The sequence below is a fragment of the Diplotaxodon limnothrissa genome, linkage group LG11 (assembly GCF_057381915.1).
Source record: "Diplotaxodon limnothrissa isolate DT_005_m linkage group LG11, D_limnothrissa_male_GT1.1, whole genome shotgun sequence".
NCBI classification, from domain to species: domain Eukaryota; kingdom Metazoa; phylum Chordata; class Actinopteri; order Cichliformes; family Cichlidae; genus Diplotaxodon; species Diplotaxodon limnothrissa.
Window position 1 is genome coordinate 3,427,436 of NC_140606.1, and position 144,179 is coordinate 3,571,614.

Sequence of the window (144,179 nt, forward strand, 5' to 3'; positions counted from 1 at the left end):
AAGGAGCCAATAAAACAGTCCTTACATTCACACAAAGGTTCGGCTGAAAGCACCAACGAGACCCTGCTGTTTGTACTCGAGCAATTTTGTAACTAAATTGTCATCAGTTTCAAATGATAAGAAGTGAACCTGTGTGAGTCCTGTTGCTCACTTTGTTCATTTGATTTAGCAAAAATCGTGTCACAGTGGTTACATGGTTAGCGCGTGTTCCAAACACGAAGGGTGATGACAGGGTTCAAGAAATATCTGGGATGGCTGTGTCAGGAAGGGCATCAGGTGTGACCATCTGTGTCATGTGCAAGTCACAAAGGTGACCCCCTTGAGAATAAGGAAGGAGAAGAAAGAAACTTACCATGTGATGTTGAAATGCTGTCAGCAGTGTCGTTTCTGATCTTTTGTTCCACAGAGCTGACTGTTGTCCTGTAAATATGGATCAGATAAAAGAAGCCAGGGTGCCGTGCTCCAGCCTCCTCACCTACCACAGAGAGCTGCTCGTGACCAGGCTGAGGAGCATTCAGTGCATCCTGGACAACCTGTTCACCTGTGGCTTCTTCTGTCAGGAGGATGTTGAGATTGTTCAGCAAACTGCCACCAAGGCTGATCAGGTAGAAAAAAGAAGATCCCAGACAAAAACTGTGCTCAAAAATCTCTGAATACGACTCCTGACTGCCTCTCCGAGGAGGTGATGTTTGTGATAGTGTCTGCATGTGTGCGTGTCATCACTCTGTGTGTAAACGTGACAGCTTGAAAAGTTTGGATTGTGTGTTTGTAAAACTCTGTGGAGGGTGAGGTCATGCTAACGACCCACGTCAGCTATCGTCCATCAAGGTCTTCAAGGTCAACTTAGTAATTCATTGGTGGACAGCTATCATTCCTACAGGTGTTGTGTGTTTTGTGAATATATCGAAAGTACTGTATAAAATGACATTTGACCTCTGACCTCTCCTTTAAGGTCAGTAGATTGCATACATACTTCACAATTTAAAAACTTTAAATATAAATTTGAATTTCTTTCATGATTTTTTTCTTTTTCTTTTTTTTTTTAGGTGCGCAAAGTCCTGGAGCTGGTCCAGTGCAAAGGGGAGGAGGCCTGTGAATATTTCATCTTCATATTTTATAAAGTATGTGATGCATACATAGACCTGCAGCCATGGCTGGAAGAGATCAACTACAACCCAAGTGAAGATGTAGCAGTGATGAAGGTGGTTAACACTGATCCAAGTAGGTGTCATTATCTTTGACCTCTTTCATACTTTACAGCTCTCACATCTGTAAGAAGTCAGTCTGCTGTTACCAGTTGAGCCGTTATGGTAGAATATAAGAATCTATAACAAGAGTAACAGTATATTTTATACATGATTATACAGAAAGTGTAGTTATATTTCAAACTGTAATTGTAGAAACCAGCGAGGTTTTTTTGAGTGACTGAAGTTATATGTAGAGGATGTGGGTGTTTTAAATGAATAACGACAGTAACCATCAGGCTGATGCAGCAGGATTAAAGGAGTCCCTGAATGTTATTGACTTAAAGCTGTTTTATTTGTTATTTTTTACTTGAACTTGTAGAACTTTTGTTTGTGAGAGCATGAAACATGCGCAGCCTTACCACCTCCTCAAGTCTCAGAATATCTTAAAAGCACTTGAAAAGCAAAATATGTTCAGTATGCAAAGGTCTTAAATGTTAATAGTGATGCCACAATTTCAGTGCACATTTCTGCCCACTTCACAGATTTAAATGATGTAACATGCACTGTAAAAGTAAATGATTTAGCTGGACATGAGACAAACGTTGTAAAGCAGCTCTGTCAGCCCTCACAGTTTATTTCTGTGTGGATAAAACAGGGTAACAGATACAGTAAGATAAGCTAGAGTAACTAACGCAGTGGTTAAAGCCAGTATCTAAGAAACAACTAATAACAGAAGGCAACCTGCACTCTGTCGCAAAACAATATTTGATACAAAATATCCAGACAGCCATTTTTTAGGTGGGCACACTATTCTTTATGATTTCTTTTCACATTATTAAACACATTTGGACACATTTGTAACATTTTACCTTATTATTCATTTGAACTGATATCAGTTATGTTTAACTTTTGTTTGTATACTTTCAGGCTTTTGGTCTAAATTTCATGTAAGTTTAACTAAATGTAATTAAGCCACACAAAAGCTTCCCTACCTGGAACCAGTCAACGTCACGCTGCAATTCTCCCTTAAATCATGTGATGACCAATAAAACACGGTGCACCGAAATCATAAAGAACACACTTTTTTTTCTCTTTAGAAACCCAGAAGAAATCCCCCGTCTGTAGCTACAGATAGCACACACACACACGCACACGCACGCACGCACGCGCACACACGCACGCACGCACACGCACGCACACGCACGCACACGCACGCACGCGCGCGCACACGCACGCACACGCACGCGCGCACACACACACGCACGCGCGCACGCGCACGCGCACGCGCACACACGCGCGCGCACACACGCACACAGCAGCGCTGCAAGATGAGCAGTCAGTCTTTATTTAAACGTTTGGAGCTATTTACACTGAATATTCCACTTTTGGAGCTTTCTCACACTGGGCCAGTTGCTCTTGTGTTTTCTTATTTAATCTGATACGTTTTTCTTGCTATTTTTGGTCATTTATGAAACAGCTGAGCAGTGGCGGCACTCGGGTTGTAAACACTCCACTCCCTCAGTTCTCTCTGCTTCACTTTTTTTGTAGTTCTTACAAAGAGCAACACCTCCTTATAAAACTCTAGATTTCCCCCATGCTTATGTGTTCTCTACCCTGTAAAAACGTGAACACATGGAAAATTGAATAGCTATGTTAGTGCGCATAATTCTTTTTTGCCTTTCTAGAGGAGTTTTGTCTTCTACAGTTAGATTAGAAGATCATAGTGGTATTGTAAAGCGCTTTGGGTGCCTAGAAAAGCGCTATATAAATCCAATTTATTATTATTATTATTATTATTATAGTATTGCTGTGCTGGGATACCTGCTGTTATTGTGGTAGTGTTGTGAGTTACAGTGCATTTGGAAAGTATTCACAGTGCTTCACTGTGCAATGCTGTCTCAGAGACCTGAAGATGATTCGTTCACTGGACTTCATGGCTGCCACTGACATGCTTATACAGACAGCCGTGTGCCAAACCATGCCCAATCAGCTGAATTTACCACGGTGGAAACAGGATGCACCCGAGTGTCATGGAAAAAGTTACACATGTCAAGTTTTGTTTTTTATTTTCAATACATTTGCACCAGTTCTGAGTTTTTTCAGTCATTATGGACTACTGTGTTCAGGAATTTGAGCTGAACTTGACTGGAATTTACTTCGTTATCAGGCTGTAACATGGCAGCATGTGGAACCAGTGAAGTGCTGTGAATCCGGCACAGATGCACTGATCTAGATCTGTTTAAGAATGAGTTTGATCAAAGCTTTGACACTTTTTAATGTGCACTAAGTCAGCAGATACTGTGAGAAGTTAAGACATGACATGAGCCGGGACACCAGCTTCATCATGTCCTATGGCCAGCAAGAGGAGACGCGGCTGGAGGACCTCTACACTGACACTGTGATGGAACTGCTAAATGACTGCAATGAAAGCCTGGGCTTCTTAGAGAGTGTGGACCAGCTCCTGGGAGATCACGCAGCTTTCAACCCCCAAGGTGAAATCATCTACGTAATGGGGGATGCTGGTGTGGGAAAATCCATCCTTCTGCAGAAGCTCCAGAACCTCTGGTCCATAAAAGAGTTGCAGACGGATGCAGTCTTCTTCTTTAAGTTTCGCTGTAGGATGTTCAGCACCTTCAAGGACGCAGAACAAATCTCTCTCAGAGACCTTTTGTTCAAACACAACTGCTACCCAGATCACGATCCAGACAATGAAGTGTTTGATTACATCCTGCGCTTCCCAGAGAAAGTCGTTTTTACCTTTGACGGCTACGATGAGATTCAGGAGGACGTCGACCTGATGAACCTGCCTGAGGTGGTTTCACCGGAGGATAAGGCCAACCCGCTCCAGCTGCTTATCAGCTTGCTCTGTGGGAAATTACTCAAGGGCTCTCAAAAAGTGCTGACGGCCCGGACAGGGATTGAGATCCAAAGCAGGGTGATCAGAAAGAAGGTGGCTCTGCGTGGGTTCTCCCCAGATCACCTGAAGACTTACACTGATTTGCACTTTAAGGAGCAGGAGCACAGAGAGCTGGTGTCCATTCAGCTGGATGCCAGCCCCCACCTCTGTGGGCTGTGCTCCACCCCGCTGTTCTGCTGGATTGTATTTAAGAGCTTTGGACACCTGCACACAATGCACGACAGCTTTCATCTGCCCGAAACCTGCATCACGCTCACCGACATCTTCCTCCTGCTGTCCGAAGTGTTCCTCAGTCGCTCTGCTACACCTGCTCCGTCTTTGCTGAAGAAAAGCACCCGCTGCACCTCGGAGACGTTCAAAGCAGGGCTCAGGCCTCTTGCTGTGTTTGCCAAGCTGGCGCTGCAGGGAATGGAGAGAGGCAGCTTCATTTCCAGCCAAGAGGAGATCAGTGAGTGTGGTGTGATGGAGCAAGATCTGACTCTCGGCTTTCTCAGACCTGTTAGTGAGGAGGGTGCCAGCGGGAGCTCCGCTACCTTTGAGTTCCTCCACATCACCCTTCAGTCTTTCCTGGCGGCTTTTGCTCTGGTGTTGGACGAGCAGGCTGCTGCCAGCTCCATCCTCAAGTTCTTCACAGAGTGCAGCAGGAGAAGGAAGGTGTCTTGTCTGCCTCTTGATTCCTGCATAAGTAGCTCTTCAAAGCCCAGCGAAAAGAAGCCGTTTGCAACCAACGAACACCTGCAGTTCACTAATCTGTTCCTGTGCGGCCTGCTGTCCAAGAGTCAAAGAGGCTTGATGGGACATCTGGTGTCTCCCGTCTTACTGAAGAAGAAACGGGCCCTGCTGAAGTCGTACCTTTCCACTAGTGTCAAGTTGCACCTGCGTGGCTTACCCCACTACGACGGCCAGGAAGGCAAGAAAGTTCACGTCTTGCCCAACTTCCTGTGGATGCTGAGGTGCATATTCGAGACGGGAAGCAAAGACATTGCTCAGATGACGGCGAAAGGCATCACAGCCGGCTTCATCAAGCTGGGTTACTGTAACGTGTACTCGGGTGACTGCACCGCCCTGAACTTTGTGCTGCAGCACCGTCAGAAAGTCCTGGGGCTCGACATGGATAACAACAACATCAGTGACTATGGGGTGAAGCAGCTCAAGCCTTCCTTTTGCAAGATGACCGTAGTGAGGTGAGTACGGCCGTGCTTTCAAACACCTGCTTCGTTTAACTCTGAGCTCTAATACAACTGTTCCCCTGCAGACTGTGTGTGAATCACCTGTCCGACAGCAGCATCGAGATTCTTGCAGAGGAGCTGTGCAAACACAAAGTTGTGGAGGTTTTGGGGTGAGTAAACGTTGTAAAGCCAGTCATTGTCGTAACAACAGACTATATCAGGGTGCTGGATGTGATTACATCAACATTTGGGAGCGACTGATCTGATTTTTGGATCAGATTGGGATCGGTGACACCTCAGTAGCACCCAGGGGCCCAGTCTGTTCAGTTCAGTTTTCCATTGTGTATGTTCACTCCTTCACACTTCAGCAGCAGTGCACTGTTTGCTAATGATGTGGAAGTGCTAACACAGCATGGAGGAATCTGAGAGTAAAGGCTCAGCACTGTCTGCTCTCACTCAGCATTCAAACTCTCTCTGATCCAGTTATCTGGGTGGTAGTTGTATAAAGTTATAAACTGATTTGTGTCATTGAGCGAAATAAGTAAGTCAGAATTCAGGTGACCCTGAATCCTCCCTTAGTTATGCTGCAATAGACGTAGGCTGCCGGGGATTCCCATGATGCATTGAGTTTTTCCTTTCCAGTCACCTTTCTCACTCACTATGTGTTAACAGACCTCTCTGCATTGAATCATATCTGTTATTAACCTCTGTCTCTCTTCCACAGCATGTCTTTATCCTGTCTTCCTTCTCTCACCCCAACCAATCGCAGCAGATGGCCCCGCCCCTCCCTGAGCCTGGTTCTGCCGGAGGTTTCTTCCTGTTAAAAGGGAGTTTTTCCTTCCCACTGTCGCCAAAGTGCTGCTCATAGGGGGTCATATGATTGTTGGGTTTTTCTCTGTATCTATGAAGCACCTTGAGGCGACTTTTGTTGTGATTTGGCGCTATATAAATAAAATTGAATTGAATTGAATAGAAATGCTCTGTGCTCGACACGTCTTGTTTCACATTGCCAAGGTTCAGAAATGTTACTAAACAACGGGTTGGCTCACTGTGCCTGCAACGGTCTGTAGGTTTTGCTGTTGTGACAGGATTTGTTCAGTGATACATTTTTTCCTTTTAGGATCCACTTCCATGTTCTGCGTTGAGCAGGCCACAGTGAATAAATATCCTTGGTTTGGTTTGTAGGCTCTGAGCTCATCACTCCAGCCACGTGTGGCACATACAACAACAACAACAACTTTATTTATAGAGCACATTTAAAAACCAACGCTATACCAAAGTGCTTAACAAAAAAGACAGAAAATAGAACATAAATATTATAAGACCAACAAAGTACCAAATATGCTAACAGGTCAGTGTCACTGATACAGGAATAGCATGAAATGCAAATCAAATAAAAACATAGCAAAAGCACAAAAAAAGATATGTCTAAAAGAGAAATAGAGTAAGTCAAGAAATCAGATAGGCAAGGTTAAATAAATAGGTTTCTAACCGTGATTTAAATGATTGGATAGCAGTAGGTTACTCCACAAATCAGGTGCAGCCAAGACAAACGCACGGTCAGCTCTAGACTTCAGCCGAGATCTTGGCTGCACCAAGAGTAACTGAGTAGATCATCTTAGTGCTCTAACAGGAATATACAATCGAAGGAGTTCAGTAAGGTAGCTCAGCACTGTGTTGTTGATCATTTTAAAGTAAGCAGCAGTATTTTAATTTAGATTTAATGGGTAGCCAGTGCAGGTTAGCTAGAACAGGCGTAACAGAGGCAAACCTCCCAGCTCCAGTCTGAAGGCGTGCCGCCGCATTTTTGAACAGTTTGCAGTCTGTGAAGAAGAGCAGACTGAAGACCGAAATAAAGGGAATTGCAGTAATCCAGCCCAAAGGCCTGAATAAGCTTTTCCAAGTCTTTATGCGGAACGTAATGCCTAGTCTTGGAGATGAGACGCAATTGGTAGAAACTAGATCTACAGCAGACACTTGTTTATCAAATTTAAAAGAGTTGTGCAGCAACTCGCTCAAATTGCTAACAGTAGATCCAGGCGGATGGTGGAGGGGTTGACGCTGATGCAGGCAGCAGCAGCACTGCTGACGTTTCTGAGGCAGAGTTAGAAAACTGCTCAGTTTGGGCTGGAGTGTTTGGTGTCAGCGAGGACGTTGGTGTTTATATAGACACATATACTTTTACAAACAACTATGGATGTCTTACAGTGTTTGGAATAATGTTTTCATCTTATCTTCTGTAATTCTTTTTATTTGAGGATACTATCCCTCTGTTCAGCACTCCGCCGACACTTGATGTCCTTTAAATGTGCTATAATGCACCGCAGCTTCAGTTGCCTGCATGAAGCAGCTCGCTATGTTATTCCACTTTCTCCAAAACCTGTCTGAATCACTTTTTAAAAAACCAAAAACACACAGTGATTTATATTTTTACATTTGTGTCCTCAGGCTTTACAACAATAACATCACAGATGTTGGAGCCAGGCTTGTTGCTCAGATCATCGAAGAATGCCCCAAACTGCGAGTTCTCAAGTAAGTTAAACATATCTCCATTTGGGGAAAAAACCAACATACCTTACTAACATTACTAACCTTGAATACTTGGACATTACTTTGTAGGATTGGTAAAAACAAGATCACCAGTGTTGGTGGGAGGCATCTGGCCAACGCCATAAAGAAGAGCTCGTCAATATTCGACGTTGGGTAAGAATTCAGTGTTCATCCAGGAAATTCAGCAAAGTGCTGAGGCGTAAGAAACAAAGTAAAAATGCAGCTTTAATGGTGACAGAGGAAGTTTCTAGCATTTATTCTGAGCGTTTGGGCACAACAGAAATAACCCTGGTGACTGAAACCAGATGTGACAAAGAGAGAAATCCCACCGAGAGGCATTTTTAGCTGTGTTGTTTAGCCCAGCTGCAAACATTTGAGGAAGGACTTGGTAACGAGGTGCCTGATCAGGCTTTCTGTGCATTTTTGCAGGATGTGGGGCAACAGTCTCGGCGATGAGGGAGCAGAAGCATTTGGAGAAGCTTTGAGGAACCACCCGAGCCTCACCAACCTCAGGTAGGAAGTTATAAAAACGGCACAAAAATAAAAACGCCCATTCAGACTTACTGATTAAAATCTTTACTCTTTTTTTGTCTTCTAGTCTGTCGGCCAATTGCATTACATCCAGAGGTGGGCGGGGCCTGGCTGAAGCACTGAAAGAGAACACGGCACTCAGGATATTCTGGTACGTGCAGTCTGTATTATCTCAGTCGACATCAGTAATGTAGGAGAGCTGGGATGCGCCACCTGAACTCGCAGCGCTTAAATGCATGGTTGACCTTATGGATGTGGAGCTACGTCACAGTCAATGCTGCCTCTCCAGAGTGACTACAGTCTCAGGGCTGTGTGCCGTTACTGTTTGTGCTTTTTAGGTTGGTGGAGAATGAAATGACCGATGATGCAGCTCCACACCTGGCTGACATGATTCAGGCAAACACTGGTCTGACCCACCTGTGGTGAGGACAACACAGCATCAGTCTGCACCCTGTTTACACAGCATGGATCGGAGCTCTTACACAGCTCAGTGTCCTTTGTAAGTCACTGCTTGTTGGTCTGCAGGTTAATCAGCAACCGGTTCACTGTGGAAGGGATCAGGCAGCTCGCTGAGGCCCTCGCTCACAACAAAGCACTCAAAGAGATATGGTGAGCATCAGTTCAAATTGACATCTTGGTCTTTTATTCTCCCCTCAAGGTTATGTCAGACCAAGCAGAGGGTGGGTGATTATTTGAAGTCCAACTTATTCCGGACACAAACTTAAGCTAGTTAGGGACTGATCGGTAACTGTGAGGCTGTTGAATGCTCTGCTATCACTTCCAACATGAACGAAGACAGGAAACTAAACAGCAGTGATGTTTGCAGGGTTACTGAAGTTGGGCTAGCTCAGACCTTCCCAAAGTGTGGGGCCCGCCCCCTAGGGGGGGCGCAGAGCCATTGCAGGGGGGGCGCGGTGTGAAAAGGGGAAAAAAAACAAACAAGGCTTGGACACTGCTAGCACAGGCGCCCACAGAAACGCAAAGCAGGAGATGAAGCGTCGCTGAATATGTTTCCAAACCAACTTCATTCTAAGCCAAAGACTAGAAAACATGGTGAAGCAAATCTTCCCTTTGGCTTCACCTGCACAGGTGCTGAGGTAGGTCTCCCTGCAGGACTGGTTTCCCCTGTATCAGGAGCAGCGCTGGGCTCTTCAAATCACAGACAAACAGGATCCCACATTCTTGATTTTTAGTTCACAAACACTTGTTGTAATGACTAACTGCTCCTGACATGTTGGAGATGTTTGCTCTTTATACAGTAAAGTTACAGCTGGATACAAATAATATCAGGCTGATCCTGCCACGATTTGTTCCCTCGGTTCAAATCACAGACAAACAGGATCTCACAGCTGTTTATGTTTTTAAACCCATTTTGCACAGAGAGGATTTTTTTGATTTGATAGCAATGTTGAATATTATTACACAAAAAAAACAACTACACGTAAAATAATCCCACCGTGACGCCTCTGCCTTTGTAAACAGAGGGACAGTAACTGCGTGTAAACCTGCAGACAGTCAGATTAACAGTATTTTGTCTCTATCTGCTATTCTGCAGTTCATCCCATGTAAACAATAACGTGGCCACAGCGTGGCGTGGAAAAAGGCACATACCTCTGACGGTGTGTGATGAACTCTGTATTCCTCGTCCACACGTAAACGCAAAAAAGGAGTTTTAAAAAATCTCCGTTTTCGGTGATTCGAAACGCCGTTTAGGTGGATGAAACAGCTGCGTGTTCAAAAATACCCGTGTAGGTGCGGACGCAGCGTAACAGAGTTAGTAGTTTATTTTATTACTACCTGTAATTTATTGCAGATTATTGTATTTGCTTAATTGTTTACTAAATGTTTGAGGAGTGAAATAAACCGCAGTGGAGCAAAACATTTTTCATGTAAAACAAAGGGGGGCCCAGCAAAAAAAGTTTGGGAACCACTGACTTAAAGATTGGATATCCCACCTGCTGTGATGGTTTAATGCGGTACAGATGTTTTTATTATCATTACGTCACATCCTGTTTATGACAGTTAAGATAAATAATATTCTTATAAGAAATAAAATTGTCTCATGTACACACTACTGTACTTTAATGCGGGTCATAAGGGTGGTACGTTAGAATTTATCAGGTGGTACTCATTGTGAAAAGTTTGAGAACCACTGATCTGATCATCAGGCGCCTCTACTGTAAGGTAGACCCTACAATAATGGACTAGTGCGTAAATAGGCTCAAAGGGTGTAGCTCTGCTGATGGCCCTTATTTCTCTGTTGAAACCGACAGCAAGCGAATAAAATAGAGGAATGAAGCTGTCCCAAGTCATTTCAGGTTCAGTAAAAAAACAGGAAATTTCTGCTTTCTGTATTACTGAGGAGGAAGGAAAAACATCATTCAGATGTTCAGCGGAGACAGAATTTATTGATTCGTCAGTAAAAGGTCTATTGAGATATTACCAATGATGAATGAAAGAAAAACACAGCATAATCTAAAGTGTCGGGCCAGTACGTGCCAACAGAAGTAACTGGTGGTGGGGACGTGTTGATCTCCTCGATCTGGAGCTGAGCTGGATCCACATTGGACCCAGACTAGCAGGGAGATGCCCTCTACAACACTAGGTCCAGCTTCTCCCCGTCACCCGTCTTTGACAGCATCCACAGAGTGAATTGCAGGTTACGTGGGGCCGTCGTTAACGTTGTCCCTGTGAATGCATGACTGGAGTCTGATTGTATTTCTGCAGCGTGAAAGGAAACCGGCTCTCTGAAGAGGAAGAGCAGCAGTTTGTGTCGGAGAAGCGGCTGCGGTTCCACTGACTGGGCACCTCACATGACGCATGCACGGAGCTGAGTGAAGGAGGAAGTGCGCTCGGTCCGTGTGCTGGTGTCAGCAAACAGTTTCACCCGATGCTGCGGGGATAAAGTCGCACCACCTCCATTGTCTGTGTTTTTATCTATTTAATATTCTTAAGCGAAAAACCCAGAATGTTTCTTTTTGAAATCTCTGAACGACATCACCGTGTTTCATTTTGGGGACTTTCCCCTAAAATTTCAACAAGTGTTTCACAGTTTTCCACAAAAGTTAGGAAGTGGGAGCTTAAACAAGAAGTATACAGCATGCTGACTTCCTCACATGCACACCTTGTTTTGTGTGTACTGTAAATGCTCTTTTATATTCATCTTACTGTTACACAAATGCTGTTTTTCACTTGATGGTGTTTCAAAGGTCTCGAACTCTTTCCTGTGTTCCTGCATAGATGTGACCTAAAGTGTTAAGTGTTACAAGAATAAATAAGTGGAGCCCAAACACTCCTGAGTGGCAAATGTGTGAATGCGGTTCCTGTGTCGAACACGGGCGAAGACTTTGATTCGACTGTTTCAGACGTGGCCAACACGTCAGTATATCACTACCAACGTGTTTTACACATGGCCTCAAGTCCTTGTGTTGGAATGTTTGTGCGTGTTTGTTTAGGAAGAAAACAAAGCAAAATGCTTCATTGTGGTCGATTCAGTTAAAAAACATTGTCCAAGCAGCCGTCTGATTGGTCCAGGTAATCTTTAATAAACAAACAGGCAGCGTGGTCGTTTCAGAGAGCCGGAGCTCCTTACACACAGGTGCCTTGATGTGCTGTTCAGTATGAACATTAACCCAGGCTGCTAGCTGCTTGGACCCCACAGGCTAACAGACCTACATGCTGTGAAATCCTGTTTCTATGGATGCACATACAGAAATATTCAAGCTTGCTATGATTCTTTTATTGTACAGATTGTTTGTCGGGGCTCAGACCCGACAGTTTGCAGATAAAAAGCATGCTGGGACTGTTTCTCTCGGTGCACACTATCAAACACAGCAGCAACCAGCAGCTCTCAGAGCCTCTCGTTTGATCTTTGAGTGATTTCTTCTTTTTCTTATTGGTTTATTTGTCTCAGCTTTCTGCCACTTACCTGAGTTCAGGTATAAACACACCACACCTTCCCTCAGCAGGCTGTAGTCTGCACCACCACTTACTTTTACTTAGCTTCAGGTTCGTTCTCCTCCCTCGCTCACCATGTGTGGTTTCAAAATGAGAAGATGATGATGATGATGATGGCCAAAATGCTGGGAGCGTCATGAACCCAGCACATTTACCTTGTGCTTCTTCAGACAGTAGAGACCTAATAACTGGATAAAGTCTGAGGCAGGACCGTCTCATATATTCACATTAGAACTGTTTTATTCTTTGGAATAAGCAAAGGTCCAGTATTGATCAGCCTCCATGTGCCTACAGTAATAAGTGCCAGATTTTCTTTTCTTTCTTTCCAGCGAGTTGCAGGCTGTGCAGGGGATTTCTGCCTGCCAGTGCAAACAGGGGAAGCCCCATCGTGATGACCCAAGTTACACAATAATGCAAAAAGCCATTGGAGAACTGAGAATCTGAGGCTGGTCACTGAAAGAGTTCACCCAGCTCCCATCATGGTGTGGACTGTCATTTAGCATCTAATGGGGCGTCACTGCAACTAATAACACCTGTCATTAGTTTAACTTTATTAATCACTCTGTAAGACAGATTTACAGGGCTCTGATTGGATGGCGTTCGGCTGACGTTAGGGTAGATCCTGGCTACAGCCTGGGCTGTGACACACCTCCGTCAGTGTAAATGTATCTAACCATGCAATGAATCCCTCACATATGTTCATACATGAAAGAAGAAGAAGACGTACGTCAACATTATGTCTCAGTTCATCTATACGATCTTTATTGTGGCCTCTTAAAAATTTTGGAACTTTTCTCTTATTTAATTATCTGTGGAGGTCTTTCTGAAACGTCAGAAAACAGCCACAGAGTCTGAATCGAGATTAAAGTGTCATCAGAGTATGAAAGGTCACTGACACTGGGTGACTTCGAGTGACGATGGGTGAAATGACAGCTGGTGACTTTGACTCCTCAGCTTGCTCTTGTACCAGCTGTAAAGCAACGCCAGGCGTGTTTACGCGTGGGTCTGTGGGCTCTGATCAGGAACGAGCCTCCCGTGACATTTACAGGAGCTGTAGTTTTTGGATGTGTGCTGATGTAACCAAAGTCCCGTACTGAGCTCAGATATAACGTCATCTCCTGAGGAAGACGGCGCCACGTGGCAGAAAGCTCTGGAAATGTTTTGCTACAGAGTTGCAACTATAATTTAACTGCACTCGTAACATGCTCTCATTTAACGCCAGCCTTTCCCGTAAAAGTTCAAGGATTCAGCGTGGTGTCAGAGCCACTGTGGTATTAGAGGTGTCTGTGTTATTGCAAAATGATGGCAATACAAAAACCCACACGGACAGGAGAGTGAAACGTCAAAGTCATCTTTTAAGGCCAGATTTGTTGCACATTTCCTCATAAATTCACAGACAGAAATGAAAAGACAGGCGGACCTGCTCACAGGAATCAGCTGCATGATCAGTCAGGGGAAAGTGGTTGTAATCTCTTGCAGAATTCAGATCAGAGAGAGAGATGACGGTACAGTCAAAGCCCCGTGAGATGTCCATCAAGCAGCCACGTGGTCGCTCTGTCGCTACAAACGCACCGATCCTGCCTCCACGCACTGTGCGAAGGGAGCGTGTCACCGGGCTCGGTTAATCTCCGTGTGGCCGTCCGATTTCCAGAATACAGTGTGACGATTCAGCAGTCATGAGTGCGCCGGGGTGGATCCCAAAACTCCAAACGCCCACCAGAGAACCACACTAGCTTCAATACATTCAACAACGACTCCCAGCTGACTCACGAGACGTGTGTGTGTTCAGTGAGGGACCGTGTGAAAATGGTCAGTGTGTTCTGCACTTCTGTCATTTGCTCATGAAAACTTTTAATGATGTAAAAAGTTTACATTTCACAGAGTCCAGTGTTTCATCTTAAAAAACGTCATACTTTCACAGAATACACCCCCCAACACACACATTACATGTCATGGAAGACACGGTGAACGCAGCAAGAGTCACAATAAAAAGCAAAGTTAGCATGATCATAAAAAACATCATTATAAAATCTTTTCAGCCATTGAATCATTTTTGGGAGATACAAAAACCAAACAAACTGCTGCCTGTGATTCTTTTTACATATTTATATAAGCACAAAATGAATGTTGACTTCGCACAAATCAGTGAGCGTTTGAGGAATGTGTAGGAAAGCAATAATAAAACGTAAACCATGGTTATTCTATTAAAACCATTTTCCCTCCCTCTGCACCGCCATCATTTTCTCACGGTCTCTAAGATCACAGACGACACAGGAACCTTTCATGTCCTGCTTTCATGATAAAAATCTCAAAAATAACGTCAAGCACATCAAGATCATAAGTGAGAGCGCACTGCCTCCCAGTGGTGGAGAGCAGCAACTACAGAAACTGCAAAACAAAAAGGATCCTGTCTCTACAGACTAGAAGGCACACATCTAAACAGACATGTTTCTGTCTCCCATTATTCTCATATTTAAAACAATATATTAATGTTTGATTTCAAACACTTTACTATGTAAATAAGTTCAATTACCAAAATGACAAATCTTAAAAAAACCTCGGGTTCGTAGCCAGTCTCCACCTCCATAACACGATGCAGCTTCTGCATGATTTCAAGCATAAAAAGAAAATCCCAAATATCACTTATAACTGCATATTGTTCATTTAATGATGATAATTACAAGATGAGAAACTAGTCACAGAAGCCTGGAGGTCACTGAGTGGCTGCCTGGTGTTGCGAGAGAAAAACGTGTGTTCTCTGATTGGTGGGTGAGTGGTAGTGGTAGTCAGTGGTCACAGAGAGGTACAGGCTGCTGCTGTGGTCACTCGCAGTTTGTATGGAGGTCGCTGACTTGTCTTCAGACATTCACTAACGACTTACCGATCATCTAAAGGTGGCCACGGCAATCTGCTCGCAACCAGAGCAACTGGAAGGAGGTTTTTGGTGTAGCATCCTTTTTGCAACCCCCAGCAAACGCTCACAGACTGACTGCGCAATCAGGAAGGGGTGCATTTAGTCTTCACAGGCAAAAGAGACTGAGGGAAAAGGATGATAAGTTTCAGGTGTTTTGGAGCTTTGGGATCCACACAAGCCCTGGATCAGTAGATGGGTTTGAACTTAGCTCGTCCTCCAAGGCTGAGCGTGAGCTTGTTGGTGAAATCAGTATCAGGGACTTGACTGGTTCCTCAGCGAGGTCTTCAGGCACACCTAACCCCAAACAGACAGGTCCAGTTAGTCCCTCCAGTTCTGTTTAGCTTACGTTCCCTCAGCCTCAGCACCTGGACTGCTGCATTTGCCAGGATCGAGATCAAGTTGCTGACTCCCAGTGTGACGGTCAGTGCCTGAAAAAGCTTCACAGAGCTCACTGCTTTCCTGGGACCTTTATAGTCCTGCAGCTCCTCACAAGTAAACTGTCTCAGTCTGGTGCAACACTGTACCGTGAGGGCTCGGTTTACCTGCAGCTGCTACGGTTATGATGCAGAAATGAACACGAGCTGACAGAAGTGATAAAAAAAAACTGAAGCTCATTTTTACAGGAAGGAACACAAAGCTAAAAACTGAAGGTCTTGAAAGGTTTTCCCACATTGTCTCGTTACCAGATCCCGTCCATGATGGAACGAGACATTATTTATGTCCAGACATATTCTGTTCACGTGCTCTTTACCCTGGTGTTGAATAAGCAGGTTCATGCAGGTTCTGCAGCATGCACTGGAGCCGTTTGCAGCCACGTGTACGGCAGCCTGGATGTTATACCTCAAGATCCTGGTGCTTTGTTGGAAAACTACAGACTGACATCTGCTGGTGGGGACAAAGTATTTCAGGTCCTGATGAAGTTGGGTCTGGTCTGTGGAGGTGAACGTGATGTCTGAAAGTGAAGCTCCAGCTTTACTAGCAGAGGGTTAAAATCTCCATCCATCCATTTTCTTAACCACGTATCCAAAAGTCGGGCTGTAGCCTTTTCCAGCCAGGAATGTGGGCTAACTTGAGGGAAAGAAGAGACTCGGACGGGGAAGAACTGCTCCCCGTGTGGACGCGGCTGAAGTCGGATAAGCAGTTAAAAAACAGGATGGGTGGATTTTTAATTGAGTCTCATTTTGCCACATGCTGTCGTGTCCCATTGTTCTGGCATGCACAACACTTATCGTGTCAGAGAAGTAGCAGCAATGTGCTGCAGTGGGTTTAGGCTGGTGAGTGATGGACTGGGCTCCTGTACCTGTGTGGGCGGGGTCTAAAAAGCACTGATGACTGAGTGTTTGACAGTAGTCACAGTTGACTGGCACCGTTTTTGCAGCAGCACTGTCAGCTGCGAGAAGCTGCAGACGCAGACACGCCGTCTCTGGCTTGTTTCTCCTGCTCGGGTAGAATGGCAGTTGTGGTAAGATGGTCCTGGTGGTGGTGGGGGTTGTAGGGCGTTGGGTGGAGGACAGCCGGCTCGGCCGTAGTCTGGACTCCCCTCTGTCCTGGCTGCTGCGTGCCGAGCGTCGCTACAACAAGGCACTGGGAGACACTGATGCTGACGGAGGAGGGGAGGGGGCGAGTCGGAGCGCGTCAGCCAACAGTCTCCCTCCTCCTCCTCCATACTGGTGTACTGGTGTATACTGGTGATGCCCCGAGCGTCAGGGCTGGAGGAGTCTGTCAACTCTGATGCTGAGTGTAGATGTGCAACTTAAACATAAAACACACAAGTTTGTATCCCTGAAGATTGCTTAAATGACATTTGGCACACTGTGGTACTACATTATTGGGTGGGTGGGTTGTGGGAGGAAGGGTGCTAACTGATCACAGTGGTCATAGAGTCCAGCAGAGTCCCTGAATCCAGGGATTTCATTTTTGCAGATCCCTCTGGGGACGTCTCATGTTCCTGAAATCACAGAAAAGAACCAGATGCTGACATTTAAAAAATACCATCTTTACGTCTGTGGATGTGGATTTTACCTGTGCAATGAAAGCTTTAATCCGATGGATGCTCAGGACAGGACCTGTTCACCTCAAACCACTCGTCGATACAGCTGCAGGAGAGAAAACAAGATGGGAGGAGTCAGTGAGACAGCGTGAGAAGAGCGATGCTGCCCGAGTCATTCCGCCACGATGCACCTCATCAGACTTTACACCTACGGCTATTTTCACTTGTTCGTGTGGTACAAAGCATTGTTAACACTGGAACATTTACCCGTGCACCTTCTCCCTGGCATTAATAAAGTAAACCTCGTAGAGCTCATGAAGTCCATTTTGCTGCGTCTGGCGACACCTGCTGGTGTGCAGTAGTCTCGTCACATGTACATGTAGTGGACCGTGTTGGACTTGACCCACTCAGGCTACAGAAAGCACACGTGTTTCCTCTTTCAGAGCACCACAGTGGGGTCTGATGTAATGTATCGAAAATGAAAGAACAAAGCAGTTAAACACTTTCCTCCTTCAAATGATTGGAATTCAAAACATTATTATTAACTATCAGCAAACATGCTTTACATACTTACAATATCCTCATGTATTTATGTATGTAGAGCCACACTTTAAAAGGAACCAAACAGCTGTGTCCAGTTCATTACAAACACAGATAGCATTCATATGAAAAACAGCTGAAACAAACTTCCTGTTGGATAGTGAAGCCTCAAAACCTCAGGCTGACGGTTTTCACCACTGCTCTTGGGGCCTTGAAGGCTGATGCAACCCTCGCATTTCATTAGCCAATGAGCGCTCCCCGGTTTATCCTGCTTTCTGACTATAACTTACAAAATGAACCTCATGTTTTCTACAATCTGACCTCAAACTACCAGCCGAGACCATAAAGTCACCTGGGCAGTGTTTGCTGAGGTCAAACTCGGAGAAGGAGTCACCCATCGCTGGCCTTTAAAGCATTTTAGCATTCATAGGTCAGACTTGTCCATCTTTTAAATACAGTCTTTGCCTGAAACTACTGAAAGCTCAAAGGTGAAGTAATGTTCAGTGGTGTGGGTGCCGTCATATCAAAGGATGTCTGTGTCTGCTGGTCTACACTTTAAGTTTGTAGCATCTCTGAAAGGGCAGCAGCCAGAAAAGGCCAGATTCATGTTCAGTTATTAAAGAAGGACTAAAATTACCACGTGGCTATAAAACTGCAGCCAAGACATGATAAAGTGTGGGGTTGATTTTAAAACAGTGAGCTGATACCAGCTGACAGGCCAGTTCAGTAAATACTGAAGGTAATATCAATAAATCCACTTTAAGCCCAATCTAGGCCCTCTGTGAAATAACGTGACAGCGCCACAGTGTGCATGACTCAAGTGCTCGTCCCTCGCTGTCAGCATGACTGTTCTTTTTAACCCTGAACCTCATTTTTGCATCAGTTTAAACTGACACTGCTGCTTCCTCTTTCTGTTATAGCCGTGTTTGCGTGCTGCTCTCATTTCATGATGAGTGACAAGAGCCACACACCACTATGCAAAACACATCCCTCCTCTGAAGCTCGCTTAGGCTTCAGCAGTCAAATCAAGTGGGTATCTTCCAAAGTTAGGAGTGCTCGCTCTTCTGTTTTACCGCCTCTCTGACTGATCTCAGCACAGGAACACTTTTAGGGAGGGAACTAAAGAGGGTTTGTTCATTGCAGCCAGATATGAGCGTGAGACTGGAATCGGTAAGATCAATAAGAACATCCCAGCATTTCTTTGCCTAATCTTCACAAGTCGTCACTGTGATGGAAATGCAGACAGTGAAGTGGCTGAAGCAAGCTTGTATTTCCTTAAAAAGACTTCCTGGGACTGAACTGTGTCGCTAAGGCCACACCTCAGCTGGGACCACTATACTGCTACTGTACTATTAGATGAAAAGGAAAACAAACGAGGTTCTAACCCTTTATGGTAGATGCAGAGGCAGGGCAGGCGAGCGATGGTGTCTCCCTGTTGCAGCTCCTCCAGGCAGATGGCACATTCTCCTGCATCCCGAGGCAGGACATCCTCTGGAACACACACACACACACACACACACACACACACACACACACACACACACACACACACACACACACACACACGATTGGGATTATAGGATGACTCATAACACAACACACAGCCTCTGTTGGCAAAACAGAGCTGCAGTAAAATCTAGTGTGTTTAAACCAAAGTGACCATGTGATCTTTCTTAATTAGTGGTTGCGTGAGTGTAAAAGCAGAGACGGCGTGCAGGTTTCTGTTGTACTGTACGTTAGTATTACAGCGCACCCACACATGTCCATACTGGTTTTGACAGTTCAACAATTATATTTACATAAAAAAAGGTCATCCTGACAAAACTGTTCAGAGATACCGACAGTGGGGACACATTTCAGTGTTTCTGTTTACTAGGTGTGCACGGTGCTACTCTTATATCTCAGTCAGGACCGTTGTGTTTTGGGAAACGCAGCTCTGTCCTGTCCTCCCTGTAAGAAGATCTCAGCACAGAACACAGCAGGCATCAGCGGTAATGATATTATTACTGACAGCATTGAAAGAGGTGGAGCTGGGCTGCAAAGTGGCTTGCAGATATGCAACAACTCCTGGTAGGCTAAAACGGCTTAAAAAGCCCAACCTGTGTGAGGTTTACGCAGGAGGGGATCAGCTGATATGGGCAGGCTCTGGGATCAGCTGATCTGCCGGGACTGCGTGGAGCTCGACTTCATGACCTGTTTGAACTGAAGCGTTGCCTGATTTATATAACGTACAAACGCATCGTCCATGAGGTCACTCCATGTATTCCTTTAAAACTTTTAAGATCTTGACACAAGAAATACGGGAACGCAAACACATGAGAAGGGTTTTTGGTGGCAATCAGAGGCAACGTGATTAGGATGTGTGTTGCAGGCTGTTCTGGATGATCGTGATGTGTAGAGAGCTAAAGTCATACTGTTCAAGCAGCTGAAATTTCTAGATTTCCCTGAATGCAGCACGACTTTGTCAGAAGCATTTAAATCTTTATCTATCAGTGTTTCCACACTCAGTTTTGTACTGTGGGTAGGAGGCTGCCGGATAGCCTCCACCTCTGCTCAGCGCTCCTTACAGTGTGCGAGGTTACTGTGTGTGTGTTCATGCTATGAATAGCATGGGTCCGGCTCTAGAGTGGAACTCAGCATGTGCACCATTAAACCCATCACCTGCAGCAAAACACGCAGTCATTAGGATTGGCCTTATGTAACAGTGGATTAACCCACATAGGCCTGCAAAAGCCTGTTATTATGGGCAGCAGCACATGGCATCCAGCTCAGCTGAGGGCAAAAGCATCTTTAACACACTGACAGTCTGGGCCGGGCAGCCAGTCAGTGAGAGGTTTGTAATACTCATGCAGATGATGTTTGCTTCAGCTGCAGAGGGCCTCTGTCCTGCCCCATCCGTGAGGCTGCTGTCTGTCTGTGCATCCACATGTATGTTTGTCAATTCTGCATACGCACGCAAAAGAGTGTGGGCGAGCATGAGAAACTAAAATCAAAATGCTGGTAGCTGTCAGTTCTCCCTCTCAGACTCCTGGCAGATGACCTTATTGAATCAATGTGAAAATCCTAGAGGATGAGATGATGTCTTTTTGAGTTGTCGGACATCCTGCATTTTCAGACAACTGATATTTGAACTCGTTTAGTAGATGCAACTATGGTTTCAATGTGAAAATCCCACGTCACCTTGTTCCTAAGTTATGATGTTCACAAAGATGGTTTCCACCCAATGAGCTCACATTAATACCCCACCAGGCCTTTACAGGTGAGGGGCAAAATCTGCACACCGTGTCGAATCAAAACCAGTAATCTGTTGTTACCATGCCCCTGGGACTGTGATGCACACGACCCCAAAACAGCTGCCCTTCATGTCATATTCCATTTACTGCTGATAGAGCAGGGCGATGTGACCAAAAATATTTATCACGATATACATTTGAAAATTTGTGATGACGATATAAGTGACGATATAATTGACACAAAATACTTTACAACTCCTCAACTTTATTAGTGCAAAATCCATCAATGTATTTTCACTTAAACAAGCAGCTGTTTTTTATGTGCATTAAAGTTATATAAAAACGTAACAGTGCAAATGCAAACTCCTCGCTGACAGTTTAACCAAAAGGCATTTCCAGTGGAAACTGGCCGACACATCCTCAGCATAACCATGTATAATATCCACAAAACTTAAAGAGGTTAAACACACACAACACGGTAATATTATGTTGAAACACAGTACGTATCACTCCGCGAGGCTCCGCCTACGATAGCCGTAATGCTCCGACAATCCATCAAGCGGTGCGGCTTCGTAGCTCAGCAAAGTCGTACTGAAACATCTGACAGATTTCTGAGCGCCGTGCACATAAAATGGTTTCGAGGTCAGTAAACACAACCAGAGTTCATACATAAGGCACACGGGATTATAAGGGGCGCTGTTGATTTTCAGAAAAATCAAAGGATTGATTTTAAGTGCGCCGTATTTTCCAAACAACGCGGTAATAACGACGGCCCGCTAGCATGCGCTACCAAAAATAGTGCTTTGTTGTGTATCTGAGGGACGAAAGCTAAACCAGTTCCACACCAGTGAAGCTGCAGCATTTTTACAAACCAGTTCTGGTTCATGGATTCATTCAACGATCCGCTTTCTCCCTTCTCATTCGCCGCCATGCTTTTTCCGCCATGTGCATATGAAAACAAAGGCACTGCGCATGCGCGTTTTACCCATATTCTATCGCCATATTTCATTTTCTTATCGTTGCCCAACATTATACCGGTGTTACCGTGAACGGTATGATATGGCCCAGCCCTAACTGCAGACATACCCTTTGCAAAGAAGTCAAAACGTTCCTTCCAGCTCTTCCTCCTCCAGCATTAACGTCTTTAACTGCAGAACTGTCTATTGTCTTAATATTGGTTTGCACACTAGGATGAACCACAGACTGTATCTAAAGGTTGGAGGCAGCCACCGTGCTATTACCAAGGGGAAATCTCTAGAGCTAAAACATGAGCCGTCGCAGACACAGAACACAGCGCAGTTCCTTTAGTGCCACTCAAGAGTGGCTCCTACAGAGAGTGGGTCTCCACAGGGTTAAAATGCATTAAAAAGCATTAGGGCAAAACAGCTAAAACAAGACACGAAAAACACTTTAGCCTCCGAGGATAGTTTCCCCCTCTAACATGCACAAGATCCCCAGTTTGAGACTGTGAGGAAACACAAACCCAGATAAACAAGAGAGCTGTGTGAGGAAGGGCACGCAGAGTAAAATCTGTGCCAAATCAAATACGCAGATCCATCCGCCGTGGCAAGGCCTTGGACAAGAGGAGGTGATCAACAGAGCAGCTTTCACTGCACCTCTGAGCTGCAGCTTCTGTCTGTCGGGAGTTTAGAACGAGCAGCTAGCGACAGGGATATGTGCCAAACATAACATCACGATATTTCAGAGGATTCTCACAATAAATTTGGGTGTTATTAATTCGACAGCATAAACACAACAGGCTGCCTTGAAATATTTGATAAAAACTTAAAAAATATATATGACACATGTAACTTTTAGTGGAATAGTTTATTCAGCAGTGTATTCAAGTATGAAAATAAAAATTCTCCCTCTGTTCTTTGAATTGAAAAAGTCAGCATAAAACATAAATAGTATTACAAAATAAAATCCATCCATCTTCTGCTTATCCGCACCGGGTCACGGGGGCAGCAGCCTAAGCAGAGAAGCTCAGACCTCCCTCTCTCCAGCCAACTCCTCCAGCTTGTCCGGGGGAACACCACGGTGTTCCCAGGCCATCTCTGCAGCGTGCCCTGGGTCTGCCCCGGGGCATCCTCCCTGTGGGACCTGGAGGCATCCTAGTCAGAGGCCCGAACCACCGGTTTCTACAAAATAAAATCCACTACCGAATCTAAAATGTGTGATCCTCGGGAAAGTAGCTGGTCTCACGGTTTGAGGCGCACAGCTCCCACCTGCTGTTAATATAGTGCACAGTCAGACTGAGGTATAGTGTTCTGTTCTGTACCTGCTTTGATATCCAAAATCATTTCCCAAACAGGGAAGTAGCTGCTCTTTTGGGGTTTAAATCTTCGTCTGTAACGCTTCCAGACAGATTTGCCTTCACCTTCACAACTTAAATAACTTTGTGCTGCATGACCCACGTGAGCGCAATCCACTGCTTAATGGGGTGACATGTTTGTGCCATGAAACAGCACATGATGATAGAAGTATATGATGTGAATAATATCATATGGCCCATGCCTACGAGCACTTTCTCTGACAGCGTCATCAGTCTGTCTCACAGCAGGTTAGAAACCAGGACCGAGGTCAACGGAGCATCGCCGGCTTCAGCCAAGCCGCACCTGTCATCTTATAAACATGCAACAGCTGCTGTGCTTGTGCGTCCATGTCTCGAAGCAGCGCCACATACATTTAGGGAGCACAGGTCTGTGTGCATGTGTGTGAAAATAAATAGCAGTTCAAGGCCAAACCCCAGCGTGCAGTGACACGAGGCCTTCACCTTTACTCTGTCTCTGCTGTGCTGCTGCTTTCACAAAGACACACTCACAGCATCAGAGAACAGACTGGTTACACTATCGTTACCTGCACCTGCTCGTGTGTGTTTGTGAGTGTGTGTGACATAATGAAGGGTTGTCCTTGAGCGACCAAAAGCAAACAACTGAAAGGAATATAAACATGCTGATTACAGATCTTCACAGTCATGTGACTGTGTGTGAGTGTGTGGTAAGAGTGGAAAGACCTGAACGGCTTATTATTTTCCTAGAAAGGCCACAAACAGCAGGGAGCGGCTGTGATCACTGAGACAAAACCACACAGGGTAATAAGAAACATGGCAAGCTTAGCAGAGCTGCTTTGCTTTTCTTTACTTTTTGATACACGTGTAATGTCACAACATTAAAATATTCCCTGCTCAGGCTTTAGACCGTGCCTATCACACTGTGATCATTTTAACATCGTATAAAAATGTCATAATAGAATATCACTGCTATAGCAACACCATGCATTTACTTTCCCCTGTCGGTGCAACGAGACAAGCTTGGGCATGTCTGAAAGCAAGAGCCATGTTAGTGCCTAAAAAGGCAGCTTGTTGTGACTCTATGCAGCGATCTCCTAAACGCACCAGGCGATGCCACCAGCTAACAGAAAACAGCAGTGAGCAACAACCAGGCCCCGTCTCACAGTATCCCAGTAGATCACCTCGCAGCTTCATCACCATTTTTCTGGCACCTTCCACTGGAAAAAGATCCCAGTGGAGAGATTATATATCTTATCTGGCCTGGGAATGCTTCGAGATCTCCACTTCCTGAGAGCGAGTGATCGTCTGGAATACCCTGCTGCATTTTGAACCCAACTTTGGATCAATGGAAGAAGACGGGTGCATGGACGCATGGCTGTAGGAACAAAGACAGATCGTGTTCATTGTTTGCATTCCTGCGTTAGCTGACAGTGTTCTCCATATTGCAGCAGTCTGCTCAGACAGGGACCATCACATGACTGAGAGACAGGAAGACAGAGAGGAATCAGTCCCAGCAGAACAGGAAGTGGGCTTACTCAAAGAGGAACTCAACTTGGCCTGAAAGCACTCAGCTGAAAGGGAAACACCGAGCAGTGTTGGTATGAGCTGAAATGTGTTCAGACTTAGAGAGAGAAGAAGTGAGAAACAGGCCTTTGTCAAACAAAGACATGGCATGAACACACCAGAGATGCTGCTGCACTACGCTCACTGCGCTTGATGCATGTTAAACGTCACTACTGTCAGGATCCTGAATCAGGAAATGAAAGTGGGTCATCCATGCTGTGAAACGAGTACGAGATGAGGTTTTGTTGTGTGTAAGAAGAATGCTCTTATAAAACAGACACGATCCCTGCTGCTCTCACTACACTTAGGCGTTAGGGCTGGGACAGACTTGCTCACGACCACGATGCACATGCATACAGCCAGGGCGGCAGATCACAGAACAGTCTGCGTGATTAACTTCTGATTTTGCATGAAACAAAAATAACTCAGAAGTCTCAATCAAGTCAAATCTCAGCCAAACCGATTTACTCAGGAACAAATAAAAGACTGAAAAAAGCCAAACAATAACATTTTTAAGTTATCTAAGTGACTCATATATCGTGTTTAACCTGAGTAGCAAAAGACGGCGGTGGGTTGTGTTCACAAAAATTATTTAATATGAAGGCAATAGCAGAGTGTTACAGGCATCGCCCTAAAGCATGTAGCCTGATGGGCGGTGTAGTCGGTGCTGCAGGGAGGATGGACTGCCATACCCGTGATGTGTCTGTGAGCGAGGAGGGAGAGAAAGGAAAAGTACGAGCTGTCACGGAGCAGAAACGGGAGCTGGAAGCATGTAAATATAATAATAACCACTGCAGCCAAGAAGAGAGCCTGACGAGCCCAGCTGTAAGTAAGCTGTTAAGACTCGACTGTACGCTGTGTTCATGTTTTCCTCTGAAACAATAAGTTTGGTTGCAGCAGCCTTTCAACGCCTCTCTCTGTCTCTCGCTAGCAAAGTTGAGCCAGACAACAAAGTAAAGCTAGTTTTCAGCTGCGAGCCCGACATGAACCCGACGTATCAGCCAGAGGTCCCCATACTACGGTTCGGAGCCGCGGACCTGTTTTATATACGCGCTGAATAGTTTCTATACGAGATCGCTGCAAAAAGTGCAGCCTTACCTAATGTGCACCTACTGTTACTCATATATATTAAGATTTAAACATTAGTTGGTGTTGGTATGGAGAGTAACCTTCAGTAATACTAATAGATCACACAGCAATAGTACATTCATGTAGCTGTAAAAAGCATGATAATATGTTAAGTAATCCAAAGTATTCAGAATACGTTACTCTTGTTGAGTAACGTAACGGAATACGTTACAAAATACATTTTAGGGCATGTAATCTGTAATCTGTAGTCTCTCAAAGTATAATAGGGCTGTGCGATATGACTAAAGTCTCATATCCCGATATGAGACATCTATCGTCCGATAACGATATAAATCACAGAAATGTAACATTTTCTGTAAACTCTGTGAATCTCGGGCAGCTCGACCTGCGTGAAGTGTTTCCAGCTGTGCGTCGTGTAGCTGGAGTCGAGTTTTAACCGATGCATGAAACGATACATATTTAGACATAAGTTGTAACGGCGCCGTTTTCTTTGTGAGTATTTATTACACGGCGTGCTGCGGGGGAAAGCCTGTTCTAACGTTTGAGTCTAAGCTTTATTTTTTAGCACCTAGCGGCTTTTTTAATTCTCATCCGTAAATAATCTGCATCTTTCACGTGATTCGGTTTATTTTGAAAAGTCTCAGCAGGATCTTGAGCTTTATTGTGAAAGGTTTATGTGGAACATAAACATGCGGACACGCGATGGTGTTACCGTCGTGGTTGCTAACCACAACACATAAAAAACAGGCGCTTGTCCGTCCGTGGTGTGGTTTTATTAAATATAAGAGAAAGAGAGAACTTTAAGAAATTAATATAACCACTACAGTGACATCAAAACCATGAACAAATATTGCCGTAAACAGTTTATTTTGCGACACCACGAAACAAACAATGTGTAAAAAAGCTGAAGCGTAAAATGAAACGATAGACGTTTTTATATCGTCATCCGATATATATCGTTATATGGAACAGCCCTACAGTATAACATTTCATTTATGCAAATCATTGCATTTTGTTTTTATTGACATTTTAAACAGCACTGGCTTTGCATCATGGGGGGGGGCAGAGTTTTTTTTGTGGATTCCCATGATCCACTCCTATGGGTTTCTTTTTACTGGTATTTTTATAGTGCCTATCAACTCTTAGCTGTGCATGCTTCACTACAAGCCTCATTAGTGCCTTCTATGAAGCAGTCATGAAGCCATTCAGTTCTTAAGTTGTTATTTATTTAAGAACTTTCTATCTCTAATGGATGCATTGGGGTTCGGTATTTTGCCCAAGGACTTTTTGACATAATGACAGTAAATGGCCTGCATGGCCTGTATTTGTATAGCGCTTTTCTAGTCCATAGGACCCCAAAGCGCTTTACACTACATTCAGTCATTCACCCATCCACACACAGGCGATGGCAGCTACATTGTAGCCACAGCTGCCCTGGGGCGCACTGACAGAGGCGAGGCTGCCGGACACAGGCGCCACCGGGCCCTCTGACCACCACCAGTAGGCAAACAAGGTTAGTATCTTGCCCAAGGATATTTGGCATGCAGCCAGGAGGCAGCCTGGGATCGAACCACCGACCTTCTGATTAGTGGCTGACCTGCTCTGCCACCTGAGCTACAGCCACCCCCAGTAAGACAGTAAGAGCTGACCTCCGACCTCCAAGCCACATATTTCCATCGTTCCTCTTTATTTTGTATTCTGTTGCTGGGCTAACACACAGAGGCAAACACCATTCACACTGGTTGTCAAATGGTGCTATATAAAAAAACTGAAGTGAACTAGAGGTTAAGTCAGTGGTTCCCAAACCTTTTTTGCTAGGCCCCCTTTTGTTTTACAAGAAAAATGTTCTTGTGCAGGTGAAGCCAAAGGGAAGATTTGCTTCATCATATTTTCTAGTCTTTGGCTTGGAAGGAAGTTGGTTTGGAAACATATTTGGCGATGCTTCATCTCCTGCTTTGCGTTTGTGTGGGAGCCCCGTCAAAAACCTGTCCATGATGCTAGCAGTGTCCAAGCATTTTACACAACCTAATGCGTTTTTTAAATTTTCATACCGTGCCCCCCCTGCAATGGCTCTGCGCCCACCCTAGGGGGCGGGCCCCACACTTTGGGAACCTCTGGGTTAAGCGATTAAATGATCATTTAAATGTAGGCAATGCTATTACATAAAGTGAGTTTTCATGTTTATTTTGGAACAGTAATAAGATCCTCTCAGCTCAGAAAACCAAATTAAGAAATCTATCAAAACAGATCACCATTTGCTGACAGTGGCAGCAGAGCACATCTGTCAAATCTGCAGGGAAACATGACTGCATCTCGTAGCTTCCTGTAACTTCACTGTGGGGAGTATTTTACAAGCCCATACTCATGTTTAGCAGAGGAAACAACGAAACATTTCCCCCAGCCACACTAACTGTGGCTGTGATATCCTTAAATACAGAAGAGATCTCTGCTAAATGCAAGGAGAAGCAGCCCTCAGGCAACCACAGCTATGTAGTTTGGGAAATATTACATGAAGATTATACTAAATTTCTCAGACTGCAGGAGGAAGAACCTGTTACATAAGCAGGGAGCTGACTGGCTAATTCATATAAAAGTTTTTTTTAACGTTATACTGATGATCATCTTGAGGATAATTATAAGCCTTCTGGAAGGAAGAGAGTGACGTTATTAAGCTCACATAACTTCAGTTAGGTTCTTTTAGTTATTTCAGTCTGACAGCTCTATTTTGGTTTGGTACAGTTAGTTTAATACACATTTATGTACATGATCATTAGAAGTCAAAGCAAGAATCAGGCTGCAGGAACTCTTGTTTTTTTTATCTATGGGGTGGAAAAGTGACATCTTATAAGCGGCCACCTCAGCTAGGCTTATGCACTTGAATTGTGAGAGGTAAGAAAACAGAATTCAGTTTACTGAATCTGCAGTCTACTGACATCTAGTGGTGACATTTTACGCACTGTAACTTTAAGAATCTCTGGATCTTATTCACGAGTGATGAGAAGCTAGTAGAGAGGTGTTGCATCAGCACGTGTAGCGTTCAGATAGCTGCTCTGCTATGTGTTGGTACAGGGCATTGAAGATGATAACAGTGGGTGGATTATATTCTTAAACTTAGTTACAGCGCTTTCAGAAAGACATCTACTGTGATAAAGTCTACTCTCCACCGCTGTGTAATCAATTATTGTAAATGTAAATGTTATCAGGAAATGATCAGACAGGAGAGGGTTTTCAGGAAACACTGTTAAATGTTCAGTTTCTATGCCATATGTTAAAACAAGATCTAGAGTGTGATTAAAGTGGTGGGTGGGTTCTTTTACATTTTGAGAGAAACCAATTGAGTCTAATAACAGATTAAATGCCATGTTGAGGCTGTCATTTTTAGCATCTACATGGATGTTAAAATCACCCACAATAATTATTTTATCTGAGCTCAGAACTAAATCAGATATAAAGTCTGAGAAATCAGACAGAAACTCTGTGTAAGGCCCAGGTGGACGATAGATGATAACAAGTAAGACTGGTTTCTGAGTTTCACAGCTGGGGTGGACGAGGCTAAGCATCAGGCTTTCAAATGAATTAAAAGTCTGTCTGGGTCTTTGGTTGATTAATAGGCTGGTGTGAAAAATTGCTGCCACACCGCCCCCTCGGCCTGTGCTTCGAACACGAAGTTCACTTTTGTTGCTTATGGTCATTATAAAGCAAAGCAAACGTCGCCGATGTTTTACCTGATGGGTACATGGTAAATGGCCTGCATTTGTATAGCGCTTTTCTAGTCCATAGGACCCCAAAGCGCTTTACACTACATTCAGTCATTCACCCATCCACACACAGGCGATGGCAGCTACATTGTAGCCACAGCTGCCCTGGGGCGCACTGACAGAGGCGAGGCTGCCGGACACAGGCGCCACCGGGCCCTCTGACCACCACCAGTAGGCAAACACGGGGTTAGTATCTTGCCCAAGGATATTTGGCATGCAGCCAGGAGGCAGCCTGGGATCGAACCACCGACCTTCTGATTAGTGGCTGACCTGCTCTGCCACCTGAGCTACAGCCACAGTACAATGTTGCTGTTGAGGGGTTGCTGTGGATAGTGCTGGAGGGCAGGGCTGTGTTGATCTGAGACTGTAGACATTAAAAAGTCCATAGGAGAGATGGTAGCTGATTAAACAAGTGTCATGAGATAATAACAAAGTGCAAAGATTGGTGACAGCGCTTGGAACCATAAGGACACAAAAAACTGTGAGAAATAAATTAGGCTCTGCCTGTGAATCACTCTTTGCTTCTCTTCTTCCTTCCATCCCATCATTTCATATATCACTCTCCACTTGCTATCTGAGAACAAGGCACAACTTGCTATTGCAATAAACTATAATCTAATTATCCACACCTAACAACTCCTGCACTTAATCTATAATAAAATGATGACAGAAAAATGTTATAGCCCTGCCTTTAGTAGCCTCACACAGCTCCTGCTGTTTCCTCCTCATGTCCTTACCAGGCATGTCTGGACAATGTTATATCATGAGTAATATTTTTTTTAAAATCCATCTAAATAAAACACACACATGCACGCACACACAGTGACATTTTAGACCTTCTTCAGCAATGAGCAATGAGGAGGGGGGAAGAAATAAATATGAAATAATGTCATTATGATGATTCCATTTGTTTCACTATCCACTCTGTGCAGGGCAAAGCTTATTACATGTTTAAACTGTAGCGATACAATCATTTTACTGCTGTAAAATCCAACTTTTGTCTTATTTAAAATATAAATCTAATATAATCTGCTTCTTAATGTATTTTCTTTAAAATACAGAGTGTGTTTTTTAAAATATTATAATAATGCATAATTATGTGGACATGCATATTAGATCGTTTTTAGTGAAATATAATCCCTCCAGAAAGGCAGGAAAAGCCCGGAAACTTCCTTTAAAACTAAATATGTTCCCTGAAACGGTGACAGAGCTACAGACCCATGACAGCCTTACACAGGTAGCCAGCAGCTGTGACCAGCACTACTTGTGCAGTTAATAAAAGGACAGGTAATGTTTGTCGCGCTGTTGCACACACGCTCGTTTGTTTCAGTTCGTCAGTTGCAACAAGACATCTTACCAACGTGTACGTAATAAGCTGATACTCCTGGGTGCTATACACTACAGTGCACGCTGTGCACCTACTTACTGGTTTTGTCGCATCACTCTGTGTCTCTGAGTTAACTTGTGTTTCTCCTACAGCTCCGGACCGCTAAAAATGCGCGTGCTCTTTGTGAGCTCGTTCCCGGCTCGTAACCAGCGCGTTCTGCCGTCGAGGGCGATCATTGGTTAAATGTGATCATGTGACTGATGCAAGCCAGATCCTTTTATTTAGCAAAACTGTGATTACTAGTTAAATATTATTGTTGAGGGGCACAGACAGGACTCCGCACGCACACACACACACATAAAAAAATAAATAAATTATTTTTAAAAAAGTTGCCTCAACAAAAGGGCACTTTGGGCACCCATCGGGAAAGGGGCGGGTGCTCAAGCCCCTCTAGCCCCCCCCTCTGCACGTGCTTGCAGACAGTAGAATGATCCGGTACGGTAAGTTGGCTGCTAAGTTGTCAAAAGGTGTTAGGCAGTGAGCGTGCTTTGTCAGTGTCACAGTCAGAGCCACTCCTTAGTCATTATATCTGCTGTCAAAACACCGAGACGGCTGATAACGCTCAGGTCAAGGCTTTAAAAACAGGTCTTCACTGACCAGCAGGTAAAATCATGGTGCCTACTTGCATCTTCTAAAATACTCATGAGGCCATAGATCATCTATTATACTGAGCTCTAGGTAGAAACAGAATGTGGCAGAGGCTGAAAAACTGGGCTCAGCCTCAGACGTTAAACGAGGAGCTCAAACACGCACAGGGAACTTGGACGTGGGAGTCATTTAACACACAGAATCTGCTGTAACTACACAACAAACAGGCATGGTTAAATTCAGTTCAAGGCACTTTTGTCTACTTTCAGATTTCCCCTTATTTTGCCTGTACATTGAAGGTAGCCATGAGATTCTATAAAATGGCCTAAACACTCACTGCAGAGCAAATACATGTTTTGATACGACGGTTTTGTGTGCTGAAACTCCAGTGTGAAATCCAAAAGGCTGCCTGCCCAGAAATGGGATGTGTCTACTAAGAACAAGGGTGTCCAACTCCAGGCCTCACAGGCCGGTGTCCTGCAGGTTTTAGATCTCACCCTGGGTCAGCACTCCTGAGTCAAAAGATTAGTTCATTCCCAGGCCTCTGGAGAACTTCAAGACATGTTGAGGAGGTGATTTAGCCATTTAGATCAGCTGTGTTGGATCAAGGACACATCTAAAACCTGCAGGACACCGGCCCTCGAGGCCTGGAGTTGGACACCCTTGTTCTTAGTAGACCCATCCCATTTCTGGGCAGGCAGCCTTTTGGATTTGTCCTTGATCCAACACAGCTGATCTAAATGGCTAAATCACCTCCTCAACATGTCTTGAAGTTCTCCAGAGGCCTGGTAATGAACTAATCTTTTGACTCAGGAGTGCTGACCCAGGGTGAGATCTAAAACCTGCAGGACACCGGCCCTTGAGGCCTGGAGTTGGACACCCCTGACTTAGACCCTTCATAACTGCTTGTTCTTCTTATCTAGGGGAATTTTGCATTCAGCTACAGCATACTTTCAAATGCTAGTATATGTTGTAAAGGCAATAAAGGAAGTCCTACCATTGTATGTCACTCTGGGTTTAGTTAAACACAACACAAGGTGAAGATCCATCTCATCTGAGGCCAAAAACTTGGAGCACACAGGGCACTTGAAGCCTGGAAGAGAGAAAGACACCAGCAGTGAGTAAAACATGGAAGGTGGAAGATGAGAAAAAACGAATGTGCAACAGCATTAAAGTGGCAAACACTGAGTCTTTTCTTCTCTCCTCACTCAGCACAAGTTGGTGATGTGTTGTTGCATTTCATTTCCACTTTGCCCAGTGCTGTGAAAGAGACTGCGAACACTCTTTTTCTGCCCAGACTGGGTAGAATGCATTGCTACAGCCAGTTCTTGACTTTACTGCAAAGAAACCTGCACTAGCAGAAGATTTCACCTAATAACGCATCACCAGACACGTTTCTGCACTAGATGACCAGTGTGTTAGAGCACACTGTGATGGTCGGTGCACCTGATTATTAAAGAGGGGGTTGTAATCTTTCAGCAGTGACATATAGTTTCATACATTTGATTTATTTCTGTGCACAGACTGCTAGTTTTCATTACATCACTGCTCCCACCCAGGATTTAGTCCAACCTAAATTATTGCACAGACATACAGACATCACTGTTAGACTTTTACAGATATTTAAAGGCCATCCTTTACAAACACAGTAATAATACTGAGTTGTGGGAGTGACCTGTTTTTTTCTTGTTATTGCTTTTCAGTTGCGGTACCAGAATGCTGCAGCATCATATTGTGGATGTATGAGTGCTGTTTATCTTTCTCTGAAAACAGAAACAAAGGTTTGATAAGACTGAAGTTTCCTGGCGCGAACACTAAAGCGGTAAGCTGAGAGGAACAGAAATGCTATTTAGAGCTCAGGAGAAAAGCACAGTTACTGTAGGTGATAACTCAACAGATAAATGAGTCGCAAGAGCCACACATGTATTTCAGTAATAACCCCCACTTAATAATAATAATAATAATAATAATAATCATAATATTGATGGAACAAAACACTATTTGAAATAGCGAGGCCAATTGTTTGTTTGAGCCATGCACCGAAGACATTTGAGTGTGAGATTAAAGGATGTACACGAGGAAAGAGTTGCTTTGCGTCACTTTGTGTGATTGGGTGAATGAGGCATGTTGTATACAGTGCTTTGAGTAGAGTAGAAAAGCGCTTTATAAGAATCAGCCCATTTACGATACGAGATTGTTTAATTATTAAGTAGCCCTAAATATCTATTCTCAGTTTAAACTGTGGCTTTCACATGTGACGACGGCATTTGTAATTTGTAAAAAAAGGGCAGCAAGGTGAGAGAAAAGCTAAAGCTGTGCTGGACTTGCAGCCCTGCTCTGTTTCCCCCAGTGTGAATGTAACACCAACGGAAGTTCAACTGAAGATTGGCTAAACTTCTGTGTAATATCACATGGCACCATGAGATAAGATGGTGCAGAATCAAAGAAATGTTTCTTTATCCATGAAAGTGGTTACATGGTGGCTTGGCAAAAAGCCAAAGGCCAATTAGGAAATATATATAATTCCCCTCTTGCCCTCTTCAAGCTCGGGTCCTCTACCAGAGGCCTGGGAGTTTGGGGGTCCTGCGCAGTATCTTAGCTGTTCCTAGGACTGCGCTCTTCTGGACAGAGATCTCACATGTTATTCCAGGGATCTGCTGAAGCCACTCGCCCAGCCTGAGGGTCACTACCCCGAGTTCTCCGATTACCACGGGGACCACTGTCACCTTCATCCTCCACATCTTCTCGGGTTCTTCTGTCAGCTCTTGGTATACAGGACTTTCCTAACTCTCTGCAGGTATTTGGTGGTTGCAGCTTTCCTAGCAGCCTGTTCGTGGTTCCCATTTGCCTGTGGGATTCCCAGGTACTTGTAGCTGTCCTCAGTGTCTGCAATGTTGCCTTCTGGTAGTTCGATCCCCTCACTTCTGCCTACCTTTCCTCGCTTTGTTACCATCCAACTACACTTCTCCAGTGTGAATGACATCCAATGCCATTGCTGTAGGTCCTAGTGGTGTGCATGCGGGAATCGATGTCTCGGGTATGGGCAGCTTGCAGGTTCCCTTAGTACTGCCTTGCTCTTGGCCTCTAGTCTCCTTCTCCGTGGGGGGTACTCCTCCTTGTGGCTGTTCATCTTGTAGCCATTCATCACTGCTGCCATAGTGTAGATCAGCTGATTAGTCTCAGTGATGGTCGCAGTAAGGATTGTCCGTGATGCTGCATTCACATCTTCTAGTAGACCTTCAGAGAGTACGTCACGTAGCCTTGGTAATTGGCTACGGAGGGTCCAGGCTTCCAGCTTCGCCATGAGCCTATCTTTCAGTACTTGGGACTTGGTACCCAATCTCGAGTGGGGGTGATATTATCACTCCCCCTAACCTGATGTCCTTGCTCCCCCTTGCTGTAGCATTTGTGTTGCCCCTCAATGATCTGAATGTTGGAACACAGTGTTTTGCGGTCGGTCTCTGGGCACAGAGGATTCCAGAGTTGATGGGATTATTTTTATGTGGTGTATACAAATGCCAGGTGACTTCTGCTGCAATCAAACTTCCCCTCTGGGACAAATAAATGTCATTTATGTGCAATATGTGAACTGTATAGCAGTGACAGCAGTGTTTACACACAGACAGCCATGGATTCAATCACTAAATGTATTAATAAATGATTAATCAGAGACAGTTGGAGGCAGATAATTACATAAATTATGCTGCATACTGTACATCACACTCCCCACATCCAGTAATTATCCCTTTGTTCCGACGTCCATCACAATCTTGCTGTCACAATCTCAGCGGAGACAGCAAATTCTGCAGTTTCCTGTCACATTGCAGATTTCCTCCTCCACTATCCATCAGCAGTTCTGCAGCAGGGGGCAGAGTGTGACATATCACAGCCAGGTGTGTGTGTGTTTGGAGCTTCCTACAATGTTAAAATCTGTGCAAAGGATAAATGGATTAAGGCAGGCAAAAAAGAACACTGTTTGCCTGACCTCACAACACATGCACAGTGTCATCTTTTAAGACCTGCTGGCCATATGCTGACAATTAGGCATGTACAGTCTAGGTGTGTCTATCTGAAATGGAGAAATGCGGATGGATCCAGCTCTGCACGGCTCCACCGCTCATTCTGAAAAATGCTCAAAGCCCGAGCTGAGCCCTCTCTGTGAGGCTGCGATGACTCATCCGCTACTCTATATGGGCTGCTCTCTCCACTACATTAAATTGCTGCACATGTCCTCGTGCGTGTCTTTCTGAGGTCATACCTGCTGTTGGTCGCATTAAAACTCTCAAACAATATGCCTCCTAGTATGAGGCGCACACACTGAAATAATGACATGAGTGTTATTTATAACCCCGTCCGATCTGCATCTTTTACTTTCCTGTAAAGTGCTGCAGTCAACAAAGTCACATGATGTGAAACATCTGTTTCCTCCAGATAGGAAGTTTGAAATTTCTGAATTCCCCAAAACAAACCAGAAGAGAAGTAGAATTTACATATATATATGTATATATGAAAAATCATCATCATCAAAGGGTGTAAAACAGCTCTAACACGTTGTTTCTGCATGCTGCTCCTGCTTAAAGCCACAGCACAACACTGCTGTAATACGGATGCCTGTAAATGTTAGTTTGTATGCTTTTTTCTTTCACTATCGTACGATATGTTTGGGGAAACTGTTCGACTGCTTTCTCTGATGAAACCCTCAAACTTCAGCTACTTTTCCTCTTTAGTTCAAATAAGACTGGATGACTTTGATCTTGAACACCCCCCCCCCCCCCCCCCACCCACCCACCCACCCACTGTGAAATATTTTACAGTGGACCCATTAGGCTTTACCTTTTTTGTTACTTTCACAGAGGTGGATGTTCATATTAAACATGGCAACATTTCAAATAATAAAGCCAGTGTACAATAATCCCTGTGAGCTCAGGCTTCACTGTTTTTTCTACTCTTGACTCTCTGTGATGTCAGAGAGAGGATAGCCTTAATCAGCTTTGTGTATCTTCTGTTATAAAGTCCTGATCTGTTACTAGTGTTTATTTAAAAGGTTGCATTTGTCACTGTGAGGAAGCTGCTTTATATTTAAGGCAACATCAGGCTTGACAGAAAAAATGCTCAAATAACTTTAAATAAATCCACCCAAGAGTCTTTATTTTCTGAATTTGTGCATTTACCTTATTGACTTAATAGATTTGCTCTTGTGTTATCACAGCTCAGTGTTTCTCCTGTAGCTGCTCTCCCTCATGTATGTGAGGTGAAATATGCCAGGTGAGGTCAAAAACCGACCAAATGTTAAGTTACACTGGCTGCAGTTAAGGTGTTGTCAGAGCTTTGCAGTTGTGTCATTTGACTTGACCACAAACATACAGTGGCTTGCAAAAGTATTGGGCCCCCTTGAACTTTCCCACATTTTGTCTCATTACAGCCACAAACATGAATCAATTTTATTGGAATTCCACGTGAAAGACCAACACAAAGTGGTGCACACGTGAGAAGTGGAACAAAAATCAGACATGATTCCAAACATTTTTTACAAATAAATAACTGCAAAGTGGGGTGTGTGTAATTATTCAGCCCCCTGAGTCAATACCTTTTGCTGCAGTTCCAGCTGCCAGTCTTTTAGGGTCTGTCTCTACCAGCTTTGCACATCTACAGACTGTAGATGTGCAAATCTTTGCCCATTCTTCTTTGCAAATCAGCTCCAGCTCAGTCAGATTAGATGGACAGCGTTTGTGAACAGCCGTTTTCAGATCTTGCCACAGATTCTCGATTGGATTTAGATCTGGACTTTGACTGGGCCATTCTAACACATGGATGTGTTTTGTTTTAAACCACCCCATTGTTTCCTGGCTTTATGTTTAGGGTCGTTGTCCTGCTGGAAGGTGAACCTCCGCCCCGCTCTCAAGTCTTTCGCAGACTCCAAGAGGCTTTCTTCCAAGATTGCCCTGTGTTTGGCTCCATCCATCTTCCCATCAACTCTGACCAGCTTCCCTGTCCCTGCTGAAGAGAAGCCCCCCCAGAGCACGATGCTGCCACCACCATATCTGACAGTGGGGATGGTGTGTTCAGAGTGATGTGCAGTGTTAGTTTTCCACACATAGCGTTTTGCATTTTGGTCTCATCTGACCAGAGCAGCTTCTTCCACATGTTTGCTGTGTCCCCCACATGGCTTGTGGCAAACTGCAAACGGGACTTCTTCTGGTTTTCTGTTAACAATGGCTTTCTTCTTGCCACTCTTCCATAAAGGCCAACTTTGTGCAGTGCATGACTAATAGTTGTCCTATGGACAGATTCCCCCACCTGAGCTGTAGATCTCTGCAGCTCGTCCAGAGTCACCATGGGCCTCTTGGCTGCATTTCTGATCAGCGCTCTCCTTGTTCGGCCTGTGAGTTTAGGTGGACGGCCTTGTCTTGGTAGGTTTACAGTTGTGCCATACTCCTTCCATTTCTGAATGATGGCTTGAACAGTGCTCCGTGGGATGTTCAAGGCTTGGGAAATCTTTTTGTAGCCTAAGCCTGCTTTAGATTTCTCAATAACTTTATCCCTGACCTGTCTGCTGTGTTCTTTGGACTTCATGGTGTTATTGCTCCCAATATTCTCTTAGACAACCTCTGAGGCCGTCACAGAGCAGCTGTATTTGTACTGACATTAGATTACACACAGGTGCACCGTTTAGTCATTAGCACTCATCAGGCAACGTCTATGTGCAACTGACTGCACTCAGACTAAAGAGGGCTGAATAATTACACACACCCCACTTTGCAGTTATTTATTTGTAAAAAATGTTTGAAATCATGTCTGATTTTCGTTCCACTTCTCACGTGTGCACCACTTTGTGTTGGTCTTTCATGTGGAATTCCAATAACATTGATTCATGTTTGTGGCTGTAATGAGACAAAATGTGGGAAAGTTCAAGGGGACCGAATACTTTTGCAAGGCGCTGTATAAAGTAAAAGCTGTTATTTTCTGCTGATCCTTATCTATTAGCTTCCTTCCCACTAACAACTGCTGTGTGACATTATGGTGGGCATTCCAGCTGTGACCCCTGAAGCTGTTGTTTTGTTTGTTGGCACAGGCCAATCAAAAAACTAAGTTTTAAGGGGAGAGAAGCTCAAACTGCTTTTTTGAGGCAGGGAATGAATTCTGCGGTTTTTTTACTGTACGTGGAAATGAACTGTCTCCTTTTATTATTTCATTATATGGACAATGCTCCTGTGGACACATTTGCAAAGAGGACATGTAAAGGCATATAACGCTACCTATGATACAACTTTCAAACTTTTATGTGCATGTATATTTGTCCAACTAACCATCTAGCACTGCACGGCTCTCTTAAGCTCACCTGCCAAAGTCTTTCAATCAGGTTGAGGTCTGGCCTTTGACTGAGCCACTGTAACATCTTGATACCGTAGCTTGTTTGTGGATCACTGTCCTGCTGCCTAACCCAGTTTGGTCAAGCTTTAGCTTTTGGACAGATGGCCTCACATTTGGGTCTAGAAAAGTTTGGCATACAGTTGATGGTCAACTCACTGACTGCAAGTTGCCCAGGTCATAAATCCTTACCCCTGCACCACCATGGTCTACACCTGGTATGAGGGCTTTGTGTTGTTTGTTGTCTCTAATTGTGACGCTCTGCCTTATAACCAAATAGCTCAACACATAAAACTCATTGGTATAAAAAGATAAAAATATGAAATTGGGGTAATGACATTCATAGCATCCTTTCTTAGATCACCATATGTAAATATGAGCACTGGAAGTATCCTTGGGCAAGATGCTCTCTCATCCTCTCTCCAAGTTTTCTCTCAATCTTTTTCTCCAATGCATCCATCAGAGTATGAATGTGTATGAAGGTTAGCTAGAAAGGGCTTAAACAGAAAAATGAGGTAAGCTTAATAAACAGCTTTGGGTGCTCAGGTAGAGTAGGACCATATCTATGTATTTTTTTACCCAGCATCTGAGCTGACAACTGTATACAAATATCTGTAATGGTCAACAGGTTAGCCTTTTTCACTGAAATAGTTATGAGTCTCATGGTATAAAAGAAAAGGTTAAATGGCAACAAAAGTCGCAGGCTCCTGCGCTTCATAATAAAGACATAAATGGTATCTAGTGACAGAGTTTTATTTGCAGAAACACAAAAAGAATCTGCTTTCCTGACGCACATAAAGGTAAATAAATGTAAAATAAAGGGCAACCTCTTTTACTTCACCATTCTCTGGGCTCACTGACACACCTACAAGAATAAAGCAAACAGGACTGATATTAATTAGCCTGTTAACCTGCTTAAATATTTTCAGGACACACCACTGTAAATAATGTATTTATATTTGTAAATGTCCACATTTGGTGTTCAGTGAATTAAAATTAGCAGGTTGAAAAGGGCTAAAAGCAGTATGTTAAAATGCATCAGATAAAACTGGGTTTGTGCCTTACTCACGTCGTCCTTGCTGGTTTTAGTTGCCACTACATGAGCTCACCTCATGTCATATCATTTGGAGAAGGACCTGCTCTAGCTGTTTCTCACATTTTGTGTGTTTCTTGGTGTTAGGTTGTGTGAATTTGATGAATACAGTGTTACAGATGACACTAGCTCATTGTTTTTAACAACTGTTAGTTTTGCTGTGCTCACCGTTCTTTTGATAGAAATTTGTTAACAGCCAACTTCCCTCAGTTGCTTTATTTCATATGAGTTTGCTTTCTTAGAGAAAGACATGAGTCACAGTGCACATCAGCATGTCGGCTAGAATAAATTCATAACACCTAAACGCCAGTCCAGCTCCGGATGGACTAAACCAACCTGGGTAAAAATGAGTGTCTCCACTACTTCTTGGAATTAAAGTTCATTTACACGACTGATTTATTGCGGAAACTTCATTATGACACTAATTACTTTGAAATGAAAAATGAAAACAAAACCAAATTTTTCATTCTAGGCTTGCAAGGGCCCTTCCCACCATTGGGGCCCCGGGTAATCAGTTCCACTTTTGTCGCCACTTTAATGTTACGAAGGTTAATGTTATGAGGGCTTGTGGTGAGTGAGGGAGCAGACTGGACTGAAGTCCAAAGACTACCATGAAAAGCTGCGAGCCAGCAGCTTCTTGGCTACAGACTCAAAACTTCACGCACTGTTACCCAGAATGCTTCACACTTTTGACTATATAAGCACCATATCTTTGTTCCCATCTAATCTGCTGTTTGGAGAGCATCCCTGAGCCCTGTGTTCATTACCCACTGTCCTTAACTCGGCTCTCCTGTAGTCCCTGTGTCAGCACATCTTGCACACCATGCTATTAAAAGGGATTTATGAATCGGCATTTTATTGATCACTTCACTGATTGTCCAACCGGTGTGGCTGCACTTCAGTAGCCCAGCTCATTGTACACAAACGCCTTCCATGAATCCATCAGCATATGCATGAACACCACTGCTCACAATCCTTTTAATATTAACGTCAGGTTTTCCAGAGCTAGGCAGATTCTTAAGCTGAGAACTGGCAGGGATAAGAAACTGGTAATCAATCATGACCAAGTAAATCCCCTTTGTCTTTTTTCACTGCTCTTCTTTGCCACCTGAACTGACAGTTTGGGGAATGAGGCCAGCATACAGATTCATAAATACATAGAACCTAAGGCTCGTGAACCAAGGCCAGAGAAAAGGTCTGCACTCGATAGTTTGATTTGGATCCACTGAGGTGTTGTACACAGGCAAGATTACAAAAATGGTTTGTTTAAACACTTATGGGCCCGGCTGTACAACACAGAGACCGCTCTCTAACATCACTCTGTGATCACAAGCAGCCTGAATTCCACAGAGATTACAAACTTTAAATTAGCTTTTTTTTTGATTTTTGCTTTTTATGGACACAGTTGCAAAACTGTTTGACTGCACCATGAATTTTGGTGATTTAACTTGCACAGAAAGTGCATTTCAAGGAACGAGCAGCAATTACAAAAACAAAAAGGAAGGAAACAATATTAGCCTTGTGAGCTCCTTCATGCTGTTAACATTAATACAGATCTAGTTGCACTGACATATGATAATCACCTGCTGTTTTGCCCATCTCCTCATTGCAGTAACCATCCTCAGTAATGGAAACATACTTGACTGAAATAATACTTCTGCATGAATCAATAATGAAATAACTGAATGAGGAACTTACGCCGGCTCCAAGTAACAAAGTAGCTACAGGCAGTCTGCATAAGACAGGCTTTGATTCTCTCTTGGCCAACAAATACTCAGATCGTTTGAAACCTTGGGTTTATGTCTGTGGAAGTTCTCAGTCATCCAGGTCATGATAGTATAAGCGCTTGGAAAGAAGACATTTCATCTTTCATCCCAGCAGCTTTTTCCGTTCTAAAACCAAATGGTGGAGAGTCCCTGTTATATAAGGGAACTGTCCTTAACAGGGTCATTAACCCATATTGATCATGTACCACCTGCACCAGGGTCATCGATCACCTGAGAGGTGAAATGTCTTGAAGAAAATACAGTCGTTCCTTAGACTTCGGGGTTTAGGTATTTAAAACATGCAGAACACTAAAAATAAATTGATGTGATCGGGGAGTCTAAATGTTTCAAAGTATGTAAGTGGATCTAGATAAAATGCAAGGGAGTCCTCCTGAGACAGAAAGCTGTGAGGGAGCAGAGCTGTACTGATGCTGGACACCACTGAGGGTCATTCTTTTGATAGTTGGGCTGAAGAATTGTTGACCCATTGATGTATATATAGTTCATGTTACTGGCACTTTCACTCCAAGGCAGAGGGTAAAAAAGGAAGTGACTGGAATAAAAAGAATATAGAGAAGAGTGGGCAGGAGAGAGCAGCAACAACAGGGGTATAAATAAACATGCTTGCTGAGGAAAGAGCTGGATGTAGTGGAGACGATGCGAGGCAGTGCTCCTGTCTAACGCAGCACTGCCTTCTTGTTACGTCAGCCTGAGTCTTTCTGTCCTCCCCTCAGTAAATATTAGTATCACACGCAAACACAGAGCACGAGGAGGACTTGGCGTCGGGTCACCGTGTAAAACCGTGGTCAGGTTCTTTTTGCTCAACTATTGTTGACTTGATTTGGCTAGCTTTGACGATAGCAAGCAAACTAGAGTTAGCCAGCTAGCTGGATTACGCTAGATGAATCTGGCAGAGTTAGTTGGTTAGTTAGAGTTAGCAGATTGAAAATGGCCAACTACGTTACCAGATCGGCCCTGGAAGTTTGGATGAACTAGCTGAGCTTTAATACCGTATGTTGTTATGTGAGATCAAGTTCAAGTTCAAGTTCAACTTTATTGTCACTTCAACCATATACAGTTTAAAAATACACAGTGAGGCGAAACAACGTTCCTCCAGGAACCAAGGTGCTACAAGACAAGTTAGTGCAAAAAAAATAATAATATATAATATATCTAGTAATAATATTGTGCAAAAGAGCATTTACAGGTTGGTGTGTGCGATGGTTTGGTGGTGTAGGTCAGTGTGTTTGCGCTTGTGTTGGTTAGTCAGTCCAGTCTCAATGTTTTGAGGTATTTGAGTTAAGCTGAGTGATAATGTTAGTGTATGCGTGTGTGCGTGTTTATCAGTCAGTCCCTTTTTGCTGAGGAGACGGATGGCTTGTGGAAATAGCTTCTGTGTTGGCTTACACGCTGCATTGAGCTAACATCAGCCAGCAGACAGACGGGGCAGAACACTGAAACTGTTGTCACAATGAAACAACTAAATAAAGTTCTCTAAACCAGGAGATTTTGTGTCATAAAGAACCATTACATGTATGTGAAACAGCAAAAAAGAAGCTCTTTAGAGGTCAGCATCGTAATAAAAGTAAGTGACTGCTTCATAGATGGAGTACTGAATGGCTGCACTTATTTCCCATCTTGTGAATACATGCAGTATTTGCGAGCACCTGAGACTGTCTTATCTGTCACAAACACACCACCACTACCATAAACCTCTGTGGGCTTTAAGGGGCTTTCCGCTGTTTCCACTTACAAGTCAAAGTGTGAGGAAAGGTTTCAGCAGGTGCTGTGTGCTGTTAATCATCTGCCCTCTGAGATCAGCAGATGGACTGCCCTCAGAATAACAGCATGAGGGGGGGTTAAAAGAACAACACAAAACCGTGGCAAACACTGTCTCTTTATGCTTCACATGTGGAAGGAGTATGAGGGGAGAACCGTGTGTACTAGAAGAACAAGACGGTTAAAAGCCACTTTCATTTTCTCTGTGATTTCCCTTCACACACTATCAGATGCAGTATAGACTGTATAAATCATGAGCAGTAAGATATAAGATCATCTTCACTGTCACTGTTGCAGGAGCAACGAAAAACTGTTCAGCCACATAAATCCAAAATGTAGACCAAGTAGGGCTGCCACGATTAGTCGACTAGTCACGATTACGTCGACTATCAAAATCGTCAACGATTAATTTAATAGTCGACACGTCGTTTGAAGCTGAGAGTGTAATAACGGACTGAAACAGAAGATGGCAGCACTGCATGTACAAGGATGCCAGCTGCCGTTAAACACCAAAGAAGAAGAAACTGTGTCCCAGAATTCATAGCGCGGCCCATCGCAGCCCAGCTTAGTTTCCAACAATGGTGGCAGTTGGTTAGTTTTAATATTACTCTTATTATTCTTTCTGGGTCACAAAATAAACGTTTAACATGTTTTCAGGCGAGAATGTAGCTGTGTAAACTTCAAATATCTGCTCAGTTTATCAAGACACCGCATATTTTCAAAAGCGCTCCGACGTTTTCGGAGGCGTCTGCTACCCACCAGCTCGATAGTTAGCCGGGGGCTAGGCTCACTAGAGCCGGTGACAACACCGGACTCCCGGCAAATCGTTTTCAAACCCACCGCCGTCTTTCGCTATTCAGGTTAAACATGATATATAAGTCGTTTAGATAACTTAAAAATGTTGTTTGGCTTTTTTCAGTGTTTTATTTGTTCCTGAGTAAATCGGTTTGGCTGAGATTAAAGTTTTTACACAGCTGAATAAACGTCAAGCAGACAGCTGATTATCAGAAGTGTGAGAATCTACTCCGGTGTCCTGTTATATTTTAGACAGCAAGGAGCAGACGGCTGAGTTTATTAAACTCCACCGAAACAATCTGCAAATTTCATTAAAATTTAATAAACTATCATCTTGTCTTTATTTTTAGTTAGCACCTGAAACACTTAAAGCTGTAAGCTAATGATAGTTATATAAGAGCAGATGCTGCTGGTGCAATAAGCTGTACGTTTTACGTTGAATGGATGATGATCTGATTAGTCGACTAATCGCAAAAATAATCACCGACTAGTCGACTATCAAAACAATCGTTTGTGGCAGCCATAAGACCAAGAACAATATAACACAGTGCAAAGTGGAGTCGGTGGAGTGTACACTACCTGCTCTACTACAGTCACAATGTTCCCAGGTCCACCACGGATATGTTTCTGAGAAATCACTGCCACTCCAAAGAGAACTCGAAGGACAATGAACCTCTGATTTGCATTTATCGAGTAGCCAGAAACGTCACCCTAAGTTAACATTCAGTATTTAGAGGACTATGCATCAGCTTAGAGATTACAGGTTGTTCAACTACTCAAGGTGAAAGGACAACACTGTGAAGCAGTACACCCATATCAACGATCTTCAGTGAAACACTCGTACCAGTATTATAAATATATTCCTCTAATCTATCCACACTGCACAGCTGTGCACAGATGTGGCAGTTTCACACACATGATGTTGCATATTTCTCCTGTTTGTACAATAAAATCTATTTTCCACGTGTTGGACTTTAAAGTTAAATGTGTGGTTCTTTTATGTGTGTTTAATAAAGGCTGGCAAACACTGCAAATACTCTAAGCTCTGGAACCGTGGATGGTTGTGCTGACAGAATAGGCTGTTAATGACAACGAAACAAGTTTTATTCCATGTTGAACCATAGCCTTGATTAATGTGATTAGTCACCTGAGTTTATTTATTATTAAATATTAACATGGCTGCTGTAAAACAGATCTAGTGGCTGGTCACAGATGTACTGCTGACATGCAGTGATATGAAAACGTTTCTTTGCTTTACTGAAGGAAAAAGTTGAATTTACTTGGGTCGTAGACTATGGATCATGAAAATGAAACAAACAAACAAAGACATTACTACTCTGGTCAATCTGTGATAATATTGCAGGTTGATAACACAGCAGAGACATCAAATATATTATCCTGGTTGAAGAATAAACCTATTCTTAGTGAAACAATAAGTCCGATTATTAAGGTCATCACTTTATAGTTAAATAGATGACAAAGTAAATGATTCTGTTTGTCAAAGACTCCACTGTGAAATAACAGGGCATAGGGTTACATTCATCATAACAGTTTCCTTTCAGTTTCTCTTTATGTGCAGTTTGCCTCTCTGAGTAAAATAAAACAAAGAGTCTGTGTGCATGATGCGACTCAAATGTGGCTGTTCTGGGGTTTTTGGCCTTTAAGTGCTCGTCTTCATGCAGCAGGAGGTACGTTGAGGCACAATGGGCAGAGATTGCAGGATCGGCACCTGTCCAGCTGACACCTGCCTATTTATCGAATAAGATGGCGAGGAGGTGCAGAATCTCTGCAGGAAGAAGAGGCTCGGACATTTACAAAATATACTGATGTGGGGTTTGGTCACGCTACCATGCTGCTGTGGAAAAAAATGTCTTGCTATTGCAAATGTTTGAAGATTTCAAGAAAAGTTAACCTGCCTAAGCTGAATGACAGAATGAGGCGTGTTTTCTGAAACTCTTTGTGTGTTCAAGCAGAGCAGCAAGTCCTCTGCCCGTTACAGTGTGACTAGAATCATTGGAAAGTGTTCTGAATGGTGGAGACGTTTACACCCAAACTACAAAAATGTTACAAGTTTGTTCAGGAGAAACTGAGTAACATAGCTCTTTATCCCACTGTGGTTGCTCTTTCTAGGTACAAAGTTCTTCATGTAGGCCAGCTTTAAACACCGAGCGGTTAGCAGCTGCTAATCCCAGTGACTAAAGTATTTCCAGCATTTCTAACTAGAGAATTTAGGAAAGGCAATACATTGCTCCAAAGTACCCCAGCTCTGCAGCCAGAACTATGCTGTATTTGGAGATATTTAAATATTTTCAGTCAGGTAATGAGTTTTGCTGTTCAACACAACCAAATGCCAGGATGCAAATAGTCACTGAAACGTATAAAAAAAGCAGAACTCCACACAGAATTCAAGGTCGGTGAGAAATCAGCTGCGTGCAGAACAAAGGTTACAAAGTCTAATGTTAGTTTGTCCAGTAGTTCTTCACAGAGGTCACAGCTTGAAGCCAGCCAGACGAAACCTTATGTGACATCTCACAAGAATCCAGCTGCTTTCTAAGTATATGGTACTAAGCTAACGGTATAGATTTCTGGTACTATGAAACCCTTTTTGTGAACGATATGACTAACAATCAATCAAATCATGTCAATAATAATAATATGTAATTTTATATGTAATTGTAGCACAAACTTGCTCTGACTCTTCATTTTGAAGCCTTAACATTACTGTTTTGGCTTCTGCTTGATTTTTGGATCCAGAAGTTCCCATATTTACACCAGAAGGGGGGAAAGTGCCAAGTTATCAGCTAACAGTCACAAGGACAGTCCCTTCTAAAAATGAGACCGTTATGACTCTTATCATTGTGGAGATTACAAATTATACAAAATCACTGTCGGAGTCAACCACTTCAACATGAGATGATACCTTAAACTTCCAGATGTTTATTTCATCAAGGTTTCAGTTCAAGAGTCTCCTGGATAAGAGTGTGGAGAAACTCCTCGTCCTGTGGACATTTTACAGCGTAAAGGTCAGCAGGAAACCCAATCCAAGCTTCACAACACCTTTTTACAAACCTGTGGCTGACGTCACATCCATGCAGTTAATCACCAAAACACATCTGCTGCTGTATTCAGATGAAGGCGCAGATTAAGAAAGCAGGTTAAGTAGCTGATAGCTTATCTCTTCAAGGTAGATTTCTGCTAACCTGGTCTGACTTGACCACAGAACTGAGCCCCTGTGATGTGTAATCATCTGAACCTTCATGCTGACATGTTAAACATTTCTCCAGAAAGACACAATATTATCAATCTCGGGAGCAGAGAGTGTGTAGGACTTAGATCACCGTGTCCTTGTGCATGAATAATGACAGCAAGGATGGAAAAAGATGACTGTCAGGGACTGGTCTGTGTCTGCAGGGGTTTCTCTGTCAGCTCCAATCTGGCTTTAGGTCTTTGCAGAAAACAGATGAGCAACAAATGGCCTGACTCTCTTTGTCATGGTGCGGCCATGAACACTGAGGCAAGTGAGGTCTGCAGTTTGGATGATGTTCTGGGGTCTTTTGTGAACCACTGTTCCATGTTTTTGGCATTTGTAGAGAACGGCTCCCACTGTGGTTCACTGGAGTCCCACAGCTTTAGAAATGACTCTGTAACCTTTTCAGTAATGAATCCTACCACTACTTCATTAGATCTGTGTAGTTTTTACATGGATCGAACCTGGTGGGAAACAATGTCTAAATCTAAGCAGGTAGTGAAAGCCACAGTTCAAAGCACACAGTACCTGATGGGAGGCAGTTCAGGGTCTCCTGGCCAAAGGGCTTATTGTCCTCTTTAGGACAACAAGACCTTCATCCCTCTGCAGCTAAAGATGTCCCAGCAAGTGCATCAGGCCACTGACAGCAAAGGAGACTTTGTGTACAACAGCAAGACAGGAGGCTTCTGTCAACACTAATCATTGCTAGTTCCCAGAATAAGAATGTGATGTCCTATTAGAGGGATTTCTTCAGGTAACCTATTTACAGACAGAGTCAGCAGCATTGTGAGTGGACATCAGCTGGATCGTAAGCACATCTGAAAATATTAAGTAAACCCGAAATGAAATGACTTCATTAGGAATCACCAAACATCAAAGAATCTTAGATTGATTGAAAGCACCTCCTCCTCACAGTCGTCACGGCAACCTCTGATTTCTGTCATGTTTAGCTTCTGTGAACTTTAACTACAAACAAATCAAAAAACAGTTTGATCACATTTTATAACCACTGATCTTACCGGTCAGAATGTGACTAAAGTGACTCTCAGTGTTGCACAGGAGCGCAGAGATACTGTGCTGTTTAACCAGGTCACACAGGGACAGATCAAATCAAATCACAAATCAAATCAAATCACTTTTTATTGTCACATCACATGTGCAGGCACACTGGCACAGCACATGCGAGTGAAATTCTTGTGTGCGAGCCCCACAAGCAACAGAGATGTGCAAACACAACAACACAAACGAGCAAAATACAAGAATGGCCAACCTGAAACTAATAAATATATGTACAATATATAATAGTGTATGCATTTCTGGATGTGTATACTAAATATTTTCCTACGTGTGTGTGTGTGTGTGTGTGTGTGTGTGTGTGTGTGTGTGTGTGTGTATACACATTTTTACAAATTAAATAGTAAAAAAATAAAATAAAATAATAATAATAATAATAAAATATATAAAATATACAGAGTTGAATATGTGCAAAACAAGTGGCATTTATATACAGTATGGAGTGCATAATGTTGAAGTTCCAGTAGTGAAGCTGAGGTGTCTATGACGTGTTCAGCAGTCTGATGGCCTGGTGGAAGAAGCTGTCTCTCAGTCTGCTGGTTCGGGACCGGATGCTGCAGAACCTCCTTCCTGATGGAAGCAGTCTGAACAGTTTATGGCTGGGGTGACTGGAGTCCTTGATGATCCTCCCCGCTTTCCTCAGGCAGCGCTTCCTGTAGATGTCTTGGAGGGAGGGAAGCTCACCTCCAATTATCCGTTCAGAGCACCGCACTACTCGCTGGAGAGCTTTGCAGTTGTAGGCGGTGCTGTTGCCATACCAGGTGGTGATGCATCCAGTGAGGATGCTCTCAATGGCACAGCGATAGAAGGTCCTGAGGATGCGGGGGCTCATGCCGAATCTTTTCAGTCTCCTGAGAAAGAAGAGGTGCTGCTGCGCCTTCTTCACTGTTTTGTTTGTGTGTACTGACCACGTAAGATCCTCAGCCAGATGTACTCCAAGGAACCGGAAGCTGCTCACTCTCTCCACAGCAGCGCCGTTGATGGTGATGGGGGTGTGTACTTCTCTGCACCTCCGGAAGTCCACTATCAACTCCTTTGTCTTTGCGACGTTGAGGGTGAGATGGTTGTCTTGACACCAGTGGGTCAGGGCGCTGACCTCCTCCCTGTAAGCCGTCTCATCACCGTTGGTGATAAGACCCACCACTGTAGTGTCGTCCGCAAACTTCACAATGATGTTGGAGCTGTTAGTGGCTGTGCAGTTGTAGGTGTAGAGTGAGTACAGGAGAGGGCTCAGTACACACCCCTGTGGAGCACCAGTGTTCAGTGTGATGGGGGATGAGGTGATGCTGCCCAGTCTGACCACCTGGCGTCTGTCAGACAGGAAGCTAAGGATCCAGCTGCAGAGGGAGCTGCTCAGTCCTAGATCCTGCAGTTTCCTGTCCAGCTTCGAGGGAACGATGGTATTGAATGCTGAGCTGTAATCTACAAACAGCATCCTCACATACGTGTCTCTCTTCTCCAGGTGTGACAGGGCAGTGTGTAGTGTCAGGGCTATGGCATCATCAGTGGACCTGTTGTGGCGGTATGCAAACTGTAGAGGGTCCAGTGAGTCGGGTAGTGCAGAGCAGATGAAGTCCCTGACCAGCTTCTCGAAGCATTTGCTTACGATGGGGGTCAGGGCTACAGGTCGCCAGTCGTTCAATGAGGAGATGGTGGAGGATTTGGGTACAGGGACGATGGTGGCCATTTTGAAGCAGGCTGGGACTACAGACAGAGAGAGGGAAAGGTTGAAGATGTGCGTGAACACTCCAGCCAGCTGAGCCGCGCATGACCTGAGGACGCGGCCGGGAATCCCGTCCGGACCAGTAGCTTTGCGTGCGTTCACCTTCCTGAAGCACTTCCGCACATCCTCCTCAGACACAGTGTGCGCACTGACGTCATCCGCGGTGCGCACACTGTCCGGTCTCATGGTGTTCGCTGTTGCTGCATGTGCTGTTTGCAGTCGGGCCTGCTGTAACAATGCACCTGTTTCATTTTAGCACTTGTTGTGGATTCACAGCTACAAAGTCGTCCCTGCTCTACTTAATATCTAGAAAGACCAAAGTTTCTTCTTTAAAATGTTATAAAAATCAGCCTGTGTTGATATGCAGAGATCTGACTAATGTGTCTTGCGGTTGTTAGACCAAATTTAAAAGACAAAGTGAATCATTTATCGGAACAATGCTGCAGAGGTGAGACTGGCTCTTATAGGTTTTTGCAGACATACAAATGCACTGTGGACAGTAGCTGGCATTTCTATTGTTGTAAAGAGACAGGTAGAGAAGCAAAGAATTTACAACCCCGTGCAATATTTAAGACCTTTGACCCCACTATAATTGCTTTTCACTGGCATACAGGAAGAAGCAGGAGAATAGCCGAGTTGGAGATGGGATATCTTTGATTGCCCACATAAAAGTCTCTCAAAGGTCCTAAAATCCAATTTCTCCACCTGGTCACAGTCCAGTCAGTATCTGCATGAAGCTAGAGATTGGTACAATTCAGAACTGTGCCTCTCTGCTGCCAAGCATGTTATCAAACTGATTGAGAGTTATAGCCACACTATAATCAATAGGTGGCCATTTCCTTCATGAGTTTACAGCTTGCACATAGTGAGAGAAATTCTACAGATGCCTCAAACTATATAGGTACGCACTACGACTATGTCAGGATGTCTCTGGACACACTGAGTGCAACCACTTTCAGCAATAAGGTGTTTTTCTCTAATTTGATATAATGTCGAGTTCTGGACCTTTCTATGGCAGCCTTACTGCACACAAGCGAGTGCACTCCTAGTGCCAGTCCTAAGCCCGGATAAATGGGAAGGGTTGTGCCAGTAAGGGTGTAAAACAATGGCCAGTGCGGATCATAAAGAATGACATTTCAACATTGGATTGGTTTGAGCCCAGGTTTACAACAACCGCCTCTGGTGCTGTTGGTTTACAGGTTAACGGTGGAAACTGTGCTACTGTTGGCAGACAGGGAAGGGATAGTGGATATACTGGCCAAAGGATACTGAAGATGCAGCTATGAGACAGGAGGAAACGAGGAGGACCACAGCAGACGTTCATGTTTGTAGTAAGAAAGGACGTGCAGAGGTTTAGTGTGACAGAAGAGGATGCTAGGGACAGAGTGAGATGAGACAGCTGAGCCGGTCTGAAGAGAACAGCCAAAAGAAGAACAAGTAGCAGCAGCCTAATGATGGCGTGGAACAACTGTCCAGAACTGCTGTAGAGATGGAGCATACCTGGTGGCTTCTTTCTCTGTCTTTGCTGCTTCAGGAACTCTTACACACAAGAAGGGAACCTGAAGCCATGCACATATAAACGCCCTCCTGTATCGAGTCTGTGTCGACCAACAATGGACCTGTGCTAAGAACAACAACAAAACTCAACACAAAAAGGAGCATTGCAAAAGTGTGTGAGCATGTATGTGTGTGTGTGTTTGGGGGTGCGTTTGTGTGACCTCCTGCTCACCAAAAGGGTCATAAAGGCAAGAAGTTTACTAAACAAGAAAACAGAAGCCTCACATAGCTGTGCCTGTAATAAAACACTACAGCCTCCCCACCATTCTACAGACTGGGGAGGGCAATAGAAACAGGAGTGTCTTTGATCATACAGTTTGAACCAAGACTTACAAATTTAAGTAACACAATGACAACATTTAACAATTTCAACCTAACAGTGGTAAAATCACACCAATAGTCACCTCAAGGCAGGTTATATTGTAAGACTCAACAATACAGAGAAAATCAGACGACCCCTACGAGCAAACACTCGGTGAAAGTGGGATGAACAGAACCAGGTTCAGGGTGGGGCAGCCGTGCTGCAATAGCTCTGACAGACAGGATAATAGTTTCTAATGATTGATAACATCAGCCTGCCAATAAATCTGTCGGGCTCTAAAAGTTAACAATGTTCATGCTCAGGATACTCAGACGAGTAAGGCTAATGCTATTAAGGTGAAGTAAAAGTCCGACAAGGTGCCCGTGCTGGTGGTGACAGAGGATGGGGGGAAACATGTTGTGGGGACAGGAGAATACACCCAATACATCAAAACAAAGACTCTGAGACATGTTAGTGAAGTGGAATAACAGGAGCTTTGTAGTTGGAGGAGAATGACAGAGGACAAAATGGGCAATGCAATCCGTGTAGGTCACAAGTAGTATCTCATATTTCACGGCTCTGTGTAGCTGAAATATGAATATTGTTATTTTTTTACTCCCATAAAACCTGCATCTGCATCAGCCCCAAAATGCCACAAACCAGCGCATTAAATGCCACTGACAGATGCTGCTGGTGTGTCAGATATCAATGTGTTCTTTGGCCGTACACAAGTAATACTGGACGTTATACAGACTTAACACACAGACAACCACAAAACAAACAACCACAGCCATGATTCTAGTTTAAGGTGCTCTGCATATTGTTAAATGAAATGTGTGTAAATGTGTGTGAGGCATCCTGTTTGATGAAAACTGTACATGTATATGAACTATATGCAGAAATTTACAAACTGACATCAGGAAAAATAAAATGCTCAAATTGTAAAGATTATGACTTTGATATTTATTATTCATGTATCAGCTGTTTAGTCATTTTATGGTAAAATGGATTCTGTCGTTATATTTTGGTATCGTTTTTGAGTTGAGAAGAATAAAAGGATATTTCACATTAAACACACGAGTCATGTTGTGTACTAAGCACAGATTAATTTAAGGATTTTTGAGCAAAGGGTGCATTAGGTTGTAACTGTAATGTATATTTAAAGAGTTACAGTGAAAGGAAACAGCTGTAAATGGTAGTATTCACATTTTACTATTACAGAAAGGTCCGTTAATGGTACAGAAAACATGTTAAAATTAAAGGGACTATCTGTAAGCAGCACAGACCAACATGCTGCCAGTCTACAGAATTTTCTGTTTTAGCATTTAAAAGTCTGTAAAATGGCCTGCATTTGTATAGCGCTGTACTCCTGGCAGAAAGTTACAGGACTTTTGAAAAATATTTTGTAAAAACAAATATTTTTTTCTTTCTTTTCTTTTTGCAGTGAGGATTTTAATATATAACTGAATCAGCCGCACAGAAGTTCTCAGTCAGTGGTTGTGCTGTGGTTTGTGAAAAATGACCGCTGCTCGTTGGAATCGAGAACCTTACATGCACTGGATAGTTTGAGCCATATCATCTGTGACAATACACATTTTTAAATAGCATAAAAATGTCAAATTATTATGTCATATGGCTTTGCACTCCCTAGTGCGCTCAACAACAACACAAGTCTGGGCATGTCTGAGAGCCAAGTATCAGCTTGAGTACCTAAAAGGGAGCGATCAACAGCCTCCAACAAAGCCCAGCAAAACATGCAAAGTATTTTACCTTTAGGTGGAAACAACAAACACGTTTGACCACTTCAGGCAAAAACACAGTGACGAGTAAAACCAGGATACAAAGGAGACGCTAGCAGCTGGTGAGATGCAACCAAAATGTAAACACATGACCAAACACCGCTGGAACCCTCGCTAGCTGCGCTCCATATCACAGGAGGAGCAAAGGGTGGATGGAAATGACTGACAAACAGGACTTTAAGCAGCTGGTTAAGAAGCTTCACCCAAGACAACATCCCAGGTAGAAACCCATTTTTAGTGTTATTATGAGACAATATTGTGCAGATCCTGCAAAAATAGAAGATTATTTTATTTTAGCTATTGTTAAATGTTAAGCAGCTACTGCTGCTGGCACCTGGTTCAATCAGACTCAAACTTCAGATTAAAGTACAATCACTAAAAGTAGCTTATTGGGAAAAAAAGGATGCACATAAAGGCTGCTCTCTGGGAGCGTCAATAAAACGTGTGCTTCAACTGAGACCAGGCTGGAATATGCAGATTTGCTGGTAGGTGTTTCAGCTGGGATCCACTCTAATCTCTTTTCCACTAGAACCTCCTCAGCTGTTATGGCCGCTTTCCATTAAAACTGAGTAGCTCATGTGTGCGTGAGGTCATTATAGCAATGTGTCCAAAAGCCTGTGATGAGGCTGTGCGATATGACTAAAGTCTCATATCCCGATATGAGACATCTATCGCCCAATAACGATATAAATCACAGAAATGTAACATTTTCTGTAAACTCTGTGAATCTCGGGCAGCTCGACCTGCGTGAAGTGTTTCCAGCTGTGCGTCGTGTAGCTGAGTCGAGTGTTGTAACCGATGCATGAAACGATACATTTTTAGACATAAGTTGTAACGGCGCCGTTTCTTTGTGAGTATTTATTACACGGCGTGCTGCGGGGAAAAGCCTGTTCTAAAGTTTGAGTCTAAGCTTTATTTTTTAGCACCTGGCAGCTCTTTTTTAATTCTCATCCATAAATAATCTGCATCTTTCACGTGATTGGGTTTATTTTGAAAAGTCTCAACAGGATCTTGAGCTTTATTGTGAAAGGTTTACGTGGAAATAGTTTTACCGTCATTGTTGCTAACGACAACGCATAAAAACAGGCTCTTGTCCGTCTGTAGTGTGGTTTTATTAAATATAAGAGAAAGAGAGAACTTTAAGAAATTAATAATAACCACAGTGACATCAAAACCATGAACAAATGTTGCCGTAAACGGTTTATTTTGCGACACCACGAAACAAACGGTAGCGTAAAATGAAACGACAGACGTTTTTATATCGTCATCTGATATATATCGTTATATCAAACAGCCCTAGCCTGTGACATCTTTGTATGCAACACAAACACACAACAAAGCAGGAGCTCGAGGCGATGGTATACCTGCTGCTTGGACACAGTGTTGACTTTCTGCAGCTGTTTCCCTTGTTGCCGGGATTCAAAAATGGCGGTTCTGATTTCTGTAAAGAAGTCACTCTCATGAATCATCGACTGACGCTGCGTACTGGCCAATCGGTGGCATGCAGTCTCTTGAGGTCACATTTCTGGATCGCCTTGGAACCCCAGCTGAGTAGGCTGGTACTACCACCTAATGCAAACCCTGAAAAAACTGAGTTGAGCTGAGCAGAGCAGGTACTGAAAAAAAAAAGAGCATACATGGCAGCTTTTATCTGCTTGCTTGGATTGGCAGAAAGAGGCTCCATTACTGACTGATCCCACTTTAAAGGTTTTCTGCAGGAACACAAATAATGTCAGAATGCTGCGTGGTGTTTGTAATCGGGGCAGGAAACAGCCACTTAAATTCACAAACTATTACACCACACAGTCTGGGACAAAAAACAAACACGGGTCACTACACAACAGCTAACTTCTACCTCCATAGCACAAGTATTCACAAAGTGCAACTCCATACAACATCTAGGCAATGTCGTACTCTAGTCCTCACCCCGACGGCTTTTAGGGGTGAATATGCTATTCAGGCAAATGCCAATTAGCAAAGATGTTATGAATGCAGCTTGCTAACCAAGATTGACAGCATTATCAAATTTAATTTTTAATATCTAATCTCACCCACTGGCCCAACAGTGACATTCAAAAATACAGGGGCCAAAACCATCGGCTCGTTTCATAGTGCCATGGCAGCTATGTCCATCTTTTATATACAGTCTGTGGTTCTGACACTAAGAAACAAACACATCCGTTTGTGTTTGAGACAAACAGCATGAATGTGTTATGCTGCTCATCAGACCACGTTATTTAAAGCTCTCTTCCTCATTTGCATTACATTTCTGTCAGCGTTGCATACTCTTCAGCAAAAACAGACTCTTCCACACTGTTTTTGGCTTGAGTGTGGCAAAGCTGCTCTGCTGCATATCCACCAGTCTGTTCTTTAAATGAAGATCCAGCACCTTTAATAAAGCCATCACGCCACCTGCTAACACAGCCTGCAGACAAGTTTAAATGTGTGTGCATGTGTGTGCACACTACTGATCCATGCATGCGGCCATCATAGAAGAAGGATACTGAACGAGCCAAGTTAATTATTACACTCCTGTCTGCTGACTCACACTCGCACTAACAACCTGTGCACACAACCTGACACGTGTGTGTGGTGCTCGGTGCATGAATGTGTTTGTTTTAGTAAACACGCTCACATGCACTCACATACAGCGCCAAAATAATAAAGACTAAAGGTACTACGAAAAATGTACCGAAATGGTAAACGTTTGGTTCACAGGTTTTACAGATACTGTACCGTTTGTTTCGCTCCTCCCGCTCACAGACAAATTCAAGTAGGAAGTCGGTGGGAAGGCGGGTTGGCTCAGACTCATTTAAAATGAGCCAAGCCTGTGCAGAAAGCAATGATCACCACAGTGTGTGTGCTGTTTTTCTTTCTCTTCGACTCTCTTCTATTTTGAACTAAAACCTGCGAGTCCAAATAAATCAGTTCAATTTCCCTGATACATGAACATGTTCTCCCTGTGGATGATAATGAGGGAGTTCTTTCTTTAACAGGTTCAATCTGCTCCTGTGATGTAGGTCTGATTGCTGCTCTGAATGAACTGCAGGTAAACACCACAGCATGTTATGCAAAGCCCACATGTCATCCACTCACATCATGCAACAATCACCTCCTCTTTCCTAATAACTGAAATATACGATCGCAGTCTGAAGCACTGATGCAGACACAGCTGGTAGTAGGTGTAGGTAGAGGTGGTGAGACAGCCTCCAAGTTCTATCACGATCACCAGCTTGCTGGCGTATCCTCCTGGTTGGACCTGACAGCGATTCCACCTCAGTGGATGAAACAAGTTTCCATCTTTAACGTGAACAATTTTCTTCCATATTGTGCACAAATCTTTGTGCTTTGTTGGAAGTTCTTGGAGTAGTTTAATAATTCATCAGAGCCGCTGCTGACTGACATGCATGGACTTGTCTGCTATCTGTTTGTGTTTGTGCATCCAGAGAACGTAAACACATGGTCACTCTGTAATTAATATATTGATAAGAAACTTTTATATCATGTAAAAGTTTATATTCAGTATTATGGATGAAATGATATGGAACAGCGCTAACTTGCAGTAGAAATTTCAATGCAGACACGACAGGTTTCAAAGAAGTGTTTCTCTGCTTCCTGCCATGAAATCTCCCAGTCTTTGCACCACTACAGGAAGGATGTGTACTATTCTTCCAGAGGATGTTCCTCCATTTGGTCTTTTCATGAAGAGCACTGTCAAGCACAATGACCAAAACATCCTGATTCAGTTCATTCAGTACCCTGGCATTATGACTCTCAGCATTTCCATCCTCAGCACATTGGTCAATGGATGGAGAGACAGAGTGGCATGCTGTCTTGAGGAGAAAAAGCCTTTGTCAAAGCTAAAGCTTAGAATGGTGAAACACACTGGTGCTATGTGTCAAAAGTTGAGGGAGTCTCATGTAAAAAGATATGCTTCTTGTATTACTACGAATGTGTGAAGTTGCAGTGTTTTATCTCTTGGTTTATTTGATAATAATTTATGCATATAGATATGTTTCATACCTTGTAAACATTTGATAGCTCCCATTCACTAACAGATCGGCAACTTAAAGAAGATGGAAACGTATAATCTGTGAACCCTCTCCTCGTATTTATCTGTTTAATGCAGACTTTTCCAACGGTAACATTAATATTATCGTTCATGTTTAGATACAAAATCATCCATCATGTTATCCACCTGCTGCTTACAGTCTCAGGTAAATTCTTGGATCCAGTGTTTAAAAACAGCCTCGACTATAACTGCTGTCTCTTTAAATATTATTGCAACACACTTTTAATATGCTTATAATGTGATTACTAACTCTACTATTAATCAGATTAAATAATAATCAATAATATTATTATTAAATAGAGTCTGATAGGTGGAACCACCATGTGGGTGGATCAGCTGACAGCAGGTTTACCAGCATTAGTGTAAATGTCAGTGACAAATGTGCCAACGCCAGGCTTTCAGACAGTAACGTGTCCACAGGAGGGGTTGTTTTCTGACACTGTCAAATTCAGTTGCTCAGTTTTTCCTCTTTCAAATCAAATAAAAACATTGATTTACATTAAAGGCTGTTATAATCAGATTGTTTAAAGTGAGTCTGATCATTTCCACCTCCATATTTTTTTACTTGGACTACACTAAAACGCTTGGCCTTTAGTCTGAAATAGCAGGATTGTTACTGACCCGTCCAGATCCAAAATACACACTGTACCTTTGTACTGGTAGCAGTGTAAACATTCTCTAGATGTTGAAGTGCAGATTTGTTTCATTCAGTTTGATTTATATAGTGTCAAATCAAAACAAGGGTTGCTTCAAAGTACTTTATACTGTAAGGTAAAGACTCTACAACTAGGGCTGAGCCATATCATACCGTTCACGGTAATACCAGTACAATGTTAGGCAACAATAAGAAAATAAAATATCGCAATAGAATATGAGTAAAACGCGCATGTTTTCATACGCACATGGCCGAAAAAGCATGGCGGCAACGGAGAATGAGAAGGGGGAAAGCCGATCGTTGAGTGAAACGGATGAACCAGAATTAGTTTGTAAAAATGGTGCAGCTCCAGTGATGTGGAACTGGTTTGGTGTTTGTCCATCAGATACACAACAAAGCACTTTTTTTTTTTGTACAATATGCAAGCGGGCCGTCGTTATTGCCGTATTTGTCGGACTAAGGTGCTCGTAAATCTGGGTCCAAGACTCTGTCCGCTTCATGTCCCAAAGTCAAACGAACACTGCAGCATCACAGTGTTGCTGCTTTACCAGGTGTAACTATGAAGTTTAACATCCAGGCATCCATGAAAACAGAATTTATTACATTTAACGGAGTTAGAAGTTAGCAGGAAGTTAGCGGAAGTTAGCTTGCTAGTTTTGCTAGTTACCTAAGCATGATATAGCATGTTCTGACTGAGAGATTTCTGAAAAAATTCAAACGTACAGCTCTGCTATCACTTCCAACATAAATGAAGACAGGAAACTAAACAGCAGTGACGTTTGTAGGGATACTGAAGTTGGGCTAGCTGGTATATAATGATGTGCTACGTGATCGCTAGCGACACAGCTATGTTAGCATAACATAAACAGTGAAGCTGCAGGATGAATGCTAACTTTTTTCCACTCGATAAAAGTTAACATGAAGGTTCCTGATAGTTAGAGACAAATGCAATCGCATGGCAGGATGCTGTAAACGGACCAAACTTCAGTCAGGAGAACAACTGAGATAATCCATCCACAATACGAGGTTAGTCATTAATATACTGCAACAACATGGGAATAGAGCAGCTGTGATAGAATCCAGCATTAATGACTCAATGGCACAGAAGTGGAGGAAGCAAGAAGAATGAGTTTAATAAAGTTTGATTTATCTGACTGCTTTGTTTCTTGTGCCTTATAATCCCGTGCACCTTATGGTCTGAAAAATACGTATTTGACTTTTTTATTTGGCACACTGCAGTTTAATGTTGCAAAGCACCTCTTTTTAACGTCAGTGGATATTATACATGGTTATGCTCAGGACATGTTCTTCCATCCCGTATAGTCAAGGATTGTTTTAATGCAATTGGACCTTGTTTATTGTCCATATTGAACTTTTCCTTGCTTTCTGGCTATGTACCTTCAGCTTTCAAACATGCTATAATTCAACCTGTTCTAAAAAAAATGAACCTTGATCATAGTGATTTTGCCAACTATAGACCGATTTCTAAGCTTCCCTTCCTGGCTAAAATTCTTGAGAAGGTGGTCCTGCTTCAATTGCAGACCTTCCTGGATGAGAATAATATAAATGATAAATTTCAATCGGCCTTCAAACAACATCACAGCACTGAATCAGCGCTGCTTCGTGTTTTCAATGATCTTTTACTAATGGCTGACAATGGACGCCCCTCTGTCCTAGTGCTATTGGATCTTTCATCGGCATTTGACATGGTTGACCACAACATCCTATTGGCGAGACTAGAGCACACTGTAGGCATTAAGGGCGCTGCCTTGGATTGGTTTAAATCTTACCTCTCCAATCGGCTCTCTTCGGTACATTTGGCCACATCCTCTTCTTCGGCTGTACCTGTTTGCTGTGGTGTCCCCCAGGGATCTGTGTTAGGCCCTACCCTTTTCTCATTGTACATGCTTCCCTTAAGTGCTATCTTTGAGAAATACCACATTGCTTTTCACTATTATGCGGATGATATCCAGATCTATTTTGAGTTAAACGATGATCTTGCTCTGTCTTTGAATAGCTTTCGAGAATGCATGTGTGAGGTCAAGAAATGGCTTTTGGCAAATACTCTTATCCTTAATGATAAGAAAACCGAAATTATGATTTTTGGTAGTAATGCCCTTCGTGCCAAACTTCGGGATGCCTTTGGTTTTCTCACTAGTTCTTTCTCTGACACTGTTAGGAATCTGGGTGTCTTATTTGACAGCTCATTTAAACTTGATAAACAAGTGTCTGCTGTTGTCAGATCCAGTTTTTACCAACTTCGCCTTATTTCTAAGACCAGGCACTATATCCCGTATAAAGACCTAGAAAAGCTCATCCACGCCTTTGTAACGTCAAGGCTTGATTACTGCAATTCACTTTATTGTGGTCTCCACTCTTCCCTTTAACAGAGATTACAGACAGTTCAGAATGCTGCAGCTCGCATTCTAACTAAAACCAAGAAGTTTGCCCACATTACTCCTGTCCTTGCTGATCTGCACTGGTTGCCTGTCAAATATCGTATTCAATTTAAAATTTTGTTGTTTACTTTTAAAATTACCAATAACACTGCACCAAGCTATCTTAAGGAACTTTTAAACCCATATGCTCCTGCTAGGGCTTTAAGGTCATCCTCACAGTTACTGTTGGTTCAGCCCAGATCTCGACTGAAATCTAGAGGTGATCGATCGTTTGCTCTAGTTGCACCGGAGCTGTGGAACAATCTCCCGATTGGCATCCGGGCGTCTGATTCTATTCATTCTTTTAAATCACAGCTAAAAACATATCTTTTTAAACTTGCCTTCTCCACCTTTTAATTGCTGGTTTGCTTGCAGTGACCTATTGACCTATTTGGCTGCCCACTGCTTCACTGAGTGAATGGGTTAAATGCAGAGAGCAATTTCCCCACGGGGCTCAATAAAGTACAATAATGTACACACTTTCTTCTTCTTCTTCTTCTTCTTCTATTGTATTGTATTGTATTAAATTCTCTGCTATCTTTCCATTATTGGTGTCTTTTATCATGGTGGTACAGTCTTACCTTGCTATAACCTATGTGCTGCAGTTTACTCTTATTGGTGGCTTTTATCTGTGAACATAATCCGTTACTCTTATGTATTTGATGTTAATGTGTGAACTGTTTTATTTTTTATTGTTTTATGTAAAGCACTTTGGTATGCCCAAGGCTTTTAAATGTGCTCTATAAATAAAGATTGTTGTTGTTATGCTCAGGACATGTCAGCCCATTTCTACTGGAAATGCCTTTTGGTTAAACTTTCAGTAAGGAATTTGCATTCGCACTGTTAAATGTTTATAAAGCTTTAATTGACATAAAAAACAGCTGCTTGTTTAAGTGAAAATAAATGGATGGTTTTTTTGCGCTAGTAAAGTTGTGGAATTGTATTTTGTCTCGCATCAATTACATCGTCAGTTATATCGTTATCGCAAAGTTTCAAATATATATCGTGATAAAATTTTTGGCCATATCGCCCTGCTCTATCTACAATAATACTGAGTAAATGCCCACCTCCTATGAACAAGCACCTGGCAACAGTGGGAAGAAAAAACTCCCTTTTAACAGGAAAAACCTCCAGAAGAACCACTCAGGGAGGGGCGGGGCCATCTGCTGTGATCAGCTGAGGGGAATAAACAGCACAAAAGACACACTGTGGAAAAGTGTCAGAGATGAATAATAATGATAAAATGCAAAGTGTTGCACAAACACAGAGAGTGGAAAGCAACAGTTGCACCTGGATCAAACGATACCTGCGAGTTTTATCACATCGGTTTTTCCCTCCGTTTCAGAGGTGATAAGAATGAAACCAATGAAATGTTGGCATGCTTCAGCTTCTACAAACTGTCAGGGTCCAACAAGTTGCAGTGTTGTTTTTGCCCTCCGGGGCTCAGCGCTCATTACGTGACTCACCAGCCGAATCATCTGAACACTTCTGAGCAGCACACCACAAACATCTGTTTCACAGACAGGATCTATTTTGACTGTTAAACATACAGAGAGCGTTTCACACACCTTCACAGCAGCAATGATTTAAGCTGCATGAACTTAACATGCATTGATCTGCTTATATCACTGACGTTAAACTTTCCGGCTCTCAGTGTCAACCACGTTATTACTTCCTCCTTGGCCTTTTTCAGTCCAACATTTCTGACCTCACACACACAAGACGACAAGCCAGCATGTGGTGAGTAGTCCTGAGGCAGAGGTCTTTTATCAGAGCATTTGCAGCCGGAGCCCCCGGGCCTGCCTGAGGACACGAGACCGGCTGAGTCTGGGACTTCTTTTAAATATCTTCTTAAAAGGTACTTTTATCAGACAGATGAATGATTTTATTTTACTTGAGGTTATTTTCGCCTGGATTGGTTTGATCTGTCTTAACATCTTCAGATTCTGTGAGCGTGCTTAAGCTATAGATTATAAAATGATCAGATCAAGGCATAAAACCTGTCACTGTTCTGACAGACAGCAAACACAACAGCAAACGCTAGTAAATAAATATAAAAATGATGCCTTCTGGAAACTGTCCAGCCTGAACCGCCTGCTGCTAAATACTCTCCAGGAGAAGGGCAATGCATCTCAAATGGCTCTATTGTCTTCCCCGAATGAACTCAGCGTTTCTGTCTTCCTTCTGTGAACAGACACAAGCACACACACTCACTGTGCTCGTGCTGGATGATGTGCTGCGCCATGCGAATCGTTTTCACCGAGAGCATCACCCAGCCGATCCTCACCTGCGCTGACGATCAGCTCCCAGACCGACTCCCTCTGTGCCACATGCCGAGCTGTGTATCTGACCTCTGCCCCAGTTCCCCGATCAATCTCAGGTCACGAAGCATTAGAGCGCTTGAAGATTAGTCACTACAGCCCTCACAGCAGATCAATGAAACCAAGAAGAGCACATTCACAAGGAGGCTCGCGCTGTTTATCTTAGCACTTGGCTCAAATGAGTCATCATCACCATCACACATTATTTGTTATTAAAGCCAGCAGGAGCCGCTCACTCAGGGGCCAGCATCTTCATCGCTGTCTGTGTCTAATTCATAGCGCTGCTTTGAAGCTAAGCTAGGCTGTGGATCGCTTTTTGATCATTTTTCTATTATCACTGTAACAACGTCGAGCTTAGAATAAGGCGCCGTTTTACTTCATAAAACCATTAACGCTGACACTGTTCAGAGAACTGCAGTCAGCTTTCTAACTTGTGCTCAGTCAAAACTGTGACACAAACACAAGACTGTTCAGAAACATATTTGGCAGTGAAGTTACAGCTGGGTGACCAACTTCCTCCATGTTGGCCCTTACAGTAAAAGGAAATGCTAGCTGCACAGTTTGATGTGTGCCACGGATCACATTAACTAGTCTTAACAAGTCGTTTGGGGAGCTGGTCAGATCACCGCAGACAGTTTAGAAGGTGAACACAGAAATGCCAAAAAGCAGCACTTTTTTAATGGCCACACAGTCAAATACCTGTGGTTTAACAGCACTGCTGAGAAAACAGTGGTTGGCCGTGACCTTTGGAAACACCTTCCAGAGCCTCAAACTTTGATTTTGTATCATTCTGAATAAAAAGTTGTGATTTTTTTGTAGAGCTGGGCAGAGCATAAACGAGTAAATAAATAACTGCAATCACGGGCATAACTTCATGGCTATTACAAATGTTAGGCAAATATGTTTATGGTTTGTGTGTCTGTGTGCTTCATGTGTCTGACAGAAAGAGAAGAAGACACCCAACGTATCGGAATACTGAAATGCTATCGCTCTTAAAACCCCTGTATTAGTCTGGCCCATCATCGCCAGCTTTAACCAGCATTCCCAACCCTGGTCCAAAACACCCATGACTGACATGTAATCAGCCAATAAATGTCCACCCCTCCCTCCTCACATGGCAAGCAGCTTTAGGCTTCCTAACTGGACATCACTAACCAGTGGGTGACATCTTGATGGCTACACACATACTTAGCTAGTCTGCAGGTATCTGCTGATGGTTTCTAATGTTAGCTGATAATGGGAGGATTTAGTTGGCAGGCTTCACATTCACAGGCACCACTGACAATACTGGGTAACGACTTGTGACTGACACACAATAAGCCCATCTCTGATAATTCTTCCTCACTCTAATGACGACCACTTAATGTTCCACCTGACCGTAACTTTTGGATTCACCTGTTCATCGCATATTGGAATCAAACCTTTGAATGCATCTTTTTCATTCATTACAAACATTCAATACTGAAGACTCAACAGTAACACCAGAGGAACAGTTTGTAACATCAATGCAGCTCAATTAATGTCATCATTTATTATTATTAGGGCAAATTATTGCTCCTGTCACTTATAATTCAAAGATAACTGCGTAGCGGCTTTACCAAGACAGATGTGGGCATTTATTTGAGTCTTGCTTCTAGAGCGACTGCAAAAGTAACCAAACAAACATGTTTTATTTGAGCTTCACATTCACTTAAACCTGCTCCACGTTTAGTCTGATCATTTTTCTTGGAAGGAGCTGACCTCTGGTTTTCGTTAATCTTGTAAAGTTTCGATGAGGTAACGAACACGGTGTGTGTTCATCGCCTCTGCGATCATTTGACTCTCCCTCGGATTGAGGAGCACCTTGGCATAACGCTAACTGGCCCACATCAGTTATGCTTCGTGTAGTACCAGCTGACTGTAATACTACGTTTCTAGCGATCAATGAACCCTGTTTGATTACCACTGCCCCCCGTCCTAACCTCTCCGCTGTACCCTGCTGTAAACAGCCGTGCGTCAGCGTCACCGCAGCAGCGGAGCGGCTCTGCGCTCTTACCTCCGAACAGATGAGGCGAAAGGTGTGCTGGTAATGATCCAATCAACAGCCGGGGAACTTCTTGCCCTCCGCCCGAGCGCTCCCTGTCCGCCGCCTCCTCTGGGCTGCTGCCGCCGGACTCCGGGGAGCTGTAGCCCCCGCCGCTGTTGGGAATGTTAATGCCAGAGTGGGGTCTTAAACTCGAGCCCCCAACAGACCTGGCCCTGGCTCCGATCTGCTGGCTGGTGCTGGGTCCGGAGGCTCCGGACGCACCGTGGTACCTCGCCCCCCGGGCGGCAGTCCTGCCAGCGCTGCTGCCGGACGTGCTGGAGGGCAGGTCCGAGCCGGAGTAGGCTCTGGTCCGTCCGTTAGCAGCTGGGTTAGCAGTGGGGCTGCTCTGCTTTGCCCCCATGTTAACCTCTGATTCGGCTATGAAATATTAACGAGGCGCTGTGCGAGCTCGCTGCGGGACAGTACGCCAGATTTCCGCCCGAGGCAGATGGCTTTACAGGACACAGGTCCTGGAAGAAGAGAAAAGCACACCAAACTCCGCGTCGCTACGATACCATCGAGAATCGACAACTGCCAGTTGGTGAAAAGTTAAAGCGGCCGCGCGTGACCAAAGCTGGGGATGTGCGGAAAAGTTTAGCAGACGTCACCATTGTATTCCGTCAGTAACGGTTCTAGAGGCTGAGCTGCAGGTGAGAACGTGGGTCCTTCCTTGTGCGCTGAGCCGCTCCTGGTGACCCGCTGTGCTCCGGCCGCTGGGTCGTCCTCAGTACCCCCTCCGCCATGGCTCCCGAGCCGCGTGAAGCAGTGAAGAGTGGCGCTCCTCACACCCCCCTGCCTCACAACACATTGCTCAGTAGAAGGAAGTGATGGAGGAGAAAGTCCTGCACTGAACCGTTTTAGCGGCGGCGGCAAGGAGACTTGCTGCGCAGGCTAGCTGCCAAGCTAGGCAGGCTCACGGGGACTTCCGCCCAGAAGTTTCAAAATAAAGCCTCTGCCGAGTTTAACTCCCCACTGCACATAACAGAGGCACCAGGCACCAAAGCCTCTTTAGCAGTAGTTTAATGTTATTAAATAGCCACAAAGTGGCAATTTATGCATTTAAATAAGTAAGCACAAATAATAATATACATTTCAGGTATCTCAAATAAAAGTACTTCTTATTCAGAATCACACAAGTTATGTTATAATGACTGATTAGTTAATGTAAAACTCTAATGTTGATTTTACATGCTGTATGTACTTCTGAGTAGCGTTATCTGTAACACTATAGACTGAGTGTATCAAAAAGAATCATCCGATTTCAAGAGGTGCTTACATACAGAACTTACAACGTCCGCAAGCGCTCGATGTATCCCCCTCTGGACACACAGCATATGTCCAAACTTAGAACTTTTGAGAACATGTCAGGAGTCACTGCAGCCACCGCTGTTGTTATGCTACCTACCGGCAACCACGTGAAACTCACAGATCCCCTCTTTCTCAAAGAACATATTTAGATTCATCAGTGGAATTAAAGTTATATTTCACAACTGGTCCTTTCCATCCTCATCTCTTGGTTTGGGGCAAACTAACAGGAACTCACTAGAAGCAGAGAATCCTTAAGTTCATCAGAGATGACGGCAGATGATGGCATTTTTTCAGAGATAGAGTCAGAGTGCAACAAAATGAGAGTTTTGCCTACTTTTGTAACCTGCTTAAATGGGCATGTGGCACGTGTCAGTGATATAGCAGTTTTTTTAAAGTGACCCCTTTGGGGTTAACATATTCTTATTCAAATGAAAGTTTACACTGTAAAAAAAATATTCCGTAGAAAAACAGAAAATGTCCTGGTAATTTTCTGCCAGTACATTTTCTGTTTTTTTACGGAGGTTTGACGGACCTTTCTGTAAATGATAAAACGGAAAATTCTGTAGATTTACAGTATACTCTCTGTACTATTTACGGACATTTCCTTCAGCTATAAAACAGAAAATTCCGTTTATTCACAGTATATTTTCTGTATCATTAACTGATATTTTCCGTTAATAGAAAAATTGAAATTTCTGTTTATATTACTATTTCCAAGCACTTCTTTTCACTGTAACTCATTAAATATAGTTCTTTATATCCTTAAACGTACATTTCTATGCAATTACAACCTAGTACACCATGTACTCAAAAATTCATAAATTAAAACTTAAATTAATTTGTGCTTCGTACACAACAACATTGGTACAATTAATGTTAAATATTCTTTTATTCTCCTTAACTCAAACACTATACTAAAATATAATGACAGCATCCATCTTGTCATAAAACTACTAAACAGCTGATACATGAACAAAATAACTTTTTTAACTGTTTAACTGTTTAATAACTGTTTTAAGCATTATCTATAGATAATGCTTAAAACAGGTTTGTTTCTAGAAAAACTGCAAGAGTAACCAATACCCCCAGGTTTTATCCAAGCTTTGTATTTATTTTTAAGTATTTACTTTGAAGATGAACACTAATAGAGTGATACTTGGAAAAAAAATAAAACAAATATTTCTGCTTGAAATGTTACTTTCCTCATTATCTATTTCCAAGTTTCTTATGTTTATGACTCAGTAATTCAGTTAAATAAGCCAGGGTTGTATTTTATTAGACTGAATTCCAGACAAAGACATGAATTTTGATATGTGGCAAGTTGAAGGGTTTACTGTTTATTTCACACTGAGCCTTGTTTTCACACCAAACAACTCATCTTCATGTCATTTGCAATGTGTGCTATAATGCAGAGAAAGTAAAATATGCAACGTAGCTCTAAAGCATATACTCGCCTTTCCAGCACGTCACACATAAAGCCTGAAAGACCCTTAAATTACATTACATTACAATCTAGTTAGTAACATACAACATATTAAGCACACATTTAATGTGAATATAGTGTTGCCTTCTGTAAGAGTCATGTACACTCTGCACTTACAGTTTCACATCACATAATGAAATTGTTGTGATTTCTGCCTGATGCCTGACCCTTCATTGATCCTGGATGAAGGGGCGTAGCTGCCTTTTGTGTCAGGTGTGCACTAGGCCTGATCAGATTCACCCAACTAGATCACTGGGACTCCATAATCTGGTTTTAGAACTGAAGAATCCTCTTCAATGAGAGGTGAAATGTGTTCACAAGTGAAAGGAAGCCCGGTTTACAACATTCAGAAAATAAGTGCTACAGTTTTGGTGAGTGAAATTCTAGAATTTTACTGGCCGGTTACTTAAGCTGCATCCACATTGGAAGTGATGAGACACTTGGTGGTTCTTTGTGTCCGGGGATGGGCGTCCAGGTACACACCGGCTCACTCCTTGGCGGCCGCTTATCGGGGCCTGGAGCCTGGGGCTCGCTCGGGCCACTTCGGAGGTGGGGTGCCCCCGGCCCCTCGGCCTGGGGCTCGGTCACTCAGGCACGGCTGGCTGCCGGTGGAGCTCACGGGCGCGTCACTGCAACTCCCCCTGGCTTCTGCTCCGCGGCTGCTGAGTGAGCCCTCATCTGGGGCTCTCCTCAGCTCTTTCTGGGACAGTGGCGCGGCTGCCCCTCTGTTGGTCTTCCTTGGTCTCTTGTATTCTGGGGGCCTCTGGATGTCTGGAGTTTTGATCTCCTCCATACCTGCTTCATGCCCTGGAGGACGGGGCTGTGGCCCCTCCACATCTGTTGATCTTATGTGCTGCACAATAATGTTTAATATTTAGTATTTACTGTCATATTCCCATATATCATTGTGATGTTGTTTATTCTATAACTCTTGTTCTCTTCTGCTTGCTTTCTTTTTTCTTTCTCAGCAGGTGATCCAGGTGATTGATATATGCATTTTTTTTTCTGCCCATTCTGTTGGTTTTTGTCTTTTGCCCTTCTCCCCCGTCCCTCTTCTCAGCTGTTTCTCTTTCCCTCTTTCTTTCTCCCCTTCTTTCCTCCAGTCAAGTCTGTCCCATGTTCAGTAAGTGAAAATAAAATAAACAATAAAAGGTGAATCAAATGGACCATTACGGCAAGGCTGGGATGGTCAATTTGGTAAAGTAAATCCGTTGGGCATCTTTCTTTGCCTTTAGACAACAATTCTGATGCAAAAGAGCCAAACGGGACAGGCAAAAAAAAAAAAAAAAAAGGAAGTGATGAGACAATAAAAATAAAAGCTTCAGCAAAATAACTGCAGGTAAAGGGAATAAAGTGGCACCAAAGAAGCCAACTTTTCCCAGCTTTCAGGTGTGTGATTGAAGCAACTACGAATGAGGGTGACATACACCGCTGATCGACATATGACCTGGTAGTAAATACATTAGAAGGTTACCTAGGCAACCGGAGCCTGGGAACTCTGTAAGCGACTGAGGGATGTGTGTCTGTGTGAGGCGTCCACACAGGTTTTGGGTGCAGCTTGTGAACTAAGATTGGCAGCGTTAAATAAACTTAGTTTGGTACCCTATTGTCTAAACAGGGTCACAGCAGTCACACGACATGCTGTCAGCCAAACCATGAATGATAATGATTTCAAATCTAGAGGTCACAGTCATGTGAGTGATGTCATGGTGGCTACATTGATCTTTTTTCCCACATGATTTCACCTGCAGACTTTAAAAGATGTGACCTTGTGAAATCGTGACAGGGAACCCATTCCTCTTTTGATGTGACTGTGTGTTAGACAATTTTACCTGTTTTATTGTTGTAATTTTGAATGTGGATGTTAGTGTTTATGTTGTATCACTGACTTCTCCTGAGGCTTTTTCATCGTGGCCTTTCTCAGCTTCCACAGCTGACCGGGAGTGGCATTTTGGCACAGCACACAGACACATACCAGTGAAATTAGATGCAAGGAGCAGGACACTATACAGCATCCTCTAAATAACCACGAAGGATCTCTGTTGGGTGGTTGATGGAAAAAACGGTTGTTGTTTGAGTCTCTTTCTATTGTAGGGTCTTTGTCTTATAGTACAAAGTGCCTTGAGGTGACTGATGTTGTAAATTCGGAGGTTATAGTTCTATGAGAGTATAACTGTTAGTGTGTGTGTAGATAAAATTGAAATACACTGCTAAAAAATCACAACAACAAAAAAGAAGGGGACACTTGAATAATCTTAGCTTTTAGTTTGATTTTGAATCCGGCCCTAAAGGGACTGAAGCTCATCTGATGTGTGATTTAACTGTTTTTTTTCTAGCAGTATATACTCAGTCTCAGGTAATTCTACCTGGATACACTATTTGCAGTTCTTCTGGCTAGTTTGAATGAAATAATATTGATTGTACTTACTTTGAGTTATCAGTATTTTTTTGCCTGGATATTAAGAAGTAAAGTGGTGCATCTTTGATTTTCCTAAGCAGAGAACATTTATCTAATGGCAGGTGCAAAGACTAAAAGTTCATGTTTGACTTAATGTGGCTAAGCTGTGCTCATTATTTCCCTTTGTGTGTTTGCTAGAAACACGCCTAAGCTGAGACTCATGTAGTGATTAAAATGCATTTTTACTATAATTTCAAGCTAATTTGACAAATCCCTTCTGCACATGCCAAATAAAAAAGTCAGAAGCTATAAGGCGTTCTTCTTTTATTATTGCTGTTGTTGTTGTGATCGTTATTTCTAAGGTTATTTTACATGTTTAAATGTTCTTAAGAAAAGTTAACTTATCAAATTCTAAAGACATATTTGCAGCATTATTATACAGTGTGCAAGTCTGCCCAATATACTACAGTATGTGATGTTGTGCATGTGTGCTATCTGCTGAGCTATCAGCTGTCAATTAAAGAGATTAAATCAGCCAGCTGAGACTGAATCTTCTGCTTTAGTGAAATAATACAGCACACACGTCATAGCAGTGTCATCTTCATGTACTAAACATTTCCCATATTACAGTGTAGACAGTCACACGACACTATGACACTTCCACAGAATAAGAACTACAGAACTGTTTATTCTGTTCAGCCTAGGCATAACACGCGGAAGTGGTGCTTTTATTTTGAAAACCAATGAGCTTGTTTTGGGTCTGACGGCGTAAACAAAAGAAGGCTTTAATAAATTTAGGACTAACACGTCGGGCGACGTCAGCAGCAGCGCAGCAACGTCATTAACAACCTGAGAGTGTCGTGGTACATTTATGGTCTTCCTTGTGAATCCCTCGCTCACGTTTGCAGCAGCATGCAGGTGGTGTTTGCCACTGAGACGCTTTTTCTGTAATTAGCTTGCTTCATGTCCGCCCTCACAGCTCTCACTGTACAGATACAATTAGACTGTGGTCATAGCGCAGAAACAGTCGTGTGTCATACAATTTAAGTTATTTGCCAGGAATTACCTGCAGATGTTCAGGAACGTAAACCTGCGGAAGCAAAGTGAAAACACAAAGATTCAAGAGCAGGCAGATATATAAGTTCATACAGGCTCCTTTAAAAATGCAGTAGACTATTTATTATTTACATTCAAATAATTTATAGCACAGGAGTGTCAAACACATGACCCACAGGCTAAAGAAATGAACAAAAACACTTCTGTTCCTGGTGTGGTCAAGCTAGCACAGTGGAGTAAGTTTGTTTTTTGTACTTCTTGATTTTAATAGTTTGAATCACAAAAATGAAAACAGAAATAAAATGAATACCATACACTCTTACATTGTGCTTGCACAGATTAAGCTGGGCTGTACAGTGAGTTTGATACTCTTGGTTTAAAGGAACCTTCAGGTTATTTTGACATGGCAGTAGATATGGTGGCTCTTGGTCTTGCTGAATTTTGCACCGAGAAAGCAATCAGTCCCTCTGTTTCATTTCAGATCAACCCTGCGAACCTTAAAAGCCACGCTGAATGGAAACAAACCAGAATTATCTGTTGACTTCCTGTCTTTGAGATGATTGGTGATCAGGGTGCATGCATGCAACAGTGTTTTGGATAAAACTACATTCTGTTTGTTGACATTTGATTCGGCGCCGGACGTTAACATTTACCACGAATGACTAAGTGTAGTTCGTTCAAGCTGCATGGTGACATGATCGTGTGATGGTAAGTGATGTTGGCTCATTGCAGGAAGGTCGGCCGGGGTCCTTCTGTGTGGCGTTTCCATTTTCTCCTCTTGGGTTCTCTGGCTTCATCACAATTCAAAGACATATGTGTTCGGCTAGTTGGTGCTAGTATGGCTGCGGGTGTGAGTGGTTGTCTCTGTGTGTTCGCCCTGAGACAGTCTGGGAACCTGTTCAGGGTGTACCCTGCCACGCTCCCTGTTACAGCTGTCAGGATTGTGGATGGTCGTGTTTATATTGTGACACTTTGTTCTCTTCAGCCTGTTTCTTCATGGCGTTTCTCAGCTTCCGTGCAGAACTGACAGCGCACAGACACATACCAGTGACATTAGAGCAGGAAGGAGAGGAATGGCACAAACTATACATCCTCTAAACAACCATAAAGGATCTCTGTTGGGTGGTCGATGGAAAAAAGGTTGTTGTTTGGCAGTGTATAGTTCTATTGCACTATAACTGACTGTGTGTAGATAAAATTGAAATGAATTGAAACATGCTGTTAAGACACCAAAAAAAGGGAATGATCTTAACTTTGACTTTTCATATGATTTTGATTCCAGACAGTTGATTCTGGTTTCCACTGAAACGGAGCAACAAATGTTGAGTCTCGGGTAATTCTACCAGGATACAGCGTTTGCAGTTGTTCTGATTGGTTTCAGTTGAACTGAAAGCAGAAGAGCTGTGCAAAGATTCGACTTCCCTTCAAGTGCTTGTTTTGTGTGGTTAACAGTGCTGCGGTTTGTTTTCGAGAGACCTAAACCACCAAATGAATGTAAATGTAATGGTGGCGAGTGCATCTTCTGAAAACACATTAGGGGCGATTTGTTGAGGTTTTCTGAAAGCCTCGAGTGTCGAATATGCTTCTGCCCACAACAGCGGTCTCTTTATGCACAGAGCATGGAAGGTGAGTCATGTTTTCAACCTCAACCGCATTAATCCTCTTAATCAATAGGCCGGACCGACGGTTGATCAGTGGCCACAGCATCCATCTCCACCTGCATAATGAAGAGGAGGATGAGGAAGTGTAGCAGCCTGTCATGGTCCGGGTGTGTGCCAGTGTGTCTCCCTCCGAGCCGGCGTCTCCACCCCTGGGAGGGGCCTCAGTGTTTTTGCTGATCGCGTACATCTGTGGGTAATTAGCCGGGGACTCATAAGGCCAGCGTTCTCAATCTCTCTTCGCCAGATTCTCTGCTAAACATCAGTCAGTGCAGGCCACCACCATAAATTCTCTACGTGTTTTTTTGAATCACCTTGCCTCACTGTATGTTTGTTTTTTGTGCGCCTCCTTTTTTCAGCTACACCTAACTGTCAACCCCTGGCGAAGAGCTTCTACTTGGATGCTGGACCTTCTGGCAGTCCCTCAGGCTATTACCAAAATTACCTACCTGCCTCTCTGCCTCCACGCCAGGAGTTTTTGGATTTACACACCCGGACTACTCACCCCTCTATGTCATCTCCGTCCTCCGTTGGCAAGTACGCAGTACGAAGGAGGATTCTGAGCCAAACAACATATTCATATGCCTCCTTATCTATGTTTGAACATCTGCATTCTGTTACAGTGACCCCGACCTTTTTCCTGGACCCTTTGTGACTTGCCTTCCAGTCCAATCCCCGGAATAGCTGTCTTCTTTGACCCGGACCAGATCGTTATTTAGTTTAACGTCTACGTTCACCTTTTTGTTTATGAATATTTTGTGTAAACATTAAACATTATTCTTAAAATATATTTACGAGCTGTTCGGCGTCTTGCGTTTGAGTCCTGTCACTCGTCTGAAACGGTCTCGGCCGTAACAGTAGAATCTGGCCAGTAGTTATGGACTCAGCAGACGCGGAACGGTCAGCCATTCAGAGGCAGGGGGCGATATTAGGAAGTCATGAACAATCTATTCAGTTCCTGTTAGCCCAGCAGCAGACTCTTAGAGATGGTCAAAGTAAAATACTGGAGTCCCTCCAGGCTCTACAAGCGGGTATTTCTACTGCTGCTGGTTCCGCCTCGGGCCCCGCGGGCCAAGACTCCGGTACACCAGCTCCTCTGCCTCAACCTGTTGCCGTTGCATCTCCACCTACATCAGCTTTCCGTGATGCTACGTCCCCGGAGCCCGAACCATTTTCAGGGGATCCAGGGAGTTGTAGCGGGTTTTTGCTTCAGGTCGACCTTGTTTTCGGTCGTTCTCCACGCACATTTGTTGCGGATTCTAATAAGATATCTTATTTGGTGGGTAAACTGCGTAATCGTGCACTTAAGTGGGCGGAGGCGTATCTATCAAAGAATCCTTTGTTAACCTGTTCTTATGAGGTGTTTTTGGGGGAATTCCAGAAAACGTTTGCGCACCCCATTTCTGAGGGTAGTTCTGCGCAGAGGCTGCTGGATCTTCGCCAGGGCCGTCAGAGGGTTGCTGATTTTTTGATTGATTTTCGTACTGCCGCCGCCGAAACCGGTTGGCCTGACGACGCTCTGCGTGGGGTGTTTTTCCGGGCATTGAACGAGGGTATGAAAGACCAGCTTGCCTCCCGTGATGAGCCAAAATCTTTTGAGGAACTGGCGTCCCTCTCCCTTCGCATTGACAACAGGTTGCGTGACAGGGAGAGGGACAGGAACTACAAATCCCAGCGCCGTTTACCGCGCTCGTTTCCGGGTACGTCACCGTCGCCGCCTCCGACTGTGGACTCGCATGAGTTTGTCGCCTCGGCTTACGTCACTAATCCCGAGCCGGAGCCTATGCAGATTGGCCGGTCACGGTTGACACCGGAGGAGAGGGAGCGGCGGCGTCGGGCTCATGCCTGTTTTTACTGTGGCTCGCTGGAACACTTGATTGCTGCATGCCCGAAGGAGGGAAAAGGTGTCGCCCGCCGGTAGAATCGGGGATACGGGTGGGCGGTTCGAATTCTGGTCAGAAACCCCGTTTACAACTCCCTGTCACCTTGGAGATGCTACAGATTACTCATTCATGCACAGCCTTATTAGATTCTGGTTCTGAACAGAATTTAATCAGTCTCGATCTCGCTGAACGATTAGGCGTTCCGCTCGTGCGCCTTGAGCCGCCCATTCCAGTTAGAGCGATTAATAACCAGGTTTTCACTGAAATTTCTTTTCACACTGGTCCAGTGTCACTGTGCACTTCGGGGAATCATAGGGAGAAACTCACCTTTTTTGTCCTCGATTCACCTGATACTCCGCTCACTTTGGGTTATCCCTGGCTGTGCTTACACAATCCGCACTTGGATTGGGAGGGGCAAAGGGTTGTCAGCTGGAGCCCTTTTTGCCACTCCAATTGTCTGACTTCCGCCCGTTTTCCCGGCCCGGGGGAGGCTACGGGGACTGACGAATATGTCCCCGATCTCTCAGGGGTGCCGCCTGAGTATCATGATTTGCGGGAAGTATTCAGTAAGATCAAAGCGCAGTCCCTACCGCCCCATCGCCCTTATGACTGTGCGATTGATTTGCTCCCCGGAGCGTCCCTGCCCAAGAGCCGGTTATATAGTATCTCTAGGCCTGAACGTGCTGCGATGGAGGAGTATATTAGGGATTCACTAGCGGCTGGGTTAATCCGTCCGTCTTCATCCCCCGTGGCGGCTGGGTTTTTTTTTGTAGACAAGAAGGATGGGTCTCTTCGGCCGTGTATTGATTTCAGGGGCTTGAATGACGTCACTATTAAAAATAAGTATCCCTTGCCACTCATTAGCTCCGCTGTTGAATCGCTACAGGGTGCCACGGTGTTCACTAAGTTAGATCTTCGCAATGCTTATCATTTGGTGCGAATCCGTCAGGGAGACGAGTGGAAGACCGCGTTTAACACCCCCCTGGGTCATTTCGAGTATCTCGTTATGCCTTTCGGTTTGACGAACGCTCCAGCGGTGTTTCAGGCCTTAATAAATGATGTCCTACGGGATTTCCTCGACCGTTTTGTGTTCGTCTATTTAGATGACATTCTTATTTTTTCTAAAACTTTGGCTGAGCATCATTCACATGTCCGAGCTGTCCTTCAACGCCTCTTGGAAAACAGACTGTATGCCAAGGCTGAGAAATGTGAGTTTCATTTGACATCGGTCTCTTTCCTGGGATACATTTTGGCAGGGGGGCAGGTGAAGACGGATCCGGCTAAGGTGAAGGCGGTCACAGACTGGCCTGTGCCTTCTACTCGCAAGCAACTCCAGGGGTTTTTGGGATTTGCAAATTTCTATCGTCGGTTCATAAGGAACTACAGTCTGGTGGCGGCTCCGCTTACACGCCTTACCTCTACGAAGCTTCCGTTCGGCTGGTCCGCCGAAGCAGACAGCGCGTTCACGAAGCTGAAACATCTGTTTTCTACTGCGCCCATCCTCGCTCAACCCGATCCGTCTAAGGCTTTTATTGTGGAGGTGGATGCTTCTGATGTGGGGGTGGGGGCTGTGCTTTCACAACGTGCCGGCCCCTCCTCTAAGCTACGGCCGTGCGCCTTTTTCTCTCGGCGGCTTTCACCAGCGGAACGGAACTATGATGTGGGGGACCGGGAACTGCTTGCCGTTAAGTTGGCGTTGGAGGAGTGGCGTCATCATCTGGAAGGCGCGGCGCTACCGTTCCTGGTGTGGACGGATCATAAGAACTTGACGTACCTACGCGGTGCGAAGAGGTTGAATGCACGTCAAGCTCGTTGGTCGCTGTTTTTCGCACGTTTTAACTTTTCCATTTCCTATCGCCCGGGTTCCAGAAACACCAAACCGGATGCCCTCTCTCGGCAGTTTGACTCTGACACGGGTCCGGCGGAGTTTTCCACCATTCTTCCGGCCGGCTGTACGGTGGGAGCTATTACCTGGGAGGTGGAGGACGCTATCAACCGGGGCCTCCGGACGGAACCGGATCCGGGCACGGGACCGACTAACCGGCGTTTTGTTCCCGCGGCTGCTCGCTCCAAGGTACTGGAATGGGTGCACGCTTCGAGGTTTGCGTGTCACCCGGGCAGGGGCAGGACGACTTCTATGGTTAAGAGACATTTTTGGTGGGCCACTCTGGACAAAGATGTTCGGGAATATGTGGCTGCGTGCCCTGTGTGTGCCAGGTGTAAGTCGCGTACTCACCGTCCTGCTGGGCTGTTGCAGCCGTTATCTACGCCTCATCGCCCTTGGTCCCACATCGCCCTGGATTTTGTTACGGGACTCCCGGTTTCGGCTGGGAAGACCACTATTCTCTCGGTCGTGGATCGGTTTTCTAAGGCTGCTCATTTCGTCGCTTTGGAGAAGTTGCCCACTGCGGCTGAGACGTCTACGTTGTTGTTGGACCATGTTTTTCGGCTTCATGGCATTCCTGTGGAAATAGTTTCGGACAGGGGTCCGCAGTTCTCGTCCCAAGTTTGGGGTTCTTTTTGCGCTGCTTTGGGGGCTAGGCCTTGTCTGAGCTCTGGTTACCATCCTCAGACGAACGGCCAGACGGAACGTTTAAATCAGGAGCTTGAGGCCGCGCTCCGCTGTGTGACCTGTCATAACCCTGCGACTTGGGCCTCGTATCTGCCGTGGGTGGAATATGCCCACAACTCCTTGGTTTCGTCTGCTACTGGGTTGTCACCGTTCGAGGCCTCTTTGGGTTATCAGCCGCCCCTGTTTCCGGAGGAGGAGGCTGATCTTGCTGTCCCCTCGGTCCAGCATCATCTACAGCGCTGCCGTCGGGTCTGGTCTCGTACGCGGGAGGCGCTGTTGCGAGCTGTGGCTCGCCAACGTAGCTGTGCCGACCGTCGCCGGTCTCCTGCGCCTGTTTACTCACCTGGACAGAAGGTGTGGCTCGCCGCGAAAGACATCCCTCTCAGGGCTTCCTCCCGCAAGTTGTCTCCTCGTTACATCGGCCCCTATTCTGTGGACAGGGTCCTCAGCCCTACGGCTGTCAAGCTCCGTTTGCCTGCTGCCTTGAGGGTTCACCCGGTCTTTCACGTTTCTCAGGTGAAGCCGGTGGTGTCTAGTCGTCTGTGCCCGCCTCCGGTGCCCCCGCCTCCCGCCCGGCTCATTGACGGGCACCCTGCGTTTTCTGTCCGGCGCATTCTGGATGTGCGGCGGCGGGGTAGGGGGCTGCAGTTTTTGGTGGACTGGGAGGGTTATGGGCCGGAGGAGCGTTCTTGGGTTCCTCGTTCTTTGATGCTTGACTCTGTGATGGTTTCTGATTTTCTTAGGTCACGTCGTGGGGCGGGTGCTGGTCGGCCGCCGGGTGGCGTCCCTTGAGGGGGGGTACTGTCATGGTCCGGGTGTGTGCCAGTGTGTCTCCCTCCGAGCCGGCGTCTCCACCCCTGGGAGGGGCCTCAGTGTTTTTGCTGATCGCGTACATCTGTGGGTAATTAGCCGGGGACTCATAAGGCCAGCGTTCTCAATCTCTCTTCGCCAGATTCTCTGCTAAACATCAGTCAGTGCAGGCCACCACCATAAATTCTCTACGTGTTTTTTTGAATCACCTTGCCTCACTGTATGTTTGTTTTTTGTGCGCCTCCTTTTTTCAGCTACACCTAACTGTCAACCCCTGGCGAAGAGCTTCTACTTGGATGCTGGACCTTCTGGCAGTCCCTCAGGCTATTACCAAAATTACCTACCTGCCTCTCTGCCTCCACGCCAGGAGTTTTTGGATTTACACACCCGGACTACTCACCCCTCTATGTCATCTCCGTCCTCCGTTGGCAAGTACGCAGTACGAAGGAGGATTCTGAGCCAAACAACATATTCATATGCCTCCTTATCTATGTTTGAACATCTGCATTCTGTTACAGTGACCCCGACCTTTTTCCTGGACCCTTTGTGACTTGCCTTCCAGTCCAATCCCCGGAATAGCTGTCTTCTTTGACCCGGACCAGATCGTTATTTAGTTTAACGTCTACGTTCACCTTTTTGTTTATGAATATTTTGTGTAAACATTAAACATTATTCTTAAAATATATTTACGAGCTGTTCGGCGTCTTGCGTTTGAGTCCTGTCACTCGTCTGAAACGGTCTCGGCCGTAACACAGCCATGCAGCAAATTGCCGTAATGGGATTGTTTCCATAAACTTTCAGGGTGGTAGTATTATTGTGCTCCAAGCTAAACGTGTTAAAAATGTTATGGATCAAGCATGCCTATGCACATATGCACACCATGTTCCATTTATGAATCACACTCCATATAGAAATATGCACACGTGGATCACATCCCATTCTTTACCTGATAATGCACCAGATTAATGTTGATGCACACTGCAGTGATGCATTATGTGGTACTGTACAAATTAGACTGTATATAGAAGGTGGGTGTCGCTTATGTAAAGCTAAATTGGAAGTGTGTTAAACCTGCAGTATTTCTATTGGCCAGCATGGTTGTAGAGGGATGTACAGCCCTCAGTTCTCTGGATCTATGACCTCAGAAATACTTTGCTGATGAGTTCAGGGGTTCAAGTCTTGGTGATTAAACCTTAAAATAGATTTTACAGGATAAAGCGAGTTGTATTTAGAGGTGGACACAGCTGTGGACCGATGGTGATTTTTCGTTTTTATGGGCCAATGTTTTTGTTTTGGTATAAACAATGAAAGGTGGTGGATTGGCCAATTGGTCGTGATCGACATGGGATGCACCCTCCCTCTTGCTTGGGCAATGCTCTGAAAGCTGTCCTATCACAGACAAACAGAAGAAGAAAACGAGGTGAAAAGGAACAGTTTGTCCCGGACTTCAGCTAGAATGGAAAAAGACACAAAGCTGGAGTTACTCTGTGTCTTTGCTGCACAGCTGCCTCTTCTCCTCTCATTCTCTGCCCCTTCCCTCTCCTGTTGCTACTCAATCATGAAACTGATCAGTGATCAGCTGATCGGCTTTTCTCTCTTGTTTGTTTATCGCCCACTTTGTGCCAGAAAGAGGAAACCAGCGGATGTCGTGCTAAACAACAGCAGCAGGTTTGATCAGCTGTTGTTAGAATTTATTTAATATTAATTTCTAGTATCAGCTGATGTTTGCTGGAGCCACAGCTGTAAAGCTGCTGGTCATGATGCTGGTTTGGATATGTGGTGAGAGGGAAACATGAAGATGAAACCAGGAGATGTCCTTACTGGATCATCAGAGCTGAACAGGTGATGGAGAAACAGGTTTACCTTTTAGGTGACATGGATGAGTTGAAGGGAAGTTATGAACTGTTTCTGAGAGACAAATAACACCAGGATCCTTTTTTAGGTAGCTGACAGCTGGTAACTGTGCAGGGGCGGGTCTAGCAAATATATCAAATATTATCTGAAACTTAAAACCAAAGTGTTTATCTGTAAAATGTGTAAAATGTATAGAAATCATACATATACCAACAAGACTGTACATCACTGTCACAACAGTGTTTGTTATCATTCAAAGGCTTTATGGCTTTAATACCTGGTGGGCCGGTCTCTGGTCAAAATGCCCGGGCCGATGTTTTGTCCCAGTGCAGCCCTGGAGGTGGGTCTACCTTCAGATTAAGAAAGTTGCTGCTGTATCATCGTTCCTGGTTTCTAACCACCAAAATGTCAAAGGACTCAACTCAAGGCTTCCTCACGAAAGTTATTTTGTAACTGAAGGCATGAAACAGCATGTGTGATCACCTGTACCACTGATAGACTAGTTACAAAGTCTAGGCTTCAATAAAAACACTTGTTGGAATATTGAGACCATCACATTTTTGCTTTATCAGTGGACTAATTGGCTAATTTTCTCTTTCAGTGATTTTAACAGGTGCAAATACAAATGGCAATGCAATGGAAGGACTGCTACCAGTAGGGAAGTTTCTGGAAAAGAGTTTTCCTTGAAAGAATGGTTGAAAACCTCCATCCTTTCTCATTTTAGAATGAGTCAGGGTCTGGTTTGCACTCCCAAAGGACACTTTTACATCGGACCAGACAAACAGGATACAAAGCTGTTGTGTAAACAGGTTTCTTTCAGTGTATAAAGTGACAATAAGCAGTATTTCAGCCTGACCTTTTCCAAGAAAACAACAATAGAGGTGGAAGGTTTCAGGATTCCAATAATGGCTGTATTGTGTTAAAACTGCCGTTTTTTATTTGGTTCTTATTATGCAGAAACAGAAAATTCTCAAGAGTTCACAAACTTTTAGGGTAGAATGTGTCACGTTGGTACAGTGATGTTCAGCTGTAGCATTTGCTAATCTAAGGTTTCCCTTACTTACAGACCAAGGCGTTTCACAGTAACAGTAAAAGCCTTCCCTCCCCAAATGTCCAGGGCTGCCACCATCACCAGCAGCAAACCTCCTGGAAACTGTTCTGGAGTCAGTCATCCTGTTTTGTTACTTCCATATATGAATGTGATGCTGTGCCTACATGATCCAGTACAGCTGTCACAACACTTTTATTCCTCTCTGTATATTCTAACCCACACCTTAAACACACACACACATGTTTTAATACTTAACAAATATGCACTTTTTTAAAGAGTATACATGCATTAATAGAGTGCAGCATCCATGCTGAATGGAAAAATCATGGCCTAATGGTGTGTGAATGGAGCCGTGGAATTCAAATATTTGCGTCTCCACTGATGATAAGCATTTGGAACAGAAAGAAAAGTAGGATCAAGGTATCAGGAAGACATTAAATAACCCAGCGTTTCATCATATGGAGCGGCGTGGAAGCGGGTTTCTGTGAATCCTCACATCCGTGTGATCCTATCCGACCGACTATTTGACTGAACCGAGCAGCAACGCTTCGAGATCGTGAAGCGAGTGCAGATACCTCTTTTCAAATCTTTCACCTAATCAGGAACAGAGCGCAACTTTACTGAGGCAGGAATTTCAAGTTGCATCACACAACAGCACAACATTGCATCATTCATGCATCACACAATGGAAGCCTTTGTCTCCGCTGGGAGTTAAAGTGAAATCTGTGCTGTATTGTGATTCTTATTGTTGATGTTCCTAGAATAAAACTGAGCAGGCACTTTTCTATTACTTACCCCTGCTGGCCTAAAGAAGACACTGCAGCTCACCCAGCAGCAGTACTTCTAATCCTTTACCTGATCAAATCTCACCTCATTTAAACTCTTACCAGGGAATGAAAGCGTTCACGCTGGCAATTAGATGCAATTTGTTTGTGATAATTTGGAGATTTACTGTGATAAATGGGTGAAAACTGAAAATCTGTTACTGCCTAAAAACACAGGATTTCACTTTAAACAGAAATTCACATTCAGTGTTTACATTCAGAGTCCAGGCAGAACTTCATGGATTTGAAACAATTGCTCCAAAACAGCGATTGAGCTGCAAAATGACAAAATGAGCTCACTTTGATGGAGGAAATCCGACCAGTTGAGTTGAATCCACTATTGCAAAGATTGCAGATGATATCGGCTTATTAACACACACTGACTCCAATGAATTACAACATTTTGCAAGCAATTTCCTGCAACTTTTTGGTCCACTCCACAACAGCCTGCAATCTAACGTGAAAATAATTCAGTTCAGTCACCGGACAACCACATTTTTTTCCCAGTTTCAAGAAGGTTGCTGTCTTATTTATACTTTAGCCATAAAGTAGACAAAGGCTTTGGTGCTTCCAGGTTCGGCTGGGATTTGTTTCATACTGACAGTCAAAGTGGAAAAAAGATAAACCTGCACTTCAAATTGTTGAGGGTGAAGTCAGCACATAGTGCTACCACTTATTTCACTCCTGTGTTTCTGTGAAAACTTGCAATTTTGATTTTATATATGAATCCCCACTCCTGTGTCACCACAGCATCAAACTGATGTGAACCAAAGCGGAGCTAAAGGTTGGGTTATATAATCGAAATACTCTAAATCGATTCATGTCACCTTTGAGTTAAAAGAAAAAAAGGAAGCACATTTTCTTTTCTTCTTTTCTGTTTTTGACAGTTGTAATCCAAAGTATTAAGACAGGTACCCTCTCCACCACCCGTACCCATGTCTTCTCCTGCAGCTGCGTCCTCTCACAGGTCCAGCCTGAGGACAAAGTCTCAGACAGGAAGAAAAACATCCTCCAGGCTCCAGCCAGTAATCGTGGAGACAATGCCAGAGAGAGCAGACAACACCTGAATGCAGCTCATCCAGCCAGTGTGGAAATATCTCCTCGAGGCTATGAGAATCTCCTGAGCACAGTCAGTGGAAATGTGCGTGCTATACTTTAAGTCACCACCAGGTGGCAGTGTTGCTTTAATTAAAACAAGCTCGAAGACTGGCACGAAACAAAAGAATGCCTCTGTCTGTGTTTAGCCATGCCCCAGTGACAAAGTACAGTAGCACACCAGTTACTGCTAAGCATCTGTCACCGTGGTGATGGTGTTATTGTGTGCAGCAGCGAGAGTCAAACACAACGCACACGGTGCATGGCTTCCACTCAAATCAACAAAACGGCTGTGCGGTCACTATTATTCTAAAATGATTTCACGTTCATATTCATGGAAAACTGAATCTTAAACCTACAAATGAAAGTAGTGCAACAGCATCATATGACATTCACTACAGAGCATGTTGGCAGCATGGTGATGAGCACTGCTGCCTCACAGCAAGAAGCTCCCGAGTTTGATTCCACCCCTGGCCAGGGGGAGTTTGCATGCTCTCCCTGTGTTTGTGTGGGTTCTCTCCAGGTGCTTCCTCCCACAGTCCACAGACATGCAGTTAGTGGGCTGTGTGCTTAATTGGTCACTCCACATTGCTAAATTGTGAGTGTGAATGGCCGTCTGTCTCTATGTGTTACCCTGCAACAGACCGGTGACCAAGTCTGTCAATGCCAGGATGCACCCTGCCTCTGGGATAGGCTCCAGCCCCCCGCCTCCCCACAACCCTGACAAGCACAAGCAGAAGAGAATGGATGGATACACATTTCTGAGGTTTTGATAAGGCTTTTAGCCAGACAACCTATCTGTCCTTTGCTTTTAGGCTACACTTGCATTAATGTGCCGTTCAGTTTCTAGTTGTTTCAGGAGACCAGTTTGGGTAAGAGGCTGGGTAATATTAAAGCTCTTTTGAAAATAAATAGTTCCCGACTTTGGAATAAATAAAATGTACCTTATCATATCTTATGTATGCGTCCGCGTTTATATCTCCAAGCTGACTGTTGTTGTGATTTAGCACTATATAAATAAATCTGACAATGACACACATGCATGGTTATAATATATATACAAATAAATAAATTGTTTTTGCCTTTATGTGTTATTCATTTTTTCCTTTTTCTAAACTCTCTTAAAAACGATTTCATTTTGGGGTTTCTTCTTTGGACTCATGCTAAATAAGCAGTTTCACAAGATACAACATGTTATCCTGCAAATTATGTTTCTTACATATAATTGTTTTTTGAATAATATGCTAACGGCAAAAACAACATTTAAAAATGTGTAAAAAATCGAACATGTCCTGGTAATATCAGCTGGTACATAATCTCACTCTACATAATCTCAAGACTATGAATGAACACGTATGAAATTATGTAGTAAACAAAAACTTGTGAAATAACTCAGAACATGTTCTATATTTGAGATTCTTCCACGTAGCCTTCCTTTGCTTTGATTGCTGCTGCACACACTCTTCATTCTCTCCATGAGCTTCATGAGGTCGTCACCTGAGACAGTTTTCCAACAGTCTTGAAGGAGTTCCCAGAGAAGCCGAGCACTTGTTGGTCCTTTTGCCTTCACTCTGCGCTCCATCTCATCCCAAACCATCTCCATTCTGTTTAGGTCAGGTGACTGTGGAGGCCAGGCCATGGTGCAGCACTCCATCACTCTCCTTGTTGGTGAAACAGCCCTTACACGGCCTGACGGTGTGTTTGGGGTCATTGTCCTGTTGAAAAATAAATGCGGGTCCAACTAAACACAAACGGGTTGGGATGGCCTGATGCTGCAGGATGCTGTGGTAGCCATGCTGGTTCAGTGTGCCTCCAATTTTGAATAAATCCCCATCAGTGTCACCAGCAGAGCACCCCCACACCATCACACCTCCTCCTCCATGCTTCACCTTGGGAGCCATGCATGTAGAGACCATCGTTCACCTTGTCTGTGTCGCACAAAGACACAGTGAGAGGAACCAAAGATCTCAAATTTGGACTCAGACCAAAGCACAGATTTTCTAATGTCCATCCTTCTGTTTCTTGGCCCAAACGAATCTCTTCTGCTTGTTGCTTTTCCTTAGTCGTGGTTTCTTAGCATCTGATTGACCATAAAGGCCTGATTCACACAGTCTCCTCTGAACAGCTGATGTAGAGATGTGTCTGCTACTGGAGCTCTGTGTGGCATCTATCTGGGCTCTAATCTGAGCTTGCGGTTTCTGAGGCTGGTGACTCGGATGAATGCATCCTCAGCAGCAGAGGCGACTCTTGATCTTTTTGTGGGGCGCTCCTCATGTGAGACAGTTTCATTGTAGCACTTGTTGGTTTTTGCGACTGCACTTGGGGACACATTTAAAGTTTTAGGAATTTTCCAGACTGACCGACCCTCAGCTCTCAATGTAATGTCAGACTGTCATTTCTCTTTACTTAGCTGGTTGGTTCTTGCCATAAAATGAATTCTGACAGGCACACTTGTGACGTGAAACCATTCCAGTGGTATAGCAGGTATAAAAGTAGGTATAAAGTGTTATAGCATCGCATTGCTACAGACACTGCTCCAGTGCAGTCTGATCCCTCACACTGTTCTTCCCTAACTTATAAGCAACACTTGAGCCCTCTGCCCCTTGACTGCATTTAGAAAATCTGTCCATGAAATAATGAACAGAACCAGTAAAAAGGGTGAAGTCCAGTACCACAGGACACGCCAAGACCAAAATGTCATCTCCAAGTCCACAGAGCACATGCAGACCGGTTGGACAAACTTCCTGTATCCTCAAGTATTCACGAGAGGATAAAGAGCTGGTCCAAGATTAAAACCAGATTATTCCTCCTTTTCCTCAGAGGCATGTTAAACTTCTTCCATCTACATATTTGCTGGGGTCCGTTTGGGGTCTTGTTTGCAGAGACTTTAGATGAAAATGCACCAAATGTGCATGAGCCCCGCGAGGCCTTCAGGTGCACTTCAGCTAGGCTTCATTAATATTAACAAAATGACTGCTGGTCTTTTGTGCCTGCAGCTGCATATGCAAGTGAGTGCGCTTAATGTGCAGAGTCTTGTTCCCAGTACTCTGGTATAGCTCAACACGAGCAGGTAGATCTGGAATGCATTTGTCTTCTCAGTGAGATTTTGTCACATCGCTTTCTTTCTGGCTCTTGTGTTCAGATTCACTCACCTTTGTGTACATTTTGAGAGTGACATGTACTGACCCCTTCATTCCTTTGGTCCTCACCTCTAAACCGATAATGACTGATGGATCGGATAAGGGACAAAGAAAATCATCAAATTAATCCTATTGATAGAATAATGATGATTTGGGCTCATTTTTCTCAGAACCTGAGGAACTTGAACTCATTGAGTCAACTATGAACTCAAGTACCTGTATAACATGCGTCCAACAGCTAAAGCTTGGCTGAAACATTGTCGTGCAACACGATGATGGTAATGAGCTCAGCAGTAAATCTGTAACAGAACTGCTAAAGAACAAAAAAGAATGAAACTTCGTTTTTAAAGGCACCGCTCAGAGTCCTGTGAAAACTGTATTTTTTGATTGAACCTCAAACCGCGGTCGCACAAACTTCTTGATCTCTCTCTCGTTTTCACTCTTATGTTCAACATTTGCTGAATACTTGTTGGGAAGATGGTTTTGCTCTTACATAACTTGCTGCCATCAATTTTGATTCATATCGTTTCTCTTTGCCTGTTTCTTATGAGCTTTGGTCGACACCTGACATGCAAGCTGTGAGGAGGTGGTCCCACAGAACTATCATGACCATAAATACCAGCAGGGCAGAGTAAAGCTGCTGCACATATCCATGCTCTGAATTACTAGATGTTAGACCCAAAGCAATATACTCTTTCTTAAAATTTTCCAACAGACTAGCTAAACCACAAGTGGACACAGCAATGATTGGGTGTGTCGATTGATCAGCTGCTCCTGGGTCTCACTTAAAAAAAGAAAAACTATATACCAATAATCAGTATCCGGTCGTAAAGTCTGACGTCACTAGCCGTGTCTGGACCTAAACTCCGCTGCAGGTCCATATATCAAACGATCACTGTGGCATTACTGAGAGTTGAAAAACTGTCTAAAGTCTTTCATCTTTAATAAAATGATCAGCGTTCTGCTCTACCAGGTGTAACAATTGAGTTTAACATCCAGGCATCCATGAAAACGGAATTTATGACATTTAACGGAGTTAGAAGTTAGCAGGAAGTTAGCTCGCTAGCTTCTATCTAAATACAATATAGCATGTCCTGACTGCGGGGTTTTGGAAACAAATTAAAATGTACAGCTCTGTTATCACTTCCAGCATAAATGAAGACAGAGAACTAAACAGCAGTGACGTTTGTAGGGTTACTGAAGTTTGGCTAGCTGGTATATAATGATGTGCTACGTGACCGCTAGCGACACAGCTATGTTAGCATAATATAAACAAGCTAACTTTTTTTCCACTGGATAAAAGTTAACGTGAGTGTTCTCGGTGGTCAGGAACAAATGTAATCGCATGGCAGGATGCTGTAAAAGGACCAAACTTCAGCCAGGAGAACAACTGAGATAATCCATCCACAACACGAGGTTAGTCATTCATATACTGCTGCATGGGCTGGGCTGTAGTTACATCCTAAGGTTTTAAAAACTGAGCTTAAATAAATGATTAGCGGTAATAAAAGCCGAGGGAGGTCAACAGTGATCACTGACTGTTTTAGGAGCTTTTTGAGATCAAATAGAAGAAAATACAAAACATTAAACATGTTAACAACACAAAAGCCATATTAAACGCAGACTACTTTAGACCCGGAAGTGGGATTCATCACGTCATCACTTAATGACCGGATTATGTTTCTTGGCGAGGACCAATCAGCTGCCAGATACAGCTGCAGGAATCTGGTGACCAGAGTGGAGCAGCTATGTCCGGCTATCTGAAATGACCACTGATTGACCCTCGGTAATAAAGCAACGCCGCCTCTGTGCACGCCGCTCCGATCGCTCTGCATTCCAGACAAAAACTTGAAAAGAAGGGAAAAAAATGCACTTAATTAATTGCCTGACATATTATCCAGTCTTTCTTCCAGCCAATTTGGTGGGAGATGTCAATCAGGTGGATTAGGCTTGTTTTTCTCTTAGCCTTGTGCTGACAGTGGAAAATGATTAAAAGGAGAGATTACGTGACAGCAAATTTGTGTTGATATCATTAAACTTTCATCACGGACTGGGTTTAAAGCTCTAAATTGCTTATTAACTCAGCTTTTTGTGGCTGTTCGCCTATCAACACTTCAAATGAGCCAGATATCAGAGCAGCTTCTCCCCCCACCAAACCCATCAGACTAGCTGCTCTTATTCTATAGTGGATGCATCCTTTGTATGATGACGAGCGGGAAAATATGGTCACGCTGAGAAAGATTGAGTATGTTATTTATTCAGGTCAAGGTGCAGCTAACTCTTCTCCTTTCATGTTTAAGTCATTTCTCCACCCTGTGCTGGGTTATTTCAAACTTTGAAGCATAAGATATGAAAAAAAAGTTTGCAGATCTTCCTTCGTTGCTGCTCTGTTGCACCATAATCTTTCTGAAGGTCAGTGAACCTCCGGGTCTGTGATACAGATATCACAGCAGATCCACTTTTCCTTTAGTGGGGTGATGGAGCCGCCTGTGAATCAATAACACTGTGTGTGTTACATCAATAAGATCAAATAACAGTGCGCGCGCACACACACACACACACACACACACACACACACACACACACACACGTTTCTGACATAGTTTGGCAGATGTGTTACAATATAAAGAATATGAGCACTTTCAAATTATTTAAACTCCATATTTATTTTGAAAGGTTACAAAAAGCAGAAATCCTGAACCAGAAATTTGATTGTTCAGTGTTTACGGCTGAGTTGCGTCACTTCTTCTTTGAGCAATACTGCAAGTATTTTAGAACTGAGGAGACCAATTGCTGCAGTTTTGTAATCCAAATGTTTCCCATTCGTGCTTCAAACAGGATCGCTCAGCAGGCGAGGAGCTACTTTGTCACAGCCTGTGATAAAACACCAGTGGGTGATGGTTTGGACTACAGACACCTTCTACAGAGCTATTAGCATTATCCTGATGAAATAAGCAAGACCTTCCCTTTAAAGATGAAGAGGTTATCTGGATGGGAGTATAATGTTGCTCCAAAATGTCATATTCACTATGACTTTTCTTCATATTTCACACATTGCCGAATCTTCTGGGTTTATTGCACTAAGGTGTTACGGTTCGACGTGGGGGACTCAAGCGCAGGACTCCAGAATCTGCTGTACACGAGAATTTATTTACAGAATCCACCAGGTGTATATACAGGAAGTGCAGGGCAGTGCTATATACAACAAAGTGAGGGACGGGGCCCCGGGGAAATCCAAAGGGGTAGTCACTCGTTCTCCAACTCTCCACACTCACGGCCGCAGATCCACTCTTCACACAAAGATTCACACAGGGAAGATATCCAGGAGGTCTGTAGACGAGGAAACGAGATTTACTTACAAAGTTCACAATAGACTCTTGACTTAGCTGTGCTGTAGTTTGACTCTCACTGACACGTGGCAGACAACGATCCAGCGAAGACCAGCAGTCTCCTCCTGGCTTAAATGCCGATCGCCTTGATGGGCATCAGGTGTGTTCCCCTTCCGTGGGCGTGGGCCGAGGGCGTGAACCCACAATGAGTTCTGCCCCGGCGACAGAGAGGAGGAGAGAGAAAGCGAGAGGGAGAAAAAGGTAGAAATGGCCGATCAGCGTCCCGCTGATCCCCCAGGCCGTGACATAAGGAGGTCAATCATCGCATCAGACTCCTCACCAGCAACGTCAGACCGCCTGCTAAGAATCTCGATATTATGTTTTGACCAGTATTTGAATTTTAGATCTGTCATGTCTGGCGAGGCAGAGGGCATGGCGTGAGGAGATTGAGGATCCAAATGCAGGCACACGGAGACGAGGGTGGATGATAACCAGAAACGAGCCTTTAATGCCGGCTGTGCAAAACCTACAAACAGGAGGAACTGAGGAAACTGACCGAAGCGTAGACTGGGAAAACTAAACGTATAACCTGGAGACCATAAGCAAGGGACGAGGAACCAGGAAACAGGGAAAAGTAGGGGCAGCACGGAGGAAGACACGCAGACGGTCCGACGAGGGAGGCGGAGAAGCACACACTATGAATACACAGCTGTGACTAATCAGACACAATGAGACAGCAAAACTCAAAACACTGAACACAGGACATGAGACTATCAAAGTAAAACAGGAAATACACAAACATGGAAACATGGATGATGAGAGGTAACACGAGGGACACAAGGGAGGCACAGAAACAGCTAGAAATCATAACCAATAACCAGAACTTAACTAAAGTGATGAATTATTTAATATTCATTGCTTTAGTTAAGCTTAGACTCCATGACAGAACCTAACATCTCACTGCTCATCCAGCTTCATCCCCATCATCTAATTAATCAACTGGCAGCAGCTGATTGAATTTGGACATGTAGACATGGATGCTGAAGTTCAGTTCAGGACAAAAATGTCTTGCTGATGTCAGAGGTTAGAAGAGACTGTCCAGAATGCTTTGAGCTGATAAGAGGGCAACAGTAACTCATATATAACCACGTGCTGCAACCCTTTGTGAGCACAGTGTAGACATTTTCTGATAGCTGCTTGTAGCAGGATAATGCACCGTCACAAAGCTCAGATTATTCATTTCAAGTGACTGGACATCATCTAGTTCACAAAGGTATATCTCTGTATAAGTATATTACAAAAAAACACCAATTATATATCTGCCTGAAAGGAAAACTAGGATATGGAATATATAAGCTAAAAACAAGCCCTGGGTAACACACCCAACAATCGTCCCCTTTAATGTGAAAAGAAGAGCACGGCAGCTTTGTGAGAGCGAGATGGGATGTGAGAGTTTCCCATGCTTTGCAGCTTCCTCTCAAGGATTCTGGTTTAGCTTGAAATTTTATCTCCAAATGTCACAAACACAGCTATTATCCACTGCGCTCCGTGTCCTCGCCCACTTTCAGCTTGTTCCAAAAGCCGGTTTGTAGCATGAAATTCAAAAACGAGTGGATACTTTCCTGAGCAACTCCAACATTTCATAGCTAACATCTTGGTTTAATTTGCAACCGCAAAGTTTGCAAATTAAATTCTTGGTTTTGATATATGTTAAACTGCTTTTTGGATAGAAGGTCTTTTTATTTATATACACGAGTTTTTCTCTGGTATCTTACAGGCTGGAAAAATCTAATTGTTAGCAAAAAAACAAACAAACCTGTTAGCAGCCTTGTAAGAAAAAAGCAACGTCAGCATTTTGCATCACATCTGACTGGACTTTAATGACACTCGCAGACATGCTTTTAACTTTTGTAATGTACTGGAGCTTTTTCCCAGCTGATCTGAGGAATCGAGTTTTGAAATATATTTTCTGTTGCAGTTTTAGAGTAGTACGATTTAGAAAAAGAAAGTCAGTCAGAAATAAAATATATACATGTGAGACCATGACAGGCATGACCTCAGTTCCACATATATACTTAGACATACATAAATATACATTCCTATTTATTTATTTATTCATGCTGCATTTTGAATTTTACATTGTGCTTTCAAAATCTGACAGAATTGTACAAAAATAAAGTATTCATGAAACGATCACACTAGGTGGTGGAGGAGAAGCTTGTTGCTGATGGGAGAAGTGATGTGCCGCCTACGGTATGAAAGCCTATTGCTACCATAGACTGGATGTAAAGGTGGATGTCATCCTTGGGTTTCTGGAGCCACTTTGAAACTTCAGCCTCAGGAGTTTCGCTGCCCCCATGAGAGCTTTTGGAGCCAGAGGAGACCATATTTAGACTGGAGGGCCGACTGCTGAGATATCAGCTGGCAAACCTCATCCATAAGTGTTTTGTTATGATAAAAAGACTGATTAAAGGTTAGAATTTCATCCACCAAAAGTGAAACACGGACGTCTTGGTTGATGTGATCATAACAGGTAAAATCCTCCAGAATGCACCAACAGCACAGAGACGCCCGTTTTAGTGGGAGTGAGGCCCAGCAGACAGCGATCAGCTGCAACTCCCAGTGACAGCACCTGGTGAAGTAAAGCCCTCTGACTGACAGACTTTGAGCCTTACCGATCAGGAGACAAAGACAAAATACTACCCATACAAATGTTATGAACGGCAGCCTATCAACAAAGGCCAGAATCATGTTTGGGCCAAGCTGGAAACATTTACTTTGGCATTTTAACAAGTCTGCAAAGACTGACGTCCTTTTGGCCATTAGAGGTACTGCAGATTTACACACCTGAGCACAGCCTCCTTCCTAAACGTGGTTCCTTTCATTATAAGTTTCATGTTTAGCTTTCGCCTTATGCTCCTCCTCTGTATGTTCATTGTACTGATCCAGCCTCACCAGGTCCACCAGTGCTGGGATTATTACAAATGTCACTGTACCATGTCTTTGTTTTCTTTTTCAGAAGTCACCTGAGCTGTCTGCAGGTATGAGCATGTGTTAAACACAGTCCTTCTGAATCCATATGAAAAACATCATTTTATTGTTTCCCATAGGAGAAAAAAATCTTAGATTAAGCATCTGCTTCCTAATGTGTCTGAAAACAGACAGCATTAAACATCAAACTAACACACAGTGAATACCAGCGTAGGCACATTAATAAACCCCTACAGGTCCTGTAGGCTAGTTTCTATGACGACCTAATTGAAACACTTGTATGCATAACGTATACGTTTGTGTCTATAATGGTGCTAAATATAAACTAAATTGAAAACAACATGATGGCAGTGAAAGAGAAAAAATGAAGTCTTTATAAGGTTAGAATTACAGCCAGGCTAAACTGCTGCACGGAGCCAACGTGAACTGCCTTTAATTTCATTCATGTTATCCTAACTTTCCTAACTTGCAATTAACTCTGTATGGGAACACACAGTGTTTGGTGAGCTAAGCCTGCAGGCTGTCCATCCTACACCATGGGAACATCTCTCTGCCTTTGTTTGGACTGTCAACACATCATGTCATAATTTACTTATGACATGAGTTCCTCTGCACAGAAGTTCCCCTGGTGTAGGCTACAGGCCCCAGCACTCACACACACACAGAAACACTATCACAGCTGGAGGTGGGAAAACCTGCAGGTTCATCCTGAGGAACATAATACAACACCAGGGACAGGAACGGAAACTGCGCTCCCGTAGAGCCACTATTGTCCTCTGAAACATGAGAGAGAGCAATGGGGAGCGTTCATGAGAACAGCAGTGATACACAGCTCTGAGGTTAACAGTGATCACTAATTACATCTCACTAACAGAACAAGGCTGGACGACTGAGCTCCATGTGGAACCTAGATTACTTTCACATTTAGCAGAAAAGCACATCAGACTCACGACAGCACCCGAATGAAAGCATCGACGTGTGTGCAGTGAACTCGCTCACTGTGTTCATGTGATCACATGTATCATTACTGTTGCCACAGTTTTGCTTTCATTCACTTTTCACTCTTGTTCACTTTGTATCAGTGAACCTACCATAATTCATTTTTACACTTTTTCCTCATTTCCTGAGCTCGGTGTGTAAAATATGCATCTGCACAACAACCACGCCTACCCCTTTTCCTATATATATATATAGAGAGAGAATATGCACACCTTTGACGTAATTCCCACGCTTCAAAATATTTCTTGTTAATCTTTTGCAAACACACAGTTTAACCAGTTTATGTTGCAGGTAGGGTAAGAGGTGGGGTACACTTTGGCCAATCAGCAGCCGAACGCTGATGATTTCATAGTTAAATGCTCTGCTGGGATTCACTGGTTCCTGGCATTATTGTGGCTGCCACTGTGACATGTACCACCAGGGACATGTTTATGGGGTAGGCTACAGTGGACGTTGCCCAGTTAGCCACTGGCAGGTGAGCGTGGGAACGGTAAGTCAGCAGGTAGGTTGAATCCGTTTGCATCCATTGGCAGCTTTTGTTTTGGGACCCTACTTGTAGTTTTCCATATGGATGATAAGATAAGATAAGATAGAACTTTATTAATCCCTCGGGTGGGTTCCTCTGGGAAATTCGATTTCCAAAAAAGCACAGCACCGACAGAAGTTACAGAGTTATACACACACACATATATATAAATACAGAGACAATATAAATAAAATATACGAAGGGGATAAATAGAATAAATAGGAATAAAAATAATGAAGCAAAGTACGCAACACCAAAAGCAAACAGTTACACAAACAAACATTTCAGCTTCAGCTTATGACACACACTCAACTTGTGTCGCCCACATTAACCTCACAGTCTGTACGTTGACTTTCTCCCACAGTGATTCTGAAATGTGCACACCGCTGTCTGTCTCTGTGTTAGCCTTTGAAAGACTGATGACCTGTCCAGGACTGTCCCAGCTTACCTTTTGTCCTACGTCAGCTGTCACTGTGTCTGCACATTAGGCCCAAGATTTCCAATGATAGTGAAGAGGGTAGCTGGATAATGATTTAGGGGGAAATGCTGTGTTATTTATTTATTTTCGATAAACCACAGAGTTCTGAAAGCCACCGCAGTGAATACTGGAAAGTCCAGTTGTTGCTATTTGAGTCACTTCCTGGCTGTTGTTGTGCAAAGCCAAGACTCCCAATCTGTAACGTGCTGCATCACATACAGAAAGTTTGCGCAGGTTTTCAGTCAAACATTTATTATATTATTTCTACTAGGTCAGCTGGTATGAAAACTATAAATCGGACTCAGCTTCCAACTTCATGCTGCTAACATGGTCATTCCTGACATGGCGTGTTCTTGGGGTCAAAGTCTGAACGCTTGTTGCATTTCAGAATAAAAGGAGATGAGAGGAAATGTGCGAGTTTACAGCACAAAACACTGAAGGTATAATAATAAGTTACTGCAAGCTGTTCGTGTGACTACATCACAAATCTAAATCCATACGTGTATGTTTCTCACTCTGTGTTGCAGCACATCGCAGTGAGAACAATACCACAGTTTCTGGCTGTGAAGCTGTCGTGTGACAGTTCTGCAATGTATTATGGATGCAGTGAAAACACCTGCTAAAGGCAAGTATGTATGTGTGTTTAGTGTCAGCGATCAGTGGGAGAAAAGTGAGCACTGCTTTTTCTGTGACAGAGATTGGCTGAGGGCAGGAACTTTGCCAAGTGTGCCCTGTCTCATTTACATGCATAGATGGCATGGCATTAGCATAGTAACAGCCCCCCCAAAAAAGCTCAGAGAACTAACGGGAGATATTTGGCAGCTGATACTCAGGGCCCAATTACAATCGTTCGCCTGCATTCTCCTTTACTCAGGGGCTTTCTCATCTCACAGCCCTGCGCTCTGCTCGGCACAGTGGGCCTATCTTCAAACTGTCAGCCTGTTTAGAGCTGGAGATTGGTGTGTGTGTCTGTGTGTGTCTGTGGATGTGTGTGTGTGAGAGAGTGAAGAAACAGACTAGCTCTGCACTAATGAGGACAGGGACAGAGACAGCTAGAATCCTCTCTGCTGCCTTGCCTGCAGGATGGAGGAATGTAAATAAGCTCTCCATATTCTGACTAAACAGGCGCGCTGGAGTCCTGGAAGCTGTTCCTTCGAGGAGGCGAAGAAACAGGTTGGACCTATCATGTAGAACCAGCCTTCAGTTCATGCAAACTGCTCACTGCTTCCAATGACCAACAGAATGAAGCGGTGAACAATCAGCCCAACAGACGGTCAAATGGGCTTGTTGAAACATAAAGACAAATGTTAACTAAAAGGGTCACATTATTTTGTCTAAATGTGTACCTGTTGATATCAATGACATTATTTTCATTTAGGTTATTTGCATGTTGTGTGTGGGCAAATATTTGAGTGTGTTGGAGGCACTTCCTCTCTTTTTTGTGATCAGTGTTGGGGTTCCTCAAAAAAAGTAATATATTACACTTTTAAGAACACTTTCCTTAAAAGTAATGCAGTACATTACTTAATCAGTACCAAGAGAAAGTATTTTGTTATAGTGCTTGTTACTTCTGTGTTTCTCCGTAAAATGACCTGAAACACATCATCTCATAATTACCATTTAACAACGTAAACCTATAGGCTACAGTCAGCACACCATCACAAATGCCTATACTGATGAGGACACATTATGCAGGATGATCTCTTAGTGTTTAGGTATGAACACAAAGCTGATCGCACAAAGCAAAGATGGAAACCAGCACAGAGAGATTCCTGTTAAAGGGGAGATTTTCTTTCCCTTTGTCACTAAGTGCTTGCTCATAACGGGTCGTCTGATTGTTGGGATTCTTGGGAACTGTGTGGTGAGTTAGTTAGTGTGTGTGTTACACCCTGAAAAGGGGCTGAAAAGGGGATAAGTCAATGGCAACGCTCAGACACGATGCTTCTCTTTCAGCAGCTTCATTGCTTCAGAAATATAAACATACATACAAAAGCATTAAACATCTTAACAACGATGTACAGTCTCTGTTAGTTGTAAGAGGATATATCTCAAGACTGTTTTCTTTCCTTTCCTTTAAGTTACAGATTAAATTGGATGTAAGAATTTACAAAAGCAGCTTATGAATCAATAAACAAACTTAGATCATTAAACTGAAATGTACAGAACATAAACAAAATATTCATATAAAAATACTAATAGGCATTTGTCCCTTCACACAAAATAAACATGTTCTTCGTCCAGATCAAATGCAAAACGCACACAATGTTTCAGACACAGTCTGGCACGATAATGCTCCATGCTAGCCACCAACAGAGCGCTTAGCTTAGCTTGCTGCTTATAGCGTATCCTAACAACACAGTTAACACAGATCATCTAAATATTCCTAGTATCCTCTTGGTACATTTGGAAACACAGTCAGTACAGCTCAACATACATATTTGTAAAGTCCAAAAGCAGAATTGCTCAATTCAGGGTTCATACACCTTTTTCAGGGTCAAATTCAAGCACTTTTTAAGCACTTTCAAGGTGCCTTTTTAAACTTTTCCAGCACATCCCCCCTCCCCGCCCCCCCCCCAAAAAGAAGCATGCATGTTTCAATTCACATCACCTCAGTAAGACCATGTGAAAATGAAGACAAATCATCCAAGGTGAACTTAAACACCTTTGTTTAAGGAAACGGTCGCCTTATATACATCGTGTATAAACTCAAAATGCACATTTCACTTAAAAATTAAGATGTGAAAATGTGAACAAATCAACTTGTTAGAGATATTCATCTCCTGTTGACCCCCCCCCCCCACCCCCCCAAAAAAAAGAATAAATAAGTCTTCTCATCAGATATTGATGCTTCTTTCCTGTGTGACAAAAAATAGGAGACAGATGTTTGTTTGTTTTTTAAGTTAATTCCCAATAAAACTGTTTTACTGGTAACTACATTGCTGTCTGTATTATTGCTGAAGTCCTAAACGTCACCTTTAAAGTGTTTGTGCTACAAACATCATGCACAGTCAGACAGGCATGGAGAACAGCACTGACTGGGAGGCTTTGAACAGATCACATAGTTCAGTTCAACATATAAGACTTTAAGAATGCACAAGCATCTACTTAAAATCTATTTAATTTATCATCTGTGATATTATTATGTACAAATCCAGTGTATTTTGTTCATCTCCCTTAAATAAACAGGCAGCCCTAAAGTATGAAATATTCATGTACAAATACACATATTAATGTGTGTACTGTCTGAGTGTGAGCTTGAAGACATTTATAATGTTTAAGTAGTTTAATGTGTCGGTGCTGACGATAAACACATTTTGAATGAAAGCCGGGGAGCTTTGGTCGCACAGAAACAAGTGGCTATTCTTTGTGACCATATGGATCACTCATATTACCATTATTTCACCCAAAGGCACCAAGTTAATACTCAAAAAAGCTGCAGCTATACACACAAATATAAACAGTACTTGGTGACAACTTTGCTTTTAGCCTCTAACCCTCTGGTGTCCAGGGTATAATTGGCTGTTTTTGACTACTTTTGATTTGGCCTCTATTTCACCTTTAAAAACTGTTTATCTTGCCAATCTGTTACTTACTCATTTTGACAAACTGTATCAGCACAATTTATCTAAATTCAGACAAAATTTAAAATACGAGTAGAAAGTGATATTTTTGACTGTAAAAACCACAAGCATGTTTAACGAATCATTTTCACCGTTGCTTTTTTGCAGCAACTATGACATTCACTAGTAGAACTGACACACAAAACAAAACAACAACTACAAACTAACTACACAAGACAACACACTAACTTGAGACTCCAAACACGGTAAACCTCACAAATCTCTCACGTATCAAAACTCTCTCTCTCTCTCTCGCCGGTCACTCCTAAAACTTCCCCCTCTTCCCAAGCAACCAGATGCCACATGTTGCCATATAATTTTTTGATTGGTCGACATGGTACATTTTTCCACCAATAGTGAAGGAGTGTTTTTTCTTTTTCTTTTTTCACTCACAAGCAAAGCGTGTTTGCTAGCGCTCTCCTTAGAAAACGGCGTTTTAACCGTTTCTTCCCAGAGTAAACACCACTGTTTTATTAAAAACAAAAAACGTCGGTTTTACGTGGCCTATCTACGGGGCCCGCAGGGGACATGGGAGAAAAAAAAATTAAGACGGACTTTTGCGAGATCTAGCAAAAGTTTTGCGAGATCTCGCAAAACTTTTAGCCACATTCTTCGGACGCCTGCTCGAAGCCGACCGGGAGGTCGAGGCACGATGTGCCGGGAAAGCGGTGTTCCTCCCGGCTGTAGTAGGTCTCGACCTCCCGTTAGCTTCGAGCTAATGGGAAGAATGCGGCTAAAACTTTTGCGAGATCTCGCAAAAGTTTTGCGAGATCTCGAGTTTGTTTTGCGAGATCTCGCAAAAGTCCGTCTTAATTTTTTTCTCCCATGTCCCCCTGCGGGGCTCCGTACCTAAACACAATTTAAAAACTGTTACATAGTTTGAAGTCTGCACGTTCAACCCAAGTTGAAACGGAGACTCTGGGTCCGTCAACCCCAGAGGGTTAACCAGAAAGCCTTAAGTTGGCTAGTTATGTATCGGGCTAATGTTTAAAGCTTTCACTTGAGTAAATTAACCCATATCACTGCTAAGTAATGTTAGCTAAGTTCACAGCATATTCCATAATAGCGTTGCCATACTGCATCACACTCAGTGCACTTTAATCATTTCTCCAGCCAGTTTGATAGCAAAATAATAATCCTAATTTTAAAAAAATAGCATGTGTAACGTACACGTACTGGAAAATTATTTACTATGACTCACCTATCATGCGACTGGAGAGCGCAAACTCCGCATTTGTCGTTTTCCATCAAACACTCATTAAAACGGCGACCTACAGGTATGTTAGCGCACTCATCACCAACTGGCCGAGGGCCTCAGGGCAAAAGAGAAAAGGGATTCCTGTAAACAGCTGTCCCTCGTTTATCGCGGGTGTTATGTCCTAAAAATAACCAGCGATAGGTGAAATCAAGAAGCCAATTTTAGTTTTTGACGGTGCAAAACGTTTGGTGGACATCGTGGACATACAGTACTGCACTTCAGAGTCACGCTGTTAGTGATCGATGCAGCGATTCTGTACTGTACAGGAGAGACATCACGGAGGAGATCGTCTGCAGCGATCAGGACGCAGGACACAATGTGACGTAAAAATAAGCATGCAAACTTGCACTAAAAAATCTGAAACAGCGAGGTGAAAGGTGAACCGCGTTATAGCGAGGGACCGCTGTAATTCTGGAGGTAAGTCACAACATACCCTTCGTACATACTAATGTATAGAAACCGTTACCAGCAATCATTCATTTTTGTGTGGTTTTCACGGTTTGTTAATATGCTGTGTAGGTGTGTACTTGACTAGCTGATCTCGACATAACGGGAAACATCTGGTTTGACTGTTCTTCACCTGTAGTTTGAATGCTGAACATTTGCCTGTTTAGATCATGAGACCAGTCACTATACAGAGATGTGCTTCTGAGTGTGGACGATGTGTCTTCTGCTGCAGTGATGCAGTTCTGCTTGTGTTGAGTGATGTAAACAACTGATCGATCTAAACGCTTTAAACGTCAAAATTGATCATTAGATTTTTTATGACACAGCAGCGGTGAGTGTTCCCACCTTCTGCTCTTTGTAACTTAACGCCATCTTTCCGTTTTCGAGTTTTGGACATGATGTTGGAGGATATCTTCGCAGTAGCGATTGACCGCAAAGTAAAGCTACCGGAAATGTACAACCCCACATCCGGTCTCAAAACAGGAAGTTAGTATTGTCTCGTGCACGGGGTCGAATGAGGCATCGTGGCCAGAGCTCCCTCTTCTGGCAACGGCAGGCATAACTAATCAATCATGATCACTAAATCACATGGATTATTCCCCAGGCTCGACAAGTAGACCACAGATTGAATTTTACACAGGTTGTAGTCACATTAAGGATTGTTATCCGGTTGAACATAGTCATGAACTCTGTTAACTATTTTAGCCGGTGTTACATTACGTCTCTTAATGGGACTTCTTTTACCCTTGTTTATACATTTACATATTTGAAATAAATTGAATAATACATTGGGTAACTTTTAACCACAACTTTTTACTCCATTATGAACTTCAACTAATAATCAATCTATCACATATGAACCCGTCACCTGATTTATTTTTATATTAAATTCAGTGTAAACCTCATCTCATGTAGTCCTACAGCTATCTCAAACAGCTAGAGAGATTTTGAAGGGCTGTAAGCAACATATTGATTGAACGTGTTTGGCATACTGTAGCACTCCATCACAGACCACAATCACAAAAACATTAGATCTCCTCCACCCGGGCATCTGACTGCAGATGGAATTCGAGCAAGCAGCAGGGTGGTGCTGTGGGGTAAGTCAGAATCCGCTTGTCTGGGTCACATGCTGTATCTTCTTCATCTCCATTTGAACAGCACGAAGAGCTCCCTGCAGCTCTACTGAGTAGAGAAATGACTGAGTCACCTGGGATCTCAGTAAAGAACAGAGAGAGAAGCTCCCAGAGGGCTGCAGGTCAATATCATAACACACAACTGCTCCTATTTACACACGATTGCCTGAAGGCTACAACCAACTGACCTAGAAAGAGAAAGCTGGAACAAAAGACTGGAAAAAACATACTGAGTGGTATACCACTGCTCTATTTTAATTAAACCGTGAGCTAGTGTAAAAGCAAGCGCACGCCCACTGGACAATTAATGTTCAGTGTTTTGTCGAGCAGAGGCTCACATGCAGGCGTGGATTAAAAAAGTGAAAGAAGTCACCTGTTCTTTTTGTCACAGTTTGCCCTTCTTTGTGTCTGCGGTGCAGCCATATTTAACCATATTATTTAATACAGATAGCCAGGACATTTCAGTGTATTTAACACCTCACATGAATATACTGTACATGTGGTGAAATCTCATAGTTTTGCAGCTCTCCATTACAATGAATGTAAAACAATACCTGACTTAAATCTGTCGTTCACTGTCTGTGGGCTGAGCGGCATTGTTTTTATTTTGGCTTGTAATTTCAGATCTCTTCCTCTTTACAAGTCGTGTTCTGACACAACTGAATACATTGAAGTCTCTAGGTTGAGGATCGGGTTGTCAGCTTCATTAAATAGGGTTAGGGTTAGGGGGAAAAACTGTTGTTGCAAATCTTCAGTTTTATTTTGGTAATTTCCCAACGCAGCAGTGGTCATCTGTTAGATTACTCTGGGAGTTTCAAACCAAACTTCTCATTTTAATGGATTTTCATTTTTTTAGACAAAAAGTACAAATGTTGGATTAACTATTAGATATTAGCCATTAAACATGGCCACTTTATATTGTAAGATAGACCCCACAATAATACATACAACAATCATATGACCCCCTATGAGCAAGCACTTTGGGGACAGTGGGAAGGAAAAACTCCACGTGCTTTGGTCTTGCCTACCTAAAAGGCAGGATTGCATAGAGTCCTATGTAAGCTTTATTCTTTACATGACTTTATATGGAATTTTTACTGCTTTGGCATAACAAGAGGAAAATCTCCTAACAGAAGAGATGCAAGGCCATTTAGCATGTGGCTAAATGCACCATAAGCTAGCTCAACCTCAAGTGGTGTGATGGTGATTAAGAGGATGTCACGACATTTTTCCAATAGTTCTCTAATCCCATATGGAAAAGAAATAGAAAAAACTTATAAAAGACTTGCATCAGATGTGGCCTACTTCATATAGTGAATCATAGAAGGCTGATATGCTTTACTCATGAAAGTGGCCACTTTCATATGTTGTTTTAGTATCCAAAACATACTAGTTTCATTTATATAATTTTTCAAGGGATCTTATATCTGTTTTCACTCTTATATGCTTTTCATACAAGTTTCACACAAGGCAGATACAAACTTTATAAGATTTATAGATATCTTTTCCTGCGGGATGTCAGAGGACATTTCTGAACAATGCCTAATAATATATTTAATTAAATGATAACAAAGCTGCTCTTCTTTTAAACTACAAGGATACAGACCAATATCTTTTAGGTACCAGAGCATAAATACACGTGAAATAAATATTTATTTAAAGATTTTCTTTTCTGTTTAATGTGCATACAGACTGTTGCTTAATATGATTAAGTTAGTTCGGAAATGTTTAACAGCCTTCAGGTCATTTTAACGCTGACCAACAAAGTGATTGATCTTGTGGAATCCTTGGACCATCTTCAAGTGATCTCACGTTGTGTTTTTGGTTTCTCACTTCCATCTTTGCCATGTGGTGCTAATACACACACTCTGGTATGTTATAAATCAGTGGCGTTAACCATCATCCCACAAGACAGGCACAAAAAAGCTTATAAGCCCATATACTCTATCTGCTGTATGCGGATTGGAGTTCTATGCATTTATAGTAAAAATCAGTGATTAATATGTAAACAGAGTTTCCAGTAAATTGCTGCATTTTTCCTTTGGCCTGCCCCACATACAAATTACAGAAACAAGAGGACGTTTAGTCTTCCACTGCTGTCTAAAGATCACTGGTATGATTAGGAACAGATCATATTTTATCTAGAGCTGGGCTTTGGCCTCTCTCTGTCACATATGTTCATAATTAGCCGAGAGACGAAAGTCCGGCTGTGGTCAGCCTATGGGGAGGGAAACCGCGAGTTCATGATCTTTAACGGATTAAAGCTGCATCTTGGGAGAAGTGTATATGTGTGTCTGTGTGTGTGTGTGTGTCTGTGTGTGTATATATGTGTGTCTGTGTGTGTCTGTGTGTGTCTGTGCATTTGTGACAGAGAGAGAGTGAGACAAGGAAGCTCCCATCTGTTTCTACATCAGAATTTTAGGTCTTACAGTCTATACTGCACCTCATCACAGAGGGTATAATTTAAAAGACACACACACACACACACACACACACACACACACACACACACACACACACACACACACACTACAGTTTTTTACAGCCACTAGGACACATGTCTCAATACTTAGGTCACTTTTGCAAAACTCTTCACACAATCCTCCTAACTGACCGTCAGCTTGGCAAAGCAGTTCATTTCACATTCAAAATGCACTACAACTACCAAAACACTTCATTCAGGTCTCAAATAAACTCATTCTTCCAGAACACTAGCAAAGGTTGACAGCCGACAAACACACTTTGTCACCCACAAAACAATGACCTAAAAAACACTAACAACATGTTACACAGTGTTTTCTTGTGTAAAACAAGGACACATCTCTGTTTATAATTTCAATATATGTTACTGGAATGAATCAGACATCATGCAGAATTCGTTAATATTTGTTTATGTATTTTTATGTTTTTGCACTAAGAAATCCCAAAATACAAGAATTTGTATACACACCATCCACTGATACACATACAATAGTAATGCTAATCTACTCGGTCTTCTCCATTTGGCTACAGGTTCTCATCCACATCACATCTTATGTCATCTAGGGCAACACACCTAGGAAAGAATCCCCTGGCATGCCTGATCCATCCCTGGCAATCTTCTGCTGATATCTGCAGGCATCCAGCATTCGTTGCATCCAGGAGGGACATTTGATCATGTGGATGATGGTCGTAAACCTTCCACCGCCATGAGGAAAAGAATTCCTCTATGAGGTTGAGGAATGGAGAGTAAGGTGGGAGGAAAAGAGACTCCATTCTGGGATGGGCTGCAAACCACTCGGTGACTGCACGGGAGTGATGAAATGCCACATTGTCCCATACAGTTATAAATGTTGGCTGATTCCTTCTCTCCGCATCCCTTTCCTCACCTAGCACAACCCGTCCATAGAGATCATGCAGGAACGCAAGGAGCCGTTCAGTGTTGTATGGCCCAATTAGTGGTCTGTGTAGCAGCAGTCCATCAGTGGATGTTGCTGCGCACATTGTGATGTTGGCACCCCTCTGGCCCGGGACATTCACGGTGGCTCTCTTCCCAATCACATTCCTCCCTCGTCGCCGTGCTTTGGCCAAGTTGAAACCTGCCTCATCCACAAAGATGAAAATGTGGTGTGTTTGCCTGCCTTCAATCTCCATGACTCTCTAACATAAATCCACAGGGCAACATGAGCTGTTACAGTAGTAAATTTGTAAAAGTTGTCTGTGTGTGTTTGGTTTTGTTCAAAAACAGATCTGTATCGTGATCTTACCTGGACATACTGGTTCCTGAGTTGCTTGACATGTTCAGAGTTCCTCTCAAAAGGCACAGTGTGCAACTGCTTCATCCTGACCTGATGTTTTTCAGGACTCTAGAAATTGTTGTTACGCTTACACTGTGAATATTTGCGAAGGTAACGTTGTCTGCCAAGACTCTGTCTAATTTCAGTGAGTTTTATCCCATGTTTCTGATGACCATATCAACAATGGCAGTTTCCTGCACATCAGTGAACATCCGTCCTCTCCCTCCTGTGTGAGGTAACCGTTGAGTCCTAAGCAGAAATGCAACAACAATTACACAAAAGCTTATTTACTTCTGAAATGTGCAAATGCCCCTGCAGAATACAAGTTACCTGTTGGTTTGCCGGAAAACTCTAACAATAGATGCCACTGTAGAGCGTTGCAGATTTGGCTGCACTCTCTGACCAGCCTCTCATTGAGTGACCATGATTTACTACATGATCAGTTACAGTAGCTCTGATCTCATCTGAGACTACAGCTCTTGATCTTCCTCTTATTCTTCTTCCACCACGCATACGTATTCCTCGCCCCCTCCCAGCCACTCTTCTTCCTCTTTCAGCCACTTCTCCATTTCTGGCTGGGTCCATGTTTACATCACAAAACAAACCTATTCAGCAGTTGTCTCCTTTTGTAATGAAATTGAAGGAGTAACACCTGTGTAGATGTTCATCTACAATGAGGATCAGCTGTGGCTGGTTAAACTGCATTTTTAGATTTAAAACATGTTTCAATAAAATATTGCTGTTGAATTTTGCTGTCTTATTCAGTTTTGCATTGTGTTATTGTTTTGGCCATAAGTTTAACAGTTTTGAAAACAGTATGTAAGCTCATGCAAAATGTCCTGTACGTACAAAGATTTTTGGCAGTTGTTGTGTCTGAGTGAGAAAATAATTCATGAAATTTGAGAGATGTAGTCATTGAATGCATTTTGTGCCCAAACAATGATAACTGGTCCTCAGTTTAGCCCACATAGACTTCTGTTGTGCTCACTGTGTGAGGAGGTTTGCAAAAGTGACCTAAGTATTGAGACATGTGTCCTAGCGTCTGTAAAAAACTGTAATCTAAAGGAGTACTGGGATGTTAAGGTGTTGGGCTACTGTTTCCTTGAGTTGTCTTTTTATTTTGCTTCACATTGTTTCAATAATGGACACACAACACCACACTATCACAGCACCCTGCTCTTCAATCCTAGTCCTTGGAAAGAATCATGGTTGGTTACTCAAGAGAATGCGCTTTGCTCCTCCAATAGAAATGCAGCTTGAGGGATCAGTGCTTGTTACAGGCGTACTTGAGCTCAGACAGATCACGATCGAGTCCTGAAAATGAAGAGATGCCAAAAACTGCAGTTCCCGGAGTGGCCACTTGAGGCTGGCTCCACGAGTGAGTGAACCATGTGGTTCATGAAATAACCATGTTGACAGTGTCATGGTGATCTGAAACAAATCAGCCTGTGATGCTATGGCACCTTCCATTTACACAGGTCATCTTAACACAGTGAAGGGCAGAATGCGATGAAGTTAGAGCCCAGAACCTTCTTACAGTAAGTGCTGACCGCTACACCACTCTTGGTTCAGACCAAATATTCAGTTTTTCTGTTTTTACTACAAGTGAAGGCTACACTAGCCCAGCCCTACACTGATACTTTCTTGTAAAACACTGCCACCTATTGATTAAAATCTAAATAAATCTTAGCACATGACCCCATTATTGTCATTAAACAATGCTACGATAACCTCTTAGTTTCATGTTCATACGGGAGCCATCAGGGTGAAATATTAATTACTTGGGCACCAAGTGCAGAATTTCATTGAAAGTCATGACAATGAATTTAAGTTGGCTGAGTATCGGCTAAAAACCGACATATGATTAGTAACATGAATCCCTGATTTGAAGCCTTTGTGGTCTACCTCAGAGAATACCCTTATGTGTTTTTGTTGGTGCCATAAAAGTTTTCTTTTATCATTAAAAATTTAATTTTGATCTTAATCCACATCATAAAACTTTTAAAGTCCACCAGACGCAGGATTAGGGCTACTATTTAAGATTGTCCAGTTCAGATCATCAAGTGGAAAATCTTTCAAACCCAAAATGTGAGAGACTTCATTTGTCTCTTCATTGTGCTGTATGTTGCAGATTTAAACCTTTAGATTGACCCAGTGGGTTGTGTAATATTAGCAGATATGAGGCAAACATGAAATTACAGCCGTGGGTGTATCTGATCCCAGTGCAGATTAAATTTCTAGTGTCAGGGTTTGCGTGAACAGCCCAAATAAATGAAAAATTTGATATCACTTTGTTTCTTGTTTAACATATGTAGTTGGTGTTTTGGAAGGGAACACGTGGTATCAATTTTCTACAGCCTGCAAGAGGGTGACTGAAATGCATCCTGTCTGCGTTGGTGACACGGAGCTGCATTGTTGAGCTAAAACAGATGAAGGAAAAGCCTCCTCGATGTAATGCAAGGCTGGTTTGTGTTGCAACCCTGAAGGTCCAGAGTCAGAACTGACAGTGGCCATCAGAAGACAGAGGAGTGCCTGCAGGGATGCAGCCGTCTGGGATTACTGGGTGAGAGAGTCAGCGTATCATATTGCCATTTTCTTGCTGCTTTCCTTATTACTTTCTCCAAACCAGAGCTGCTTCTACAGGAAACACTGAGGTCTCTGACTCGTATCTGTTTCAAAAAAGTATTAGACTGAAGTTTCATATGAAAAACTTCAGATGGCCTGGTTTCTTTAACTGTGTTAGTTTACTGCTGAGAGACTTTCAGCTCAAAGATTGGGCTATTAGAGTTGGAAGGACTTGGAACTTTGAAAGTCACTGACAAAGCAGAAGAAATGAGAGGAAGGAAAACTAGTTTTGACCTCCTGATTTCTTCTTTGTGTGCGTATCTCATACTAAACATAAAAACGGCAGCTTTGGTTAACACAAGAAACAAGTTTAAAATGATAACTATGTATTGAAGAAAGACAGGGTATCTAATACCACCTGGGCCTGTGTGAAGAGTGTAAATCTAAGAAGCAATCCAAACTGCACTGTGACCCGGTTGCAGCTGGGCAAGACACCGAGGCCTGATTACAGCCAGCCTTGTTCAGGCAAATGCTCATGAAATTGAACATTTACATAAACATAAAGTTGCTGCAAAACATTCAGAAGAAATTCCAGAGGAGATGTTTGAATCAGTGTGCGAAGGATTATGAAACTCTTTCTAAGGCTTCGGGAATCCACAGATCCACACTGTGATACATTAGCTACAAATGGGAAAGATGGTGAATAAGACAGCAGGCACCATCCACAAGTCCTCAGAGTGCATGATCATTCATCAAGCAAGAAGACTGAAGAAAAGACTGGTCTCAGCTGGAAGAGTGGAGAGGTGAAAGCCGCTGCTAACAAACAACAGTAAGGATCTTTTTACTGCTTTCATGACTCTCAAACATTGTTGAGACTCTTCTATGGAAAGATGAGTTAAGGTTGAACTGTTTGAAAGACAGAAGCAGAGTCCCATTAGACCTAAAGTCAACCGTGGAAGTGTAACGTTGCAGGGTCTAGTCTTTATTAAGTCTTTACTAAAGCTTAAAAACAACCGAGTTATGCAACTACAAGGTGCAGCTAAGAGTAAGTCTGCTGCTAAATGTGGACCTAACAGTTCAGAGTAAAACTACAGACTGAGTGTGTCGTGAAAAAACGACACAAAACTCTGACAGAGTTGACATCAAACGACGATGAACCGGTCCTGATGTCTACAAACAAGAAAAGGAAGAAATTGAGATTTCTCACTTCTCACCAGGAGGCAGCAGCAGGGAGGAGTTGAAGCTGGATCACGACTGCTTTCGCAACATCAGTGGGGCAGTTCAAGTTCTTGTTAGGAGATTTGAGACCACATCTGAGCAAGTAGAGCAGGGGTGTCCATCTCCAGGCTTCGAGGGCCGGGGTCCTACACGTTTTAGATCTCACCCTGGGTCAACACACCTGAATCAAATGATTAGTTCATTACCAGGCCTCTGGAGAACTACAAGACATGTTGAGGAGGTGATTTAGCCATTTAAATCAGCTGTGTTGGATCAAAGTCACATGTAAAACCTGCAGGACACCGGCCCTCGAGGCCTGGAGTTCGATACCTTTGAGGCAAAGGAATCATTTTAGGAAACCGACTGAGATATCGTAACGTCTAGCTGTATATCTGAAGGAAAACAGGATTAGTTTATTTGCATGTGCAGAGTACCAGTGCACGCTCTGAGCCACAGTGCACGTGTTGCCAGATGCAGTGGTCTGATTGGTCACATCTGTTTCTCCACCAAACTGGAACAAAGTCGGAAAGAACAAATGCCCCAAATTTTTACAGTGAAGTGAGGCGGTCAGTGTGAACAGCTGCATTAAAAGTTGATGAGTTTAAAAAATATTTTTAATACAAGATTTGCATAGAGAGGTTTTCTTGTGTCTGCGGTTTTTGTTGGAACATAGAGCTTAGTTGTATTTCTGTGTGCGAGTTAGAGCTAGCACAGATCTACATATAGACCCCTGGGTGACTCCACAGTTGAATACTGACAGAGGAGAGGAATGGTCAGTAGCACAAAAGCAAAAAGAATGTATGATTTGACTTGAATGATCCCAGTGTTGCATCCTTTCCAAATTTTATAGGCCACCGTATCAGATGCTGCAGGTCAACAATGGCACCGGCTCCAGCGTGAGCAGTTCGAACATCATTCGTCACACTGATGAGCGAAGCCCTGAGAAAGATGTTTGAAACAAGACTGAAAACGTTCATCGATGCTGTTGTGCCATTCGTAATGCTTCAAGTTTTGCTGTAAAGGGTGATTTTGAAACTTTGGTGAAACTTCTAAACCGTGTTGACCAGCTGAGCTGACGCCTGCTGCAGCTGATGGTAAATGAGCCACTCTGACTGTCACCCTGCTTCCTGCACTCTTTCCATTCAGTGAGTTGGGCGAGGGTGCCGGCTTTCGCTGTCTAGCACAAACCTGAAGCTACTTCAACTTTCCGGGTAATTTACAAGCTTTACCCCAGTTCCCCCTTTCTGACTGCAGAGCTTTGAATTAATTAACTACTCTGAACCTATATTGGCTTTTATGAAACGCTCTTACGAGATTTCAACATTTCTTTGAAACAAGAAGCGCTGGGATTTCAGTCGGGAACGCTATGATCCGGAAGAAGACGACTCAGTAGGAAAAGCAATTTACTCACGACCAGTCACAGCAGTGTGTGGCAGATCACAGCTTTGTTTATTAGGACCTTTCTTTTTGGAAACACAAAATGATACACATAGCATTTTTAATGTCTCGAGACAAACACTGGTGAGGCCGGCGCACACAGGCTGAGCTGACAGGAATCCAACATCTTAGGCTCTTACTCTGCATGTAATTGCACACTTCTTGAAGACCCTCCAACTTTGTTTGTGTGAGAACTGGCTGAGTGTGCTCTCGCAGGCTGCTAATGAGCAGACATGGGGATATGGTGCTAATACTGACTATGTGGAGCGACACACACATTTGTCTCCTCTCTCTGGGCTACCTATCAGAGGCACCGAGTAATGTAAATAGCAGGAAACCTGCTGTGTTTTGTAACTTGCCAGTGAAGCCTCATGTTTAACCACAGCCAAAGAACAGGTGGTACATCGCAGCCAGCAAAAGTAGTTATGGTAACATTAGATAAGACGCATGCTGTGAGTTTCTGTATGATGGGTGCAAATTTGCAGTCTTTTCTAATTATCACAATGTGGCCGAGCCCAGGGGGAACCAGCAGAGAGGATGCAGATGACAGCAGGAAATGCATAATAAGCCAGTGAGTGTGTCCAGGATTTAGAGGTTCAAATGTAGCTGTGCAAACGTTTTCATTTAGCCTTTCAACCAACACTTGCCACTTCACCGCTCTTCTGTCTGCTAAAGTGATTGTAATAGTATCTGGTCCACATTGACTTCTACTCACCAAATGTAAAGGTAAAGTCATCCTGTTATCTCAGGTGAGGTTGACACAAAAGTGGTGTAGATGCTTCCTACAGTGAATAGCGTGTAACATTGTAGCAATACTGATGTTTTGGAGCAGTGATAACATTAATGACATAAATGTGACAGTGAATTAAACTGCCTGTAAGAATGTGAAGCTGCATGCTAACGCTTGAAAAGGCTCCAAAGTGCTGAATAAACCGAGTGACCAAATATTACCTTCCTTTCACTCCACTGCTGGATGAATTCTTTTTTTATTTAAACCAGCCATATTGTGTGGGTTCTGCACACAAGCACAGGAATCCTCCAGTGCAGACCACCCTGCACAGACCACGAGACCACTAATATAATAACCATTTGTATGGCTCTGCTTTCTTTTAGCTTGTATAATCTACTCCAAACAACAAGTGCAAGTGTGATGCCAAATATTTATACCAAAGTATGATAGCCCCACAAATCCGCTCAGCAGTGATCTAAAACTTAGCAGACACACTAAAACACACATGCAGGCTTAATGGAAATCAAATGCTAAAGTGAGTCCAAAAGGCACTCAGTTCCATGACAAACAAAGAAAGAGGAAAAACTTTTCTTTTAAAAGCTGATTCGATGTGAAACCACAGCAGGGCTGAAAAGCAGTTTTGTAAATAGGTATCTATAGAGCAAAATAAAACGTCTGCTTTAGTAAGTAACAGCAGATGCTTGGATCGACTGTAACGGCAAAACAGTGTCTCAAAATCTGATTTGTGTTTCGGGTATCACGTTTGTTAGCATGACTTCATAAAAACACTTCAGTCAAGGTAATATTTTACCATTGTTTGGTATCAAAACTATCTTAAAGTGTGTTTGGGTACCCCCACTTTGCACTGTGGCGAGCTGCAGTTGATGGCACAGGAGAAAACATACTGTAACTTTATGACATCACAGTAGTTTCTGATGTGAAACCTGATGAAACTAAAATATTTTCACCCACAACAAAAGAATAAACATGAAGTTTCAGGTTGTAACCTTTCACTTAGTCGGTCACTAAGATGGATTTAGTGTCTCTCTGCAGCAGCGACACTTGGCATCTGACAAACACGACACATTATGCTATGTGATGAGCACACGTTGGGTCTTTATGTTTATTTGCTTTGAATTTTTGGTCTGTGACTTAAACAGCACATTCTGTAAGTTTGAAATCTCATCCAGAATGATGTGCTACATTATCAAGGATCACAGGGAATATTTTATCCCCTACCTCCCCCTGTAAAGTTAATTCCATCCAAATAGGGCTTAAGACGTGTAATAACTATGCCAAAAGCCTGCGAATAAAGAGGGTGAGGAGTGTGAGGAAAAGCCCAGTGTAGCTCATTAACTTGACTTCTTCTTCTTCTTCTTCTTCTTCTTCTTCTTCTTCACTAAAGCAGGTCTTCCTGCTCAGTAATCAGACTTTAGACTTTCCAGCCCTGTGCTCACTGTGCTCAGAGAGCTTCCAGTTTTCTGGAGCTGCAGGGCTCAGTTCACCTTGACAGGCCAGCCCCAGAGAGAAGATCTGGGTTCAGAGCTGAGGAGGCAAACACTGCAAAGGTGTGGAAGACAGAGGGCCAATGAGTTGAAAGAGCTGGAGAGGAGGGGTAAAATAAAGAGGTGGAGTGAAGCTTTGGCTTGCATTTGACAGCTGGCAGGCTTATGAGAAATACAATACACCGATGGGAAGAGCACAGAGGGGAAGGGATATGTGAATGGTACAAGATGAAGTTTAATGAGTGTGAGCGGGGCGGGTTTGTTTGAACAAGACTTGTATGCTCGTGTAAAAAATATGCACACGCAATAAGCGAGATTGTAGCTGGATAACGGGATACAGAGATACTTGTCATGAAATTTACATGACCACACAGAACTGGCATCCACGGCAGGCTGGCTCAGCGCTGCATGCCCTGACACACCTTTGAAGTCTGAGCTCAGCTTTTTCCTCACCACTGGAACATCTCCCAGTCTCTTTTACACACACACACACACACACACACACACACACGCACACACACACACACGCACATGTCATCTGCACGCCGCAGTCAACACTGTCTCTCTACACAGGCCTCACATAGGCGTAGTGGGAAGTGAAAGAGCAGTGAGCGCTGCTCTGCACTGAGACGTCAAACGCATTAATCCTGCAGCAGCTCGGTCTGCTGTGCATGGCTAATCATTGCAGTTTATTATCCATCTGCAGTGCTGTCTGCACTCCGAGCTTCAGCAGTCATTAAAGAACCCTGCTTCATGATCTCAGTGGAGTTTAATTTGAACTGAAGATGCGACTGCTAGTCTGTAATTATATGAATAATAAAGAATATGTCTACACTGTGAAACGCTGCACTTTTTCACGATGGTGTGCTTTCCCCTTGATTTCTCACAGGACTGGTGATTTTGTTGCTTCTGCGTCCACTCACAGAATCATTAGTAGAAGTGGGTGTTAGACTCATGAGAACGCTGAGATTCACAGATTCACACCCAGTAAAAGCTTCACAGAATCAAGCTGGATACTATTCTGACCTATCTTCCCTTTATCCATCCGTTTCTTCCCTGCTTTTCCAATGTAGGAGCGCTGTGGGGCTGGAACCTCTCCTGGCTGTCAGGGTGAGAGGCGGGTTAGACTCTGGACAAGTCTCGAGTCCTGTTTGCTTTCTCTTCTGTCTTGATTTATCACACTAAAAACCAAGCATCTCACTACAGTATCACTGCTTCGTGCCACTGGTCTACAATTTTCATTCTGCTGCAGTAGCTGTCATCCACGGACTCAGACTCCTTGTCTAATATCGCTAACATTGTTTGGTATGCATTTTTAAGCCATCAGAAAGTGTACACATTCCATATATTCATATATAAAAATATATAAATTTTTTGCATGCTATGTTACATTTTACTACCTGTACTTGCATCAATAATCCCGTGTCTGTGAGCTCCGTCTGTAGAGCTTAACCACACAGCTGATATTACCACAGTCCTGGGTCTGGTGACTCAGTGTTATTCCCTGGGTTTGGTTCTCTTGATTGTTTTCTGCTCATGTTATATTTGTAGTTCTAGTCTTTGCTTTCGCTCCCTGTGGTCTGCGTTTCATGTCCAGTCACTGTTGTCTCCATGTTTGTGATTCTCCTGTGTCCAGACTATGTTCCCTCTGTTTCAAGAAGTTGAAACCAAGCACACCATTGTTTTTCTTGTGACATTACCAATAAGTTTGATGTGTCACATGGCTCTCTTCCTATTGAAAAAACAAGTTGTATCCAAGATGGCCAACTTCTAAATGGCCACCATGGTCACCACCCATCTTGAGGAGTTTGCCCCCTCACATATACTAATGTGCCACAAACAGGGCTTTAATATCCCCAACCATTCCCATGTTATTACGGTGTATCCATATAAATGCTCCACTCTGTACATCAGGGAAACCAAACAACCTCTGGCGAAGCGGATGGCACAACACAGAAGAGCCACCTCGTCAGATCAGGACTCTGCAGTCTGTTTACACCTACAGGCCAGTGGACACTCTTTCAATGATGAGGATGTAACATCCTGGACAGGGAGGAACGCTGGTGTGAGGGCGGAGTCAAGGAGGACATTTACGTGAAAAGGGAAAGACCATCTCTGAATCGAGGAGGGGGCCTAAGGGTCCATCTGTCACTATCTTACAATGCTGTGATTACAGCCATTCCCCAACTCTCTGTGACTGGTACTCATGGCTGTTGATCAGTGGTTATTGATCAATGGTCATGAGAATTTGCATAACTATGATTAAGGAGCTGACCTCCCAGCCCATTGTTCCTCAGTGGGCTGGTTTCAGTCATTATGCAAATGTCCTGTTTATAAGATTGAAACCTGCAGTCAGCTGGGACTGAAGAAGTCACCTGGATGATGCTGAAACGTTTCTCCCACTGAAAACATCCAGATGAACAGAAATTTTGGGCCTATTAAGTGTTCACAGATCAGCTGGTGCTCGTCCTACGCCTGCTCGTTCTTTTAAGTCTGTCTGTGAAGGTTCTCAGTCACCCAGGTCATCGTAGTCTAAGGAGCTTGGAAAGAAAAAGAGTCTGGGCTTCTTTAAATTGCTTGAAGACGTTTCACCTCTCATCCGAGAAGCTTCTTCAGTTCTAAGGGTCAAATGGTGGAGAGTCCCAGATTTAAACCCAGTGGGAGTTTCCCCCCTTTTAAGCCTGCTTTGTTAATTGTCCCGGTGCTGGAGTGGGTGAGGCCGTCATTTATCTCCTGCACAGGCTCACCTGGGAAGTACTGGAAGCACTGTGAGAGTCATGCTCTTTGACTTTTTAAAAGAAGATGTGGGTGACAGGAGGATGTTAGCTTAACACCTCTCCCCCTCTGCATGAGGCAGTGAGACGGAGCAGCCTCTCCTGCAGCTGTTACAGCCACAAAAAGCAGTCGCGGTGTACAATATGCACGCAGGATAAATACCTACTAAAAAATACATGTATATTCTCATTCCTACTGCCATGTCACGATTTTTTGCACCTTTTTATTTTTCTATTTTTCTGGTTTTCAAATATATCTCTGAATCACTTTTTCTTTCTGACCCTTGTGCATTTTTCTCGGTATCCATCAGTTTCTCCCTCTCTCGTTTTTTTAACGCTTGAAACTATTTTATTGCTCCTCTGTAAACTTGAGTTGAAAAATAACATGTTCACATTGAAAACAGCAGTAAGAACAATCACAACAACATTGCACAAATGTATGCAAAATGCATTCATTTGAGAACAAGAAGCACTCAGAGATGCAACAAACATCGAAAGTAATGTGATATTTACAATCCCCATATATTATTCCATGTATGCCTATATGTTGTCAATGCAAAGAACGGCATTAAGACATATTTTTAAATAGCTCTATATAGCATTATAACCACTTGGACCTTCAAATCAATCTAATGACCTTTAAGAGAGTTCAGAGGTCAAATTGGACATGATATGTTGACAATACAGACAACACTTGAGAGAATCACAGTTTCTTATAAGAGTTTTTGTCAATTTTCTACCAATGACTCACTAACTTGACCTTGAAGACCTTGGTAGATGTACGTGAAGTTTTAATGGATGGTTAAGATGATCCCAGTCCACACCCCTACAAAGTTTTATCAGACTTCATTCAAATTCTTTCGAGCTACCCTGTTTAGAGACAGAATGACAAACATTACTGTAAACGTAACCTCCTTGGGGCAGTTAATAAAGGAAAACATGACCCACACCTTAAAGAAGGGGTACAAAGGCAGTTTTGTGTGCAGTTTGTGTTGGTCTCCTCACGTCTGCATGGTTCTCTCAGTGCACGCTGGCTTCCTCTATCAGTTTTTCACATCAGATTTGAAAAACTGATTGATAGTTTTTCAAAAAAAATTGAAAAACTATCAAAAAAATTAGTTTTTCAAAAAAAAATTTTTTTTAAATCCAAAAAAAATTTAAAGATTTTTTTTTTAAATTTTCTTAAAAATTTAAAAAAAATTTGTTTTTTTTTTAAACCATTTTTTTCTCTAAATCATCATCATTCTTGAGGAAAGACTTTAGAGAAACAACAGTGTCCAGAGAGAAGTAGCATTTGAGTGATTCAGGACCGTTGTCACAATTAAGTATCACGATCTATGAAGGTGGGCAAAAGTTAAAGAGTCTTCTATTTTTGACGCGTTTCACAGATTATTTAGTTCCACTGTCGTGTCTCTACAGCTGCTATAGAGACCATCTTATATCATTTTGTACTAGAAGCCAATGTGATTAAAAGAAAAACACTATAACAATTTTCTGTGGCGTTATTATAGAAACCCTAACCCTAACCCTAACCCTGCCGCCTCTTATTTGAGGCTACAGAAAAAAATCAAAGACTCATAGAGGAGTTATGGAAGCTCACCTGGGGATTTGGACTGCACCATCCTGTGCAGAGCTCGCTGAAACTCATGTCATTTTAATAGCTGGTATACATTTAACAACTTTTGCACAGCTGCAGCATCAGAGTTAGAGCCAGCACATCTAACACTGTGTTGAAATTACATGCCCGTCACTCTCTGAGGTATTGCAACGTGTTTGAAGTTGAGCAGCTCTAAATTGTAATTCTGTTCTACCGGAGAAAATCCTTGTCTCTGACACATCTTTAACAGTCGCTCCAACCACTTTTTCCCGTCTTTTTATAATTTGCAGCATGATAAGTGAGCCCTGTTTCTGCATCCCTTCCTTTCCCAATAAAATACATCCTGTAATTTATCTGCTTTCCTCACATATGCTAACCTTTTCACCTTTTCGAGCACCACCACTGAGAGTCATTACTCAAGACGTACCCCCTCCAAGCCCCCGCTGCACTCCACTCCACCCACCTCCACATTTCGCCCTGGGGCTGGATATCTATAATTCATCTTTTATCTGGCGCTCACAGTCCTGCTCGCTGTTCCACGTAGACGCGCCCACTTCCCAGGGCAAAGCCGCCTGCTGCCGCTCGCTTTAATACAAATCTCACAGGGCACCTGGATATTGATTGTAATCCAAGGTAAACAGCCTGGTTTGCATAATCACTCGTTTCAAAAACGACAACCGGGGATGCTCAGGCTTTGGTTTCAGGGGGATATGGCACTCCAGGCTGGCACTGCTGCTTTATGGAGTTTTAATAGCAACAGGGGGCCCTGACCCCGGAATAATATCAAAGGAGAAACTGTGTCTGTGAGTGGAAGCCGGAGCACATAAAAGCACAAAGCTCGACCTCCGTGTGTGGTGCAGTTTATGACTTTTCCAGCTCGGGGTACATGCAAGCCAAACATGCGATGCAATTCTAATGCATGAGGTCAGGCACTTAAAGTTATTTATCCTGCACCCAGGGAGAAAGAAACAGGGCCTCAAATATAAGGAAAGATTCAGCAGCACTGTGAGGGAGTGCGCTTTATCCAACTGTGGAGCAGTGGTTTGTTTGGGGTTTGTTATGTATGTTTACATCAAAAACTGGGATTTGTCTCAAAATTACTAAACCAGGCAAGCCTATCTACCCTGAAGTCCAATTTGCAGTGTCGCTGGACCATGGCAGCTCATCAGCTCTGGGCTTTATGGGTAATTAACACTAACATTTTGATCAGCAGATCAGATTAAAGCTTATGATATGAAGCCTTATGAGCAGAGTTGTGGAAAATAATAAACTCAAATTTAGACTAAATTCCTCAACCTGTAAAAACAGACCAAAGCCAACAAGTCAGATCAGCAGTCTCCTGTATCGTCTCTAATGTAACCTGGTTCCATGTGTAAGTAGCTACCACAGTTTAAAAACTGAAACTGATGTCACAGAGTTAATATGATACTCACATGTCCAAATTTCTATTTTTTCATACTGGTGCCATAATAGAATACATGTATTGTAACTGCTAAGTTACAAGTTACAACATGACCACAATATTGTTAATTCAATATTTTATTAAAGAAAAACGATTAGCAATGTCAGTCAAATTTGATGATTTTTATTTTTTAAATAAATTAAACTCCATGTACAAGTACAAGGAGCTAAGCGAGTCTGTAACTATAGAAAGCATACAAAAAGACAACTATTTCCTGCTTCCTCTGCAAGCTACTTTGCAACCCACCTACATGCTAGCTCTTTCATTCTGTATTTCTGCCACAAATGTTCTCTCAAGGCGGTTTTGCTGCTGCCGTTCTCCTTTTTGCTTTCCACATGCTCTGTGTGGAGGAACAATCAGCAGTCAGTTTACCAAGGAGGAATAAACGATCAAATATATCCTTTAAAAAAATCCAATTGTATTAAATTTCTCAGATTCAATTGCTCAATTTCGGCTGCCTGAGTTCAACTGAACATAAACTATTACCGGCCATCAGTTTTGTGTCGCCCATCTGTCTGCTAATCCTAAAGTTTTTGTGGTGTACATGTGTCTGCTTCACTCTCCATCTCACATCATCATTCAGGAACCACAGCGAACATCAAAGACAGGCCTCGACTGACCAAGAGCTCTGCTGCCCATCAAACAAGCCAAATCAAACGGAAAAATAGAACTCTTTAATGAGAAACCACGGCACATTTAGAATTCCAGATCACAGAAAAGATTTAATTAATCTTCCATAACATGAACAAAGTCACTGCCTCTTTTGATGCTGCATAACCTGGAATGTTAAGGAAAAATGTCCATTTTTTTCATGCCATTGTCCAAATGCTGGGCTTTGAGAGGAGATTGTTGAGGTTTCACGGCAGAAGAAAGCTCCGGAGCCGTTTTAGCTCCAGCTGTCCAGAAGCCATGACCTTGGGTGGGCTAAATTGGTTTCCGCTGGCCTGCTTTGTAGCAGAGACCAAGTCTCTCTGAACTTCTGCCAGATCAGTTTGGCACCCTAAACCCTTCACTGACTCTGTTTTCACCCTTCTTCTGCCCCATGGAGGTCAGGTGGATTAGCACATACCTTTCAACTCCACAAGAGTACGAGTCATGGCCTTAGTGCTATTTTCAGCACTGTGCAGCTCTGTCATTGTTACAAGGACGCCTTTGAGCAAACATTATGACCAGCTGATATTGGAAATACCCCCACCATTTAAATTAAATACTTTGCATATGAAATAGACATTTAGGTATATCAGACTGACATAGGAAAAGCTTTGATTGTGTTGAGTCAAATACTAAAAAAGTTCTGGGTCATTATATCTTGTTATCCACACCACTACAATACTGATAGCCGAGGATAAGCTTGAACTGAAATGTATGCTTGTACAAAAGACAACATGTAGTTAGACAGTATAGTCTTGGTGGTCAGTATTTATGCTTTTTTTTTGGTGAAAATTCTTTGGAAATTGGTTTTGGAAATGATGTGTGCAGTGCATGTGTGCAGTGCATGTGTGGGCTTCAGCTACTGTAGTCAAAATCAGCCAGTGTGCTGTTGTTATAGTGTCTTTAAGTGCTACTGAGAGTTTTGAGGTTACAGGACTACTTTGTGCTGTAAGGTTTGACATCCTGGGGTGTGTCCTGTATGCATGCACACACACACACACACACACACACACACACACACACACACACACACACACACACACACACACACACACACACACACACAATAATTAGTGCTATGTAACAGATTAATAAAATACTAAGTAAATACTAAGTCAAAACTGGAGCACACTTTTGTGAGCCAGCTCGGCAGCTCCAGGTTGTTATTGCACTTGCTTGTTTACTTGAGGTTGCTGATTGGTTTGGAGCACGTCTTCACTCCAAAATCTAAAAAGAAAAACTGGTTATTTGATTGATGTTTTTGAAAAGAAGGTATCACTGATGAGACAAACACAAGCCATGTTGTTAAAATTCTTTTCTGTTAAGTGGAGGAGACAGATAAGCTAAACATCCAGCTAAACAGTGTTGAGAGACAAGAACATGATCCACGGTATGAATCGGTTTACTGTAATTTCTTTTATGTTCATAAGAATTAACGTGGATTTCAGCCGTCTCAATTATTTTTCAACAGTCAGCAATGTCAGTATTAAAAAACATGACTTCTTAAAAGCTGCAACTTAAACCTAAAGGGCTGTTATGATGTCCAGGACAGTACTGAGTGAGATCACAGGGATAGTGTTGGAAGGAAAAGAGCAAATGGTAATGCAGGAAATGGAAAAACACTTTTGGAATGGTTGAAAACAAAAAGGAGAGCACTGACTTTTTGATTACGATGTTCAGAACGCTGTCACACCTTGTCTGCTGTTGGCCTGTGGGCCTCCGTGCTTATGGCAATAATATGAATGTTAGGCACTGACAGCTGCCATCGCTTTAATATTTTCAGTGACTTGTGAGTCCCACTCCTGCAAAGTCAGACTGGTTATAATGGCTGATCTACTTTAGTTCAACCTTGCACGAACTTGCTGTGACTGACAAGTGGAATAACACTAATGAGACCTGAGCTGAGCTAACTGGTAAATAAATCATGGTGCTCAGGTGTGTAGTGCAGAATTTTTTTATGCCTAAGATGCTGCATGCTATATGATATTCAGTTTCATAAAACTGATTCATTTCTGTGTGAATCAGTAATGGCTTCTTGAACTGAGATGTAAGGTAAACTAGTTCTACAATGGGCTACATGTAACAAACCGGGTTTTAAGCATTTCCCACTGATTTTTTTTTTAACAATTATCTGGAAAAGCAAAGTTTGAGTGGAACAGGACAACCTTAACCAAACTACTCAAATCCTAAATCTATGGGTATACTGGGATTTCTAAGAGTTCACAACCTGTAAGATAAAATCTCTGAACATGATTCTTTTGGAGCTGCTAATAAGGAAGAGAATATAGGATGTCTCATAAAGAAAAGGAACAGGAAGCTATACCAGAGTTCATCCAGAGGCCAAACAGATGGTTGACTAAAGAAAACACAGGAGGGGAAAACCCATCTGAGCTCATTTTGGTATGCTGACATAAAATGAGATAAAAGGAAATAATGTAAATATCATTTAAGAACTCAGTGTCTTACAAGTGGACATAAGCTCTGTTGTTTACTGAGACACAAACAACTTCAGGCTTTTTTTTTTATATGAAAATTACAATTATAGCTGAAGACTAACCTTGTCAGATCTATGTCATAGATAACAGGAAGTAACCCTGGGATGGATGTGAGCAGCTTTTACAAGTAAGTTTGAATGTTATTCTTTGGTTGATTGCCAAGCTTTGTGAAAGCAAAAGTACCATATTCTGATAGGACAAGCTTGCATAAAAAATTGCAATTGAATAAAATCATTTATCCTGAAAGTTTGATACATATTCACAACAACTGCAGCTTTTTTAAAGAGTCCAATGACATGAGTGACATGATCTGAAGTAGGGGTGGGCGGTAGAAACGGTATACGGTAGAAACTATATAAATTTGGCCAATGGCAGAGATTTTGACTATACCGCTCTACCGCGATAGCGCATGTTGATGGTGTCATCAAGCTGCACCTGTTTTGGTCGAAAGCATCGCAGCGGCTGCAAGAAAAATCATCTGCAAATTATGCCGGGCAACAGTAATAGCAAGGAGAAGAAGCACTTTTGGAATATGGGGAAAGCCAAAAACTGTGCTTCCTCCACTTCCCTACCATTAATTCATTAATGCTGAATTCTCTCCAGCTGCTCTATTCCCATGTTGTTGCAGTATATTAATGACTAACCTCGTATTGTGGATGGATTATCTCAGTTGTTCTCCTGACTGAAGTTTGGTCCGTTTGCGATTGCATTTGTCCCTAACCATCAGGAACCCTCACGTTAACTTTTATTGAGTGGAAAAAAGTTAGCGTTCATCCTCCAGCTTCATGGTGTTTATGTTATGCTAACATAGCTGTGTCGCTAGCGATCACGTAGCACATCATTATAAACCAGCTAGCCAAACTTCAGTAACCCTACAAACGTCACTGCTGTTTAGTTTTCTGTCTTCATTCATGTTGGAAGTGATAGCAGAGCTGTACGTTTGAACTTTTTCAGAAATCTCTCAGTCAGAAAATGCTATATCATGTTTAGGTGGAAACTAGTGAGCTAACTTCTTGCTAACTTCCTGCTAACTTATAACTCTGTTAAATTTAATAAATTCTGTTTTCATGGATGCCTGGATGTTAACTCATTCACTGCCATTGACGTCTATAGCCGTCAATTGCAGTGAATGAGTCAATGGGTTTAACTCATTCACTGCCAATGGCTGGCAGTGAATGAGTTAAACTTAATTGTTACACCTGATAAAGGAGCAACGCTGATCATTTTATTAAAGATGAAAGAATTTAGACAGTTTTAACTCTCAGTGATGCTGCAGTGTTCGTTTGACTTTGGGACCTGAAGAGGACGGAGTTTAGGACCCAGAGGATGGATTTAAGATTTTTATAGTTACTGTATCTTCAGTGCTCCGTGTGTCTGTGGCCTAGACACAGCTGATTACAGCATCTGGGCACCGAACAGCCTCAATAGCCTGGAAAGGTGCTAACCACTAGGCTAACTAGCTACAAGATGCTTCCCCTCTCCACAGATGACTACCACAGCCTCCTGCAGAAGATTGCAGTACTGGAGACAAAAATTCATCGCTTAGAAGTAAACGTGGAGGTAAATGGACTGTGTGGAAATGAAACAACCTTGCCTTTGATTCAAAACAATGGCGATGAGCAAGCTAGTACACAGCTAAGGAGCACAGATAACATGACCAAGAAAGTAGACTCTGTGCATTATTATAAATCCTCAAGTGATAATCCCCCCTTGGACTGTCTTGGTGCAAAACCAAGATATATATCATGTCTCCTGGAAGGGGGAGGACGTATCACAGGCAGGGCACAGCGAGCTGAAATCTCTGAAACCGACTGGCCTTCACTTCCTACGAGACAGAGAAGCTCTTCTACCCCTGTATACGGGAGGAAACAGGACTGGACAACCGTGAATAGGAAGGTTAACAACAAACCTCCAAAACAACTGAATGTGAAACTGCAGAACAGATTTGCTCCACTATCAAAGGACCCTGGATCTATATCGGACAACCATCCATCTAAAAGTAGCGAAGTAAGGTCTGAAAATCTGTTGAAAAGTAAAAGACCACAGGGAAAGCTAGGCCTGAAACTCTGATTGTGGGTGACTCTGCCGTAAAGGATGTACAAAGGATGTGTGGTAAGAACACTAAAGTCCTCTGCTTTCCCATGGATATGGTCAACAACCTGAAGGAGAGAATTCTTCAAATTGCAGATGAATATCCAAATGTGACAAACATTGTTCTGCATACAGGGTCAAACGATGTGTCCAAATAACAGACGGAGGTTCTGAAACGGGACTTTACTGGATTATGACGTCAATGCAGGAGAGCAGAGCTAGAGTGGAAGAAGGACAAATTGCAGGTTTCTTTTGAAATGTTAAAGGACTGTTGGAAATGCTATCAAAATACAGTGAAAAATGAGAAAAACAGCCATTTTTCTCAGGTGATTGCATCAAATTGTCATAATCCTCGCGCACATTATAAGACCATCAGTTCTATTTTAAATGTGCCCCAGTCTGCCACCCTGGAAGGCTCTGCTAATAGATGTAATCAGTTTCTTTCTTTCTTTGTAAACAAGGTTGAGTCCATCAGGTCAGCAATAGTACCTCCTACATATGACCCATCCACGTTTAGTCCCTGTTCAGCTGCCTTATACCAGTTTGAACCCATTTCAATTACACTTCTTAACGAGATGGTTAGACAAATTAAACCTTCTGGTTCTCTCGTGGATGTGATCCCTGCATGGCTCTTTAAAGAGGTTTTCCCTTCAATTGGAACCTCAGTCCTTGCTATTATAAATAGCAGTATTACTTCCAGTGTGGTTCCTGATGGTTTTAAATGTGCAATTTGTAGCCCTTTATTTAAAAAAATGGCCTTGACCCTTTAGTTTGCTCAAATTTTAGACCTATTTCAAGACTTCTGTTCCTTTCAAAGTTATTGGAAAAAATAGTTTTTACCCAACTGAATATGTTTCTTGATGCTAATGGCATCATAGAACTTTTTCAGTCTGGTTTTAAACATCTACACTCCACTGAAACAGCACTTTTACGTGTTTTTAACGATATCTTTTTAGCTACTGATTGTGGAAGTTCCGTGATCATGGTGCTTTTAGATCTCACTGCAGCGTTTGACACTGTTGACCACAATATTCTTATCTCTCGTTTGGAACACCTGGTTGGCATTAAAGGTGCAGCACTGGATTGGCTTCGCTCATATTTGAGTGGCAGAACGTTTAGTGTTAAAGTTGAAGATTTTGAGTCCACATCAGCCCCCCTTCCTTGTGGGGTGCCCCAGGGCTCAATCCTTGGCCCTCTTCTTTTTTCATTATACCTGCTCCCTTTGGGGTCTATTTTTAGAAAACACGAAATATCCTTTCACTGCTACGCAGACGACTGCCAAATTTATTTGCCTTTAGCACCAAATGGCCCAGGCTCCATCCAAATCCTTTTGAACTGCCTTGAAGATATCAAAGCTTGGATGGCTCTGAACTTTTGGAGTTTCAATGAGAGTAAAACGGAGGTGATTGTATTTAGACCTAATAATATTTCATGCAGCCTGCTCGTAAATTGTGGTTGGCTAGGGTCTTATATCAAGCAGCATGTGACAAACTTGGGAGTCATTATGGACGCAGATTTTAAATTGGACAAACATATTAGTTCAGCGTTGCAAAAAGGCTTTTTCCAACTGAGGCAAATAGCTAAGCTGAAGCCAGTTTTGTCAAGACGTGACAGGGAGAAGGTAATACATGCCCTTATTTCAACACGGCTTGACTACTGTAATGCTGTTTTTTGGAGTCAGCCAACGATCTCTTGCTCATCTTCAGCTCATTCAAAATGCTGCTGCCCGCCTCTTAACTGGTACCCACAGCTATGAACATGTAACATCTATCCTGTCTTCTCTTCATTGGCTTCCTGTTCATCACAGAATTAATTTCAAAGTCCTAACACTGGTTTATAAATGCCTTAATGGTCTTTCTCCCCCATACCTTTCCGAGTTACTTCAGCCTTATATTCCTTCACGGAGCCTCAGATCAGCTGACCAGCTGCTGTTGGTTGTCCCAAAATCAAGGCTTAAACGTAGAGGAGAACGAGCCTTTTCAGTTATGGCCCCAAAACTTTGGAATACGCAGCCTTTAAATATTAGACAGGCATCTTTGTTTCCTGTTTTTAAAATGCTTTTGAAAACACACCTTTTTTCGATAGCGTTCAGACTGGCTTGAGTTGGTTTTTATGTGTTTTATTATGTTTTATGCGAGTGTCAGTGGTTGTATCTTGTGTTTTACCCTGTGTTTCTGTACAGCACTTTGGGCAAACTTTTTGTTTTTAAACGTGCTATATAAATAAACTGGATTTGGATTTATTAAATACTGTAAACTCTCTGAATGCAGCTGTATTCATCAGTGGACCTCTACCGCCGGTCAGAGGAGGAGACGAGAGATTCAGCAGGTTGTTTGCACTGAATAAATGGCTTATATCAGCATGTGCTGACCACTCAGTGCATTTTATCAACAACTTTAATATTTTTTGGGAACGCAGGCATCTGTTTAAAGCAAATGGATTTAATTTTAACAAGTCAGGGGTGAAACTGTTCACCTCCAACTTGTTTTATTCCATACGTCATCCATCTGTGCTTGGTGCCAAGGCTGAGATAAACGAGGAATTATCTCATAAAGAGGAACAAACAGTACTCCAAGAACAGACAAAGCCCAGCAGAAACCTTGAGGAGGAGCTCCATCTGCCCCCACCCGGGATGAGCTTCAGAAAGGAGAGCCATCAGAGGCAAGAAGAGGGGTCCCGATTTGCCTCCAACTCTCTCAACAACACCAACGACCATACCAGGGACCATGACCTTCCCCAGTCCCCCAAACCCCTGACAGGCCATCACCCTCCTCCCCCTCCCTTTCTCCCTCCTCCACACACCTGAAATTCACTGAGGAGATGATGGAGCGGGTCAATGCTGGGCTCAGATCTACCCCCCGGCCCAATCCCTTTTTGTCCCCCATAAACCCCCCACCAGAGCGGCCAAAGGTTCGCCACCGAGCCCCACCCTCAACAGAGCAATCAAAGTTACATTGCCCAGCCCCGCCCCCCTTAGTTCCTCCTTACCACCTTCATGCCCTGTCTCCGCAGTCTGATGTGTGATGTGTGGAGGGTCCGGGCTGCGAGGATTATGGCAGTGGTGACTTTTCCCAGGAGAAGCTGGGACCCTGTTTACTAGAAGGTTTTAAAATCTCTGTACTTTTAGGTGACAGGAGACATGTGGCCTGGTCAAAACACAGAGAGCTGCACTCTAAAAGATCTTTAAACATAGTAAACATACCTCGTGTGCCACAGACTGCTCCCAAACACGAGGGGACAAGTAATACCTCTAAAACACTTAAGTTGGCTTTATTAAACGTTCGATCTTTAGCTGGGAAAACATTTTTAATTAAAGATTTAATCACTGAGCACAGCCTTGATTTTATGTTTTTAACTGAAACTTGGTTGGACCAAAGTAACAGTGGAGCTGTTCTCATCGAGACGACCCCTCCTAACTACAGTTTTATCAGTGAGGTCAGGGCGAGCAGGAGAGGAGGAGGGGTTGCTGTCTTATTTAATGAATCATTTCAATGTAAGCAGCTATCTCCTGGAAGTTTTCAGTCTTTTGAATATGTGGCTTTACAGCTGAAGGCCCCATCCAAAGTTGTGTTTCTTAATGTTTACAGGCCTCCCAAATACTGCACAGACTTTTTTAATGACCTCAGTGAACTGCTGTCTGTGATCTGTGTTGATTTTGACTGTGTAATTATTGTTGGGGATTTTAACATCCATGTGGACAACCCTCAGGACAAAGGGACTAAAGACCTGAGTAACACTCTGGGCAACTTTGGGCTGACTCAGCATGTAACAGAGGCCACACATAATAGAGGACACACTCTCGACCTACTGATCTCCAAGAGCCTGAGCATTTCAAACATTACTGTGTCTGATGTGGGCCTGTCTGATCATTACTGTGTTTTCTTTGAAAGTAAAATCTCAGCCCACACAAATATATCAACAACAGTGATAACAAAACGGTGTATAACTGAAGACAGTAGTGAGATCTTTAACCAGGTCTTCCCATTAACACCTGACCTGTCCAGAGGTTCAGTCAATGAGCTCGTCAATAGCTTCAATGCTAACATGTTAAATGTAATGGACACTATTGCTCCCATTAAGGTGAAGGTTATCTCTGGAAGGAAAAAGTCTCCATGGAGAAACTTCACACTGGTGAAAAATGAAAAAAGAGAGTGTAGGAAAGCTGAGCGCAGATGGAGAAAAACAAACCTCCAGGTTCATTATGACATCTATAAAGAGAAACTTCACAATTATAATTTACAACTGAGGAGTGCAAGAAGGTCCTACTCCTCTGACATCACCAAAAACAGTCATAATGCTCGGGTCTTATTTTCTACAGTTGACAGGCTAACAAACCCTCCTGTGCCAGTGCCAGCTGAACTTCGACCATGGCCTGCAATGACTTTGCCAAATTCTTCACAGAAAAAATCCAAAAGATTAGACAAGAAATTGGTACATCAACAGCAGATCCAGAATATGTACTGTGTCCACCGAAAAACTGTTTAAACACCATGAAACAGTTTCACCTGTTTAAAATGGCGCCGGTGAGGTCGGCTGCCGTGCTGGATGCTCTGCCCCAACTTCTCCACTTTTTGCAGTTTTTCGTCACTTTTTGCTATATCTGCCATAATCTTGCATGGGCATCATGCAAAACACACAAATCCGCTACAGTAGAGACACTTTGGTTTCTATTGGTCTACAATACACGAACATTTCACCATGTTTAACTCCGGACCCAATCTGGCCAAAGGAGATCCTGAGAGAGAACAAAGGACGCGACCCTAAGCGACGGCCTCGAGGGAAACGAGCCGGCATCAGGAACAGGCTACGGGCTCGCGCACACCGCGCACCCATGCCCAGTATCCTGCTAGCCAATGTTCAATCCATCGAGAACAAGCTTGATGACCTCAGAGCCAGAATCAAGTTCCAGAGAGACATTCGGGACTGCAACCTCCTCTGCTTCACCGAGACTTGGCTGAACCCAGCGATACCAGACCACGCTGTGCAGCCGATGGGGTTCTTTTCAGTTTACCGCATGGACAGGACAAAGGAGTCAGGGAAGAAAAGAGGTGGTGGAGTGTGTTTGATGGTGAACAACAGATGGTGCGACAGCACAAACATCTCCCCACTCACACGCTCTTGCTCGCCCAATCTAGAGCTTTTGATCGTTAAGTGTCGCCCTTTCTATCTCCCTCGGGAATTCACTGCGGTCATTGCCTGCACTGTTTACATTCCGCCTCACGCGGACTCGGACACTGCCTTATGTGAGCTACATGAGGCTCTCACACATCAACAAACACTTCACCAAGATGCCGCACTCATTGTTATGGGAGATTTTAACAGAGTGAATCTCAAACGGACATTTCACAACCTTCACCAGCACATCAACTGCCCCACCCGGGGCACGAGGACATTAGACCACTGCTACACCCCGATCAAGAACTGTTACAAGGCTCAGCCCCTGCCGGCATTTGGAAAATCGGACCATGCCGCCATCTTCCTCATGCCTGCTTACAAACAAAGGCTAAAGCAGCAACCGCCAATCAGGAGGGAGGTTGCTCGCTGGACGGACCAATCAGTGGCCGCGCTGCAGGACGCACTGGATGACGCAGACTGGGACATGTTTCGGCGCAGCTCTGATGACATCAACATGTTTACGGAAGCGGTTGTGGGATTTATCGGGAAACTAGCAGACGACACAGCAGAAAGAACTATCATCCGAACGTTTCCCAACCAGAAGCCGTGGGTGGATAAAAACATCCGCGACGCTCTGAGATCACGCACCGCTGCCTACGATGAAGGGCTCGTCTCCGGTAATATGGACCTATACAAGGCTGCGTCCTACAACGTGCGCAGCGCGGTCCGAAAGGCAAAGCGGAGCTACGGGGAAAAACTAGAGTCACAGCTACGACAGTGCGACTCTAGGAGCCTGTGGAAAGGACTGCGGACTATAACGGACTATAAATGACCAGCTTCTTCAATGATGAATGCAGATGCTTCACTGGCTGATGAGCTGAACACGTTTTATGCTCGCTTCGACGCTGCAGCAATTAAAACAACAAACGGCTGCACGCGCTCGGAGTGCACCAGTGAAGAAAATGCATTTGTCATCACAGAGCATGCCGTGAGGAACACCTTCAGGAGGGTGAACACCAGGAAGGCAGCAGGACCAGATGCAATCCCTGGCTGGGTCCTTAGAGCCTGCGCTGATCAACTAGCACCGGTGTTCACGGAGATCTTCAACCTCTCCCTGGCCCAAGCTGTGGTTCCCACGTGCTTCAAACAGTCCATCATTGTCCCTGTTCCAAAGAAACAACAGCCCGCTTGCCACAATGACTACCGTCCAGTAGCACTGACTTCAATTGTGATGAAGTGTTTTGAAAGACTGATGAGAGATCACATCACTTCTTCACTTCCTCCCACCATCGACTCACTTCAGTTTGCTTACCAGACTAATCGTTCCACAGACGATGCCATATCTCACCTGCTCCACACATCCCTGAGTCACCTGGACACTGGCAGAGGGAATTATGTTAGGATGCTGTTCGTGGACTACAGTTCAGCATTCAACACAATAATTCCCTCTAAGCTTTTCACCAAGTTGACGGATCTTGGACTCAGCCCATCACTGTGTCAGTGGATCCTCAACTTCCTCACAGACAGACCCCAATCAGTGAGGGTGGGAAAACAAGTCTCCCCCTCCATCTCACTCAGCACTGGAGTGCCTCAGGGCTGTGTTTGAAGCCCCCTGCTGTACTCACTGTACACTTATGACTGTGTAGCCACATCCGACACCACCTCCATTGTCAAGTTTGCTGACGACACTGCTGTTTTGGGCCTGATCTCCGACAACATCGAGACGGCCTACCTGGAGGAGATTAGGAACCTGGAGACCTGGTGCCAGGAGAATAACCTCCTCCTAAACATCAGTAAGACTAAGGAGCTGATCGTGGACTTCACTACAAAGCAGGCGAGGAATTACAAACCCCTCATCATCAGTGGCACGCCAGTGGAGAGAGTGGACAGTTTCCGATACCTGGGTGTCCACATCACTCAGGACCTGTCATGGTCCTGCCACATCGACTCCCTGGTTAAGAAAGCCCGTCAGCGTCTCTTCTTCCTCAGAAGACTTAGAGACTTCCATCTGCCACTGAAGGTGCTCAAGAACTTCTACTCCTGCACCATCGAGAGCGTCCTGACGGCAAACATCTGCACCTGGTTTGGGAACAGCACCAAGCAGGACAGACGAGATCTGCAAAGAGTGGTGCGCTCAGCCGAACGCATCATTCAATCAGAGCTCCCTGACCTGCTGTCCATCTACACCAAGCGGTGCAAGTCCAAAGCTAGGAAGATTATGATGGACCTCTCCCATCCCAACAATGGACTCTTCTCACTGTTGAGGTCTGGGAAGCGCTTCCGCTCCCTTAAGGCCAAAACAGAGAGAATGAGGAGGAGCTTCTTCCCCCAGGCTATTCGGGCCCTGAACCAGGTGTAGGACTGGACTCTCCCACACATCACCACACGCACCACCACACATTTCCTATAATCCTATAATTCCTATAATTTATAATCCTTATCTTTATAATCTCTTCTGCTATTTGCACATTCTTTACTGTAAATTCCTAAGTTAATTTGTAAATTCTGTAGTAAACTGTAAATTGTAAATCTTGTAAAACTTTTCTTCTGTCATTTAATGGTCGGGCATTGTACAGCTACAAGCATTTCACCCCCATGTCATACTGTGTATGGTTGTGTGTGTGTGACAAATAAAATTTGAATTTGAATTTGAATTTGACCTGGAGGACATCTTAGGTCAACTGAACTCCTCCTCTTGCTGTTTAGATGTCCTGACAAAAAGTTTTTTCAAAAAGGTCTCAAAGACTTTGGAGTCAGACCTGTTACAGATCGTCAACTTTTCTTTAATGTCAGCTGTGTTTCCAGAACCACTAAAAACTGCTGTAATTAAACATTAAATTGAATTTAAAAAATTAAATTGAAAAAGCAGTTTCTCAACAGCTCAGTTACTTCTTAAAACAGAATAATTGCTACGATGCCTTCCAGTCAGGTTTTAGACAGAACCACAGCACCTAAACCGCTCTGACCAAGTGTTCAATGACATATGTCTGAATACAGACAGTGGAAAAATGTCAGTCTTAGTTTTACTGGATCTCAGTGCAGCATTCGATACAGTTGACCACAACATATTACTCAAACGACTGGAGAACTGGGCAGGTCTTTCAGGAACTGTACTAAACTGGTTCAAAACATACTTAGAAAACAGGAAATACTTTGTATCAATAGGTAACATCTGAGCAGACAAGTATCACATGTGGAGTTCCCCAAGGTTCCATCTTGGGACCCCCTCTGTTTAACATCTACATGCTCCCACTGGCACAGATTATAAAGAACAACAAAATAAACTATCACAGCTATGCAGATGACACACAAATATATATCACAATGTCACCAGGAGACCGAGGCCCTGTACAGGCTCTTGGTAAATGCATTGAGGAAATCAATGACTGGTTGTGCCACAATTTTCTCCAGCTAAACAAAAACAAAACTGAAGTAATAGTCTTTGGCGCCAAAGAAAAACGATTACAGGTCACCAGAGAACTTCAATCTATACACCTAAAAACCACAAACCAGGCGAGAAATTTGGGTGTAGTGATGGATGCAGACCTAAACTTAGAAAAACACATTAAAACAATAACAAAGTCAGCTTACTATCACCTCAAGGCAAGGCAAGGCAAGGCAAGGCAAATTTATTTGTATAGCACAATTCAACAACAAGTGATTCAAAGTGCTTTACAGAGACATTAGAAACAAAAACAAATAAAAAGCATGATTTAAAATTGATTAAAACAAGCAAACAAACAAACTAACTAAACACACACATTTCACACCTCAAGAATATTTCAAGGATAAAAGATCTGATGTCTCAACAGGACCTGGAAAAACTAGTCCATGCATTCATCTTTAGTAGGCTTGATTACTGTAACAGCATCTTTACAGGTCTACCTAAAAAATCAGTCAGACAACTACAGCTCATTCAGAACTCTGCTGCTCGAGTCCTCACTAAGACCAAAAAAGTGGACCACATCAGTCCAGCTCTGAGGTCTTTACACTGGCTGCCTGTCCGTCAGAGGATAGACTTTAAAGTTCTGATGCTGGTCTATAAAGCTCTGAATGGTTTAGGACCAAAATACATCAGTGACCTCCTGACCCAGTATGAACCTTCCAGATCCCTCAGGTCATCTGGATCCGGTCTTTTATCAGTTCCCAGAGTCAGAACCAGACACGGAGAAGCTGCATTCAGCTTTTATGCTCCTTATATCTGGAACAAACTCCCAGAAAGCCTCAGATCAGCTGAAACACTCAGCTTATTTAAATCCAGGTTGAAGACTCACCTGTTCTCAGCTGCATTTGAATAAAGCACCAGATCCACACTTTTAAGCTTAAATTTCAAAACGTACATTTTAACTACTGATTTTATCTACTGTTCTGATTTTATCTACTGTTCTGATTTTATCTACTGTTTTTTTTAATCATTTTTAAATTGTGCTTTTTTATTGTTTTGGTTTTTTAATGTCTCTGTAAAGCACTTTGAATCACCTTGTTGTTGAATTGTGCTATATAAATAAACTTGCCAAGTACCACATAAAATCGGTTCGAGGTCAGTAAGCACAACCAGAATTCATACAGAAGGCACACTGTTGATTTTTGAGTCTGTGACCTTTTTTGGCCTTTGTGTGTTTGCTGGACCTGGCTGTGATGAACTCAAAGACTGATGGGAACTCACCCAAACAACACGAGTGGGCGATCGCAGTCTGTTGTCACAGACAATAAATAAAAAAATGAAAACAGTTAAAGTTAAGCAGCTAATGTTAAAGTCAGAATTAGCTTTAGGCTATTGTTGTGTAAGGGTTTGGGCCAGCAATGGGTAAACTTAGAAGTCAGATTGTTGGGTATGCAATGATGTCAGTGAATGTCCTCACAAAGATAGTGTGTATGTGCGAGCAGGCAGCAGTCCCTTAGCAAAAAGCAGCTTTTAGCCAAAACATGAGAAACACTCCTCCAAAGAACTTCAGCTCCCACAGCACTTTTACTCCAGTCCTCAGCGATACACTCACCTAACACAAAAACATTGGATGAACAGCTGTTGATAAAGTTGAAGAGCAGACAGAAAGATAGAAAAATATATAAAAATTACTCAAACTTTTAGTATGAAAAGCCGTTAGATTTGCAAGAAGCAATTTGGACTAGAATTCTGGGAAAGTGCTTCAGGAGTGTTAGCAAGATTCTCTCATACTCTACTATGGGGATAGAAATACTATCTTCTTAGTACTACCTTTGCATGTTTTCTCATCTCAAAGAGAACTAGAAAAATTTGCATTTCCTGCGAAAATGCTGTGTGGATGCCTTACGCTGAAGATTTCTGCTGAAAAAAGCTGAAAAAACAAAAAACATTGCCCTGAGCAGGATTCGAACCTGGCCCTCCTGATCTAAAGGCGGCAACTCACCTCACTGCACCAAACTCATTATGACAAAGAAGAGGTGGAGAGACTCACAATTCTGGTGAAATTAGCAGAAGCTGCTTAGAATTGTGCTGATAAGAGGTGAAAAGGCTAAACATTTGGCAGAAAAGAGGTGAATCAGAAGAATTTCTGCTGAAAAGAGGTAAAGAAGCAAAAAGATGAGTTGAAAAGAAGTGTAGAAGCAGAAGTGTTGCTGAAGATGGCTGTATGTGTAATGACACACTGGAGAGTGTCAAGAAAGCAGAACGCATGCAAGCAGTGAACATGTGTAGCAACTGTCACAGGTAGGATTTGAACCTCTGCCACCGGGTCTCACGGCAGCTGCCCTACCCTCTGAGCCAAATGAGTTCCGGTCTCAAGCAAAGATATGATGAGAGAGAAAATGTGCACTGTGGAGCAGAAGCTCAAATTAGCAGAAAAGAGGTGAAGAGGAAGAACTTTGTTGTGAAATGAGGTAAAGAAACTGAAATTTGTGCTTAAAACAAGTGAAAAAGCTGAACTCTGAAATCCTGCTAAAACAGCAGTAGAGGCTGATATTTTTCAGCTACTCACTGAGCCAAACTGGTTCTCACGTAACTGAAAAAAGGTGGAAAAGCTTAAAATTCTAATGAAAACAGCAGAAGAGGCTGAGTGCACTGTGGAACAGAAGCTCAAATTAGCAGAAAAGAGGTGAAAACAGCAGAAGAGGCTGAGATTTGTGCTGATAAGAGGTGAAAATGCTGAACCAATCAGAGGTACTGCTTCTGTCTGCTTCATCAGGCTGTGTACTTGTATGTATTTCTGCCACAGACTGTTAACAAGAATCTGAGGTCCATATTAGAAAAGCTGGTAAAATCATAAAACTTTTCAGAATTGTAATAAATTATCAATACGAATTACCGGTCTGTGATAGTGTATAAATTTGTAGTTAAAAAAAACATGTGGGCCAAGGAGGAATCGAACCCACGCCGTTTGGTCTGAAGAGCCGTGTCATTATCAATCGCGCCACCTGAAAAGGGGGCGGGGCGCCTTAAAAAACAGGGTGATCAGCAGTCAGAATTTGACCGCCGGTCAGAGGAGGAGACGAGAGATTCAGCAGGTTGTTTACACTGAATAAATGGCTTATATCAGCATGTGCTGACCACTCAGTGCACTTTATCGACAACTTTAATATTTTTTGGGAACGCAGGCATCTGTTCAAAGCAAATGGATTTAATTTTAACAAGTCAGGGGTGAAACTGTTCACCTCCAACTTGTTTTATTCCATACGTCAGTGAGGTCAGGGCGAGCAGGAGAGGAGGAGGGGTTGCTGTCTTATTTAATGAATCATTTCAATGTAAGCAGCTATCTCCTGGAATTTTTCAGTCTTTTGAATATGTGGCTTTACAGCTGAAGGCCCCATCCAAAGTTGTGTTTCTTAATGTTTACAGGCCTCCCAAATACTGCACAGACTTTTTTAATGACCTCAGTGAACTGCTGTCTGTGATCTGTGTTGATTTTGACTGTGTAATTATTGCTGGGGATTTTAACATTCATGTGGACAACCCTCAGGACAAAGGGACTAAAGACCTGAGTAACACTCTGGGCAACTTGCTTTCATTAGAATTTTAAGCTTTTCCACCTTTTTTCAGTTACGTGAGAACCAGTTTGGCTCAGTGAGTAGCTGAAAAATATCAGCCTCTACTGCTGTTTTAGCAGGATTTCAGAGTTCAGCTTTTTCACTTGTTTTAAGCACAAATTTCAGTTTCTTTACCTCATTTCACAACAAAGTTCTTCCTCTTCACCTCTTTTCTGCTAATTTGAGCTTCTGCTCCACAGTGCACATTTTCTCTCTCATCATATCTTTGCTTGAGACCGGAACTCATTTGGCTCAGAGGGTAGGGCAGCTGCCGTGAGACCCGGTGGCAGAGGTTCAAATCCTACCTGTGACAGTTGCTACACATGTTCACTGCTTGCATGCGTTCTGCTTTCTTGACACTCTCCAGTGTGTCATTACACATACAGCCATCTTCAGCAACACTTCTTTTCAACTCATCTTTTTGCTTCTTTACCTCTTTTCAGCAGAAATTCTTCTGATTCACCTCTTTTCTGCCAAATGTTTAGCCTTTTCACCTCTTATCAGCACAATTCTAAGCAGCTTCTGCTAATTTCACCAGAATTGTGAGTCTCTCCACCTCTTCTTTGTAAGAAAGAGTTTGGTGCAGTGAGGTGAGTCGCCGCCTTTAGATCAGGAGGGCCAGGTTCGAATCCTGCTCAGGGCCATGTTTTTTGTTTTTTCAGCTTTTTTCAGCAGAAATCTTCAGCGTAAGGCATCCACACAGCATTTTCGCAGGAAATGCAAATTTTTCTAGTTAAGTTTCAAAGACAAGAAAGTTTTAGCAGAATTGTGGAAGTTTCCCATTCATTTCAATGGGACAAATTAAAGGAAAAAAGTGTAATATTTTAAAAAGTATAATAGTAATAAACACCAAAAGATATAGCCGGCATTAGCAGAAAGAGCAGAAGAGTTTAGAGTTTGAACGGAGAAAATCGGCTGAAAACTGAGGGAGTAGTTCGAACTCAAAAAACGTACGGAAGCGACAGGAATAATAAAGAATAAAGAGAAACAGGAACTCAATAGTGTGGATGCCCTTGAGGGCATCCACACAATTAAACCTTACAGGACAGGCTCTAACTGTCCAGTGCTGAGGTCAGGAGCCTTTCACAACCCACGCACACTATACACTCAGGGTACTTTCCAGATGCACTTGGGCATGTGTCCATACAGAATGAGAACGGTACAAAGGTAGAAAGCAAAGCCAGCATGTCCTATATCCAAGTCAAACTCGCAGCTGAACTAATAGATGTGCTGCCAGAGAGACAGGAAGGTTGGATCAGTTATTCAGCAGAGCCTTTCCATATGCAGCTGGGGGCTGGGATGAAGAAGAAGAAATGTTTGGAGCCTGTGCAGAGGAGTAAATGTTTCCTTTTGTCGGTCAGTTTTATCAAAGGGAGGCCTGGATAAAAATCTTGGACTGTGTATAAATCACATCTGCAGACAATTTTTCAAATGTTTCTTCGTGGACACTTTGCATTTGTGTTTCCAAAAGGGAATCAATTACAGGTAAACAGGCATTCAGCTGCTTAGAGATCAAAGCAGATTTGATAGGGAAAAATCGAGGGCGTAATGAGGCGTGCTTTGTACAATAACGTAGCTCATAGTAAATGCATGGATGGGAGAGGTCATTGGTTTAAGAGGGCTGAGATGCTTTAATGAAACCAGAATGTTTTTGGTGGATTTGGATTTAATGTGAATATTGGCTATCTGACCACATACGTACCTCTAATTACTCGAGTCATATATTGTGTTTTAATGGGTACTAAGTGTAGAAAATGTGCTATACAATGTGATATATTAACTTCCCTTGCTTGTGTTTGAAGCATAAATATATATACCGTATTTTCACGACCATAAGGCGCACTTAAAAGTCTTAGATTTTCTTCAAAAAGTGCGGCGCGCCCTATAGTGCGGTGCGCCCTGTGTGTTGTAAGGAGGACGTAGTAGAGAACACCATGAGAACGTTAAAGGGTGAAGTGTGGGCGTTGATCGTATATACCGGGACAATCGCACATACCTGTATAAAAGAACAGGTATGTGCATTATGCAGGACATCGTTGTTTTAACAACCCTGAAAATGGCAAAGAGACACGCTTACGAAGCACAGTTTAAACTGAAGGCCATCAGCTACGCGGAGGAACATGGAAATCGAGCAGCAGTGAGAGAATTTAAGATTAACGAATCGATGGTTCGCAAATGGAGGAAGCTGGAAAACAAGCTCCGACAGGTCAAGAAAACGCAGCTGAGTTTCCGCGGACATAAGGCGAGGTGGCCCGAGTTAGAGGAAAGACTCGAGCGGTGGATCATCGAGCAAAGAGCGAGCGGGAGAAGCGTTTCGACGGTCACCATTCGGCTAAAAGCAGTTTCACTAGCTGAAGAGATGAACATTGAACATTTCCAAGGAGGTCCGTCTTGGTGCTTTCGTTTTATGAAACGGTGCCATTTTTCCATCCGGACCAGGACTACGGTAGCGCAGCAACTTCCAGCGGATTATAAGGAAAAGCTGGCCATCTTCCGCTCCTACTGCAGCAAACACATCGGCGACAAAAACATCCAGCCCAGCCACATCACAAACATGGACGAGGTCCCGCTCACTTTCGACATCCCGGTGAGTCACACTGTGGAGAAGAAGGGGACCAGCACGGTAGCGATACGCACAACGGGGTATGAAAAGTCTTCTTTTACTGTTGTGCTTGGCTGCCATGCTAATGGACAGAAACTGCCGCCTATGGTGATTTTTAAGCGAAAGACTTTGCCTAAAGAGAAGTTTCCAGCAGAAATCATCATTAAGGCAAATGAAAAGGGCTGGATGGATGAGGAAATGATGAAAGACTGGCTGAGGGAGGTGTATGTAAGGAGACCAGGTGGTTTTTTCCACGCATCACCATCGCTGTTGATCTGTGACTCTATGCGTGCCCATCTCACAGCCGATGTGAAAAAACAAGTGAAACAAAGGAACTGTGAGCTTGCTGTCATTCCGGGAGGCCTGACAAAGGAACTCCAACCGCTGGACATCGGTGTGAACCGCCCGTTCAAAGTAAGGCTGCGAGCGGCCTGGGAGCGATGGATGACCGGTGGAGACCACAGTTTCACTAAGAGTGGAAGGCAGCGCCGGGCGAGTTACGCCACAATTTGCCAATGGATTGTAGATGCTTGGGCTAACATGTCTGCTGGCACTGTTGTTCGAGCTTTCGCAAAAGCCGGCATCATTTCCGAGGAGCCGCACGGCACGGAAAGTGACTCTGACGGTGAAGACAGTGAACCTGGCATGTTTGATGGAGATTTAGCGCAGCTGTTCAATTCAGACACAGAGGATGAGGACTTCGATGGGTTTGATTGATGATAAAAATGTGAGTACCAAACTCAGTTTTGCTCCTGCTTTATTTTTAAATATGCACACTTGTATGCTTGTGTGTTGTTGATGATGACGATTACCGGCAATAGAAATGTGAGTAAGGTACCGAATTCAGGTTTGCTCCCGCTTTATTTTTAAATACGCATACGGTACTTGTATGCGCCCTATGATCCAGTGCGCCTTATGTGTGTGTTAAATACAGTAAGGGCACACATAACTGAGACTGCGCCTTTTAGCACAGTGCGCCTTATGGTCGTGAAAATACGGTACTGTATATGTATGTAGGGGTGGGCGATATAAACGATATACGATAGAAACTATATAAATTTGGCCAATGATAGAGATTTTGACTATCGCTCTATCGTGATAGCGCGTGTTGATGATGTCATCAAGCTGCGCCTGTTTTGGTCGAAAGCATCGCAGCGGCTACAACCATTATCATCTGCAAATTATGGCGGGCGACAGTCACAGCAAAGAGATGAAGCACTTTTGAAATATGGGGAAAGCCAAAAACTGCGCTTCCTCCACTTCCGTAACATTGATTCATTAATGTTGAATTCTCTCGCAGCTGCTCTATTCCCATGTTGTTGCAGTATATTAATAACTAACCTCGTATTGTGGATGAATAATCTCAGTTGTTTTCCTGACTGAAGTTTGGCCCGTGTACAGCATCCTGCTATGCGATTGCATTTGTCCCTGACCACCAGAATCCCTCACGTTAACTTTTATCGAGTGGAAAAAAAGTTGGCGTTCATCCTCCAGCTTCACTGTGCTAATGTTATGCTAACATAGCTGTGTCGCTAGCAATCACGTAGCACAACATTATATACCAGGTAGTCCAACTTCAGTAACCTGCAAACGTCACTGCTGTTTAGTTTTCTGTCTTCATTTATGTTGGAAGTGGTAGCAGAGCTGTACGTTTGAATTAGTTTCAAAAATCTCTCAGTCAGAACATGGTATGAAATGTTTAGGTGGAAACTAGCGAGCTAACTTCCTGTTAACTTCTAACTCCGTTAAATTTAATAAATTCTGTTTTCATGGATGTAAAACTTAATTATTACACCTGGTAAAGCAGCAACGCTGATGATTTAATTAAAGATGAAAGAATTTAGACCGTTTTTAACTCTTAGTGTTTGTTTGACTTTGGGACCTGAAGCTGACGGAGTTTTGGACCCAGATTACTCCGCGAAGCTCCTCACTACGGCAGCCGTAATGCTCTGACGATCCATCAAGCAGTGCGGCTTACCAAAGTTGTACTAAAACATTTTTTAACAGATTTCTGCCCAAATCGGTTCGAGGTCAGTAAGCACAACCAGAATTCATACATAAGGCACACTCTCAATTTTTGAGAAAATTAAAGGATTTTAAGTGTGCTTATAGTGTGGAAAATACGTTATACAGAAGAAAAGAATATATCGTGATATATATCGTTACATGCTTCAAATTATATCACGATGTGAATTTTAGGCCATATCGCCCAGCCCTATATGTATGTATGAAACTGTGCATTCCTGTTAATTTTGCAATTGAAAATAAAGAACACAAATGCATTGTAATATTGTAATAATATTAATAATGAAGTAAAGAGTATTTCCAAAAAATGAAAAACTGAGTAAACAATATTTTTTGTATTAAACTGTACTGACTCGTTTTCTGACGGTCAATGATCTCATGGTGTCTGTTATTATGGATTTATCATTTTCACACTGATATGAGTCACTTTTTATTGTTCCATGCATGGGGCTCGGAGCTATGCATGTAAGCATGTGTTTGGGGTAAACCGAATGCTTTGATAACTCTGAATAGGAAAAAATCTATATTTTCCTGTTACTGATGAGCAGCAGCCTATGGGGCTGAAAAATGATATCAACACTACCAAAACTATACTGCCTTGAATGACCACTCCAAAAGCATGTCAGCCCCCACGTTAACAATATTTAGTGTCTGGTTTGAAACACAGTTTTGGCCTTTATGGGAAGCCTGCCTCTTCTTAGCAACTATAGAGTGGGTGAAGGTGATCTTAGTGCTGGACCTCACTTCCACTAACATGAGACATCAAACTGGAGCTTATTTGTGCTGTTGGCGACTTTTGCAATATTTTTGTTAATTACCTGAAAATGAATGTGCCTTCTTGTGTGGTACAGCCTATCCAAGAAGTTTGTGCTTCGGTTTTTGAAGAGTAAAATTCTAGTATTTAGCCTCTATTAGCAGATACCCAGTTACAGTTTATAAATGAAGTTTGCTAGCATTCACTGATGACTGTATTATCTTTGTCTGTATACCGAGCTTCTTATTAAATGCACGCACACACCGATCTCTGCTCCGATTCCACTTTATTTCCTATTCCCATTTTCTTGCTGGAGCTTCTTGCTCGCCAGTGAATTACACACATTGCAGCAACACAGTGCCATCTAGTGGCTGATACAAACATAGGTCAACATGTTACATCTCCCTTCTTACAGTTTTTTCTGATTGCTTAAACCCTAACTGTGATTCCTGTAGCACAATCTCTAAAACTATTCAGACTTATAGCAAAACCACTCACTGAGTTTGCAAAACTAAAAGCACAAAAACTGCTTTGCACTCAGTTTGCAATTTTGTAACACACACTTTGCAAAACTGTAGGCACAATTCACTGCACAACACTAAATTACCAAATTTCCAACACACTCCTAGCAAAAGTATACACATGTATGGCTATCATTAACACTAATTTGCCAACTGTCTGGCACACTTTCACATGTGAAAACTTTTTTAGATAATTAGTTCACTTTGCAATCAGCCTAAGCACTATAATACAGGTAAGCTGTGTGTGCGGAGTACAATGGAGGGAGCAGAAAGAGTGAGAAGTAGAGGAGGCCGAGGAAGAGGACGTGGAGGTGAAGAAGTAGGATGAAGAGGACGACAAGGACAAGGAGGAGCAAGAGGAAGACGAGGAGGGGGGAGAGGAAGGGTAGGAAGAGTAAGAAATAGAATTGCTGATGACATCAGAGCTACAATAGTGGACCATGTAATCAACCGTGGAATGACCCTGAGGGTAGCTGGCCAACGGGTCCAGCCTAACTCGAGCCGCTACACTGTAGCAAGTATCATAAGGACATCTTGAAATAAGAATCGGTTAGTACAGTCACTTCGCACAAAGATTTGTAGCACTGCCATATGCCAATGAGAAACACACCAATACCATTGATGTAAAAATACTGAAATTGTTACTTTACAGAATTGCTAGATGACCAGATGCTGGGGCAGAGGAAGCATGTTCACTGCAGACCAAGTAACCCATATAGTCATTATGGCGATTGCAAATAATCCTATACTTGGAAATAAACACTTGTGTTTGTTTTGATGTGTTTGAATAAACACCAGTACTTGAAGTTTGGATCCATATGCTTATGGATCTATGACAGAAGTATGAGCTCAAACTGACATAGCCTACCTTGTGCACAGAGAAAGCAAAAGCCAGAAGTGTTTTGTATTCATACCATCAGTGTGCAGTTGGCGCATTGTGTGATTAGTAGATGATGGCTTGTGTGTACTGTTTGATACGGAAACACCATTTTTACGAAGGTGTGAAGAGTTAATCTAGCTGTGTTTGCTTTTGCAAGAGAACTACAATGTTTTGATTATTGGGTGACAGGTTTTCTTATTTGTGTGAAGAGTTTTGCAAAATTAGCCAATAGTTACAAAAAATGGGCTTAAGCAATCAGAAAAAACTGTAAAAAAACCCCAAAACAACAAAACAACTCAGGCTTGTAAAATTTCTAAGGCAACTGAAATTACGGGAATAACATCCTGAGCAACATCCATTAATAACATAGCATTCGACTCAATACTGGCTACATCATAACCATAATAAACAGATGTATTTAGTGACATCATTGGAACAACAAACATGTGAACAGCCCTTTTTTTTTTTTTTTTTTTAGGGCAGCGATCTGCCTGCACCCTTTACAATATTACAGGTCCAAGACCTGTCTTGGTTTAGTAACACGCCCATATCGAGTCGTGTATCCGGGTGTTGTAATGTCTTTATCAGGGGGCTCCACAGGCGGGGGCTGAGAAACCACAGAGCTGTCATCGCTGTTGACTGTTGGTTGAATGAACTCCTCACCTCCTACGCTGTTTCTGCCTTCGCGGAGGTGTCGGCGGTTACGGCGATAAAGTTGTCCTGTATCTGTGGTTATGTTGTAGCTTCTGGACGTGTCAGCACAACTTGTGATCACAGCTGGTTTCCAGGAACCATCTTGTTGCCGGAACCGGACCGGTGTGCCAGGATATAGTTGAGGCAGAGGTCGGGCCGCTCTGTTGAAATAAGTCTGCTGGCGCTGCTGGCAGACTTCTCTCCTCTCACGCACTGTTTGCTGGCAAACTACTCGGGGTTCCAGCTGTTTTGGTGTTGCAGGGAGGATGGAGCGGAGTCTCTGGCTCATGAGTAGTTGTGCAGGCGACTTTAAGTTGTCTACAGGGGTGTTCCGGTATTCTAATAGGCTCAAGTAGGGATCCTTATGTTCAGCTTTGGCCTTGTCCAGTAGTTTTTTTGCTGTCTGGACCGTTTTCTCGGCTAGGCCGTTGCTCTGTGGGTAATGGGGGCTAGTAGTGGTGTGGGTGAAACTCCATGACTTTGCGAACTGTTGGAACTTACTTGAAGCATAGCACGGGCTGTTATCACTAATCACCGACTCTGGAATACCATGCCTAGCCATGGCTGACTTTAGTTTGTGGATCACTGCTTCTGCAGTGCAGCTGTGCAGTCTTTCCAACTCGAAGAATCTACTGTAGTAATCTACGATGATGATGT

At 43.2% G+C, this 144,179-nt stretch overlaps 2 protein-coding genes across 2 annotated transcripts; one reads left to right on the forward strand and one right to left on the reverse strand.

Annotated features, from left to right (window-relative positions):
- The first annotated feature begins 411 nt into the window (after window positions 1-411).
- nod1 (nucleotide-binding oligomerization domain containing 1) lies at window positions 412-11,304 on the forward strand. The gene is made up of 11 exons (XM_085364981.1): window positions 412-605; window positions 1,047-1,221; window positions 3,476-5,288; window positions 5,360-5,443; window positions 7,722-7,805; window positions 7,893-7,976; window positions 8,253-8,336; window positions 8,422-8,505; window positions 8,693-8,776; window positions 8,880-8,963; window positions 11,082-11,304. The coding sequence occupies exons 1-11, from the start codon at window positions 429-431 to the stop codon at window positions 11,152-11,154; spliced, it is 2,826 nt and encodes a 941-aa protein (XP_085221107.1). The 5' UTR covers window positions 412-428; the 3' UTR covers window positions 11,155-11,304.
- A 3,532-nt stretch (window positions 11,305-14,836) lies between these two features.
- Window positions 14,837-66,579, reverse strand: znrf2b (zinc and ring finger 2b). Its single transcript, XM_085366112.1, has 5 exons — window positions 65,690-66,579; window positions 32,664-32,759; window positions 19,141-19,246; window positions 17,248-17,321; window positions 14,837-17,173 (listed from the first exon to the last, which is right to left on the reverse strand). The coding sequence occupies exons 1-4, from the start codon at window positions 66,078-66,080 to the stop codon at window positions 17,264-17,266; spliced, it is 651 nt and encodes a 216-aa protein (XP_085222238.1). The 5' UTR covers window positions 66,081-66,579; the 3' UTR covers window positions 14,837-17,173; window positions 17,248-17,263.
- Between the last annotated feature and the right edge of the window lie 77,600 nt (window positions 66,580-144,179).

Bases quoted from the DNA above. Each gene is read 5' to 3' on its own strand.
- nod1 (XM_085364981.1), top strand. From the start codon at position 429: ATGGATCAGATAAAAGAAGCCAGGGTGCCGTGCTCCAGCCTCCTCACC. The intron at 606-1,046 runs GTAGAAAAAAGA...TTTTTTTTTTAG, and splicing joins CTGCCACCAAGGCTGATCAG to GTGCGCAAAGTCCTGGAGCT. The intron at 8,777-8,879 runs GTGAGGACAACA...GTTGGTCTGCAG, and splicing joins ACTGGTCTGACCCACCTGTG to GTTAATCAGCAACCGGTTCA.
- znrf2b (XM_085366112.1), bottom strand. From the start codon at position 66,080: ATGGGGGCAAAGCAGAGCAGCCCCACTGCTAACCCAGCTGCTAACGGA. The intron at 32,760-65,689 runs GTAAGAGCGCAG...TCTCTCTTCCAG, and splicing joins TTCGCCTCATCTGTTCGGAG to GCTTCAAGTGCCCTGTGTGC. The intron at 17,322-19,140 runs GTTAGAACCTCG...TCTCTCCTGCAG, and splicing joins CTCTGCATCTACCATAAAGG to CTGTATCGACGAGTGGTTTG.